Source organism: Pavona decussata, unplaced genomic scaffold, assembly GCF_977016875.1.
Source record: "Pavona decussata unplaced genomic scaffold, jaPavDecu1.1 SCAFFOLD_4, whole genome shotgun sequence".
Classification (NCBI taxonomy): Eukaryota; Metazoa; Cnidaria; class Anthozoa; order Scleractinia; family Agariciidae; genus Pavona; species Pavona decussata.
This window is the reverse complement of record NW_028145428.1, coordinates 1,600,560-1,744,738: the sequence shown is the minus strand read 5'-3', so window position 1 is coordinate 1,744,738 and position 144,179 is coordinate 1,600,560. Positions and strand designations below refer to the sequence as shown.

The following is a 144,179-nucleotide window of genomic DNA, read 5'->3' as shown; positions in this document are numbered from 1 at the left end:
GATATTCAGTTTAATATCTTGCCCAAAAGCGGATTTTGACGGATTTTTTTAGGGCATTTGACTCGGTTTCCTCATGACTTCTTACATGCTCTCATTCTTCTTTGATCCCTTGTCTCTTTACTGCAGTTCCGACGGTTTCGTATTCTTTGCGATAGTCGCCCGCAACCCAATTCAAAATAACTACAGCTTTCAGGAAAGAACGAACAGCAATAAAGAAATCAAACTTTACAAACTGAAAAGAACTGTTTCGTATAACCCTGGCGTCAGTGGAAAATGCGATTATTTGTTTGAAATTATTAAAAGACGTCAAAATATTTCAAGAAAACCACTTCAGTTGACTCACGTAGAAGGCTTTTATGCGCCCCCAAAGGTAGGTTGACTTTTTCCATTTGCTCTTAAACAGCTGTGAAAACAGATACTTAATCTGAAGCATGGTTTAAAGTTTGAAAATTCCTACTCGTACTCCATTAGCTAAAGGTCTATTATATTTCACATGAAAAATTAGGCAGGCTTTAAGCTACCTGAGACGTCAGCTTGAGGTCCTGTTCTTGGGCTGGGAGTGCTCCCTGAGTTTATTCTCCAGTTAAACTTTGCTCTTCCTGTGTTGTCATTTTCCCAGCCGCAAAACGTCGAGTCGTCGAAATCACAGTCTAAACCGAGGAAAAAACATAAAAAAACAACCAGCAGTAAAATTCACATGGGGTCTCCTCACAGTGAGTCCCAAACGCCTCGAGGCGAAAGGGACCGGAAGCTAACTATTAAAACATTAGCGTGGACTTATTACGTCGTACCAGTAGGGAAGATGGTGGGGGGCAAAGCTAATTTTTTTCAGGAAAAAGGAAAAACACTCAAAAAGCAGTCTTTTTATTGAATCATTCTTGTAAACACAATGAAATATCCCATAGGTGTACGTTAGCCAATGGAATAGAGATTGATTCCGGGCCCCTGCCGGGAGAGAGGAGCATTTTGTGTTTGACGTATCCAGTCAGTATGAAAAATTTGTTTGTCTTTAATAAGAGCTGGTTCTTTAATAGCTGGTTAAGAAACTACGTGTCAATTAAACACCGCTTACTAATTTACATTTTATATTGAAAATAACTCACGCATTAGGCGAGCATCACGTACAACTTTAAACAAGGAAATGGATGCACAAAAAAATCTCCTGAAGTAAGATCGTTTAAACGGATTTTGTTCCCGAGACAAACGATAAATTTGGTTTTGAAAAATCTCACTAGTGTTTGAATCATGTGACGCAAAAACGTCAAACCGGGTTTGTTTTCTGCTAATGGCCATTTGCAGCTGTTCTTCCTGGTTTTTGTAGCACGACCGAAGGGATTTCTGCTCGCAGGGCTAGCATTTCCGTTAGTACTCGTCAAGGATAGCCCTCAGCGAAATGCTGTCTTTTTTTCTTTCTTTCTTTTTTTTTTCTTTTTAAGAAAACACATAAAACGTTAGTGACGTACGGAGTAACGTCATTTGGTTTTCGACAGCTACGAACAATTTTTAATAACAGCGGAAGATCTTTCTATTTATTTCTCTTTTTACCAAAAGCATTATTTTGCCAGGCTGTAGCTAAAGAATTTAAGCCGGGAGCCTTTTATTGCCCTCCACATTTATGGCACGATATTTCACTATTTTGGGGAAATTTAAGTTGCATGCAATGAACTATTCGTTTAACAGGCGGTTATATATATATATGTTAAAAATTGGATGTCAGTTAATTATTTTTTTCTCAAGTTAAATATTCTCGATGGATTCGCGTGAAATTAGCTGTAACATAAAGTGGAGATACAACTAGCTAGAACAGTACGGTTTTTAAATGATGGGTAAAAATTTCGGCTAGTTATATTAGCGTTTGTAATATTTCTAACAACCTGTGAGGATAAATAAATTGGATTCTTGAATATAAATACACCAAAAGTTTGAGTTGTAATAACGTAGATATTAACGGGCCGAAAAAAATATTAAATATGAAGGATCTCGCGAAATTCGTGTTAAAGTAGCTTTTTCGGCAGAAACTCAGCCATGATTATTTTCACTGACAGGATCTAAGATTTGCGTATTAAGGCCGCGGTGGACAGGATTCTTATCAGAATGTATTTATTTAAATAATATGCACGAAGTCAAACGACTAAAACCGACAAAAAGCGAAATATTCATGAAAATGTCTCTAAAAATATTCTGTTCTGCCTCAATAATCGCACGTGATTTATTTCGCGTAGCACGAACTTTTTGTGCATTACTAAAATAGGCCGTTTGAGCGTTTTAATATATATGCAGTGAATTTCAAAGTATTGTTGATTTCTGCGTGCACTTATCTATGGCCCGTGCAGTAAGATTTTACCAAAATTACCATAATCCAGGTTTGAATTAATCAGCTCCCTCGTGTTTGCTCGGAAAGCCTTCGGAAGCGTAAAAACAAGCACTTTTGTGTCCAAGAATATAGTGCGGACAGACAATTTCACGAGTTGACACGGCAAGATGATAAACTAGGCATATTGTAGATTGTCATATCATGGGCCGAATTTTAAAATAAGCCTTAGAAGGTAAGATTGAAGCCTTTGAATTTTAGCATGATAGATTTTGCGCCTTTAAGGGCAAATATTTCTTAAGAAGCTTGAAGTTAAAAAATCCGGCTATGATATGACACAATAGATGTTGTAATAGATCACTCAGTGGTAAAATCAAACGTGGAGGAGAAAACCTGGACACAAAATCACGTTTTTAACAAATTTAATTTAAGTTACTTTCTGTATTGCCCTAAGACGCCATCTACACATTATAAAACGATCATAGTGCACTTTGATCATTCTCCAATACGTCTGCTACGTTTTGGCGAAATCGGCTTTGAACTGCTCGTGATTTTAGGATTTTAAAAGTGGTACTCCTGCCAATATTTTGCCTAATGAATATATTCATGGTCAACGTATCCACCGCGGCCTTAAAGAAATGAATAAATAAATTCCCAAAGGATCTAGAAAGAAGAAGACTAGCAACAATTAGTATAAGGATAACGACACATTTGAGTTTACAAGACATGTTTCGGTCGTACAACGACCATCTTTAGTTGAAAGTAGAAGTAATTTGAAGTTACATTTGAATTTATAATGTAAGGCTAAACAAATTACTTCTACTCTCAACTGAAGATGGTCGTTGTACGACCGAAACATGTCTTGTAAACTCAAATGTGTCGTTATTCTTATAAAAATTGAATAAATAAATCAATAAATGAATAAATGGCAATTTCAGTGGCACATCTACAGAGTGGCTATTCGTGTGTATTGTGGAGGGAGGAAAACCGGAGTATCCGGCATCAGTACCCGTCATCAGTCATACCAATTTTTGTTCCGCGGAAGTAAAAGCCTAACATCGACAATTAGGCGAATCACTTCGTTGAATTTCTGTCGAATGAAAACTTTTCGCTTTAGACGTTGTTTTGTTTTGGTCGTGCTTTGGCGGCGCTTCGCTTCACATCACACCTTTTGTTAACATAGTAACGAAAACTAACGAAAAGTAATGACTGATACAGAATTGAGCTTAGTCAAAGTCGTCGACTTTGTATGAATAACAAGAAATTCTACTGACCCAGCTACAGCTGTTAATCGTTTCTGCACACCTTTAAAAACACGGAGAAATATTAACAACAACGCCTTGATTATTTTAGTTTTTCAGTCTGAAACCCTGAAGTCGTCAGGGTTAAGGGTTATGAACGAGTTTGGATATAACTGAAACAGCCTTCATACTGTTGTTCTCTTATTGACCACAGAACTTACCCAGAGGAAGATGACTGAAACCTATACTCCCTGACAACTGCCTTGGGAAGAAGATCAACAGCGTGGTGCAGGCAATTAGCCAGTTGTTGCACGAAGCCATGTCAACAGCCCGCGCTTTCCTTCCTTTTGGCTGCCTAGGAATAAAGTGATGCAATCATTAATGATTTGACCAACTCTAATGGACTCTGGAACTTAGGTATAACAATGGAATATTTATCAACAAAGTGTGATGAGTTTTTGATTCCGTCGTTTACGCGATTGATTTTGTGTACTAAAAATATAATGATGATTGTTTCTCTAATTTAGATTTCGGACACATCATCGTTTTAATGACAAAGGAAAGAAAGGAAAGGCAGATCAGAGATGCCTATAGACCCTTTGCATAAATGGCGCCTAAATTTGAATAACAATACTTGATACATCCTAAGCCTCATATTCATGTGAAAAATCCTTTGTCTGCAAACATAAACACAAGGCTTAGGATGTATCAAGTATTGTTATTTAAATTTGGGTGCCATTTATGCAAAGGGTCTTTAATAGGTAAAAGATAGATTGTGACTTGAACTAAGTCTAGAATTGCGGCTATAATGAAATGAGTTCTAAAAGCAGGATTTTTTGTTGTTATTCTTTTTTTATTTTTTCAATTGAAATTTTCAAGTAACTTGAATCTTGTCCGTGCGGATATTCCTACAAACTAAGGAAACCTGCTTTATAAAAGTAAAATAAAAGGGGATATGTCCGGAGGGCACACTTTCCAAAGATCTTTTAGTGTGCATTAAGTAATTGAACTTTACAAAATTTGAGCTCGGTTTTAATCAACGACAGTTAAAACATTCCAAATTATTGCTCAGCAATTCCAAGCGTTACCACCCCCCCCCCCCCCTCCCCCAGGGCATTTGTCATTTTATCTTTGGAAAACTGCAAATCGGCCCCCAAGGTAGGTTAGCCAGTTTATCCAAAAAGCCCACAGCATAGTTTTAATAGTTCAGCGAAAAATAGGCACCCAGTAGGTGTATGCGACTACTGCTGCTGAAATGGCAATACGCGAAAGACACCTTGTGCTCGGGAACTTCATTTGGCAACTGTCCTGAACTTTATAAAGAAAACGCAAAAACTATGACTTGCAAAAGCAACATATGACCTTGATTTGATTCTTTGCATCACAAGGAAATAAAACGACTAATCAAGAAAGAACAAACTAATCAACAAAATTTACAGTGACTTCAGTTCTAAAATTGTTATATTTGTTTAATTTGCAAATTGTAAATGTTTACACGTCGCTTTCTCAGACGCGAATATTGCTAAATAGTGTAGGTGATAATATAGGTGATAGGTGATAATAGAGATTCTGTTGATCTGATTGGTCGAGGATTGCGTTATATCTAACGAAAAACGTAAAAACTGTGACTTGCAAAAGCAATATATGAACTTGATTTAAATCTTTGCATCAAAAGGGAAAAACAACGACCGATCTGGAAAGAACAAACTAATCAACAAAATTTACAGTGACTTCAGTTCTAAAATTGTTACATTTCTTTAAATTTGCAAATTGTAAATGTTTACACGCTGCTTTCCGAGACGCAAATAAAGCTAATTAGTGTAATAACTCAGGTGATTATAGAGATTCTGTTGATCTGATTGGTCTAGGATTGCGTCATATCCAACATAATCACCTCGCCCACGGTGATGATAGCGGGAGCACTAATTTGCAAAAAGGCCGCTTAGCGATTTGTCGATGTTTCTGAGGAAGAAGTAAATACGATGAAAGAAAATGCAATTACGAAAGGCACTTAAGATGCAGCTAAGTCCAGGGTGACACTTTTCGAAGGCAAGATATGAAAATTTTGCTAAGCTTCATCTACCGTTGTTCAAGAGAGTCAGTGGACATAGATTAGCTTTAGCACGTTTTCGCTGATTTCCAACGGAAAGTATCAGAGGCTACACTGTGGTCTCTTATAGTCTAAAATAATAAAGCCCTTTATAATTGAAAGGCGTAAACATTACTCATTTCCGAGATTTGTTATCCAAAAAAAATTCTAACGCGATTGCGGTGAACCAGGAAAACGGTTGACAGAATTACGCTGAAAAAACGAATTGTGCTGGGACAACATACAAATATGTCCCTTCTTCGACGAATATAGTCGAAGTAACACATAAATAGATGCTTACCCGTCTGGTGATTCACTTATCGTTTGTCTCAGATTATCGATGTATGACCATATATCGCCATTTACCTTTGCTATAAATTACGCAAGTAATATGGGCTTGATAACTGAATGTTTAGCGCAACGCGGATCTGTCAGTCTATGAGTAAAAAGAATTGCCAACTCACCAAACCAAACAACATGATCGCATTTCTCCCTGTGTCTGGAGACAATTCAATGAAAAGGAATTATTAATTCACTACAGACCACTATCGGTTCAGCTAACAAAGTTCTACAGTCTTTTACAAGTCAGTGTAGTAGGTGCAGTAGGTGTGTGGATGTTTGAAACATCCAGTGGCCATGAAATGTTAACACAACCAAAGTTCGTTTGCAGTTTGCGTCACAAACGTCAAAAAACAAAAACAAAATCATGCGTTCTAGAGTCACATTTCTATCACAACATGCACAATAAGATTCAAACATTCTCTGTCTAAACGTTCTTTGTGTTGAAATTTTTCCAACAACTTTTTCTCAAAAGTTTTGGCTCAGAAAGGCAGCATCACAATCGCTGGCTTGAAACGAACTGCAATGTTATCTAACATACAACCAGACTCTTTATCGGATGTCTAATAATTGTTTAACATTATGTACTGAATTGGCAGCACTCTGAAATAGCACAAAAAGCAACTCTGAAAATCCACTTCTAAACAACAGTTTAGGCAAGTGTGAAAAACACATACTCTGTTTGACTTAATTTAAAACTTTCTTCCTACTTTCCATCGATATCCCTTAAAAAAGCGGTGTGAGTGTCTGTCTGTGCCAATCAGTGTAAGAGTGTTAGTATGTATTACCATTTTGTACTTCCGCTATCAACATTTAATTTACTTTTGTTTACGCGGCTCGCTAGCATTATTAGCTTCTTATTTATTTCAGGGAATCGTAAGCTTCAATTAGTTAATTCGTTTGTAATTAACTTTAAGTTTTCTTATGGGTACAATAAGTGTTGTTGTCGTCGTGAGATCTCCAAATTTCTCACCTAGCCGAGGTGAGAATATTAAAGATATTGAAGAATATTGAAAACAAAGAACATTTACCAGCCTAATTAAATAAATTGATAAGGGAACTGGCAACGTCAAAAATTGATAAAGAGCGCCTCTTAGATTAATCTGTAAAATGACCCACACTTAAAGATCTAACCGCTCCTCTAATCAACAAATCAGTTTTTTCTAACCTCTGTTTACTGCTATAATGAAGTTCGCAAGAATGCTCAAACAACTTAAGTAAATGAACAAGGTCTCAATGGTACCACTTTAAACGTTTAAAAATGTATGAAAGAACCGGACTTATATTAGTAATATACAATGAACTGCTAAGTTACCAAATACTGTTTCTCGTCACTCAAGAATTTGGCGCCGTTGCAACTCCTTCCAATTTTTTCCACAAATAAACAGCTTATGAACATAGTCAAAGCCAAAAGATCGCTCGATCTTTATTTCTCTAATGATATTCGAAACTGGAAGCTGAAAGCATTAACTTTAAACCTAATGTATTGAAGTTAAGACTAAACAGGATGGTGTCACGAGATTTTGTCACCTCTGTTTATGCAAACAGAGACCATGTGTACTTTGCTCATAAGCCTTGAAATCTACTTCACTGGTTTACTTTGTTTCTCTCAAATCTCAAATACTCTTACAATCTTCCAATAAATCTTTCTAGGAAAAGATTTCCGCAAAGCGCCATAATTAATTATACATGCATCACCTGACTGTCATACTAACCCTCTTCCAAAATGGCCAGCATGAATAGAGTGTGAGTCGCAAAATGTATACATAATAAATGTTGGGGCTCTAAGGAAATCTTGCCCTTTTTTGTAGACTGAGTCTTTCACCCAGTGAGTGATTTCCGTCTGAGAAACAGTAGTTTTGGTCTGACTGAGGCTTTCAATCCAGCAAATACAAGAGATCGTTTCTTATTGAAAAACTCTTGCAAAGTCTATGGACAATTTCTCAGTTTTCTTAGCTATATACCTCCCTGAAATTTTGGCTTCCTCATTTTCTGAGACGAAAAGGCAAAAGCGAAATCAAGATCTCATACCTCGCTCGCGGAACTTCTGTATTAAACTTCCAATACTGATTTCTGCACACACTCGAAATAGCACGACACGAAACGCCTCTGGCTTGAATACCAATATTACCAAACTGATGTCATCAGTAGCCAATGATCACACGCACGTAAGACCAAATTATCTCCAACCAATGACCTGCAGTCGCCAATACCCACTTCCGGCCCCAACGACGTTTTTCCCTATACCACACTATAGTCATCGAGATTTTTTCTGGTATACAAACTGTAAATTCCCACTGTATTTACCTTCTGCACTTTAACACGGGGACTACAATGATGACCTCTGGATCAACTCAACTCATCGATTCGATGACACGATAAATCGAAACAGCATTCAAAATCCATGGAACCACTACTCCAATTTGTGAAAAGATCAATTTCTGATATGCGTTAGTCATTAAACTATCAGCCCGTGAACGGAAACGTGCCAAAAAAAACTAGCACCAAAACACAGCTTCGTGGTGCGAGAATGTTAGAATTTCAGTGATTTTCGGCAGACGCTCCAGTAAAATTAATCATTTAACTGAACAAATCGTCGCTACGCATATTCAATACTATTATGTCTAAGCTACAATTTAATGCAAACAGAGTTTTGTTAAGCTGAGATATGACCTTAGCTAGAACACACTCATAAGAAGCAGTAATTTTCCAGGTGTACAAGACAAAAGCCGCGTTTGTTTCAGGGTCGGGGCATGATTAGCGCGCCTAGACTGAATTTCACCTGGATTCAGCGTTTTATTTCTTCTGGCATTTAACAGTATAAACAAGGACTTAGCGGAAGATATGAACTCTAAGATCAGATTTACTTCAAACAGTGTTATTAAACGTGAAGCATTCAATACGCAAGTGCCATTGATATCATCAGTTTTTTGTATAATAATACGTGGATTCCACACACGCTAGACGAAATACATTTCCATGACTGATCTTACTTACTGTTAATTTTAAAACAGCACTCTGTGTATTTGCGCAACGCGTACTTGAAAATGACCGAACTATCAGACGCCACAAAACTTAATATTGCGAGATTTACGATTTCAAAAGAGCTTTCTTAGTTTCGTGTGAAGCTTTGTTCGAATAGACAAAGGAACGTCATTCCACCGAGTACCGTCCAATAATAGAAGGAAAAAAATTCAGTAATATTGCCAGAATATTTGAAATGGAGCCTGAGGAATGTGTAACAGTTCGGCGGAGGCGCTATGAGTAGCATAATTATGTTGCTCAGATATAAAGGGGATCGAAACATTTGATGATTTGATGTCGTAAATATGATTGTAAAGTAAAAGAAAAGTATATAATTTAATTCAAAAGACGAAGATTAACATAGCGATGGGGCCGGATATGGTCGTGAATAGGAACATCATTAATTATTCGTGCTACCTTATATTGTAGTCTCACAACATCATAAGGCGGATTTTCATTGAGTTATTACCCCACAGTACGCAACCATAATACAACCATGAAATATTAGAAGCATTTAAAACAACTGACAAAGTCGCTATGAAGATCCATCAGTCCGCGGACAGGCAAAGTCTTTGGATGCAAATAGAGAACCGTGAATGCGCAGAGAGGCAAACAGTCTCAAAATGTTGGTGCCTGGTTTGCCCTATGTTCATATCTGCTTTACTAAAGTAGTTCAATTCTTGCCAGAAAGCAAGTTCTCTCAACTTTTCTTTCTGATAGCGAGTGTTTGATAAGCAGCGAGGGAAGGTCGATTTCCGAGTTTAACGGTCCGTACAAAAATAGCCGTTCAATTTAAAATCTTTCGAGAACAATGCTGGAATTTCAAAGTTATTTAACACGAAGGCAGCAAATTGAAACCGACAGGTGTAATCTGCGTGAAATGGTCATGAAGCAAGTCCCTTAAAATTTACTGTTAGGTGAAGAGAATTCAGGGAAAGGGATCCTAACTTTCAAATGCTAGAATGTTGATATGCAACCAAAAAAAGATTCCAAAGTTTAGCCTATTGACAAGTTATTAGTTCGTTTCCTCCATACCCTCCACCGTCTATTTTCAAATCAATTCAAAAGCGTACCAATATTTTGGAAATTGTTCGCTCTGTAAAGTATTTATTGTAAAGCCAGTGAACGGAATGTATACCATACCAGCGGATACCATATCGATACACGAATGGAAGATATCGTTCGATCCATGGCGAGATCGAGTTGTTAATCAAGGTTCCTGGGCAAATGATTTTTCCATACCGAGTATGTTGCTGCTTCCTCGATGGGTGTAAACAAAACTTGGACCCCCCCCCCCCCCCCCTCCTTCTGGACCCCTTTCTGGACCCCCTTTTGGACCCCTTTCTGGACCCCTCAAAATTTCTGAAAAAATAAAAAATAAAATAAAATTATTAAAATACATAAGAAAATTTTAGTAAAAACATTACACTTACTGCTTGGTATCCACGAAGGTTTCTTCGATTCATCGTGCAGCTTAAAAACGCTTTACTACCGTCTCATAAGTTCGTAGTTTCACAGGTAATTCTCCAGTGAAGTTGAAATTCGTTCTTGACAGCCGGCTACTCCAGTAATTGCCTCCGAAATCGTCCCATAACTGTCGAGCCGATCTCCCGCCAGTTTGTTCCGCCATCTTGATTTTTCCGCTGACCAGCTAGTACCTCGTACTGGCATTTGTCAAAAGACCCGAAAATCGGGCCCCAGGCTGGAGTGAGGAACGCCGGGTTTAGCATCGAATCTTTCCCCCAGAAAAGAAAAAGGCAACGTCTTTGTAAAACTTACACTGTAAAATTACAGTTAACGTACATAGTAATGTGTTATGAGTAACGAGTCTGTGGCTCATTACTATAAACAATAGAAACCTATCTGAAATGAAGATGTGATCATCGCAGTTGACTCGCAGTTAGTGCACTCCTACTCCGGGTGTAAGCCTAAATCACATGACGATTAAGTAACTAATTACCATGCCATTCTTTTTAGCCTTGCTCTCGTAGAGCATATTCTTCAGCTGATATTTTTTCATGCCATATGGGTATTCATCCATACCAAAACTGCTGATCTTTCTGTTCTAAGAAAGTGAAGAAAAAGAAAACTGACCTACATGATCCGTACAATTTGTTTTACCTGTTCCGGCACTAATCTTGGTGGATGGCGCCGAAAGGAAAAGCAAAAAGGGTGATTCGCGCCAAGTACGTGCGGAATGAGCATGGATCCGAACTTTCCTTTCTCTGCTTTTTAGGCACGCAGGTTACCCTGTTCACACAACACTGGTACACTATGTTTGCAACTGGTATGAAAACAGAACTGGTCAAGGTGTTTACACGGTGCTGGTCCAAAAATTGCACCCATCTTGCAGAATAGGTGCCCTGAGTGAAACCTGTCCGGGTATTGGTATGGGGTAGCGTAAGGCCTATTCATGCAGATTTTTGCGGGTCCAAAATCGGTCCATGCAATTTCAAAGGGGACTGAGTATCCATTGAAAAACAAAAGGGAATACTGACAGTAACAGCAAAAAAAAGTTTATTTCAACTCATAAATGTGAAATACAGGGCTACGATCGTCAAGGTAACGGCTCATTCGTAAGCGGTAAGCTGTAAGCGGAAAAAACAAGATGGCGGAACAAAATGGCGGGAGATCGGCTCGACAGTTATGGGACGATTTCGGAGGCAATTACTGGAGTAGGCGGCTGTCAAGAACGAATTTCAACTTCACTAGAGAATTACCTGTGAAACTAAGAACTTTAAAGACGGTAGTGAAGCGTTTTTAAGCTGCACGATGAATCGAAGAAATCTTCGTGGATACCAAGCAGTAAGTGTTATGCTTTTACTTAAAATTTTCTTATGTATTTTAATAATTTTATTTTATTTTTTATTTTTTCCGAAAATTTGAGGGGTCCAGAAGGGGGTCCAGAAAGGAGTCCAGGAAGGAGGTCCAGAAGGAGGGGGGGGGGGGGGGTCCAGGTTTTGTCTACACCCTTCCTCGATAATTTCAAAAACCTGTTGATCTACTATTGATCGAAGATGAAGGAATGAGCAAGCTAATGGGACAAATGTAAAAAACATAGCAAAATGCCATTTGCTGATTTCATTTTCTAAATGCTAAGTTTTTTCAATTATTTTGCATAACACGGCTGCAAAATACTGATTGTCTTATTTTTAATGCTTTGCTCTCACATTTTTAAAAGCTATTAAAATACTTTTAGATCAAGACAGTTTAATAAATCTACGAGCTGATTAGCCATCATTGAGAGCCACCTATATGACACATTTTCTGTGATTTAGCGTAGTTTATTATATCGCCATTTGAAGGCTGTACAGTTTTATTAAAGCTATTGAACATACGTACAATTTTCGAACCACATTCTTTTGTAAATTTCATGCAAAGGTTGAGGCTCCTTATCTGTATATTTCGAAGCACCGCGAGGGTCTTGCAACGGTCTGGCCGCACGATTTTATTTTATGTTAAGTAAGAGCAATTCTTTCAACAGGAAGTATCACTTTTAAATAGTGTACATATATTTTTGTACTCCCATTTTTCCTGTTTTTACTGTATTGTTTTTGCTGTTTTTGCTACTTTGGAAGAATTATATGGAAAAATCAATAAGAGAGCCTACTAGGTAAGTAAAAATGACCTCTAATCTTCAAAACTGACTTGGCCAATTTTTTCAAGTTCATCCTGTGTATTGTAGAGAAGTCGCCAAAAACTGCTTATAGTTTGTTCTTCCCCGGATAAATCTCTTAAAATTTTCTTCCAGGTGCGCTAACAGCAATTTCATGCTAGAAAAAGGGTTCTTTGTGGAATATTTGAGCCATTTTGACGAAAATATAGTAAAATTGCCGTGACAGTGCCCCTTTAACTAAAAATATTATTCATTTCTCACGTTGCAATTCGAAGAAATATTTCTGTTCCGTCATTCTCTGTCGGCCCCTGCGTTAAACCGGTTGCTGTTCCTGGACTGCAAGTTAAATTGCCTTTTTTGGTTCATCCTAACACCATCCTCGCAAGAAAGGTGTTGTCAAAATTTTAAATGGAAATTTGCTTAAGTCATGCCTCACACTTTTTAAGAGGGTCTGGAAGGGGTCCCCCTGTGTAATATTATTTTTTTCTTTATTTTTAGCGTTTACTTTTAAATTCGTCAACATTCTGATTTTAATTGTTTCCAGGAAAAAATACTACCAAGTGTCAGTTGGAGGGTTTATCGCAAGAAAAATAGTTATTTAGCATTGTATTCTCTGGCTCTTGGTAAATCACCGAGTCTCAAAATAAACCGAGATTTTAAGCTCGCGCCAGATTGAAATGTCGCAATACACTTGGAAAAAGTTCTCATCTGTGAAGGCATAACGAATACTGCCGGTGAAAAACTTCGTGATTTATGTAAATTAAACAGGGCTGCCATTTATTTAATAATTATATTGGTTTCTGCTGATAATGATATCCCATGAAAAAAAATAAAGCAACTAAAAGAAGCCAAGGGTATAACAATCGGTAATAAATTAACTTTGTGGATATCATTCTGATATTAAACTAAGCTCACCCCTTTATTCGGGATCACATCAACTGACAAATGACGGCCTCCATTCTGTTACTGTGCTGGAGACATTTTTTAGTTTTTATTTGTATCAAATTTAATGTTACAATGGATTTTTTTTACTGTTAGATGTTAAAGAGTCCAAAATGTAACTGGATAAGGGTGTTAAATTCTAAAGAAACTGTGGTGATGCGTCTGTGGGGAGTAGAAACGAATGTTTGGTTTGTCAACAGAGTTGATGACGAAAGGTAAATTGGCCACCGTAAAGAGATTGGAGCGCTGACGATTCAAGCGTCAGCACCCGAATCTCTTTACGGTGGCCAATTTACCTTTAGTTATCAACTCAGTAGATGAACCAAACGTAAAATTCAACTGGTGGATGTCACAAAGCCAAAAATTTAAGTGCTAAGTGTAATCAAGGTACCCCTTTCCGGTCCTACCCGCATTGCAACATTACTTAACATTTGCTAGGAGAATAAGGCAAACCATACACTAACTTATGTTGCTTAATTCATGAGATGCTTTGAATGTTGCTCCAAAACTAAGGCTGACCTAAGGAGTGACAAACCATAACTGTTTGTGGCTAATTGTGCATAAGAAATAATTTGTTAAAGAAAACTATTATTATAAAATAGTTATGTAACAATGCACAAGGGTTTCCTCGGCCATAATCCTTAAAAATATTTTTCCTATGATTTGTCGCCTCCTCATTTTTTTCCTTACTTTTTCTTATACTCCATTACTGTTTGTTTTTTTTTTCTTTTTCTTTTTTTTTTTTGTTTTTTAATTATTCAATATGAATATCAAGGTGGCATTCCAAATGCATGATACAAACTATTGCACTTGGGGTACGAATTTTTGTTTTAGTGACGGTGTGGAACTAGCAATCGGAAGGTCTTATGTTCGACTCCTGATAGGAGCACTCAGATTTCCTATTTCCGAGTATGCCGGTGTCACTCACTGAAAAATACAAACATTTTTTCCTTACCTTATTACGTGCCATTGACAAGAATATTTCTCCCAAATCAATTGGGTGCGTCTAGGCTTGGTAGCGTGATACGAAACTATCACTTTGAATGCGTAACAACACTGATTCAAAACGTTTTGTAAGTTGAGCCGAACAAGACATATATTTGTGAGAAAATTCAAAATGAACAAACATGTGCCTTCCATTTATTTAATATGAACCCTCAATGCTAATTTGCCTCTCGTTTTCTCGTCAAATGCCATGACTTAGAGTCATTTCAGTTTACTCAGCCTTATCTCTGTTATTATACGGACGCCTTTTGAAATTAAATTTCCTCTGTGTTCCTCATTTTAAATGGAAATTTGTCAGAAGGCAAACACAGGTGCCAGCTAAACTTAAAACAACTCTAAGCGAGCGTGATTTGTCGTTAGATAACAAGTCGTTGTTGTTATACAATATTGGAAGGCTTACATCTGTTTAAACACCAACCCTGTAAAATATCCGGAAAAAGTAAATTCTACCCTGTTTACCCAGTAAAATTCATCTGATTGCATTAGTGTCACGGATATCATGTTTTTCTACCCTAAGTGTTATTAGTACCAGCATTTTTTTCTCTTTAGGTTTTTTTTTTAACTTTTTTTTTTTTTTTTTCGGTTTTGATTTTTTGTGTGGAGGTTTTTTTTTTCAGTAATTGGCATTTGAATGTATTTCCTTCATTTTGCTCTACCTGCTTCCGGATCTGACAAAAACCATCATTGAGGATTTAACGAAGGGGTGACATAAACACCAATTTTAAAAACAATATCAGTTCATTTATAAATGCTTGATTACGCCTGTTCGTTTATTTCTTTATTTTTTAGGGCCCAAAACACGACAGCAGCAAACGTACAGTAGAGAAGATAAACTTTTGTTTTTGTTTTGTTTTAATAATTCCGCTTGTTGCTTCATTCAACGTTTTCGTAACATGAAACAAACAGCAAGGAATATTCGTCCTAAGTGAATAAGTCATATTATTTAAAACTGGATCATTGTATAATGCAATTCAAGCGATTTGATTGGCTTAGCGGCCATGGTATATGAGCCATTATACCATGCCCGAGAAATAGAGACCATTAAATTGTCTTTTAATTGTACTTGCAAAGCGAAATCTGCAAAATCTAGCAATATTTCTTGATTGTTTTTAATAAAACAATTATTCCACTCACGCTTGTTCAATATGAGCTGATTATAGCCAACTCGGCTCTACGCGCCTATATCATCTCATATCCAACGCGCAATCGTGGAATAATTGTTGATTATCACATTATTGTTTCAGTGCTCGCAACAATTCATTCCAGGTCATTAATAATTCTTTATTTCCCATTCCTTCGGTGTTCAGTTGGTCTCGCCGTCATTCACTCATTTTTTTTGCGCTTGTACAAAAAAGTTTATTAGCTCCCTCGGCGTTCGTGCACTGTTCGTCCAGCTTTAGTTGGTGTTGCTATTTTCAATACTCTACTTGAGGGGCAGTGCGGTCATTTAATTGCCCTGCCTGAATTTGATTAATTTCCTGAGTCGATTCTCTCTGTTGATTCATATGATGGAAATGCTAAACAAAGGCATATATCGCATCGCGACATCAATGGCAAAATGCCACAGCCTTGTCTAACCTGCACGTGAATCATACACGAAGACAATAGCATTTAATAACCTGCCTGTCGATGCACAATGATTTCCATTCTTGTTTGCCATGATCTCTCAACCGAGTCACAATCAGTTGTCATATCAGGAAACACAGCCGACGGTAACGTCTTATCGATATAAACACCGAAATCTTCTTGGAATTTGAAACATTGCCCTGCACGTGATTAAAACACTTTTAAGGGACCTTTTAAGTCCTTGCCATCAATGGTTGATTCCTTGAAGCTCGACAGGTGAGATTATTTTATTCAGAATTGATGCCAGTTTGCTCATGAAGTTCCTGTAGAACGAAGTAGACATTAGCAGATGGAACGATATCGAGACATTGAAACTGTTTCAACTTTAAAATGAAACATGATAATCCGCGTGCTGGGATATAATTTACAGTATCTTGTTCCTGTCAAGTGAGTGTCAAGTAAAAGTTATCAAAAATTGCATCTGAAGAACGTTTCTCGCAGTCCTCGATAAACCTGAATTAAGACAAAGCACCCGTTTAAGTAAACTTGTCTTATTGCAACATGAGGCTCTCTGTGAAAAGATACTCCCAGCCCAACAGACTGAGTGCTCTTTTCAAAGGAAGACGGACGTCTGCAACTGAGAAGCAACCAACAGATGATCAGAAAAACGATTTGTTTAGCCCTGATGGTGGTATGAAAGAGGAGCTAAGTTTCTATCATAACGCAAGAAAAATACGCGAGGCCGAATATCTGAGAGTTCTGAACCACATTCTTCAAGACAACACAAGTTTACAGCATTTCTGGGCACACAATAAGAATTGAAGTTCTTGAAGACAGGGAATTATAAAAGCCCTTCGGTGCATTCCGGATCATGAGATTATGAAACGTGTTTATACTCCTGGTTATACTCCGTCTGGAAAATCTAAAGTCTAAGTAGTGGCACAGACAATTGCAACAAGTTAACCGAATGCAAAGACACTGAACGACCTACATAGCTGCATCATCGCTTATCAGGAGAACATCCAGATATACTTGTACCTTACGTTAACTGAGCGGCAGATGTAATTCTGCTAACAAACCTAACAATTATTTTAAACTGGTCCGTTTCCACGCTGAAGACAGCTCACGGACTAGGAAACTTGCACAGCCAAGGACTGTTCAAAAGCGAATTTAGGAAGTTCCTTACAACAAGAACTTATGGTTTGCAGCTACAAGAATGCTACAAGACTGAAGTATCTTACCAGTGACGTTGTTAATAATGCTTATAGGGTAAAGAAAAGCTGATCCTCTCATGTATTTTTTAACATTACTATTAGAGTAAGAGCGTATGTACATATTTGTTTAATGTTGGTAAAACCACCCCAGGCAGTAGATAAATGTCATTGAAACAACAATACATCAACTCCAATTTGCTGATCATTTTTTAATGTCTTTCTATGTATTTCGTTTCAGGATTAGCCTCGAAGAACTTTAAAATAGTATCTTTAGTGTGTTAAGGCCCTGGAGTTTAAACAACATTTCTTTAACACTCAGAAGAGGTAGCTGTTTATTAACCTTGCGGGGATAAGTTACTGACATCAATAAGGTGGCCTTCATGCTCGAGATATTAGGACGATACTCACGCTCTTTGTTACCTGTTCCCAACGGTACCAATATAACATTTACCTGGAAGAAAAGCAAAATCGAGCACCACCATAGCAAAGAAATACTGAGTATAGATTTTATTTGAATCACCACATTAAGGATTCCCTCTTACATGGCCATGGGCTCCTGTTTGGTTTGCATTATTGCGTGGCTCAAGTACTTTATTTTAATTTCTTTCCTGTTTTGCTTTCCTCAGCTTTCGTCATAGTCATTAAAGTACTCTTGCCATGTATTGGGTCTATATCAAGCCCCTCTTTGGAATTTTTTAGTGCTTTCGCTTTATGAAATGTCAGCAATGGAGATTTGGTCATTTTGCTGAGGGAAAACAGTTTTGTACAGACAAACCAAAAGGTATCAGTTCCTAAATAGCAGAAAAAATATCTCTTTCTGATCCCCCCTCCCGCCAAGCCTAGGTACGTACCTGCTAAGGTACTGTCTAAAAGTTTGCCGATTTCAATGACGCTTTAGAATTCACCCGTAGAATTCAAATATTAAAAGCACGTTTCCCCACTGATGAAGATGTTATTATCGTTTCCCTGAGGCTCTTTCAGTGATACAACACGGACATACACTTCGTTAAAGAAAATCATTACAGTAACAGAGCCTTCAGTGAACTTAAATTTTTGGCGATTTCTCTCCCTCTTTTTTTTCTTTTTTCTTTGAGAATGATATGATATGATATGGATGATATGGCTGTGCGCATGCGTAAGGTACTGGCCTGGCCGTGGGAGTGTGTCACTTGCTTTAATTGATTGTCTTATTTATTTTACTGACAAACCGATGGCCGTAAAGACCCGGCGATCCACCTTCCCAGCGCATGCCGTGGGAGAACTCCTGTGCGGTTCCCAGCCAACCTCTACCACATGCGTGCTGTGGAGCTTTCGCTTAAAAGGACACAGTCACCTGGTGCACATGCGCATTAGATACCATTTCTTAGCTGATTTGCATATCCCACTTCATCCTCAAGTCTCGCACTGAGAAGCGCATCCTGTGAAAAATCTACACAAACCTTGTCGAGTCGAAGTGTTTGCCAGTCAAAATTATTGTAGTGATTATAGACCTAATGTTATATTAAAAAACTCATTTTCTTGATACCATGGAGAATTTACTCATCAATGGACTTGTCCAGGGAAAGCCAAACGTCAACGAATACCTATGAAGTCGAAGAATCATTTAATTCTTTATTTCGGTATCCGGTCGTGTGAAAAATTATCTTAGCTGTTTCTACGTTTCACAGTGTTTGCATAAGAAGCAAATTGATTTCAAATATTAGCGAATCGCCTGAACTGCAGTGTAGCGAAACGACTTTGTAGCGAAACTACCGGTAAGCTTTATTTATTTCTGCTTTCAATCATATATTTTGCGTTTATTATAATTTCGTTTCTACAACTTCTCCGTTATCTAAATTTAGGAACCAAACCCATGTCACTACAAGAACGCTTGCTCGACTCGTAGAAAACAAGGTTCTAATAGAGGTTTTCCTTGTCGAGGAGATGATCGACTGTGTACCGAAGCTTGTCTTCGTCTGAGCTCCAAACAGAGCAACTAATAATGACGCGAAGTTCTAATCGTTTACGAAGATTCCCTGCGCGGACGAAGCTTTCGCCAGGTAGAGAAAATGCGATTTTCCAAATATATATAATGGAGATTTGTTCTCCAGTGTTTTTGATTGATTTCTCTCGTTATATTGGTCAACGCAGCCGATTTCTTCCGCCCGGCGCCTTCACTTTTCCCACCTCTTCTTTTCATGTTCCGTTGGAGACGCGATCCACACTGTTTTTAACCAAATATGATAAAATAATACCATAGGATGAGCAAAAGCATACTCAGAAACAGGTTTCCAGTAAAAGATTGAAAATCCAATAAAACACTGGGAAGATTGAAGCGGATTTAGGTGTATTCGACGCGTACTTTTGATTTCGTGTTGAGGTGGACGTTTTTCAAAATTGACAAAACTAGTGTCCAGGTCAGCGCGGTCACAAAGGTGACTGTGTTTTACAACCACTTCAGCAGTAAAGGGTGACTGCTACACGGCCTTCTGGCCATGGTCGTTCGGTGCCCGACGGCTATGCCACGCTGATGACGCCTAACAAGACCGTAACAGCTGTCGATGGCTGCCACTGTCAGAGTACTCATTTCCCGAACAGCGCCTGGTAATCGAGACTTATTATCGCGAGATATATTTATTCGTGTAAACAAAATTCATTTCCATAAAAAAAGCCTTAAGAGCGGCTGCCTGCAACAATCGAGAACTGCATTTCAGCGACCCCTTGGTCGAATTTCTGATATTTCGCCTGAAGATACCCTTGGATTAACTACTTTCAAAATTCATATTTTAAAGTTCCAAGGTATTTTATTTTTTGAGAAAATTGCGAGAGTTTGAAATGCGGCCTAGGTGCGGTCACGGGCCGATGAAAACCGCGAAAATTTAGGTCAAAGGACGAAGCCCCGTTCACGGTGTAAAATAACCCAATGTACTTGAAACTTTACACAAACCCAGACCAACCATCTCACAAGAAAATTAATACAATAAACATTCCAAACTCGCTGGCTGCTTTCCAAAGCATGCAGATTTGGGTACGCTACTCAAAATGGCCTCGAAACCAATGCCTATTTTCATTAAAATAAAAGTGTTTCTGGTATGTAATTTTCTCTAAATTAAATCTCATATCTCGAAAGACGAAGAAAAGAACTTTATTTGTTCCAAGTTTCAAGCTCTGATTCAAACTCTTTCCTACTCAAGGAAGATCGAATATGCGTGCGATACTTGCGGCTCGCAATTTACGTCACGAATTACGAGATCAGAACCGATTCACAAACACTTGACATCTGGAGCCCATGAATGTTTCCAAACATCACATATTGGGCCCTAAAACTAATCAGACTGACTGAAGACAGCCATTCAATGTTTTTCGATCATAGATTTCTCTTCTATTCTTCTCTAAAATAATATAGTTATTCCGGTCAATTAGCCTATGAAACATGTGCAACAAATTTGCATACCATTTCGATGTCGCACGAAAAAGTAGTGGAAATCAAACTTTACAGCTCCTTTATCTTCTTAAATGAAGCGGTCGATCAGTAAAATGGAGAAAAACGTGTGACTTTGTTCCTGCCGTGTTGTTTTGAGTATTCCTTTTTCACAGCGACGGCCCAAATCAATAAGCCAGTGTGACACTGGACAACTGTAACTCGATATTCATTTCGTTGATGTGGGTAACGCGCACGTGATCCTGGCCAGGCACTTGCGCGTTCAGGGCGCTTTTGGAAAAGTTCCGCTTGAGGGCCAAGTTATAACTACCCTGGGTTTGATGACCTTGTCAAGCTTAAAGATTGTACAAGACTGATCTGAGAGCCCACCTTTCCAGCTTTGGTTTTTTTCTGCGAAAAAACTCGACGTTCAAGCATTGGTGTCAGTTTTTGTTTTGTTTTTTTTACTTTAATACAGTAATGCAGATCCTGGAATGTCGATTTTTTGCAAAAAAAAAAAAAAATCCATAACCACCATCCCCACAATTAAAAATACAAAATTTTAACTTTGAGGGTATCGGAGTAGTGAATTCCCCACCGACCAACCCGACCTCCCCCACCCCCATCCCCATCCCCCCTGGCGATAAGCGTCAATTGTGCTTATTGTTTACTTTCCTAAACCGGTTTCTCGTTTTTCCTGCCAGTTTCTTTAAATTTCCGAGAAGATAGGAATATTGCCAGCCCTGGTCTGTCTGATGATGGCCACGAAAAATAACTAATTACTAGCGCAAGCGGGTGACGGCCGTAACTACCTTATTACTAGCACTTGCGGGTGAGGGTCGTATTTCGTCTATACATTTTCCAATTTCAGATTTCCTGTTATTATTCTTTTAACGCAATTGAAAAAAACTGGCAGGAGCAGCGAGAAAACAGTCTAGGAAAGTGAACAATAACCACAGTATTATTGACTCTTATAGCTAGGGGGAGAGGGGAGGTCGGGTTGGTGGTCGGTGAGAAATTCACTACTATACTATGCTCTCAAATATACAGATTTCATATTTTTAACTGTGAGGATGGTGGTTATGTTTTTCTTTTTTTTTTTTTTTTTTCGCGAAAAAATCGAGGTCCAGGGTCTGTAAAACTGTAAGTTAAAAAACGAAATGACACGAAAACTTGATTTTTTTTCGCCAAAATAAAACAACCAAAGCTGGCAAGATGGGCTCTCGCATCTCTTGTACAGTCTTTTAGCTTGACAAGGTTTTCATCACCAGGGTAGTCGTAGCTTGGCCCACAAGCAGTAATTTTCACTATTTACAGTTTCTAAAAGCGCCCTGTACGCGCAGGATTGCCTGGCCAGGATCACGTGCGCGTTACTCACATCAGCGAAGTGAATATCGAGTTACAGTTGTCCAGTGTCACACTGGCTTATTGATTTGGGCCGTCGCTGCTAAAAACGAATACTCAAAACAACACGGCAGGAACAAAGTCATACGTTTTTTCTCCATTTTACTGATCGACCGCTTCATTTAAGAAGATAAAGGAGCTGTTAAGTTTGATTTCCACTACTTTTTCCCGCAACATCGAAATGTAATGCAAATTTGTTGCACATGTTTCATACGCTAATTGACCGGAATAACTATATTATTTTAGAGGAGAATAGGAAAGAAATCTGGGATCGAAAAACATTGAATGGCTGTCTTCAGTCAGTCTGATTAGTTTTAGGGCCCAATATGTGATGTTTGGAAACGTTCACGGGCTCCAGATTTCAAGTGTTTGTGAATCGGTTCTGATCTCATAATTCGTGACGTAAATTGCGAGCCGCAAGTATCGCACGCATATTCGATCTTCCTTGAGTGAGAAAGAGTTTGAATCAGAGCTTGAAACTTGGAACAAATAAAGTTCTTTTCTTCGTCTTTCGAGATATGATATTTAATTTAATGAAAATAGGCATTGGTTTCGAGGCCATTTTGAGTAGCGTACCCAAATCTGCATGCTTTGGAAAGCAGCCAGCGAGTTTGGAATGTTTATTGTATTAATTTTCTTGTGAAATGGTTGGTCTAGGTTTGTGTAAAGTTTCAAGTACATTGGGTTATTTTACACCGTGAACGGGGCTTCGTCCTTTGACCTAAATTTTCGCGGTTTTCATCGGCCCGTGACCGCACCTAGGCCGCATTTCAAACTCTCGCAATTTTCTCAAAAAGTAAAATACCTTGGAACTTTAGAATAAGGTTCTCGAAAGTAGTTAATCCAAGGGTACCTTCAGGCGAAATATCAGAAATTCGACCAAGGGGTCGCTGAAATGCAGTTCTCGATTCTTACAGGCAGCCGCTCTTAATACACGCAGTTCTCGACGTCTAGCTTGTTGATTATCATTTTTATAGTGAAGTGTTTTAGACTCCGGCTAAAATTTCAGAACGGTCATGAAGTATAACCCCACCCCTCCCCTCCACACCCCTACCAGATACTGATACAGTGTGCCCACTTCACAGTGGCTAACTTTAGATGGTACATGGAAATAGCAGATACGCATGCGCATGCATCTTCTTGTATGTGAAATAACAGAGTTTTGTTTTGCGAAGATGTTTTTCAACACTTAAAACTTAAAAGCTCAAAACCTCAAGTTATGACAAGAAGCATGGATTCCTTATTGCTCCATTGGTCGGAAAGGTGAATCCATGGCGATAGTGTTTTGACTTGACATAGACAACCAGTTCATTCGGGTTCTAAGATGCCCGCTGGTACTTAGCTGGGCTACATCATAAAATTCATCAAAAGTACAAAAAGCAGAATTCTAAATGAAAATCAGTTTATCAACAAATATCTCTAAACATTATGAACAAATGTCTTACTTGTGGTATGATTTAGCGTTGGAAACAATTACTTGTGCACCTATAGCTGTTAAAGACCTATAAATCAATCAATCAATCAACCAAGCAATTAATTTGTCTTCATCAATCCCTCTAAAATATCGCATAGTTGAGCAAAAGCTTATCGTGGCAGGTAGATTTACGATACTGTACAACCTCGCCATTAAAATTATTAAAATGTGCGCTGAAATTGATTTTTTTTCTGAGCCTGGAAAACCTGTGTCTTCTTTCCTTCGACCTTCTCCGTTACCCACAACTGAATTGAAATCTTTCCAGAGAGGTCCCAGGTCTTGAATTACATAACTGACGCGAATGCAATGAATGGTGCAGTGAATCTTGGATTTGGTAATGATATATATTCTGCAGTCCGTTTCTATTTTTATCCCGATCATGTTGTTGGTGTGTTTTTATCGTTGACAGGCAAAAGAGGACGACACCATAAAAGCACGCCATAAGTCCTCGAAAAGAGATGATAATGGAGAGTATTGAAATCCCGTTAAAAGTCAACTGATGAGGCAAAACTCTCTTCTTTAAAAACACAAATTCTGTAGGCTTTCAGACCAAAATGGTTTAAATCTTTACCTATATATATCGTACCAAAATGGCTCAAATGCGATACCCTTTGGCGTCGCGAAAAATGTACCTCTACAGCTTATATAGGGGGGATCGGAGTATCCCTCCACAGCTGAAACATACAATATCTGTCCACCTTTCGATGCAACTATGAACCATTCTTTATGCGTCGAAACTTAGCTTTTGGTCTATCCAGCTAGACTGGTTCGCTGGGGTCGGTTACCTTGACCCTGAGGGACCACAGTGGAACAGTTAGAAATAAATGGGCGTGTCGAAACAACAGAGCTGCTTCAGCTAATTAAAATGGCTATTTTCAGATACTCACGGCCTTTGTTGTATAGATAAGCATTTTCATAACATTTAGAAAAAGATTTGAAGAGCTTCAGTGCTACAAGTGGAACTACCTGCTTGAAAAATATCCATGAACATGACTTCATCTATCTAGTAAACTGCAACAGACAAGGGAAACCTTTTACATATCAACCATTTATTATCAACTCTGGAAAGTGGCGATAATTGATGGTACACAACTTGCTGTTTACTTATGTTTTATACATTTTGCTGAGAGCATGCACGTTTTGGAATTCTGAATGGCCTACTTACGTCACCCGGGGTAAGAAAAATTTTCACGAACAAAAGATGAGTGGCTCAGTGATATCTCAGGTTATCCCATGATATCAACACAAATACAACAAGTGAACAGTTACCTACAATTTAAAGCTTTGGTACTTGTTTTGGCCGTAGTCGATTACCGTGCCAAAGAAAGGCGGAAGGCGCTTGAGGCAGAAGTAAAAGCTATCAGTTACAACTGATTAATTAAAATTCCACAATAGTGCCGAGAATAGTCTCTCTCAGTACGATTAGACGGTTCCAGTTTGAGAAACTGACAGAAAACCTTCAGTGACCAGACGACCTAAGATCGTCTTTATTGTCATTAACAGTCAAAAGCGACGCTTCGAGAAGAAGGTCAGTACCTCTTTCGCTGATAAGTGCATATAGTTACGAGATATATCGGTGTTTCAATCATGATGAAATCATTTGGACATCGATCGTTTTCCTTCTCAAAACGAGAAGCCGGCCATGATGAAACCCCGCTACACAAGAGAAGACCTCGTGCAACTACCCAAGAACCCAGGAATGCCAGGAGCTTTCTCAAGAGAGAGCCTAATGTCACTCGTTTATCTCCAACGGAAGACAACAGATTGAAATGCAAGTTTGAAACCATTGATGTGCTTTTGCAGATTCTACTGCATCAAGACGAGTTGACTCTAAAGGAATACACTATCAATGACAGAAGGATAAAAGTTCTTGTTATTGAAGACACTGAATTTTTGGGCTCAGCACTGACTCCAGTCCATTTGAGTTAAAATTTAATTAACGTTTGCTAGCCATGGCGGGATATATCCGATACGTGGTAAGCACCTACACAGACTGTGAACGTTCTTCAGCTACACTGTATGTGGATGATGATGAAGTAAAATTTGTTTTATTTTTCCAATAAACAGTGTTGGCAATTTTGACTGTCGACCACTTCAGCAATTGTTGAAACTCATGACGTCAAAGGTCCTATGCCAGAAGAAGTCACTCTGGAAAAGGCCAACTTTTCCAAGCTACTGACCAGGATGCTTTACTTATATTAGAATCGAGAAAATAATATTCTAGAACTCCCAATCATTGAATCTTTAATAAGTTGACTTGATCTTTCATGAGTGAATCTGCTGCGAGTAAACGTTCCACAACGCACGTAACATATTAAATTAAGTAACCTCAAAACGATTAAATCGCGATACAAACGATCTTTAATGTTAAACAGATGCTAGGATTGTAATGACAAGGTCACGTACACAATTCACACCGGCCTTGATCACGTGGAGAATTTGTATCATAAAAAATGGGTTTGATGAGTTTATACTACTATATGAAAATACCTCAGTCAGAATTTAACGGTTGGTTATCTGGCTAGTTGTTTACCAAACCTCTCATAGTTATCAGTGGGACCGAAGGTAAAAACATAGCAAGGTTTGTGACTTGCGAATCAAAATTGAAAATTATTCCAATGCTGCAGATGCTGTTGCTTAATTTTATTCTTGGGTTAATTTTCATTTTCCTTTGTTTCTTAAAGGAAAGTGAAAATTGAACTAAGCATGAATCGAAAATTCGGCCACAACATAGACACGAATCTCAAACATGCACCTTCTTTTAATCAAAGGTTCCTGTGAGCCAACTCGTGAATGCAGATGACTCATCAGTTATTGAAATTTAGACGGCTACGGAAACTTCCGTGAAAGCTAAAAGAAATTATATCTTTGCCCGATTATGTAACGAAAAATAACCATTCTTGTGCTATAAAAATGATTGTCAAATTATTCTCTACAGATTGAATAAGATTATTCTGATTCGCCGATTAAAAAAATCACGTGTTTTTTTATTCAAAGTTCATAGAAGCACGCCATGTGCAGCTACGCCATGCAAATTGGTGTCCGATAGTCCGGGGCTACTGGATTTTGCAATCAGGCTAATGGATTCTGACCATCACTTGTCCGATGGGCAAGTGAAGTTGTTTTGGGAATTAAAATTACAAAATTACTGTAAAGCATACTTTTTTTAACTTCCAGGTAGATTTGTGTTTTTCAAGCCAATCTCACAAAGGGAAATCTGTTCAACAAAGTATCGCATTACATTTCATGCCCGACATAAATGCGTGAAATTTTTCCTTTGGAGTTCAGTCCACGCAATCCTCAAGTAAAAATAATGAAATATGACATGCTCTTGCTAAATAAGAATTATTTATCGACCGCGTCCTTTTGCTTTCCCATAAATTACCAGTTGTAAATTGCGAAAATGAAACATTTTTTCCCTTTGAAACCTCTATGAAAGCTGACAAGATCTTAAAGTGTTCATTTCACCAGAAATTTGCATAATTTTGTTTACGACGTCACGGATGCGTGACATGGCACGTTCCGCTTTCGCCTGAAGACTGACAGCAAAACTAGTTTTTTTAGCAAACTAATCTACTTGATGTAATACTTTTGTATGAGAAGGAAAAATATGATGAAAGATGTTGAGTTTTCATGTCTGCAAAAAGTTATGATTAGCAGTGAACTTTTCAGTTAATAAGAGTGCTTCTTTCAGCTGAAGACGTTTTCTGGCGGGAAATACTTTTTGGCGGCAAAATGTCAAGTTGCCCAACGCATTATCACGCATTCCTTCTGCCTAAAACGATTCAGTTAGTTAAATTGCGAAGGGAGGATAGGTTAAAAAATCGGTGAGGCCTACAATAAATAAGGCCACTAGTGCTAAAGGTAAAAGCTCTAAAAAGCGTCTTGTTTATTCAAAGTCCATGCCGACAATTACTTTTAAATTAAATTATTTTTTAATTCTTAAAAGACACCTCACTTTGTGGAAAAAAAACCGAAAAAACCTATAACTTTGCTCAGATTCAACGAAACATCTTCGTTCTTACACTAAAATGATTGTCAAATTATTCTCTACAGAATGAATAAGAGAATTCTGATACGTCGTGAAAAAAATTTTCACGTTTTTTTCTTTTTTTACTAATTGAGTTTACGACCCCGGACTTTCCGAAAAACTGAAAAAACTTGTAACTTTGCTCAGATTTAACAAAAAATCTCCATTCTTGCACTAAATGATCGTCAAATTATTCTCTACATATTGAATAAGAAAATCCTGATGTGCCATGAAGAAAAAATGTTCGCGGGTTTTTTCCACTAATTGAATTTAAAACTCATTCACTGCGCACGCCCGAAAGTTAACGACAGAACCGACCAACTAACCAACCAACCAACCAACCAAGTCAACAATCAGCCATCGCTATAACTCGTTCATTGCGTATGCGTGCATTCACGAGTTAAAAACCAAAGTATGAAGAGAGTTGATGCTGTCCGTTTGGAGGGACTCTGTCGGTTTATGCCTGCAGGGTGCGGCATATCATAGAATCGGTTGCAGTGCATTAACACTATAGTACCGGTGATCAGGGATGACAATCCATAATTGGCTCTTAAGGCCTTACAATGATTTTAGCGTCAATATTTGAACAAATCCCAACAATTAGACTGTATTCAACACTATCCATCTGGATATTATTATTTCTTTTTTTTTAACAAAACAGTCGACCCTCCCGTAAGCGACCACCCATAATGTCAAGGATATGTGGTCGCTTACGGGATGTGGTCGCTTACCAGAGGTCAGACCACGGGGTGGGGGGGGGGGGGGGGAGGGGGGGAAGGGAGGTCTAAATTTCGTGTAATTTACATGATGGTAATTGCGGACACGTAACCCTTTTGCCAGTGCTTATCGAAACCCTAAGTAAAAACTGTTCTTTAGACTGCCTGATTTAGGACCAAACAGTAAACGGCATTTTTGCAATGTTACATTTCAACCGTAACACATCAACAACTTTGGCGTTTGTTTGTTACATAATCCAGTTGACGTTCTTTATCGCCACAATTTTTCTGTTGAATAATACAAGGTTGAGAGAGTCATCACCGGTCGTACATGTACATGCATGCTATTTACAAGATAAAGGAGTTTCTTTCCTATGAGGGATTCAACCTGATTAAAGTTTATTTCAGTGTACTATAGTGCATGTATATGTTATCATTTGTTTCAATGTCGGGAGACACTTCCGGTAGCTCCGGCTGTGAGATTTTTAATAATACGGCATCCGCTGTAATGATGTGGGCCAATATGTTACAGTCAATTTCCGCCCGTGAGAGAAACAGCAGATTGTGCTGTGTCAAGTGGTCGCCTACGGGAGGTTAAAAACAAATTAATAGAAAATTTTAAACAATCATCTCTAAAAGTGGTCGCTTACGGGAGGTGGTCGCTTACGAGAGGTGGTCGCCTATGAGAGGTTCCATCTATAGTGATTTGACTTGAAAACTTTTGGTATTTTGAATAAAGTGGTCGCTAATAAGAGGTGGTCGCTTACGACAGGTTGTCGCAAAGGGAGGTTCGACTGTATGCCGCTTTTGAGATTACAGAAGTAAATGGGGCGACAAGCAAGTACTTGGCAGTAAAATGAATTTCTCGTCGAAAAATGTATATTTTGTTCAATGAGTTTAGTCTAAGAATAAAGATTGACATTAGTGACTGGACTGTCAAAAAATATTTAAATAATACGAGCCGTTTCTTACAATTCACTGGATTTTCTAAATTCTAAAATTGACTAAGAAATATATCTCACTGGAGATTAGATAATCTCGTCAGTGAAGAAACAAAGTTCTTCATATTTACAAAGAAGTATCCCAGACGTCATTTTGGTACCACAGATCCTCCACGAGTCCTCGAACTTGTGACGCGTCCGGTCGAACATCCGGGTCTTGTTCGAAACATAAATGCATAACTTCTTGTAGCTTGACAAAGAAAGCAAGAAAATGGGAAATTAATAACAAAAAATAATTTCATGTGTTTGCCAGTCGTAAAGAGTTTGAAGGTTATATTCTCTAACTGATCCAAGCGTCAGGTTTTAAAAGTAGTTTAAAAGGCACCTTCCCTTGAAATTTGGCAAAGCGCTTTTCTTAGTTGCTTGTTATAATTTGTTATAATCTTTAAACCTTTCACTTATGTATACTATGTTACATTTTGATTGCTGAGCGCCATGAACATTTTTGAATGAGCGCTTTGTATAAATATGTTATCAGCATTATTGGTATTTTGGTCATGCGGTGTAACACAAACACCTGCCTTTACATTAGTCTCACTTTATTTAGTTAGCACTTTTATGCTGTGACTCTGCTTGTGTGACATTCATACCTCTTCGAAGTCTTCAGAGTTGCGGCAATTCTTCATCAACTCGGACAACACAAAACCAAACTGAAGAATGTTTTGCCCCAAGATATCCTTCACTGAGTGGCCATTTTTTTTACATTCAGGAAAGTCCAGTGAGACACGCTGAGCCGAGCCAAACCCTCCCAAGACAGCTGCTATTGGAGGTATCTGCATGACACAAGTGAATGATACGACAAATATGCTTTAGATTAGTCGACATTGTGTCTGAATAACGGTCCTGTAACTGTCGGTAAGTGATTATGACAAAAGGTGTTAGTGTAGACGAGCCTTCACAATTTGACAGCGAAAAATATCTTTTGCAAAATTCCAAAAATTCCAAACTGGCAGAACAGTTTCAACTCCAGGTTTGACTGTAAAAGAACTTCAGCTAGTGGCCAGAATGTGGCCTAGACCTGGAGTTTCTGGACCCAGACCTGGAAACCCTGACCACTCTGCCACGCTAACGCCTTAATGTTAAGTCGAATAAGCCGAGTTAAGAAAGTGGCGAAAGTTTAGAAATGATTTTAATTCGTGTATGTAATGGGAATGAGATGAATAAGAAAATACTGACACCAGCCTCTAACTGCATGACAGAATCTCTCTGAGACAGTTGTTCCACATAAAGAACAAATTTTCCCTGTCTCAGCTCCAAACTAAATATTTCAAAACGCAGTTTCTGGTACAGTTGGACATTGTTGTGAAATTGCCTTCCACCTAACGTCAGAGTGATCAAATCTTTAATCAAGTTTAATAAGGAAATAAATTGCCTATTGCTCTCCTCGTTCTCCTACACGCAAAATCAGTTCTTATCTTCATTTATTGTCAACTGATGTTTTTACCCTGTTACCCTGTTATGTTATTTCATGTGATGTTATGCTATCAACTTCACAGGAAATCAATGTGTGATTGTCCGGCGTTACAAAATGAAACGATTAAAAGCCGGCGTCTCAAGTTCCTGAGAACCAATCTTAACAGACTTCTAAACTGCTCTGGAGCTTTCTGTATTCATTGTTACCGTTATCATTAATATAATTACGTTTTTTTAAGGGGATATATCTTAGCACTCAGAGATTTACTCCTTTCATCAATCGTACCCTTAATCCTCTTGTTATCAACACACTGGATGTTGTAATGTTGTTATGGACAACTCCTTTGTGTTCCAGGTACTGTATAGCGAAAAGCAAGTCCATGGCCACAGCAAAGAGGGCGTCAAGGTTGAGAACAACTTTACTGCTTTTCAAATACTCGTCCAGCGACGTGCATGAGGTGAAGTCGTAGCACAATAAACTGCGTTCAGAAGAAAATACCACTTTTAAGGTTTGGATACGAAATATTATTGAAATTCCTTGAACTGAACTAAATTGGCATCTAACTATTCAGTGACCAGCGCTTTACAAGCGAACGGATATCAACAAATAGCTGCAGTTCAGAAGAAATGATTCACAAAAGACAATGAAAAGATGAATTAGTACTAACAGCTTGATTGCTTTAAAGTAAATTTGCAAGATTTCGGCCATCCTTTTTTAAATTTGATGGTACGCACTCACCAATACCGAACCCTAAACCTAACGCTAACACTAATAGGCCATCTTACAGTTGTGTGCTTAGTGACCTGGTCTTTAATTGGAAGCGAGGATGGGGTTGACCTTGTTTTGATACAGACCTCACTGCTTCTCATGTGTAAATGCAAATAGTTAGCATAAGAACAGTATGATCTGCATATGAAAAGCAGTGAGGTTTGTATCAAAACAAGGTCACCCCCAGCCTCGCTTAGAATCCAAGACCAGGTCACTTAGCACACAACTGTAAAATGGGCTATTGCATTAGTAAACCTATCCCTAATTAAAACATTTGGTAAGTGGGTATCATGTGGCCTTAACGTGGTGCAGATAAACTGTTAGCTACCATTAATTTATCGATGTTTATGCAAGACAGAAAATAGAAAGTCATAGGGTCCTATGGCGAGTTAAACTGTTTACCATTCTCTTAATGTCTAGACCTGTTTTTAATCGAGCCACTGACGAGAAAAGAAAATCTGGCCATATTTAAGTGGCTAAGAAGAATAAGATAAAATAAACTATTAAAAAATGGAGTTTCGCTTACAATGAACTTTTCGTGAGCCGAGGAAATCCCTTTCGATTATAATTTAATGCACACTCCTCAGCTAGAAAGGAAAAAAAAGACATGGCGATCATTCACTGCAGAAAACTCTATGGCTATAATAAAGTAGGACAACACCAGTTAACCATATCTAGACCGGGGAGTGGGTGATGACGTCATATGACGCGGTAATTAAGTCATGATTGCTAAATGAAGGCCAAAACTGACCAAACCAACGTTTAAACCAAACCAACACCTGAATATGAACATATCTATATATATATTTTATACAGGGCCGTTCTTAATTATTATTATTATTATTATTATTATTATTATTATTATTATTATTATTATTATTATTATTATTATTATTATTATAAAATGGCAGTAAAAACTTCTGGATGCCCAGATTACCTAAACAATGATTGGGCGGTCAGCCGTAACCAATCAATGTAACGACGAAATTACAAATTACAAATTTACAATTAACCTCCGAACTTCTAATCATAAAAATCCTAGTAATTAAATGCTAAAACTATTTATCATCCATAAAATCCTAAATCTAAATACTAAAAGTTCTGTTCATCGCGATGAAAACACTTAAAAAATAAATAAAAATAAAAGTATAATAAAGCGCCTAAAAAAACGTTTTTCAAGCACGAGGCGTGTATATTTGGCTAGACGGCTGGCTTAGGAACTTGAAGAACTACATATTTACAGAGGTAAAATACGGAATTGTTTCTCGTTGGTTACTTGTTTGCCTTCGTAGCAGATGGGAAGATAGTTCGGTTACCAGGTCCCACGCGGTTTTGATCACGCTTTAGTTTGTCAGAGTCACGCAGTTACAAGGATTTCAACTTTTTTCCGTTTAAAAAGAGTTACTGGCGCTGCAGATCAGATCACTGTGGTAAGTCTTCCTTAGCGAGTTTTTTCGAATTCAGGGCTAGAATAAACTGCTAGTTTATAGCAATTTCATAAATATTTATACTGCGATGCGACAATCACATAGCTGATCTCTGCTGTTAACTTTGACCTCTTCGAAGTGAATTTATACAATCTTTGCTTCATAGTTCTAAAGTGTTTGCCTTTCCTGTCTTAAAAAATTAATCAATAGAAGAAGTAAAGCTTAGAAATACTCTGACTATTGGTATTTCCTGACTGTTGTATTTTTAAAAGTAGCTGAAGCAGAATAATGGAAACAGTATCCAGCAAAATGTGCCTAATCCTGACCTTTACATGTGTAAAAATACATGAGTTGACAAAATCATACAAAATATTATCCTATTAAGTTCAAAAGGGAATAAGCTACTATTAGCAATTTCTTTACAGCTTATAGGAAACATATTCTTTGTCCCAAGTGATAATTTAACAGAGGACTTGATTTGTAGCGCGACAGCCGTTGTTCGTTTCACAGGCTCTCCTCGTGTCAAAGTGCCCTTCACATTTTGGTCTCTCGACGGGGTACTTTTGCAATGCCGCCAAAAATATTTTAACACAGTAAACTACAAAGGTTGTGCTTTAACAATGTCTTCATTTTAAATTCAAACTTGACGTACCAATTGGGTTTCTTTTGTGTTGAAATTGGATGAAATTTGCTAAATTTTAAAATTGCTGACATGGGGTTTCTTCTAACGGCCGAAACATTTCCAGTTTTCAAGCTTATCTAAATTTAACTAGTGCATTATGAAGAAGATGGATGTGTTTATATTTTGTAAACATTTCATTAATGGAGGACATGGCGTTTCTTTCTACGAGCGAGATGAAAATGGGTAATTTTCAGTAAGTTTCGTGACCGAAAGGACGCTAATTTGCCGTATTTCAAACTTTGCCCGATTTCGAGAAAAATAACACGCTGATGAAACTTTTAACGTTCTTTTTGAAAATACTCCACTATAGAGATTATATGGGCAAAATATGAAGGAATTCGAAATTTCACGACTGACGCCCGATTTTTGATAATTTCAGAAATCGGCTCTTAAGCGACTAGTAAAAATTTAATTGCCATTTGCACCAGATTCTCCTTAGAATAAAATATACGAGCTGCAGCTTAACTTTATCATTTTTATTTATTCCTCATAGCAATGCAAGTCTATTTATTATGATAAGTCGGTTCAAATGTTTTTAAAAACAGTTTTTAAACAATTGATCAAATTGCTTGAGATGCATTGTTTCAAACTATCAATTTATAACTTTCCTTGCTACATGTATCTGGCTGTGCGGAAATCTTGCCAAGCTTTTAGCTGAGGAATCCTAACTGTTAGGCATTGATTGATCAAATCACACTAGATGTATTGTTTCAAACTATTAATTTCTAATTTTCCTTGCTCTGTGGTAGTATGATCAAGGTATATGCCCGTTAGGTGCGAAGCTTTTAGCTGAGGAATCCTAACTGTTAGGCATTGATTGATCAAATTACTATCGATGCATTGTTTCAAAATATTAATTTTTAATTTTCTTTGCTCTGTGGTGCTATGATCAAGGTATATGCCAGTTATGTGCGAAGCTTTTAGCTGAGGAATCCTAACTGTTAGGCATTGATTGATCAAATTACTATAAAAGCATTGTTTCAAACTAATAATTTCTAATTTTCCTCTTTCTGTGGTACTATGATCAAGGTACATGCCAGTTAGGTGTGAAGCTTTTTGCTGAGGAATCCTAACTGTTAGGCATTGATTGATCAAATTACTATAGATGCATTGTTTCAAAGTATTAATTTCTAATTTCCCTTGTTGTGTGGTACTATGATCAAGGTACATGCCAGTTCGCTGCGAAGCTTTTTACCGATAAATTGTTGTACGAATCAACAAGTTTTTCGAAATTGATTTAACTATAAAAGTTAGCGTTAAAAGAGAACGACGTTTCGACCGTCTGACGGTCATTTTCAAGTTCAAAATGAGAAGTAAAATATGTGCTTATATACAATTGTGAAAAAACTAATGAGATACTGACTTAAAAAGCTCTAAGATATTCACATCTAAACAATATAAAAATAATAGCGTGAATGATAAATACAAAGGAACGCTAAAAACGATAAAAGGTATTTAAAAGGCATTTAAAAGTGAAATAATTAAACAAATAACTTCGCGCGGATCGAGTCGCATTGTTTGTTTAGTTTCGGCTTTAGGTCGCGAATAAACAACATCTCGAAGATCAAGCAGTCGAGTTTGCTCTGACACTTTCTCAGGATTCTGAAGTTGCTTTTAATGGTCTCTGGATCCTGTCCATGCTCGTCCTTTACATGATTGCCAATTGCTGATCGTTTGTGTTCCTCCACACGTTGATGTAAGTCTCGACTCGTGAAGCCAACATAGTCTGCATCGCACAGACCACATTTGAAATAATAAATAACGTTTTGTTGATTCAAAATGGGAGGTTTATGTTCCTTTGGCTTGATTTTGCTCTTAATCTTCTGACTTGTGTAGACAGGATGGACATCAGCATCGATCTTTCGGCTGAGATCATTAAGTTGGTGTCTTACCGCGTTCGCCGATTTCTGGTCTTTGAATGGTAGGACGATTCTGACGAGAGCTCGTTCGTCGGATACCCGCTGTTCAGAACATGCATTCTCAGTAACTTTCGTTTCAATAAAATATGTGATGGTGTTCTCTACGACGGTTTCAGGATAATGCAAGCGTGGCCTGGACTTCGCTCTTCCACAACCAGTTTCGCCAATGGAAATACAGGCAACCTTTGAAAAAGCCTACTGGAAACTAGAACCAAAATTAAGCGAAGAAAACAAAGAGTTAGCAGCTGCAACGCTACGTTCTATTGCCCTTGATTACATCAAGAGGAAAGGCCAGACACTACCAAAATCAATGCTAAGAGCGAACGAGCTCTCGTCAGAATCGTCCTACCATTCAAAGACCAGAAATCGGCGAACGCAGTAAGACACCAACTTAATGATCTCAGCCGAAAGATCGATGCTGATGTCCATCCTGTCTACACAAGTCAGAAGATTAAGAGCAAAATCAAGCCAAAGGAACATAAACCTCCCATTTTGAATCAACAAAACGTTGTTTATTATTTCAAATGTGGTCTGTGCGATGCAGACTATGTTGGCTTCACGAGTCGACACTTACATCAACGTGTGGAGGGGAAACACAAACGGTCAGCAATTGGCAATCATGTAAAGGACGAGCATGGACAGGATCCAGAGACCATTAAAAGCAACTTCAGAATCCTGAGAAAGTGTCAGAGCAAACTCGACTGCTTGATCTTCGAGATGTTGTTTATTCGCGACCTAAAGCCGAAACTAAACAAACAATGCGACTCGATCACTTTTAAATACCTTTTAAATACCTTTTATCGTTTTTAGCGTTCCTTTGTATTTATCATTCACGCTATTATTTTTTATATTGTTTAGATGTGAATATCTTAGAGCTTTTTAAGTCAGTATCTCATTAGTTTTTTCACAATTGTATATAAGCACATATTTTACTTCTCATTTTGAACTTGAAAATGACCGTCGGATGGTCGAAACGTCGTTCTCTTTTAACGTTAACTTTTATAGTTAAATGAATTGTTGTACGTTGTTTGATCACTTTACAGTAGATGCCTTTACCTTTGCATGTGATACTGTGGTCGAGATACATATGTCATTTGTGAGCAAATTTAGCTTCATGCTGAAGTGTTCTATCAACCCTGTTCTCAGAAAGAAGTTAGACTCTAGGAATGAGGTTAGCATTTGTATTAAGCATTGTCATTTATTATGTTGTAACCCATGCCATCAAGTAATTTTGGTATGTTTGTGTGTGATTGAGGAGTAGTTTACAATATTATTTTGACAGTTACTGCATTTTACCAGAAGCTCTTAAGGGTTTCCTATGTTATATCTTTTGATCTTAGGGTGGATTGTCAAAAATATATTAGCATACCTGTCTTATCCAGAATTTGTTTTTGCTCTGGATATAGTTTTTGTGATTGCAACTTATACAAGGACTTTTTTCTTTCTTCTTTTGATGCCAAGTAATTATTTATCTTTAATTTAGGAACACTATTATCATGTGTCTTTACCAGCAGGGTACAGAAACAAAAATTCATCATGAACTTGCCATCATGTGTAGCTAGGCAAAGAGTATCTAGCAGTTTATTTTTGGCCACTGGACCCTGAGGCAAACAGACTAGATAAAAGCCCGGTTTACACTACAAGGTTTTTGGGCCCAGCACTCCTAAATTTTGGCATGTGGGGCAGTAATTTATGATACTGCACTCCTAATGTTGCCATGTTAAAGTTAAGTTCATCGGCCTGCGTGCCTAAAACTTAGGCGGGCTGAGACTGCCTTGCAAGGTAGCCTTGGCCTCCCAAAAAATGGGCCAGCGTGCCAAATTCAGTCGCACGTGTGCACATGTTCTTCAACAAACAAAATGGTGTCGTCTGAAAGGTTAAACGCCTATGTGTCTAGAAAAAACATGGCAAAACCTGTTCTGTGGAGGCAAGGTCGCCCATAATAGATTCTCGTTGAATTATCGGTAACCATTTCAAATCTTGTAGTGTAAATCGGACAGTGGCGGGCAAAATTAAGGAGTGCTAGGCCCAAAAGCCTTGTCGGGTTAATGTTATGGCGTGCAGACACGAAGAAAACACAATATTCTTTTGTTGGCAAAGTTGGGCAGGGAATATACCAGCAAAGCTCAGATAAAACCCACCGCCGGATGATAACCGAATGAGGGGCCTCGGTACATGGCGCCATACCGAGGGGGTGCCTCATGCCTGTACTGCAAGGGGGGGGGGGGGGGGGGGGCATAGTTCGCACGTGAAAATGCATGGCCGGCATAATGTCATTGGGCCAAGTTAACAAAGTCCAGCAAATCCTATAGCTCCTCCTCCCTGACGGGGCTTCAGCACAGGGCTGAAGGGGTGCTGCAGGCAGCAATTCCCCGCCCTTAATTATTTTATTAAACATCTATGAATAACTGACAAGAGATAGAACAAAATGCAGTGAACAAAAATAGAAAGGATAAGAGAAGGCAAGCAACAAGAAAAAATGGGAGGGTGGGAGGGGAAAACTTTGCTGCTGCTCAACTTGCAGCCTTCCAAGAAAGTGGCGATTGAACGGACTGGCACAGAATAAGATGCAAGGCAGGCTGCCATATATGGAAATCACATATTTAGGGTAGACTGCAATAATAATGCGGGCTCAATAGTTGTTGCTTGCCAACATTGACCTTGCCGCCCTAAATTGACCATTCAGCCCTAAATGTGTATTAATTTTGGTAGTTATATGGGCTAAATCAGTCACCCATTGTGGTCATTGTTTCTCCTTTATACAGGTTCAAAATGGCTCAATTATGGGTCCATTATGAGGCATGCTAAGAACCATTTTAGTTCTTGTAATAGGGCTATTTTACATAATTAAGGACCAAAACAGCTCTTATAAAGGATGTCGTTTCAGACATGTTGGTGCCAATTTAGTCCTTTAGAGAACGTTTGTTTTAAGTATAAATTGGGCTAAATCGGCCACAAATATGGGCCAATTTTCCTCCTTTCTGAAGGCATGAAACGGCTCCAGAAGGGCTATTTTGGCCTTCCAAGTGCACCATTTCAACCCTTTTAAAAGCCAAAACAACCCCTCATTTTTTTCAAAATAGCCCCTCCGTGTCTTCGTTTCGGCTACCTTATGAAGGACTATTTCAGTCCCGTTTACTGGGGCCAAAACAGCTCCATTCCAAATGAGCTAAATTAGCCCCAAAAATAGTACTGTATTTTACTCACCGAAACGGCCCCAGTTTGGGGGCTAAAACAGATCTTTTCGATTTACAGTGTAGGGTTAACCATCTCTATCATTTCTAGAGAATCGGCAACTGATGACAACCACAATATTAGGATCGAAACCGCGGTCTTGGCTGACCATTGCCTAAAATGTCGCAGAATTTACTTACGGCCGGAGGACTCCTAGAGCGACGAGAATGCCTACACAGCAGAATTGCGAAAACAAATATGGCGTAATCAAAACACAGTGGAAATACTAGGCTCCCGCAACACAAACCTCAAAGTTACAGAGTGGGGCGAAACGATAACAAAAGCACAGCCGTAACTATTAAAAGAGAACTTAAACCCTTTATTCAGCGTATTGCATAGCTTTCAAAGAAGCTCGATAATACGCTAAAGAAATGATCAAAAGACAGATGGCCATGATAAGAAACACAACATCTAGAAAGAAAACGAATAAATTATATTACACCGCCGATAACCCCAACATCTTGCTACAAAGACAAATAACCGGGCCCGGCAATACAAAAGCTGCAAGATAGTGATTATAATATGGTTAAAATCTAATCCTTACATACCGTCATCGAACCGCGCACTGAAATGAGCCAGACCAAACCTGAACCAAATGCTACAAAGGGCATAAGAACGACAGTCGCTGAACAGAAACAACAAGACGCTGTGGGAGCGTATACTTGGGCGTCGTTGTATTAGGAGTATCTGAGCATGCACGTTAGTCCAGTCTTTGATGACAGGTGAACGATAAAAGATTCGCTGAGAGTCTAAGGCATAACTTTTTATTTGCGATAAACGTGATGTAAATCAACCGAAAATGTCACGCAGACAAAATAAAACATTACTCTCTTTAATACTAAACATGTCGGATTTTGTAACCATGAGGTGCATCTAAGAGTTTCTTCCAAGATAATGATGGATTCAGTTGGCGACAAAGGAGAATATGTGGTTCCAGTGGTAATGATGAATTTTGGCGACAGAGGGGGTATTTGTGCGAATACCTTTCCACCCTGATACCCTTCTTTTCTGGGCTTTCTGTGACAGATGTTACAGCTTTTTCACTGGTAACAGCGCACGATCGCAATGTCACGCTTAACGTGTCATATGACACGCGTGCGAAAAGGCATGCGTTCGATATGGGACGCATGTGATACAGAACATCCGATTTACAGAAAGTTAACTCTACGAATCTATTTCATGATCACTGGAATATGACAAATTAAAATCAAAGCGCTCTGTGAGTGACCAAAGAATGAAGTATTTCAAATTATCTCTACAGTTATTTGTTTGTAAAACACACAAAAGAGAAAGTAGACTTCACTCGCACTGTTCCGCAAGATCGAAGTGTACGTTCAGTTCTTTTAGTGGTTTTGCGTGATTGCCAATGGACAAAACATCATGACACTAAAGAGAGAATTTCCAGGTTTTAGAAGGGCTGTAAATGAAAGAAGCTGGGTTTATAAAGTGGAAAGACACTGCAGCTCCCGTGGCGATTGAATAACAAGCAGAAACCATCCAGTTTTCCTTCCAAGAAGCGCCGAAAAATTTTCTTCCTCAATGCCGCGTCGCCGGATGAAACCTTATACACCTGAACGATTTTGGTTGCCTGGCACGTGACCGAAAATATCCCGATGTTTTCAGCGTGGCAGTTCCTTTCTGCATCAAAACGACGGCTTCTCTCAACGTTTGGTGACATCGGAAGGGGCTTTCAGTTTTACGGAAGCCCGGATGCTAGAGTTGCTATTTTGGCTTTATCCAACGCAAAAATAAAAATGCGTTTATCGTTGCAGTACTCAGTTGTTGTTGGTATGAATATGCAAATTTTCGGCGTTTACGTTTGTTTCAATGAATCGATCTTATCGCCAACACTCGACCCCGAAGGAAAGATTTTTTTCAGATTCTACTGTTATAATTTCATTCACAACATTTACTCGGATTTTTAGGGTAATTTCCTTTGAAAGTTTTTATTTTTGCGTTTTATGTTTGCTGAAACGAAGCCACGAGTAATCTGACATTTTCTCGTCGCCCTCGTTAGTTTGTGTCGCGTTAAAGAGCGTCAAATAAAGATGAATTGAATAATTTTGGTTACACACTCGACTGAGAAGAGCTCCCTGGTACTGTCGAAAATATGAGAAGAATGTTTAATTGTTTCTAAAGTAAGCGTACGTTTATACCGCTGGATGAAACACTGCTCGCGTGCCGATCAAGTTTGCGATTGTTTGACAAGACGAGAGAACGGTAAATTGAATGAAATTCAAAATCTTAGACACGGCTACCGTGTGATGTTGGCCACTTGCGTGCCATTTTACTCGCTGGCGTACCATTTCACTCGGTGCTGTGCTTGACACACTTCATCCAACACGTACCTTTGTTTTTATCGTACGACTGATACGAACAAAAGAAAAATTTTAATTAGCCCCTCATTCTGACACACTGCTCAGATGCCGGCGTGTCATTTCACTCACGCCAAATTGACACGCTAAACAATAGGCAGTGCCCGTGCGTTCACCTTTTTCCCTGCTTTCCCGTGGAGGGTCACATTTTGACTTTATCCAAGTGAACGTAAATTAATAAATTAAGGGCGGACCATTTGAAATCACGGAAGGGGGGGTGACAATTCCCCAAAAAAAAAATTCCTGCAAAGGAAAATTGCAAAAAAAAAAAAAATTCTTGCAAGCAGTTCACCATCCAAAAAAATTCCTGCAAGTAAACTAAACCAAATTACAATATCAAAACACAACGTCAAGTAGTTTTATTGCACATTTCAAGAATATAACCTGCTCTTCTATCATTTTAACACATTTTGCATGTATTAAATGTTTTTAGAAGTGACAATGCAACCTGATCTCGTGCTCATTTATGCATGGATTTAAAATGTAGAAGAAATATAAAGCAATTTTACTATAGCAAACCTTCAACAATCTTTCTTTTGAATAGGGAAACATTTTTTGAAATGTAATCTCTCTATATTTTTGCTCTGACAAGCACTTCATTTAGAGATTTTCCTTTTTTAAAGGAAATTAGTGGTGACTCTTTGAAGATTTCTCGTAGACCGGAAAGGCTGGCTTTGACTTAAGCGCCGTTTTCCCATTAAAACATGTTTGAGGTTGAGCACGAGGGTTGATATTGTCACAAAAGGCAAAATTTGTCTGGGGGTGTTGTCTTTTTGCTTCAATACCGATTACCTTAGCTTTCTATAAATTTGACATCTGATAATTTTTTTAATCAGATTATTTGGGTAGCCTCTAACAAGGAAATGTTGTTTTTGAGGAGTTTGTTCGTAGGAGTCGCAGGGCTTCACCTTTTTGACTCCTGGTGGGTGGCTAGGGCAAAAGGTTTCAGTCGGCTTGAAATGCGTTTTAATATCCAGTATGGAATGGTGATGGAATCGATTGCCTTTGTATATAACTTTATCCAGAAATGTAGTGTCAGCATTTGAGATTTCAGCCATAATTTTGATTGTTGGATTATATGAGTTTGCTTGTTCGATGAACCGTTCTATATCGTATAAATTACTAATGTCCCACAGCGGAAATATATCGTCAATGTAACGTTTCCAAGTTTACGGCGACGCTTTGGCTATCAATTTGGCCATAAAAATGTTTGCAAAAGCAACGGCCATTTTTGTGCCCATGGCAGTACCGTGGATTTGGAGGTAGTTCCTTCCATTGAGTTGGAAATAATTTTCGTTAATTGAGAATGAATGTGAGCGTTTTTCTCAGGTATCGGGTGGAAATGGCAGAGTTGTTGCTGTGAAAATTATCGTATGCTTTGTGAACTCTTTGAAGCACGATCCATTTGTTGATTGGACAAGACGTTTTTATCTTCGACCGAGAAAACAACACTGAATAAACGTACTATATTGCCTTCGAACTTCTCACGCTTTTTGCTTTTGAGTTCTGTAATTAAAAAAATGGTATCGACCAACACGAAGAAGCAGAGTTTCCTTGACAAGTGAAAAAAAGATGCCTCGAGTCATGAGGTGTGATACATTTAGTACCTCATTTCTTTCTCGATAATTGCGATACTTGAATTTCGCGAAAATCGAGACTCCAAAGGGAGTGTCACCTTGAGCGGCACTGTAATTAAACTGTGCGGAGCTTTGTATGCCTTTAATATTAAAAGAAGTTCTGTCGAAAAAAACATCGTACAGAGCTTCCACGTCGAAAAAAAAATTGATGCAGACAAATTGGACTAAAAAAAAAATTCATCCACTGAAAAATTTTTATCCCCCTCCCGTGATTTCTAATGGTCCGCTCTTAATACGTCAAGCGTTGATTGTCGCTGTGCATTAGCAAACTTTCAGTGTTTACATTTGTTCTGGGGAATAGATCTTATCGCTCACACTGGACCCCGAATGAAATTTTATTTATTTTCGAAGCTTTAGTTTTAGGTTCCTACTTTACCCTAAGCCTTTCACCCACGGAATGGTCTTGAATCTATAAAGTTAATTGCACGTTTTCTTTTTTATATTGCGGCCAGAGAAATGAAATGTTTTGTTCGGCTGTATGTAAATTCAGTTTTTACGGCCTGACCTTCTCGATTACGTTCGACACCGAAGGGGAATTTATCGAGAAGAGCAAAAAGAGGGAGGGAGGTTAATCGAAGGAGGTTAAGCGAGGGAGGTTAATCGAAGTCAAACTTTTGTAAAATATGCGTCCTGAAAGGAAAGTTGCCCCTTGGTTTCGTTCAATGGAAAGAGTTAGCAGACAACACACATACTAGCTGTTTTCTCTTAAGAAAAGGTTATTCGTTGTGTTGATTTTACGTCCCTGTTTTTTGTCCCGTAATGGCGGCTTATGGTGAACAAATGCACTATACGGTCAAAATGTAGCGCACGCGCAGCACACCCCTCTTTGCCATTCGAGATTTACGGAGAAATCCTTTTTTTTATAACTTGGGCTCGGCCCAAGTAACAAGAGGCCTAATAAACAATAGTAAACAAAACGATATAACCCACGAACGAATGAACTTTGAGATCAAAACAAAACTCCAGCCACAGTTAACCAGATGACTTTGTTCAGTGACAATCACGCAATCTTCCAAACCCTAAATGGCGTTCAATCAGTATTAAAAAAAATCCAGCGCTAAAAGAAACTTCTACAGGGAATACTGCTCATTACTAATACCATATTCATTAGCCTTGCCGCGACTAAGAGCGAAACTATCTCACTTAGCGACTGTGTTTTTGACGCCTCCATATGATATGAGTCTCCCTGAAGACCCCGGATGAGAACAACAACAAAGGCGCGCAATGCTTCTTAGTTGAGCGTGCTTCTTTAAACGTCTCAAGTCGTCAAAAGTCACGTTCTTTAATATTTAATCTGAATCTTCAAATGTTCAATCAAAATCTTCTATTATATACAATTCTATAATTATGTTATATTATGGAAGTGAAGACCTTAGCTTTATACATACTTCTACAATGCCAGAAGTATTTGAGGATATTTGGATGTCCATTTCCTGTGTTAAGTTCCTTTACTAGCTCTGCCTCCCTCCTCCATTCGTCCTCCATTCCCTTTGAGAAATGTTTTATCAGCCGTATTCCATTTCCAGCGCAAGCAACAACAAAAGCCTAGAAAAAAAAGGACCACTGCGGTTGTGAGAACCTCAAACAATGCAAGCGACGTAAACATTTCTTTGTTCCTAAGTAAAAGCAATTGGAAAGCTCATTTCGAAAGTACTCGGCCAGTACTCGGTCCTGGTTTATTTAAGAAACCCCAAAAAACCTTCTGTATTGGCAGCAATCTTAAAATAATAGTCCACTACCACTGCAGTGTACTACCCATTTCTGGGCACGGGTAGACTGACTGGGTCGGAATGGATTGCGACGCAAAATAAAATGTTAACTTTTATCACGTTCTCCGATTTTCGTTTCCACAAATACACCAGATAATATCTTTTTAAGTTGCAAGAATTACGTTGATTTCTTTCGCGTGACGTTCTAGAATTATTTCGTAATTTCAGATATTTTAACACAGACTTAATTAAAGAAGGTAAAATCTGCCTGTTGGTTGAACCGCAGTTTACGTAGGTGATGTTTGGTTCATCCGATAATAGCTTTATTTTCTTCACACAAATGATTCTTGATGCGTGTTGAGTAGGCTGTGTCACTGACCGAAAAATACGTATAAATATTAACTTAAAGGAAGTATAAAAGTTTGACAAGGAGACTTCGAGGATAGATAGTACGCCAAGAGATGTTTCCTTTGTGGGCCGCAGCGAGAAGTGATGACATCCTATGACGTGGTACTTCCGTCATGATTGCCAAATGGCGGCCATCTTGAATCCGCCATCATGGCTTTCTGGATTTCCCCAAAACTTCAGGAAAGGGCCGAAATTGGACGAAAGTGATCAAACCACTAAAGGAACACCAATATGAGCTATAAACCATTTAAAAATGGGATTTTCTAGGATTTTTCTGAAAAAAACGTCCTGTCAAAAAATTGTTGCCATGGTAACATTAAATTTAATTTACAGTAACCGACCACTTCAAGTTTTCTTTCAGGTAAATTTCTGAAAAATTCCTTAAGTTTCAAGGGGTTTGCTTAACTATTAAAAAAGTTATTTAGATTGTAAACCGGCGCGAGCAGAATCCTCCCTCCCCCGAATCAAGATAGGGAGAAGATAAGTGGGTGTTTTCTGCAGTCGTTGCCTGCATGCCGAAGGATGTTCTCGCACTATCTGTGTGTTCCCTATCCTCAGTAAACCTTCTTCAGCTGAGGGATTCAATATATCGCTGAAGAAAATCCTTAGGAACGCTGAAAATGGTTACAGAAAATACCCATCTTAATTAATACAACAGGGCCCTGGCTCCAACAAGTCTCCCGCACCTAAATGTTTGAGCATCCGAACTAGTAATTGACTCCAGCTAGAAGAACTCGGATTTTCGTTTTCCGAGTATGCCTCTGTCGCTAACCATGACTGAAAGAAATACATATATCAATTTCAAAATTGTTTCCGACAAGTTGAATCTTGTGCTACACTGACAAGGCCCTCAAAATTAATGTTCATTCTGGTAAATTGAGCTACAGTAAGAGTAGTTTACACACGACATACGTTAACTCTAGATCATGGTCATCGCAGTTGTCTTACCACTGAGGACGATGTCTCAACTGAAAATATGTTTGGCACTTCCATCAGCTTCAAATCCGACTTAGGTCCCACGCATTCCGATAGGTCCTCTGATGGCATGGTTGAAGAGCTTGGTATTGGTGATGGGCTTACACTTGTTGCTAGTGTCTTCTGCGAATCACTTAGGACAGCAACGTTTCGACGGACCAGTCTGCCTTCGTTTGTTGCTAAAATTAAACAACACGTAGACAAAACAGCGTTATTGCACCGCGGAACATATTAAAAGCAATTTTCACAGCAGCTAGAGGGTCGGTCATAAAGCAAACGCTGGAATGGTTCAAGTACACTATGATAGATAGTAACTGACATCAAGTCTAAGACAATTTGTACAAGTTCTTAAAACTACGCGCTTACAACACTAATGGGCTCAACAGCTATTTATTTATTTTCAGGGTAGAATAATATCGGCGGAACATCATTAAACTAAATTAGTGCCCGAGGGGAGGGAGGTGCTCCCTCATAGTTGCTGTGGTAGGTATGCCGTTGCCTAAGTTGCACTGTTTAGATTAGCATTGGGTTGTGAAAGAGGGTATCGCTTAAGGCGTTAAGTGTGAAGGCAAAATAAATACTCTGGTGTGAAAATTGGCGTGAAAAACAATTATCCTCTCCCAATGATGTTTTTTCTAGGAGTTATGAGGTAATTTGTAGAAGCCTTTCTTCTTTTGAATAGTTTACTTGCAGAGAGAGGCCCATTATTATTATTATGAGCCCGCGGAGAGGCCTATTATTGCTATTATGATGTTGATTTATCAATATTGCTGGTTGATTTTAGCTAAACAGTGAATGTCAAGCTAAACCTACTTTTCTTTTTACTTTTTATCACGGAGCATAATAATTTCCTCCTGATTCGCATGGAAGCAAGAATAGTTGCTAGGTATTGGTTGAGCACTCCTTTCCTTCTGTGTCTTGTTGGTTCCTTCATTTGTTTCACAGTGACAATTTGAATTTAACCCGGTTTGTTTGTGCCAAACATACATGGAAATAAAGTGTTTGCTTGAAAGGAAATCCCAAAAGGTTAATTTGGACCGCGTCTTTCTAGAAACGGCAAAACATTTTTTGTGTTGGAAGCTAAAAACGTAGATCGGCCCGAGGCCTGATAGATTTCTTTGATTGAAAGACGGATCATTCATGGCGACCATTAGCGCTTTCATTGCACGACGGCGTTTTGCAACAAACGATCAAGGCAAACAACGGTAAGCTTCTTATGGGAGAAAGGAACAGGTCAAATTTAGTGGAAGAAATTGTTTTGAACGTCCTCACGACTTTGGACACACATTGGCTATTTTTATTGATAAGTGTTGTGTGATTTGCGAGCGGGAGACAGTTTCACATCACATACAGGCTAATCAATTATTAATTGAAGCCTAGAATTTGGTTTAATTGTTGTTTTGTTTACTCCCATATTAACTTAACCTGTTTTTTTGTTGTTGTTGTTGTTGTTGTTTTGTTTTTTGTTTCTGTTTTTGTTTTTTGTTTTGTTATCTTATTACACGTTCATAGCAATCAGCAATTGAATTCTCGTTGTCGTTGCTGTTGTTGTTGTGCTTACGCTGGAGCAAGTGCTTTTACTCCGGCGGAAGACTGTTGTTTCGAAGTACCTCGATTTTTTTAAGGAAACTTTTGCCCTATTTGCTATAAACACGTAGTAAAAATGTGTTTTCAATAAGAATCAAGGATCGAGTACAGTACAGTGTAGTAGAATCCCACTAACTCCAATGCGATTCGTTCACTTAATGTGTCAAAAATTCGAAAGGACTAAGAGTCCCCTGACGACTTCTTTAAATTTGCAACATTTATATAATCATTACGTAACTGTCAAAGTTCATGTTACATAAATTCTCAGCTGCGTGTGATCGCTCTCGCGATGCTTTTTTATCACACACGTCGTTTTTAAAATTGATCCTCAACCCCTAAAGAAAAGCATTCTCGTATGTTTATGAAAAGGTGTATAACAAACCTGGGGTTCTCTTTGACCGTTGTAGTAGTTCGTCTATCATACTGCACAATGAAGCTCTCTTTTGACCAATTTTTTTTCTCACGAGCGGAGCGGAGAATGTGTAAAGTATGGGGTTAATAGACGAGTTCACCGGGAGAACAAACACGGCAATCCACACGTAAGCTTGTTTTTCAGGATCATGAAATTTCCCGAGCAGAGATAGAAGCCCGATAACAATCACAGGCATCCAGCACAGGAAATCAGTTAGGATAATAAACACCATTCTTCGCGCCATTTGAGATTCTCTGTTCATGTTTGTTGACCTCACCTGTTTTGAAACGGCTTTAACCGTGAAAAACATAATTATGTATGCAATGAGAATGTAGATAAAGGAAGCAAAGTTAAGTGCAATGAAAATACCGACGGCGTATTCCCAGCCAGCTTGCCTTTCTGTTGAAAGTTGAAGAGGAAGGCAGACGGCTGATTTTCCATAAAATCCGATATTGCGTTTACTGTCGTAGAAGTAATGCAAACCAAGAGTTGGAATAACTGACATCATTATTCCAAAAATCCATATTCCGCCAACAACAGTATAAGCAGTTTTGCGGTTCATTCGCCTGACTCTAAATTGGAAGACAATGCAGATGAGTCTATCAGTTGTGATGAGGGTCAACATAAGCACAGAGACCTCGCTTGATACCATTGACAGGACTCCAGTAACTGTACATAATGTCCCGGATCTCCAGTTATTATCATGTTTAAAATATTCACCTTGCCACTGTACGTCTTTGATTGCAACGATCAGAAGATACACACCCATCAGCAGATCTGAAATCGCCAGGTTTGTCAATAGAAAAGAGTGCACTTTGTTGTCTTCATTCACAATCACCCTCATTAAGATGACGAAGAGATTACCAATAAGAGCAGAAAGTCCCAGAATCCAGACGCAAACTTGAACACCCCTGTTTTTCATTAGGTCCGAACAGCTGGAAAACTCGTCTTTGGGTGAATGGCAACGAACACCGGGCACTGCTTTCTCAGCATAACAACAAAGCATAAACTCATCGAGATGTCTAAACAGTGAAAATAAAGGAGTCAATAATGATTTTATGATTAGCTGATATTGCGAGAACGAAAGCAATATCCAATAATAACTATTTTATCCGAAAGCTTTTCTCATCAATCAGAACCGTGATTTAGATATGTAGCATGTGACTGTATAGTTAACAAATTGCAAATTGCTATTTACATGTATTAACTTAAACTGTAAAGATAAATACACTGTAGGCAGTAAACACTTCACTGATTTCGACAAGATGTACACTTGTAATTCTGACTTACATTTCCTTGAGACTTTGAAGTCCACTGAAAACGTCTGGTGGAAGGTTTTTCATACTGACAGAGTTATTTTGAAGATTTCTAAAATTAAAAAAAAAAAACACGTTTTTGTCCCTGGACATTCTTTGTTTTGGAAAGTGAATAATTTTCTAATAACGAAGGTCGAGGTTTACTCTGAGCTTAGGAGATAAATAACGCCCACTAACAAATATCCGTGCATATTTGAAATGCAATCAAAGGTTAATGTATGGATTATCCCTGAAATATTTTACTAAAAACTCATGTAGGATGATGAGCCAAAGCGCACATGAAAAATTAACTGGTTTTTTTTTTTTTTTCGGTAATACTTTTAATTTTTTCATCAATTCGTCGATGTCCTCGCCCGCTCTAACAGCAAAGTGCTTTTCTCTCTTTAAGCTTGCAAATAATTTTTCGCAAATATTCAAGCAGTTCTAGTTTGAAGACAGGAAATCTTTGTTTGGGAACTTTGCGCCAGGTGTGACGCTTTCATCAATCGCAGACAGGCGAAACTATTTATAAATCATAGTAATCGTCACCATTTCGTGCAGTACTTTTGTTGCCATAATTCAACTTACAACTTCTGCAGGGAGGAAAGTCCAGCAAATGTCTTTGAAGATAACCTCTGAATCCTGTTGTCATTAAGGTACCTTTTAAGAAAAGGAAGCATGTTATTATTCCAGGACTGCGCGTTGGAGATGACAGATAGCCGAGGTGCGTAGCGCTTCATAGGCTATAATTATTCTATATTCAACGTACGCCTAAAGGATAATTGTTTTAATAAAAATAAGTAAGAAATATTATTAGATCTTTCTGATCTTTCATTCTTCAAGAAAGACCAGAAGAAGTTTTAATAAAAAAAAAGTCGCTATTTTTCGAGCATGGTGAGAATGCGTAATATATCCTATAGCAGGTGAGCCAATCAAAATCTGGAATATCATTATCCAATCATCATGTTTTTTGTTATTAAAATAAGAACTAATTCCTTGGATGAAAAGGTGGTATCAGTCCTTAACACTGAAGAAGGAACTTCTATTGGTAATCTTTGAAAATGTGAAACAACCGTTGAATGTATTATTAAAACACGTGCACTGCTTTATACACCAGTTTTGGGATAAACTTAGCAATATGGTTTTGGCTTCCTTGTATTTGTGACGTCTGATGAAGAGTAGTCTCTGAAACAGAACTGAGATAGTCACTGAATATCTGCTGGCATTTGACTTACAGTATTTTAAGCTTCGATAAGCCAATGAACACTTCATCAGGTAGTTCCTCTAATAGATTCTCTTGAAGATATCTAAATTTAAAACAAATGAACGTTTTAAGAAGACAGAGAACACAAGCATGACTAAAATGTGGCAAAACACGGCGAACACGGTTTTGTTTCACTTACAGATGTTTTAAATTTCTTGTGTTATTAAACGCAACCTGATCAATCTTGTTAATCCGGTTTTCTCTGAGGCTCCTTCGAGGATGAAATAAAACAAAAGAGAAAATTTAAATACTGAAAAACTGCTTTCTTTATCAATAGCGGTACTGAAATTGGCCGGATAATGATCAAAAAGAGGTAGAAAATTAATCCCAAACTCTTTTCTTAACTCAGTACGTGGGTATGATATTTAAATTTACTTGGACTTCGATGTTGACGTTTCTAATATCTACAGTCTTTCTCTTGTGAAGATCACACATCTGCAACTTACAATGTCGTTAACGAGGTTAGTGACACAAGAGCAGTAGATGAAATATCTGTAATCAGATTGGAGCTGCAGTCCCTAAAAACAAAATAAAACAGTTAGTCAAGCCACGCAAAATTATATTTAATGGTCACGAGGGTGAAACAATCATGAAATATGCTTACATTTCTGTCAGCAGTTCATATCTCGAAAAACATGCATACATTTATAAATTGAGTTGTAGGTCTGCAAACGTACGACACACGACTACCAAAGAGCTAACAAAAATGGTGATATCAACAATCACTTTGCTGAATACCATAGTCACTCACAAACTAACTACATAATCAACTGGGACTTTCCTGTGCGTATTACCTACAGTACCGACTACCACCAACGAATCGCTCTGTAAGGAAAGCTGTTTTAGTAACAAAACATCATGACTTTTGACGACATTAGTAATTCAGGCAATCAACAGACAAAGCGAATAATTTCATAAATAATTGGCGAACAGACATTTGACAAACAAAAACCGATTGACACGCAACATTACTTTTTAACGTCCTTGCGGCCAACAATGTCATGGCTTCACTAATTGACGGCCAATGAAATCAAGGCGTAGTTGAAAAGGAAAAAACAAGAGACCTAATATCATCTACCACGGGTTTTACACAGTTCGCTTGCCTTTGACGAAAGCCTCCGCACAGATTGTCTAGATGTCAGTTAATGCCACCCAAAACAGTCCCCCTCAGGACTGTAGTTACCCGGCTGATTGTAATTTACTACATAATGATTTCCTCTACGTCTTTCAAGTATAAAACCTCAATTGAGCCTTCCATTTGGTTAGTAGTTTGGTAAGAGGACTGCACCATAACCGCAAGATCATAGGCTCGATTAACGTCGGATTACAGTTTCAAATGTTAACGTTGCTTACATCATATCACTGGGGAGTATTCTTCCCGGCTAGCTTAATAGCTGAGATGCATTTTGGGAACGCTTCACGGGTGCTGTATAGTATGGTTTGAATCCTGTTCAAGCTTGATTCGTTCTTACGGTGATGTTTTCAACTGCCGATATTGCTTATTCATAATAATTCAGAGTTATACTTACAAAGTCTGTAAACTGTACAAATTATCCAAAATACCGTGAGACAGGGTGGAAATAAAATTCATGCCAAGCTTCCTAGAACAAAGTATAAGAAAGAGGGTTGTAAACTATCGCAAAAGAAGAAATATATAAAAGCCACAAAAAATAGATAACGACTTATTACATTCTAAATATAAGCTGCACGAAATGTAAAGTATGATTCCTGAATGGTTTGCGCGGGAATTTTAAAGAGAAAGGTCGACACCTTTCAAAAGTAAGAAGCGATTACGGTTATTACTGATCCCCACTAAACAGGGAATGCGAGGTAACAGGAGCGTTACCCTTTACGTTTTGTTAATCTCCCAATACCCGATAAATTGTACCAGAAAAATACCCACCAGCATGGAGATAGGCAATGCGGAACAAAGGTTTCTTTTGTTGCCTAATTGAACAGGACGGGAGAGTAAGAGGAGTCCAGGGTTCTCTCAAAACAATTTTAAGACTCTTAGAAGTTATAAAAATGAACCATTCATTGTATTCAGGAGAATTTTCTCTCATAATTTCCTGTAACGCTCGATCACGTGTATGATTACTGACTAAGAGAGAAACTGAAGCAGACGCAAGAAAATCTTGCGGAACACTGGAAATTGTTGCGAAATATTGTTTTATGCAGTGTGATGACCAAATGATGTTCAAACCAAAGACTTAATGAAACGCGATCTAATCAGGGTCTCAAAGAGGGGTCTTTGTTTCACTGGAAATCCGAAAATTTTGATGTGTAACCCAGTCCATATAATGCGAACGCGCAAATGTAAGTACTCCATGTAGAGGTATTCCACTTTTCCACTCCAACCGATTGAGACGGAAATCGCCGTCTTTTTTAACAAAAGTTCAATCTCCATTTTTTTTTTCTCCTGGCCACATCATCATGTAAGTTTTTTAAACTAATGAGATGCAAGTTTGGAACGAATGGAAAAAAATCGTTTCCATTTGACACGGATAGCTCTGGAATTTTTCCAATCTAACAATTTGATAAATGGAAAGTACGCTCGTCAAATATGATGAACCCGGCTAAATGGGGGCCTGGAGTAAAGCCATGGAGCCATAGAGCCCCAATTATTCTATTTTGTACCCATGGATCCCTGAATATTTTGGCCCTTTGCCATGGGCCCTTATTTAAATAAACCCCTTTGAACCTGTAGAACATCTGGAAGGTGATTGGACGTGTGAAAACTTAGCGGCCTCAGCACTCTCTGAAATTATGTGAATATTTCAAAATCGACAGTTGAGCTGTATGTTGCATTACAGTGCTTTAACTTACAAAGTTTCCAGTGTAGAGGCATTTGGAAATGTTCCTCTTTCTGTTCTGAAAATGAGATTTTCACTCAGATCCCTGAAAAGATTAAAATGAAATTTTAAGCAGTTACATATTGACACTCTGCTGAAGTTTGACTTTTGACAAGATATCCAAGTCCTTGCGCCGACTTTGAATGTCTATAATTTAAATGTTGTAATTTTTTTTTTAAATTTTTGAGTAAATTCTATTCAACTTTGTGAATTTTTCATACATTTAACTGGGTTGGTTGTGAATATTTTCCGATCAATTTAGACGGTTTTTCTTGAGTTTGGGAAATCCAGAAATCCAAGATGGCTGAGGTTTAGCAACAATGACGTTTGTTTTTCCCACTTCGCATCACGTCATCACTTCCTGTTGCCGACCCATCTTATCATCCTCCAAGTGTCAATGTTATAGCTTTAATTAAATTCTGGGAGTTATGGAGGATAGCGGCGCCTAAACTCCCCGGCAAGAGAAGACTAAAGAAAGACCGGTCTAAATGTAGTCAATCATTATTACTAATGTAAAATACATGTGATAAATATTTGTATTGCACCTTTTTACAAAAAAAATTATCGAAAGCAGGTAACAGTCTAAATACGAAAATAATATTAATATATGCTATACATTAAAAGCTAATCAGTTCAGTTAAAAATATATATATCAGTTTCAAGGGACGATTTAAGAGCGGCTTCCCACAAATATCGACCGAGATCAACTTTTGGTGGCACAAGTCAAAAAAATCGATTTCCCTCATATTTTGCTCATAGGTAGGCCCTAGTAAGAAACAAAACAGGCTGTAGTTAGTTTTTTCAAATACGGCTTCCTTACGCGTAAAAATGCGAAAAACGATTTTCAACTCAGTTGAGCCAAAATCCGAGTTCCGCCGGAAGGAATTTTCCTTAACTTTGGCCGGCCGCGTATCAATCCACAGTCTGTCACGGATCTTGAAATAACATCTATTGTTTTTCTAGGCCTTCTTCTTCTGTTCCACAGAAAAACATTCAAAACTTACGTTACTTTTATACCCGAAACTGATCTAGAACAACATGCTATAAATGCAAATATTTAACAACCAAATTTTCGAACTTAAATACCGGCAATTTTACCCATGGGCGATAACTTAGATTATCACAAAATGACTTTGTATGGCTTCACTGTGTACTTATTAATCATAATATCAAAACAAAGGTTTGGGTAAATTATTTTAAGTGACTCGCAGGGCTTCGAATTTATCACCTACCCTATGGAAAATCTGGCATTCGCATTGTAAACAATGGCATGACATAGCCGGTGACCGCGAACTACGATAGCCAAAAGAGATTCAAAAACGTGCATTATTTTCAGACATAAAGGTAGGGAAACTAAGCTGATACCTTAATTAACAATCCAACATAAGATTTGGGCATCTTCTTCATCTATTCGTGCTCGATACAAGCATAAAATTAGTGTGTCGACGACGAGATCATTTTTAGTATTTCATGATCATTTCATGCACGATTTAACAAGAATTTAGCATCGAATTCTTCATTAACCCGCACTGGGGTTATTTCTGTACTCTTACCCTCTGAATCAAGAGAACTTTGACAAAACAATCCAGTTTACGAATTAATAAACATTTCTATATTTTTCCAATAAACAACTCGCAAGCTACACAGTTGCATGACAACCATGAACCGGAAGTGTCACCATAAAGATTTCTATGTTTCGATGTCTTCTTCTGCCATGATGATTTGAAATTGGAGATAAAGACGATTTTAAGCGACTAGTTTTCGTAACTAATGTCCGTTTGCTTCCATACTTTCGCACGCAAAATAAATACTCAGAAACGAGCACATTATATTCGAAGTCCAACAAAGCATTTTTAATGCCGTCAAATTTGGTCGGTATGTTAATTGTCCCCTTTAACTCATCCACACCTGATAACGAGGAAACGACTTCTTTCTGGAGGGAAACGAAAAATAACTAAAACAGAACATTGTGGCAATGTCACGAAGTAGCAATAAGGACACGCTACGGCTCCTATATACATTTGGTATTTCTGGGCGTTTTCCATTTACCAAGATACTCCAGAAATTCCGGTTGGGTTGTAAATGGAACATGCTTTTTTTGGTTCGCTCCACTGAAAAATTTCCGGAAAGAATGGAACTTGTAAAAAAGAAGTCCCGTTTTCCCGTTGGAAACTTTTCCGATGGAACTGCGTGTTCCATTTATGAGTTTCACAAGGTTTGACCAGTTCCAGGCTGTTCACGACCATATCTTCGGTAAGGAAATATGGCGGCTTCTTCTACTGCTCGATGTGTCACGGCCTAACTCCAGATTTTCAAACGTTAATTAATCACAACTGTGACATGTATGTCAATGGTAAGTAGTATTTATCGAAGAAAACATTACATCTCACCCTCGGGTTCTTTCAATGTTCCGATTATCTCCCGCCTTGAAGCCTAAAATTTTGCATCTGTAATTAAACAAGGTCTTTTGTCATTCACCCTTTCACAGCAGCTGTTTCGAGTGCGTGTCGTTGAGGAGCTCTTCCTGTGGCTTGTACTTCTCTGCACAGAGCTTCAATGGTCCCTCAAATCATCCTGGAGTGGCTTTTAATATTTTCATAAAATCCTTGATTTTGGTGAAGATCGCGTCTCATATACGTTGCAATCGTCGCCAGGATAGGAATGTCATCATCATTTTTTGAATTCACGACTCTCTTCTTCCAAAGACTGACTCAACAATTTCGTTTAACCACAACAATTGTACCGCCATTTTGTATTTTTTGTGCGGAATACATCGGACGGAGAAGGAAATGGATGGAACATGTGTTAAATGGAACACGTTCTTCACCGATAAACATTTCCCACCGAAATTCTCGGAATTTTCCGGAATCTTTTGGTAAATGGAAAACGCCCGCTGTGTCTACCTTTTCTCCTATTTATCTAGGAATACCGTAAACTGCCTCTTGTAAGCCCTGGGCCCGTTTCTCGAAAGTCCCAGTAACTTACCGGGCCCGATAAGTGTCTTTTGTGATAAATGTTTCTCAAAAGATAAGCCCAAATCGTCATCGTCTTGATGTTTCCTGGCGTTGAAAACGTGGCCGAATGGGCAAGAATAAGCTGACCTTCGTTCCCTACATCTTGAAAACCATAACAGGACTTGTGCTGGTCAGTGACACACTGAGGACAGCAATTAGTTAATTACGTTCATCTTCACATAAAGAATATTTCAGGATCAAAAAGCGCAGCATAATAACATTACTAATAACACGAGTATTGACCACTATCTTGGTTACGGCCTTTATTGTTATTACTTTTTTCGTTAGAAATGTTCAGAATTCTGTCTTGTTTTTTTTTTCGTTGTTGTTGTCGTTGAGTGTGCGTGTGCTTTCTTTTGCAAATTTAATAAATAAACTAAAACACGCAGTTTTTGCATCTATAATTCACTAATCACGAGCTCTCATTTTTAGATGTATGAAGATTGGAAAACTCTATAGACAATGTTTTTAAAAACGGAGATGGACCCTTTATGCTATTTCTCTGCCCTTTCTTTATTTACAGAGATCTAAAAAACTCGCTCATGATCAACGGACGAGTGAAACAAACACTACTTCGAACGTATATTTCACGCAAACGATGCAGTTTAACATAAGAGTCGAAACTTTTAATCAGGTTAATGTAGTTCAAATCTGCTCCGTTTTACCTATTTCTAGTTTAATTTATTCATGGCAGTGATAAAGAAAGAGGAAAATAAATTTTCCAATTATTTGTTTTAACACAATAATATTACACAATAACGAACTGGACTCCGCATCAGAGCGAACGGTACTCTGAAATTTCCAGTTATGAAACGCAACCGAAATATATGTTTGTCCGTAACGCTACCGAACTTTCGATTCAAAGATTTTTCTACTGCGAATGAAAAATGCTTCCTTTTAAATGTCGCTTCATTTTTTTTTTTTCTAAAAGGAAAAAAATATTTGTACCCGTGACAGTGTGTCACGCCATCTTTTTTACACTTCGATGGCCAAATCTCAAGAAAATGCTGATAAATCTGAAGCCTAGCGGGTCATTTATTTTCATTTACCCAGAGTTTTGTTTTTATATTATGATCAATAGGTATACAGTGAAGCCATAGAAAGTCATTATAGGGAAATCTAAGTTATCGCCCGTGGGTAAAATTGGCAATGTTTTAGTGCTAAAATGTGGTTGCTGAAAATTGGCATTTATGGCATGCTTTTCTAAACCTATTTCGGACGTAAAAGTAACTTAGGTTTTAAATGTTTTTCCGTGAATCAGAAGAAGAAGACCTAATAGAGCAATAAATGCCATTTGAAGGTTAGTAGCAGTCTGTGGATTGATACGCGACCCGTCGAAAGTTAAGGAAAATTCCATCCCGCCGAAAGCGGACTTTGAGCTTAACTGAGACAAAATCGTTTTTCGCATAATTACGCCAAAGGAAGTGGTATTTGGAAAAACTAACTACAGCTCAGTTTGTTTCTTACTAGGGACTACCTATGAGAAAAATATGAACAAAATCGATTTTTTGACTTGAAACACCACTTGGTCGATATTTGTGGAAAGTCGCTCTTAAAATGCTCGAGGATTCCTGGTTTATGCATTGTGACCGGAAAAGCATTATCGCTGAAAGATCGCAGCATTTTACCTCGAGGATGATCTTGGGGAATGCCATTATTGGAACGCAACTGGAAGGTAGATCGTTTCCTAATTGACATCAGATTGCTAATATACTGAGGTGAACGGCCGGACAACGAATTATGTCATGATCATGCCAAATGTTTCTTTATTCTAATAACATATTAACTGTTCAGTGTAAACCAAGTAAATACGCATGCCTTGTACTTACAAGTACTTCAACTTTGAAAGGCCAGAAAATGTTTTCCTTTGCAGGTAGGAAATTTTGTTTCTCTGGAAGAGTCTATGGAAAAAAAACGATTTGTGTTAAACTGGCTTCAAGCACTGTTCGATAAGGCATCTAAGAGAAAATGGCTAAGAGAAAAACTATACTGTCTACTGAAGATATGACACTGAAAATTTCAGTTTACCTTCTCAATTAAAATTACTCCAATAGCTATATATAATTGTCTTACATTGCAGCTGCGTTGGAAGGAAGTTTTGCGGGTACAGCAGTCAGTTCTTGGCCTTTCTTAACAGTGATTACCATTTCTCGGCCATTGGATGAAATGGGATTACACTCACAGCTGGAGGGACAGCCTTTAAGAGAAGACAAATAAAATGTGCATAATGTGAAAACAAACTTGCATCATTAAGCTTTTGCTTTTACTGCTAAGCTCTGTCTAGTGGACTGAGACAGCTGTGCTGAGAGAAGTAAAGACAATCCAAGAGTGGTATTCAAAGCACTCCAATGATGAATCATGCAAGAGATATTGTAAATATTTTTTACTGGTACAACTGTTTGTTAAATTAAAAGTCACACCGCAATTTGAGAGAATTCGACAACCAATCATGTTTGATTTGCATCCAAACAACCTTTTTCATTCCGTAGCTGTTGTGTAAGTAACCAGACAATCCAACGATAACTTAGCGGATCATAGCGGTCTTAATCAAGTGTAAGCCTATTAATTTCCTTTCGAGTATCTTTCTTCCTACCTATGTAATGGGTGCACTCTGTTTGGCCAGCCTCTGCGAAAGGAAATATGCAAATAAGTCATCATCATACAATCAACGCATGCAAATTAAGCAGAACGCACGGCTCATCCGAGCTGATGCCTGTCCTGAGTGCTAAGTCTTGCCGTTGTGCAGTCATCGCTTGGTCCAAAACGCACACCGTAACTTGGACACAAATTGTAAACGTGATATATTTCGTTACCAATTGCTGGATGAATAAAAAATCCAACCACGTAGCAAATTTAGGGTTCTGAAAGTTTTGGCTCTCTCTTTCCTTTCTTTCCCCTGGACCTGGCTATGATTTGTTCGTACAACCCATTGTAACATGAGGCGTATGTGCAATGTAGGTCGATACTAGTAATGCTTTAATGCCTGTACGGTTTTGTTAGTTTTTCAGTGGTATCTGTGTCTTATCACCACTTATGGAAATGTTGGTCGGAGTACAGATACGGTAAGAACAGTCACTTTCTCGGCTCTTCCAAACAGTCTGTTTACGTTTTGAGGGAGAAGCAGATTTGATAGAGGCAGTGGTAGGCACACACATGCCTGATTGTATTAGGACTCCTACCTTTCTCTGAAGTGTAATATAGTTTCATCCCAGACCTTGTGACTTTGCCATTGCTGACAAACCTTATCTCCATTACATTTGAAGATGACATGAGAAAAGTGGGAAATCGTTGCCCACAATATCTTCCAATTTTTCTCCTTCTTCTTGCCGGCCCGCTGTAAACTTCTATAAAGTCGTTATAGCAAGAGGGATGATCTTCTAACTGAAACTCCAAGAATCGCAGTTTAATGATGTTTCCACGTGGAACATGGATTGTCCAGACACAGCTAGTTAGAGGTGGATAGTAACCAGGGTAGAATGGGGAGAAAATAAAGCCTGACGAATTGGTAAATTTTCTCTTGCATTCTGACAAAAAAAAACGATGAAACTCAACATGAATTAAGTATTTTGATTTACAAACAATAGTTTATATGGAAAATACCATGGTATTTTTAAATTCGATTTTAAAAATCTGACAGGCGAGGCGAGGAAGGAAACCAACAAAAAACATTCCAGTTCTACACTAAAATACAATCGACATTGCTAGCTTAACAATAAAATCATTATTTAACGGAAGTATATACACTACTGACCAGCCACGTTTTTGACGGGACTTCAAAGAATACATTGTTATTTTTATCATTTTTTTTTATAACTTCCTCTAAAATGAAGTTGCAAACCAGACCTTGTTCTATAAGAACAAACCATCTTCGTTTACGTGTAATAAATCAAAATATTCAGTCAATGCTTTGCTATAAGTGACCCTGTGTTATGATATCCTTTTTTTTTTTTTTTGTACCTTGTGTTGCTCTGAAGGGAAATGGATGGCAATATCCCGGAATGGTGTGAACACCTCTGACGCTCACATAACCAGGTTCATTTCCCAAATCGGCTTCAAAAGAAACCTGTAGAAAAACGTTAAACATGTTTTATGCAACTTTATTTAACGCGGAATCGAAAAACAGGCATATTTCATTTTGACAAATTTTTGTCACACATAAAGCAGACGAAAGCTATACTTTTCACCGATGAAAGACGACTAGCGCGTAAAATACCTAGATGTTACGTGAAATTGTATCTGGGAGAAAAAAGCTTAGAAAAGTAAAAATGGAAATGGGTTTTTCTTTAATTTAAGAATTGTAGTCTGGAGATCAAACATAATCATATTGGCTAACTAACCGGAGAAAATTTGGCACCACATTTTTTTTTTTCGCGATTTCTTAGAATTCTAAACCTCTTTTCTTAGAAAGAAATGGCATTAGGGTAGAGGTAACCCCATCCTCGGTCCCAGAGCCTACGATCTTCTGGTCAGCGGTTGGATCGTAGGCCCTGGTAACAGCCGTTACCAGATGTCGTGAATTTCACGACATCCGGTAGCGCACGCTCAGTGTGATAAATTACCATTGCGCTTGCTCAGTATTATTATTGCTCAGTACTGCTCAGTATTAGGAAATAAAGACAAATGCGCAGAAGCGTAGTATTTTTCACCTTATAGCGCATCAGGTTTTCGACAGCCAATGAAAAAAAAAGATATTTTTGGATGGACCCAGAGCCACTCGTTCAACAATTTAAAAAAAACGTTGGGGCCCTGGGGACGAGAATGAGGTAACCCTAGCTATAACTGGTCACATTCTCGTCCCCAGAGCCGCCTGGTCCTCTTTGCCGCTGGAGGCTGGGCACGAGAACCAAGTGGCTCTGGGGACACAGGATTACGGAAGTCCTAGATTCTAGGACTTCCGGTATTCATGTATGAAGTCTTGAAATGTCATTAAATTTAGTGAGAATAACATGGCGGCTGCCAGAGGCGATAAGTTTATTGAGATACTGGCGAATTTTCTGCGTCTTCTTATTTTGGAAACGATTTCTCTTCGAAAGCAGCTTGGGAACGCAATTAGAATTATTCTCGAGAAAAGGAGGGATGTGTCACGTGTCTCTGCCTTCGACAAATCCTTGATATTCCAGCTTTTGCCCTTTGTTCTGACTCATGGCTGGAGGTCAGTGACTCCATCATTTTGGTCGCATCGCCGTTGAATGCGCTGATGCGGGATCAGATATCAATCTTGACAGCATAAAACTACCACCTGCAATGATTCTTTGAGGCGAATCGTTAGACTTCTCTGTATCCCAAATTGAAGGAATATTAAGTGTATTTAAGTTTATTGGAAAGAAAAAGGAAGGTTTTGGACAGTGTTGAGATTAGGGAAAAAATCAAAGCAGCTGTAGTTGATGAGGCACATCTCATTGCAGAATGGTAACAAGTTTTATACTATTTCTTTTCACAATAAACACATAGCTACTCTAGAACTATATAGTTTGTGATCAGCTTAAATCACACTATACAAACTTCTGAGGGTTAATCTGTCATTATATTAAAGTTGTACAATGTTATGCAAATCATTAATGGAAAAATGACTACAGTACGTTCGCATTTTTAGGATGGAACTGCTGTTTCAAGGGCTCGATTTATAACACAGATGGACCATCTGATGGATCATTCAATAATTTGTTTCTATGATTATTACACCTATTTTAAAACCACTGGTGATCCTTGCAATCTGATTGGCTCTCAACAGTGTGGTTTATTCAAGAATCGCACAATTTTTTATCTCCAAATCGCATCCCTTTAGCCACATGAAAATAAAGTGAAATAATAATAACCACTTAAAAATCGGGTTTCTTGAAGCAGATCAATAAATATTAACATTAACAAAAAGAAGTGTGATGGGTGTAATAAATTATTAAATATTGAACTTTGCACTTCACTCAGTTCTATTAACAATTATGCTTTTAATAATTTTAATACATGAATTCCATCAGAAGGATATATAATCTGTGCCCATACTGTTATACACAGATAACTGATTATCAGACAAACTAGTAACACTCCATCTCTATTATTTATACCTGCAAATTAACTACTATACAGATTCATCGGGTTGGATTATCCATCTCTGCTGTAAATTCACCCATTTTGACTTCAGCACTCATTAAGTCATTCACTTATTATATTACACATTGACATTTGTGTGTTTAATCATGTTATGTGTCTGTAGCCTTCAAGAGACTTAGTTGGGTTCAATGAGTGTTCCAAATATTAAGTAAATTAAAAAGTTGTTCTAAAACAGACCAAATGTTGAATGCAATAAATTATTTAACCCTCTCCCCCTCCCCAAATAAAAAAAAATCAGTAGTTGCAAAACAACTGCATATTAAACACTGTTGATAATTAATAATATTCATAGGGAAATAATTATTTTTAGACCTGTTTCTAAGTATGCTAAGTGCCATGTTTCCAAATGCACTGACAGTAACAGCAACAGAGAAAACAAGGGATATAATTTCAAATTCCTTAGGGATGGTGTAATTGGCACTGAAAAGCCCCTTTGGGGAAGTGGTCAATAAACGTATGTATGTATGTATGGTGGATCCTGTCATCATATCATTGAATTGAACTCAAACAGAAAGAACATATTTTACACTGCTGCTAGATACCAACATACATGAAATAGAGGCCTTTTCAGTGCTGCCTTATCAGTCGCAAAGCTAAAGGAGCTGAGGAGCTGTACTTTATTACAAGTTAGAAATTTGTGAGGAATGCTCCAGCCATTTGTGATCGTCACTTGGGCGAGAAGCAGTTTGCACCGATAGGCTCGGGAAATTTGGCCATTCATTGGCGTAGAACTGCGAGTTCTTTCACTCTTGTCTCAGCCAACGAAAGCTTCTGCGAAGATGGACTCTTTTCCATTTAAGACTGCAATTCGTAATTTCTTTTATCTTGTAAAAACTAGGTTGACAGAGTTTGTTAGGAAAATTATCATCGAGCGAAATTTCCCTTCCCGATAAAAACTCTAAAGACTTTTGCCAACTCCACACCGTGTTTCCTTCACGAAACTATCGACAGAGTGGTTTCTAATTAAACCCGTTTGATCATAACACCCAAAGATGTTAAAAAAATTTGCCAACGGCTTTTTTCAGAGAATCTTTAGCGATTTTTTAGCGTCCGCCATCGTGCTGCATTTCATTTTGTAGCTACTTTTATTTTTCGCGCCAGGCCGCCAGTCGCCCATCCCACGCTCTGCCGCTAACATTTTCACTTCCGTTTTTGATTTTTATTGTTAGGAACTAGCCAATCAAATCCTGTGTCCCCAGAGCCTCCTTTCCCTCGTGCAAAGGCCCCGCCGGCTAAGAGGGACAGGAGGCTCTGGGGACGAGAATGTAACTGGTCACTACTAGGTTCTATCCCCTATAGAGGAAATGGTTAGGAAATGAAACTGCCCATGAACATTTTCACAAAGTTAACGTTAGGGGAACATATAAGGTAGAGTTATCAGCTATTTTAGCTTCAGTCAGACTTAGAGGTTAGTGACCAAGGAAGATTGAAATGGAAACTGGGCTTAGGTTAGACAAGCACACTGGAAAATTCTGAAACTCCAAACCAAGCCTTTTTATAATTCAAACTGCAGAGATTATAGAAGTACCATTGAGTACTCAGCACAAAGAAAGCTAATTGTTATCCTTACCCTGTATTTTGCCACACTCGGTACTGCTATTCTTCCATATTTCCACATCCCATCTGTGTTGTTTGATTCGTTCGCTGCCCACATTAACCTCCTCGTATGATGTGGCAGGTGTAGCGTTTGGTAAAGACGAATGACCCGTCTTCCAGAGCCATACATAAGATATCTGAACCGCACGCAGACAGAGTGACCTGTATAGAATCGCTCGTAAAGTGGACTTTTAAATACAGATGTTTCAGGTGACTGGGAAGTACTGTTACTGGATACCATGTAGCGATAGCCTATTTGGAGAATTACAAATACAAAAGCAAGAATTGTTGTGATACGAAAGCCAATATTTAATTAGGACGCACTGTACTTGATTAGAAAATTACATTCTAAAAGCAGTGCCTGTCAGCACAAGGTCCGTTTGTATGACTTTATGACGTTGGGTATTTTTCGTCACAGTTATGGGCTACAAAGTAACCAATGCATGCTAGATATAGAATATTAGCAAATCTACGCATTTTAGGTGAACCTGTGTGATTTTAGGACCGCTTAAATGTTTATTGGTATTGAGACTATTCATTATGTCCAATTAGCCCAAGCGAGAGTTGATGGCGTGATCAGGTCATATACAAAGGGCGTTAGGGTTTCGGTTGTTTTCTGTTCAATACTTAATTATATCCTGTTTACATGAAAGGTAAAAAGTCTTCACGTAAGCTTTAAAACATAGTTTTATTTCATGATATAAGTTCGAGTTACCCACCTTCGTTGTCAATACACAATGCCGGTTTTTGAACGTTTACATCTCCAACAATGTTGTTCTTGAAACGCGACCAGGATATGATGGAAGTTAGAAGGTTCACACCACAGCCTTGTGACATCCACTTTATGGCACTGCTATCTAGGTATTTGTTAAAGATGTTTACGTAGCTGATCAATCCGATAAATTCGCCAGCCTTGGGATCAACTTTTGTCTGTTCCTCTGTTACTCCAATTATAAACTCACCCCTTCCTGTGGACGATAAGTATCAATGTTCGTTACTTTCTTTTGGTATTGATACGATTTGGGGGAAAACGTACGACATACGACGTCCGTAATTCCCGGAAATAAAAGATGAACAGTGGAAGTGACCCATACGCATAAGCTTTTTACTCGGTTATCAAAATACATTTATTCTTGTACCACGCCATAGTGAAATCACAGGACAACCAAATGACTTTCTAACAAGTTTTTTTCTAAGTTTCATCTATCATAAACAGATCGCTTAATCCTCGAAATAAACTAATTTGTACGTATGCATGATTGAACGCCATCTTTCTCACTGAAAATTCGTTGGGATTTACCTAAAAACCGGAATCCGGAATACAAAAAGGGAAAATTGGTCGACATGAAAATTTCAATGAAGGTTAAAGTCACTTGGGAAACAGTTTTTATAGCTCTTGAAAAATTACATAATCAGTTAGGAGCCCAGTGAAATTTTCGAAAGTTGCTTCAGATTTCAATTGCTGCTATGGCGTTTATTCTAAGACCGTCCCTTTTAAAACGTAAAGCTTTAAAACAGTTCGTTTGCTCATTCCTTTGTCGACGTTTCTCTCTTGGGAGAACGAAGATCTGTCGAGCTTCAACTTAAAGCAGCACGAAAGATCACAAAAAGAAAAGCATGAGCGCACTGAAGTACGGGCACCCGATTCTTTAAAAAAAATCGTGTTTCGAGTCAAACATTTGTGAATAAATTTGATGTGGCACGTATAGTCAATGTCCATCTTAAAATTTTTTGGCCATTAGTACTTTATGCCGTCTGGGTGGTTTCATTTAAACAAAACTAATTGACCTTCGCAGCCAAGGAATGTTTTTGTGTCTCAACGTTTGGCAGTTATTGGATTAATACTAGTTTTGAGCAGTTTTAACGCTATTTTAATTTCAATATTTTCCACTAGAAATATAGCCTGCGTCGCAGACAGCCTATACAATCCCTGGTATATATCGAGTTCTCTTATAGGTCTTGAGTGCTGCAACGCAGGCTACTAGAACTACAAATAAAAGAAAAAGAATCCATAAATAAAAAAAGTCAACAATCAAAACTGGCTGCTTGTAAGAAACAAGAACTGCATGCATTCCAGCGACCACTTGGTCGAATTTCTGATATTTTGTCTGAAGATACCCTTGGATTAACTATTTTCTAAAATCACATTTTCAAGGTCCAAGGTATTTTAATTTTAGGAGGTCTTTCCATGATAACGGCGCTACTTTCCTTCCGGTACGAGTTCACTCCAGTTCCCTCTTGTGGCTCTGTATTCGTTTACATGGCATTCATGAGGGAGCGAGTCATACCAGTGCGAGTTTACCCCGCGGTCAGTGTACCGGAGCGAGATTTTCATTCCGGTACGAAAACTCATTCCGATATCGTGTAAACGCGGTACGGCCGTTCGCTCAAGGATGAAATCACTCTCACGAGAGTATGAAACGAGTAGCGCATGCGCAGTCTTTGATATTCAATTCAATATGGCGTCACAATCACGTCGGTCGACATGAAGTGTCCCTTAATGTAAACACGGCATAAAATCACAATTTCATACCGGCATCAAACTCGTACCGCTGCGAGTTTTTACATGTAAACACCCCCTTAGAGAAAATTGCAAGAGTTTGAAATGCGGCTTAGGTGCGGTCATGGGCCGATGAAGAACGCGAAAGTCTAGGTCAAAGGATGAAGCCCCGTTCACGGTGTAAGATAGACCAATGAACTTAAAACTTTACACAAACCTAGACCAACTATCCCACAAATGATGAGATCAACATATTTTTTTTAGAGCATAACAGGAAAGAAATCTGGGATCGAAAAACATTGAATGGCTGTCTTCAGTCAGTCTGATTAATTTTTATGGCCCAATTTGTGATTTATGGAAACATTTCCGGGATCCAGATGTCAAGTGTTTGTGAATGGGTTTTGATCTCAAAATTCGTGATGTAATTGTGAGCTGCAAGTATCGCACGCAAATTCGATCTTTCCTGAGTGGAAAAGAGTTTGGATCAGTGCTTGAAACTTGGAACAATTAAAATCCATTTCTTTGTCTTTCGAGATAGGGGATTTAATTTAGAGAAAATTACATACCAGAAACACTTTAATTTTAGTGAATATAAGATTTGGTTTCAAGGCCATTTTGGTAGCGTACACAAACCTTCATGCTTTAGAAAGAAGCAAGCGAGTTTGGAATGTTTATTGTCTTAATTTTCTTGTGGGATTGTTGGTCTAGGTTTGTGTAAAGGTTCAAGTTCATTGGGTTATTTTGCACCGTGAACGGGGCTTCATCCTGTGACCTAAATTTTCGCGGTTTTCATCGGCCCGTGACCGCACCTAGACCGCATTCCAAACTCTTGCAATTTTTTCTAAAAATAAAATACCTTGGAACTTGAAAATATTATTTTCGAAAATAAATAGTTAATCCAAGGGTATCTTCAGACAAAATATCAGAAATTCGACCAAGTGGTCGCTGAAATGCAGTTCTCGATTCATACAGGCAGCCGCTATTAAGTAAATCACATACCAGGAATAGCTTCTCCATCAGAAAAACTGCCACTTAGTGGGAGAATTGAATTGTCATTGTAGATAGTAACTTTTCCTCCCGTAGAAGCCCAAACCATACAAATATGATGCCAAGTGCCGTCGTTTGCTTTTGAACTCGTTTTTCTCCTAGATGAAAGCAAATAAAAAGAAACAAATTACGAATATAAGCACATCAAAAATAATAACCATTATTGTCAATCCTCAAGATGTTGCCTTCAAGTTTTGCTGATATACTATATACTTCAGTGCTGCTCAAAATGGAGTAAATGGGAGTTTTTTCCCTAATAGATAATTACAGTGCTTATTTCAGGTATCTACAGCATGTTCCACATGTTTTTGGCACCGCCACAGTTGTGAATTGGAGGTATCAAAACGCTTCTTCCATGTTAGGAATGTAACACTTTGTCTTGAAATCCTCTTCCCCTAACCCTAATAGAACAGTTGGTAAGTCTCCCAATTGACTTTGTAACTCAATAAATTTAATGTTCACATTCTAATATTGTTGCATTCTTTTTTTGCCTCAGTAGATCCCCCTCAAAGCAACCGCGAAGAAACCGAAAACAACGGCAGAAGCAGGACTCTTGGACAGTTAATATGCTGATACGCAAAGAATATAAACTATCCAAGAGTCCTATATGGCATAGATATCGCACAACCTAACTTACGAAGTTTGCTTGCCAACATAAACGTAGAAACCTCTGTAGTCCAAGAGTCCAATGGCAGTGATAATCTTCCCGTTATTTTCATATCGTACTCTGTACCATATGGGAGTGCCTGCACTAGTTTTGTCTGATGTTTTCATCCAGAAACAAATGGTAAACTCAGTGAGATCGGGTAGATCAGTGATGTTCACATAGGCAGTGTGATTCTCAGCAAACTCTAGCTGATAATTGCTTTCCATCGAAGGACCTGTACGAAGTTAAAGTTTACTGATGCTGTTCAACATATGTAGTGTGCTTTTGCTTTAATCTAAACCAAGGAAGACCCTTTTTTCAAATTACCACTAATTAAAATGAGAAAGTAACAGATGTTTAGTAGGTTAAATTAGGTGGAAGAGATAAACTACAGTTTTGTGTATGATCATACATGTACATTAAACCGAACACACTTACATAAATACAATGTACATTAAGCTATAGTAGTAATGGTACATACTTATGATCATATAATTTGAATTTTTTTTTTTTGTTGTTGTTGTTGTTGTTGTTGTTCTTTTCCTTGCTTCATCCGTTGTTTAATCCTTAATCCGTAGCGTTGGTATAAAATTATACCATGCGTATTGCCGTAATTTTAAAGAAGTGTGATGGATTATTTTTAACCTTGCAATTGCTTCCATCCTTTTTTTTGTAAGTAGGAATTGACTTGATTGGTTGAACTTTCCATTTCTTGTTTCATTACTTGTCTCCAAGGTGAAACTTCCTGGTTAGAGTTAACCCATCCACATAATCCTTCGCGAAATTCCAAACAGCCATCGTTTACTGCAAAAGTATACATTTCCCAACAAAATAAGTAGAATATCATTCACACAAAAATAGGAACCATCTGTACAATCACGTCCAGGTAAAAGATAAGAATCTGAAGTATCTAACACGTAAGGAACTAAATTATGCCATTCACATCCATAAAATAGGAATACACGAAAGGAAACGTAGAATTTGACTAATATAATAATTGATGAACAAAGCCCCCAAAAATGAATATGAAGATGAATGATGAATGACGGAAGAAGGGACGAACGGTCAGATGGACGGACGGACGGACGGACGGACAGACGGACGGACGGACGGACGGATGGATGGATGGATGGATGGATGGATGGATGGATGGATGGATGGATGGATGGATGGATGGATGGATGGATGGACGTTAAATTAATTTGTAATGACTACGTGAAATGTTTTTCTCGTAAGACCTCCTAAAGTAACATTAATTACCAGCACAAGTTCGCCGCCTTTGATTCTGTTGGTTGTTCGATGTCTCTTTGCACCACAAATGTTGGTTGTCCTCGCTAATACACGTGTTATGTTGGATATTTTTGTACACGAATGGAAAATCGCAGCAACCTCCAGCAGTGGTTCGCCGTATCGGGCACAACGCACGTGTCGAGCCTGGGACAAAAAAAAATTATTAGTCGCATCAATCAAATTCTTTAACTTTGAAAAATAGCCCTTTTAACATATTCTGTGAGTTGGGCGGTTCAGAATAGATTATGTTCGACTGGTTCCACAGTTATTGTTAGGTTAATGTATATGCCTCTTACTATGGGGTGGATTTTCTACTAATTTTGCACTTTGGGTGAATGAGATATCAAATAGCAATCATCTCACGCATTTTGAGGGCTGACATTTTTCGCAAGCCAAATTCGAAATGATGTCTGGAATTTATTCCGTCTTTTCTTCACCAATTTTAATATTGAATTTAAAGCACTGTTACCGAAACATACCACCATTGTGAGGGGGATGAGAGTGGGAGGGAGTGGCGGAATGCGAATTTTTGTAAAAAGCCTACGGTTTTTGTTGTTGTTTTGTTTAGTTTGGTTTGTTTATTTCTTTCTTTCCTCCCAGCATTTACATCGACTTCTGACAAAGGCGTTTTGTTACTTAATGAGCATTGAACTACTGACAATCTGCCATTGTCACTTGACAAAACCATACTTTTCCAAAAAAATTCTGTAGCCTTTTGGTCAAACCATCCAATCAAAATACAAGACATATGGTTAGCAGAGCAGTCAGCCGTCATAAAACAAACGTGATTCTTGATAACTCCTCCTTTTTACAGGTGCTGCATTTTAATTAGCCGGTTGGATCGGAAGCCGTTGTAAAGCTGTCATAAAGAAGTCCAAACGTTTACAAAAACCTCAACGGCGTCTAGGCCCCACCACGGTTAAAATGAAAACTTACTATATAAAGTAAAAACTTCAGCCGGTTTAAGGGGGCGCATAAACACTGCCAGGTCTCTAAGATAACCATGGAGTACTTCTTTGGTGTCTTTTTTGTAGCCAAGCTCATACATTGTGTGGTTGGTTGGATTAAGGTCAATGTGTGGTTCTCTAAGGTTGGAATCCTTTTCACCGGATTTTTTTCCGTCTAAGTACAGTGTCCCTTTAGGGGGACTGCGATTCCAAACGAAGACCATGTGGGTCCAGACATTTGGAGAAATTTGTCTATGAAAGATTTACAAAGGAAAAATAGTAAGTGTCATCAAACTTGCCATAGAACGTAAGTCTACTTAGTCCGTCTTTATATTACATCCCTCAACTTTGAATGTGCTGTGTTTTACTGTATGTTGTTCTTGATAACAATAGATTTATGGTTGTGCCTGGATGATCTCTTTATTTTCAAAAGAGCATTGCAGCATCAGCAATGGCAAACAAGAGCGTGGAATACTCAAGCAGAGTTGTCTCAAGTAAAACGCTGAATTATATAAAAAGTTGACTAAAATTATCTTCGACCTTGCAATCTGCCGTCCTATGTCTTTCAAGTTCACTCTTTCTTTGGCGTATAATCCCGTTCCCTTCAAATTTAAAGACTGTCTACCAAGATGCAACGCGTGCGTTTGTTATTGTTTATGTTCCGTAAACAGAACTATGAGTAATGGCGGTTCAAGTTGATCTCGAAGTGCAGGATCGAACGATTTAAAAGAAGTTCAAATTTCGGTGAGAGAGCAACCACTTTCAAGAATCAAAAATTATGGTATCGTAGAAAGTTTAGTTTCAGGGCGAAACGACTAGAAATCTTGCAATAAGGTAACTCCGATGTTCGGATTTTCGGTGAAAAGATTGCAGAGCAGGAAAGAATCCCAAGACCCTGGGAATTAACATGTGCAGCCGAACAGGACTTACTGCAAGTGTAAGTCCGCTTGCAAGACCAAGCAAAAGAATGGTACCAATCGCGGTTGTCCCTGCCAAACCGCTAATTTGCTCTGTGTGCTAACGCTATGCAAATATGGAACTTCAAGGAAACTATGTGCGGACACGCTGCGATCATAGGTTATGTCTTCTTACTTCGCAGTTGTTTTCTTGATCTTTTACGTTTGTTTGTAAAAGAAACCAGGTTATTCTAAAACATTTTTATTATGCCGTTAATTTTGTAACGTTATGAAATTGTAACTCGTGAACGATTACCAAAAACTCGAAAATGCCAGGCAAGAGAAAGAGGTGTGAAAATGTTTTATCGTAAATTGCAGCGCGTCACTGTACGATCCTGCGCAATCTTTTGAATGAACATATGCATTTTCCCTCCTTTTTAAAACACACGAAGATTGTTTGTATTGGTGTTGAAATGTGGCCGAGGAAGTCTCGATTATATAAGTAGCTAGAAACTACACAAGGAATGGGTTGTAAACAAAGATTTCAGTGTCACGTAATGCAATAAAACTAGCAAATTCGCTTTCAGTCACCTCGATGTATCCCAGTTGCTGCGAAGCAATTCACTAAGATATATCACTTTCAAGGCCTCGGGTCTCCTAGGTCTTCCACTGGATTTCTCGAGGCCGCCATTGACACAATCTTGATCATCCAACGGCTTAATCGATAAAACGATCAAAACCGTTGAAAATTTCCGATTCAGAACAAAATATCCACTTTCCGATAAAGAGTAATATTAAAACTATCTACATGAAACGCTAACTGTCCAGTATTTCCAAAGGATGGCTCTGATTATACATGATTTAGGCTCGCTTAAATAACGCGAATGGAAAATTCGAGGTTTCATATCATACGAAACCTCCGCTGACGCGCGCGTTGAATCATGGTAGACTGAGAGATTTTAACAGCTGCTTAACCCCGGCCATTTTGAGTAAGACTCAGTTTCACTCTAGATAGCTAAGATCCCCAAATGGCGGCGGCTAACGGCTGGAGTTTCTATTAGTCTTGGAGAAAAACAAGGACATGTGCAACGTCGTTGGCTTGGGATATATGCAGCAGAAGAAGTATATTTCAAAGACGACAGAAAAGAAGGTAAGATGATAAAATTCAGCTTTTTGCAGGAGACAACGCTGCTCGAATAGTCAACCCCTTCCTATCCCTCTGATTACGATCGCAGTTTAAATAAACACAATCGACTTCTCTCAACCAGATAGTGCTGTTCGTTTTTCACTTGTTCGGATAAAATGTTGTTAGAACTGTTGGAAGCCGTCAGCCTACTAATTCAGCAGATACAGTAAGGTAAAAGGGGCACCGTATCATTTTACTAACCTAACGCTAATCATTCGAAGTAAAAATAACACAACACCAGTTCTTCTCAAAACGACCTCCACGCGTCCGTCAAAAACATATAGCCTAAACTGCCAGGGAGATGACCAATCAGAGATCAGATGGGCTACTGGCTGGGTATCTTGCACGTTAAATCGCATGGCGATTGAAAAGCTGCTCTTCCGGAAATCAATTGCTGGAATGTCTGCATAACCAGCTCTTCCATCGAGGTACAGAGATTTGACACCATTTTTAATTCGGTAAGAAGCTGTTCCTCGCAACCTAAAAGGAAAAAATAAGCCAACAATATATTGCAATCAGATACCTATCAACTGGTTATAGTGGGGAAAGGGGTCTCCGAACCCCTCCAGAGTATTGAAACTATGTCAAGTTACCGCCGACAAAGCTGGCGGTCAAATATGGGTACCATATTAGCATAACATTTGACATACATCTAGGGGTTACTCAAATATTTTAAATTTCAGAAAAAAAACCCATAATTTTGTTGCCTTTGGCTTGCATATTTAGGTCGGTGCGTATAGATCCACACCCCTATCTCATTTAATGGGTTAATAACTTACCTTAAAAAGCAATTATCCTATCTTTGTTGTTGACTAAGGTAACCTCTAGCTATTGTGTACTGGCAAAATGTAGTTTAGAAACTTTAGCATACGGCAAGAAAGAAAATTTGTTCATAAAATTACTATTAAAAGTTGCCACTATACCATAAATTTTTGTCCGTTCCATCTAGTTTCCAGAAATATTTTGAACCGAGGGGATTTTTTCCATAGTCTTTGCTCGATCCTGAAAGCAAAAAATTTTACCACTAACTCTATGAGTAAGAAATACTTGAATCAATTAATTATTTATTTATCTATTTATTTATTCATTCATTCATTTAATTATTTGTTTATTTATTTGCATTTATTGATTTATTGATTTATTGATTTTTTGGGGGGAAGGGTGCATACTTCTAACAGACTAGATTAGATGATTTATTATTTAGGTCCAAATTCCAGGCTGAATTACTAACTGCTCCACAAGTTGATTGTCAAAGCATCACACTTCGTCAAACCTGGATAAAGGGCGGGCTTTGCTTTTACTACGCTTTTGGTTTATTGATTTTCTTTCCTTGTCACCCTTTAATCGTTAGTTTTTACTACACCTTGCTGCCTTACTTAACCAACTGATGTCATGAATAGGAATCAGTAAAACAGGTGTTTGATTTAGAAATTTCTTTCTTTTCTTATTCTTTTCCAGTCACTCACCTTGCCATGGGATTCTTTCACAACTTTCTATTTGATACGCAATGTCATCCAATGCAACGATCGCCCTCCATGAGTTCTTTCGTCCTTCGAAAAGAATCTTTGGAGAAGAAATTTATTCCTCTTTGAAGAGTTATCGATTACAAACATTTCAAAACAATTTACTGTAGTCTCCTCCTTTTTGGCACAGTAATTACCAGCCCTAGAAAAATGGCTGCTATATTGCCTAATTCCCGACGCCGAATTCGTACTTCTATAAAGCTGTGGAAATGTTTCAAATAGAGATGTAATGTCTATTTTTAAGAAGGAACATTTTTTTCCAGACAATCTGGCAGAAAAAAAAAGGAAAAACATCGTGTACAAAAAGCGCCCAAAATTTATTATAGCGTATTGTCTAATTATCAGCCGAAACAAAACTGTTTCAAAGGCTTTCTACTTCTTCAATACCTTTTAATAGGTTTTATCTTAATTATTTTATTAGTATTATTATCATCATTACGTCAACCTGGTAAGGTGTTAAGCTTGAGTTGATTGGCAAACGAACATAGGACCAGTATCCAACTTTTTGTTTATACCAGTTTGTGTTCCATATAGCCACCTGTGTCTTGTTAAAAACCAAGGAAACCTTAAGAGAAGAAAACCCGCGACGTCCGAGGTAATACCAGAACTGCATACACTTCCATCCTGCTCCAGGAAAAATACGACGACTTAATAGACTTCCATAACATAACGTACGTCTGGTAGAACAAGCTCCCAAATAAATAAATCCTCCTAAAAGTAGGAGATGATGTAAAAATGAGTATTCAGGTATTTTAAGTCAATTTTTGAAGCAAACACTGAAGCCGTGTGTATGATATTAGTTTATACATGTAACGGCAGGGGTAAAGTCATGCTCTATTGTGATCAATAGTTTGGACCCTTTTCCAGCAGTTTTGGTAGAATCTCGGTTGTGCCTTTGATAGTTATCACTAGTTCATGTTTCGAGGAAAAGTTAGATAACTGGCTACCTTCTTATGCACGATTTATGTAATGTGAAACCCTTTCCCTTGAAAGAGAGTGACGTCTTCAGCCACTCTTATGAAAGGATATGTCAATAACTTTATATCAAGAAATTGTGGGTTAATAATAATAGCGGTTTATCTTAAAAAATCGCATACTGGTACTCGTAGGTGAATGAAAATACGTTTTAACAATTTACAGTTTCTGATTTAAAAACTACTGGCGAGGAACTGCTGGGATTACAATTATTTGAAAGGAAATTACAATTTAATCTAATCTATTACAAAAAAAATTAAAATCACCAAAATGAACACTTATGATAAATGGAAACTACTTATTGCTTAATTCGTTATTCTGGAAGAAAACTCCTTTAAATCTTTCTGCTCACGCTGGGGCAGAGCAACGTTGACGTCCGTATCAAGAAATGGTCCATTGTAGTGGCCCAACTTTTTTCTCACATCGCTAAACAAAAGCCCATGGTTGTGTTTTGCGCTGAGGGAGTTGAGCGATTTCCTTATGGCGCTTGGTGGGGGGGGGGGGGGGGGGGGGAAAGAGCAATAGATGGTAAAAGCGCGATTCTTGGTGGTTTTTGATGCTGAGCCACACCCTGAGGCATAACTCCCATCTTGTAGTATCAAGACGATTGATTTTGCAGAGGAAGAGAGCATCACTCAAAGCTCAAAGCTGTTTTCAGGACCCTTTCAATCTTGTCACTGAGATAGACTGGGAGGCTTGTTCCTCAAGTAATGCAGCAAAACTCTAAAGGCCCGATTAAACGGTTTCAATACTTGACCAAAATTCATTCAGCAAAAGTTGAACGGATATTTGGCAAATGCCGGACAAATGTCAAACGGAGTGTTCAAACGGCTTCAACAACATTCAATATTTTCGAGGAAAAAGGAAATACGGCATGAATGTTGAATGAAAGTTTAAACCGATTTAACTTTGATTCAACACATTTTCAACCTTTTTCAGCAATGGTGGACGACGCATTCAAACGCTCCCAACATTTGGTTCAACAAAGTGTTGAACGCATGTTGAAGCAAATGTTTTTAAACCCTTTAAAGAGAACGCACTTGGGCAAAGTCGAAGGTAATGAGATCCATAGAAGGGATCCCTGCGCGTTAAAGTACCCTTAACCCTATCTAGACCGGTAGGGCGGATTCTGCCCGCCAAGACTTTGAACCTGAACAACTTTTTCTTATTATTCTAGCAAACAGCTTGAAACTTCTGGACTTTTTAAGAAATTTATCTGGGAAAAATTTTATGCGGTCGTTTAGTGTTACCAAGCCAACTAATTTTTGACCGGCAGTTTTTTTCAGAAAATAGAAAATCTCTTTTTAAAATGTAGTGCTTCTTTAGTAGTAGTGTTGCTTTACTGGTTTTCATTACTTTTCGTTCAATTTCGGCGCTTTCCTGAAGTGTTGGGAAAATTTAAAAATCCAAGATGGCGGACCTATGATGGCCACCATTTTGCAGCCAGGACGTAATTATGACGTCATAAATTTCAAGGGAAACATCTTTGGACGTACTATCTACCCTTCAAGTCTCACTGTCATAGCTTTTGCGCTTGCAAAGTTATGGAGGGGTTTTGGGGTCGGAATCCCTCCTTTATATGTGTATGATGAATGTGAGTCTAATGACATCATATTCAGTAAACGACGAAACCCTACAGCAAATAGTTTCCAAGAAAATTTGGAAGTTTCCCAATCCCAAGTTTAAGATAATGCTCCTGGTATTAATGGCCATACGTACCGTAGTTCTTTTGCCAATCTCTCCGCATAAACATAACGGGGAAACGTTTACTCATTTTCCACGAGTCGCTAGGCTTCCAAGCACAATAATCCGACTCAAACAGACACCCTGGAGATTCTGCAGTCGAAAGATTTAAATATATTAATAACTTTAATCTAAGTGAACTGAATTTATGCGTTCGAGCGTTTTAAATTGAACGGTGACCGTTTAAATACCTGGCAGGATTTCGGGAAAAGTTTGCTTAGACCAATCAGAACACGTCACATCTTGATTAACAAGGCAAATTGTTTCTAATTGTTAAGGCTTCCTCTTAGAATAAACATGAGAACTATTCATACCAAAGAAAAATACACGGTTGCAGTAGGCTAGGTAAGAAAAAGCTACGCAGCACTACCATTTTATGTTTATGAAAGGAATGATGATGTCGGAACTAAGCCCTCGCTTCCCATGATCATTTCGCCTAAACATATGATTGGCTACTACGTTAGCCTTTTGGGCTACAATCCTACAGGATACAAATGCAGAGTGTAGCTCACTACGAATGCTACTGAAGCGGTGACTCATACATAGCCTTAAGTTACTCTTTATGGTTTTTGGTTTCTAATATAAGCAAGTTATTGGGTTTCTGAGTCTCATTTGCATTGATTCAACATCTAATTGCCACATCGAGTAATAGCTGACACAGAAACGCGAGAAACATTTTCTAACCATTTCCATATATTGTCTGGCAGTCATCCCCGTTCAAAAAACTCAAATCGTCAACAGCAATGTCTCCATAAAATCCATTCCCCAAAACACCCTCTAGGATAACCTTAAAGAGACAATAGAAGAAGACCGTTGTGTTGATGACAAAGACGGAAGAAAAATTAAACCTCTAGCTTTGTTTACACAAGGACACTTGGGAGGCTACCTAATTACCGTTGAATCTCACCACTAAGCATGGCTTGATTTAAAATTTTTGTCCGCAATTAATAAATCCAAATAACATCGTCGACAATCAATGTAAACAAATACCTGTAGCATTTTTTGTTTCTTGCTCCACAAGTTCAACACACCAAGACTCAATTTCACTGCTTTTTTGACTGTCTTTAGAGTTGAATTACTTCAAAGTATTATGCGATAAACGCTACTAAGAACGTTCCAATCTGATCGCACCATCATCCAGGACAATTATACAGTCGAAAACACCAGCGAATGCAATATAGTAAGAAATACACTTAGGCGGCTGTCTATCCGAACGTTAGCACCTGACTTACAACTTCGTCGATAATTATGTCACAGCAATGACGCCCTTACCTTATAATCTCCAGAATCGCCGCTGTGTCCAACTTGGCCAAAGTTCCAGTTATTGCCCTGCTCACCAGTTCGTTTCCAAACTAGTGTTTTTGACTCATTGGTTTGAATATATACATTCAGACTGCCGATGTTCTCTCCCTTCATGTGATACCAGAACTGTACGCATGTTGCTTCGCCGCTGTCAATAACACTACTCGCCAGCCCAGCTGCCCCACCAGTTTTGTAGTCTGATGCTTCTAAGAATATGTATTTCCCTGAACAAAGTAATGCGGGGAAGCATTTACCCTCGATAGTTATAAGAGGAGTACGAACATAACTTTATTCCATACCTCGAAATTAATAACACGATTATATAACAGTGGTTAAGTACGTTCAGTATATTACCTGTAATCCAAATAGCTTTCATCGCAAATTGAGGCTAGATTTCTGTTGTCATCATTTCTTTGTTGTGGTTTTAAGGTTACTTTGTCGACTTTTCCGAACATGGTGAGAGACAGGGTTGCAAAATGGAGCCTTGTGCATGCGTTTAGCTTATATCGTTATAGTAAGACAAAAAACTATATCGTTCTCGCGTGGGAGACTGACACTAGGGTTAATAGTCCGTCAGTACGGACGCTGGAAGAGACCGTCCTTTGTCGGCTCTGACCTTTGATCTGCTGCTCAGCTCCTTTTGACCTTGCAAGCAAACTATGGGGAATTTGTGAATCACGTATGGTCTGTTGCCCTGGCCTGGCCCTATACAATGAACTCTTGCGGTAACTTTACCTTATGATAAATTATTTAGCCAATCAAAGCATGATCTTTGTAGCATACATCCAGCTTCACTCACCAGTCGGTAAAAATGTGGTGTGGTCGTAACATGGCCCAGTGTTCTTTGTTTGAGTTGAACCTGATCCAATACGCCACTGATGAATTTTAGGTTCATGTTTCATTCCACAAAGACCATCCTGAAAGTTGCATTTGACTAAAAAGAAAAATACAATGCTACTTAAGAGCGGCGGTCAGGAAAAATCGAGCAAAATCTGAATTTTCTGGCGAAACTTAGCAGAGTCGATTTCTTTCATCTTTTGTCCATAATAAGGTTTTACTAAAGTAAGAATCATGGTGTGGCTTAAATTGGCCAGAAACATTTGCGTTTTGAGAAAATCAGGAAAATCGATCGAAGCCTTGTGAACTGAAAAATGATTGAATTTAAAACCGGAAAATCGCCACTTTTCATTGTCTCCCCGTTTGTTTTAGAAGAAGCGTACGAAAATCGGGATTTCTTATATCGAAAGACAATCTCTTTCTGATATGATAACCGATGAATTTGTGTTTGTTATGATATCTGGCAAATGTAAACAATTTAAAACCAGCGGCATATTTTTACAGCTGGTTTACTCTGTAATGTAGTGTCAAAGGTCAAGCACACATTTCAGTATGTGGTATAACTCGAAATATTCTCACACTTTGGCTTTCAGTAACAATTGCCTTGATGTACTTCATACCTAAATATCAGGCTGGGTTCTCCATTGAGATTTTCACAAAAGGTCGTTAAAGTTGGCTAATTTCGACCACGACATCGTTTGGCGACCAAATGACTGCCAGTGAAAACAAACCGACGCGACGGGCAAACTGCTAATTACAGCTTCAGGGCCTTCAATAATGCTCCTATCTTGCTTTATCAGAAAGATTTCTGTTTTCCCCTCGCTTCCTTTTAACCATTATCGACGGGAAGAGAAGAAATCGAAAAGATTCAGACATGTCTAACAATGTTGCGTGACAGCAAATATGCAAATTAGTTAGATGGTCACTGAGATATGGCAGTAGGCAGTAGGGAAGGGGTGGGGGGCGGGAAGAATTGCTTTAACAGGCCCGTAGTCAGGCTAAAACAACTGGGATGGGGAAAGCAAATTGGAAACATCAAAAAAGGGGCAGATATAGTAAGCAAAACAATAACTTTGCACTTGCATCACACTTTTTGGTACATTAAACTTCTTTTCGACCCTTTGCCGTCACTGTACGGACTACCACGTGAAATTGCCAAACTTGTTCACGTTTAAAGAATGACGTAAAAAGACGACGACAAATTTCCCTTTCTCTTTTTCCAGTGAACTTGGAATCAGGCAGTAAGAATATGTCCGCAGGAAGATTTGTCTAAAATTAAAAAAAAAAAAGGTGGGAGCTGGAATTATCGCGATGAAGTTTAAAAGAACGCGAATTCTCTTTGCGTTTTCGAATTCGCTACCATCACCGTCATGTTATCTTTAACTCCCTACTAAAAGACACAAATCGGTCATGAGGATTTTGGTTCTTATTTCCGATTCACAAGGAAGGACTGCCTTTGCTGCTGTTGTATAAAAGCCAAATGTTAGTGGAGGAAACTGTCAGGTAATAAACAATTTATTAAGGGTTGTGAAAAGGCACTTGCAGCGTCAGAATTCAAGATTGATTGTTGTTCATTATTACTGTTTTTTAATTATTTATTTTTTGACACATTGTTTTTTACGCTTCTTAAAATTCTGGGGGGGGGGGGGGTCGGGGCTCGAGTCCCCCCCCTGCCCCTCCCCTTGTTACGGACGCGTTTAACAGTATGGCTTTATATACCAGCTGCTTATCTGGAATAACGAACTCTTTGTGACAACTTTTGCGCAAATGACTAGTACCCGTAGTTCTTTATTGAATTTTCTTTTTCGTAGCGACCAGCAACAAAAACCGTCAATGCGAAAGATACACCGGAGGAACAGACTTAAAAAGATACACTCACTGATTTAAGTGTAGAGCGAAATTTTACTTCTTCCTAAGATAGAGGGGAAAGGGGGGTGGGGGTGGCTTAATTAAATACATAACCTTATTTCTTTTTAATTTCAGCCTCTTCATTTCACTTAGACCGTCATAAGCTGCTTCCCTTGTTCTAAAGATTAAAGGAAGGTGCATGCAGACCTAAAAATCCTAGCATTAGGGCGTGGCGAAGACACAAACTTCACACTTTTAAGAGCTGGGACCAGGCTTCTTTTCCTTCAATTGAAAAGTTTTCAATACTTTCCTTTAATAGGGATAATAAGTCTTTAGCATGGGCGTTACACAAGCCTGAAAAGCTGTAACTATGATGTCTTACTTTCCTCAAGAGAAGGACCTTTTTACGAGGTAGTGAACAAAAAGTTGTCCACCACAGTCAGTAGCACTAGGACTAGGGTTCCAAGCACAGAAAAATAAAAATAATAAATAAATAAATAAATAAATAACACTGAAAACTTCACGTTTAGTCTAATTAACGGCTTTCTCCGCATCTGATGAACTGAAAATACATCTGAATACTAATATTTTGTGCTGGAAAAAACCGAATGTGCAAAAAAGTAAAGTGTTACATAAGACGTTTTTACAGTTTATTATACATAAAAGGTAATGGAAATTATGTAACCGCATACCTGAACCAACTGGAATAAACGGTCCTAGTTTCTTCCATAGCAAATAACACGAATTTTTTTCAAGTCCTCGTTCTAGTTTTGCGGCTTTTTGTGCCTGGCTGTCATGGCTTGATACCGGCGGAGAAGTTTGACACTTATTTGAACTGACCTCGACGCCAGCCAATGCCCAGAGACGAACGGTGTCGAAGACAAATCGTCAATTCCGAAAGGTGAAGGAGATGAACATTCATGGTGAAGGAGATAAACATTCTTGTCAGAATAAGTTCAATTTCGGTTTCTACATCGGCTATTGACAAGGAAGCCTTGTGACCGGCGATGTTCCTTTTGCACTAGTTTACTTCAGTTGATCTGCTCCTGTCTCTGGGGTCGTAAGAGCAAGGACCTCCGACCAAGGAGCTAAAAGACCACCTCCATCAGACCAAATTTAAAGTGACAAATTTTCCAGTTTCCTTAATTGAATTTATCTTACATTTACTTTACTAATTCAATTTACTTTGGTAAACACCAATGCGTGATATTATTAATATTCACTGATTATTGGTGATTTCGGAATTTGTAAAACGCAACCCTAACTATTTAGCGAATTAAAAACAGAATAGGAAAGTTTGACCGGTCTCCAATTTTTATTTCAGCGAGCATTTTACCATAGTCATAGGGGAGAACTTCAACCCCACAGATTTCCCTTTGATGCGGTTTCATTGGCAATCTGACACCTGAGCGAACTCAAGAAATGGACATCGAGACGCTTACTGCTCCTTACTAGATATGGTTTTATAAGCAAAAATCTCACAACGCAAACGAGAAAAATTGGTTCCCAGACCGGACTTTACCTTATTGTAATTAAAGATTAAAAGAAATTTGTTTTCATTACGCTTTTTTGGTATATGTAAAATTAGTCTGTTTATTGTCACGGTAACGCAACAACGGTTGTTTATTTAGCCGTTGTCGGAATTTTAAACGAATTATGGTGACTTCAAAACGGTCGTGTAAAGTGCTTAATTCAAAACCCAGGCTGATTTTAATACATTATCAAGAACAACGTTACATTACTTAAAAGGCAAAGTTTAAGAAAAATCGGCGTTATACCACATAGCGAAAACTATCTTTAAAATTTATCCGTTTTTGCGGGATTTTTCCTGTTTAGAAAAGGGACATTTTCCTAAGCTCTGTTTGCTTTTATTAATAATGGTTAAGTCTAGTTCAAACTTTGCTATAAACGTGCGGTGCTTCCGCTGTCAATACCGAGTATAAAAATACCATGGATCTTCTTTCCTTCCAGATGAAGAGTCAGTTCAGAATATTAATTTCACACTGCCGTGCGGGTACTTTCGGGATCCTCGCGGGTCAAATTTGTTTATCTCAGTTTTCTAGAACGTTAAGCGCTCCTAGAGAAAACTGAAGGCGGCAAATTTGTTCTCTACTTAAAGGCTTTTTGTAGCCAGAAAATGAGCGAAATTGATTTCTCGAGTTCTGCCACCAAATGCTTGATATTTTCTGACCGCCGCTCTTAATACGTTATATACCTTACAAATACATTTTTTTAAATGATAGTCATATAACCTCTTGATAAGCCGTACCTCTCTTTCCAACGCACTGACGAAGCTCATCTGTGTTGTTGATCCAAGCACAGCTCAGATTTAGCAAATTGCAATGCAAAGAACCTGCAGAAGGAAATACAAAAGGTTTGGAAGATGACTACTGCTAACATTTAACTGGCAATAATTTGTAGTTGTAATCACATGATTTCGAGTGGAATTTGGAATAAATAAGTAAGAGTAAATTTTTTCAAAGACTAACAAAATTCAAGCGAGTGCATTTTGTTGTCTTTGAAACAAACAACTCCAAATGCTTCTTTATGCCAAACTGCACGAGAAAATTATATGATTAGAATTGCGAAAACCCTGAAATAATTATGCAGGAGCATAAAGTATTCGCAAACTTTCTAATTATTTTGAACAATTTTCGGAAGTACTCGACTGATCTTAGGTAATCTTTGGAATTCTTTGGTTAGTCGTCGGAAATCTTCGGAAATCTTGAACTGCATCACAATATAACCAGCTCCCAGTTGGCTAGTTAGCTCAGTCGTTAGAGCACAGTGCCGGCAACGCAGAGGCCCTACGGTTCAAGGATGACTTTTTTCAGGCTTACTTTTCGCAACTGCTTAAATTGCGTAAATAACTGCTAGCGTTTTTCTTTTCTTAAATTATTTACTATATATAGACAAAATCCTAGCTATTTATTAAATTAAATACTTGTTAAATCGCCGCAGATGGAGGGTTCGTCACTTCCATCTTCACAATTCTTTTCCCCATCGCATGTCAGAGACCAGAGCACACATCCACCTCCGGTGCAGGAAAATTGATCTTTTGAACAGCTTGTTCCTGCAATGAAATGTATGTATGATAACATCACAAACGACCTAAGCCATTCAATCTGAATTGCGATCATAGCTCTTTCTTACCACATCTTGTCTCGTCTGTGCCGTCTTTGCAGCCCATTTCGGTGCTCGAGTCACATAGTTTATCTACATTAAGGCATTCTCCACTTGGACATTCAAATTGGCTTGTTAAGCATACACAACCCTTTTCATCAGAGCTGTCTGCACAGGCCATGTCACCATCGCAAACCAGATCTTTGCTTACGCATTGTCCATTGTCACACTGAAAGCTATCCTGGTCCTTACATTTGAAGCCTGCAAAGTAATAATATGTCAGTGAAACGGGATCCTTAAGTCGCAAAAGCGGTCTTTTTATTAAATTTAACATGGCATTCTAAGAGGGGTTCCTATAGCTAATAATAATTTTGCTGTTGATAGTCCACAATATGTTAAGATGTCATCGCTAATTAATCATTAATAATGTAAGTATATTTATTTGTTAATGCACTGTACCGTTCACTTGAAGTTTGAAAGAATTGGTTTCCAGTTCGTATGGACGTACCTGGCACGCTATGAGGCGGGATTTGTTCACATTGTTTTGAAGAAATACTGATGTTATCAAGCGCTGCGTAATAACCATTCGAAACCTTATGACCTTTGGCAACAATTACAACCTGCAAAAAAGACCAAATTTACCCAAGGAATATTAAGAAACTTAAGAAATATAAAGTAAAGCTACACTAATTATGTAATAACCAAATGGACGTCAATAACCATGCTTATTATATCGCTAGCTCCGCGAGCGGGGAAAATGCCTCAAATCTAGCGCTGTGATTGGCTACCCGAGTGGGCAAGATGGAGTTTACGTTGCCCGCTCGGGATTTTCTTCGAATTTTTACTGTTGTGACAGGGTAAAAACAACCACTTAAATGTTCTAAAAACTCTCAACATCTGCCTAAAGAAAAGGTCAGGGACATGAAATCATATTGGTGTAGCGTAAAGTTTGCTTTAGCTACATGTGTGACGTAAAATCGGTGAGTTTCTCTATATTCTTCTATTATGCAGATCTTATAAAGATTAACTGTTAAAGCTTGTTAACCTTGTACCTGTTCCTTTGTGTCTCCAGAAGAATATTAAATTAACTGGTTCTCCCACTTTGCAATGGTTGTATTTATATCCTATCGTTTTTGTAGTTGTGTTTTTTTCTTTTGTTTGTTTGTTTGTTTTTTTTTTTTTTGTCAAGTTTATCGAAGAAGCTCTCGTTTCACTGAATTTACCGGCGCCGTGCTTGTTGTAAACAAGTTTATGTTTGCATATGTTTACAGAATGTATTGTTTCATCCAAGAATTATTGATCGGGACCAAAAACTTTGTAAAAATGATGATTGTTTAAGCCATCGCTATCAGCTTAAAATGTCATGTTTGTCGAATTTGATTAAAATCTTCCACACTTGCGTAAACCTAAATTTTGCGTGCTCAATACTTATTTACTTCCTTTACACCATTGTAAAGGCATTGTAAGGCAATTTAGGATTCCCAGTTTTCCTTTATTACAAGCTAATCTAAGAATGCACTTAAAGTAAATCTTACACCAGTCGGCTCTAAAGAACTTCCGTCTGATCACTTCTGAGCCAGTTCATGTGTTGTTATTGTTTTGTTTTAATTTTCTTATCTTTTTTATTTTTATTTTTAGTTTAAACTTGAAGTAAAGCCATATATAATAAATTCTTTATTGGCAAATCTTGTTCGGTCAAGATGGCTGGATATTGGCCTCGAAGAAAAGAAGGTAAAGAAGACGTTGGCCAACATCCAGCCATCTTGACCTCCAGCTTCGTCAAAAATGCATCTATATAAGTACCTTCAAATCCTCATCTGCGATGAAACCCACTTGTCCGGTTTTCGAAGTTTTTCCCTGGTAACCACTTAAACTCCAAATGGTGAAGTTGGACGATGTCATTACAATCACACTTAGAGATGATCCAGAATATGTGGGAAATTGATAAGAGAAGGAAAGACACAAACCAGTTGTTTGGTAAATGGAATTAGCAAAAATCCATGAACTTTCAAGTGCAGCAGGTTTTCCATTGGCTAGGGCAACGATCCCTAAGGACAATAAAGCATAAATATTAAACATAATGAACATCACTTTTTACAGTTTATAAGACATGCAAATTTATGTTTCGCCATACTTTATATGGCATCGTCGGTTACCGGAATTTGGTAGCAGTCACTTACACAATTCTCTAGCGGACAACATTGGCTAGAACAGCAAATTTTTCGGGTCATTAATAGAAACGGTTGTTTACCCACCTTTGTCGGTTGCCGATAAATCCCAACCTTGGCCTTTACTGCTCCAGGAACACAAATTAGAAAGAAAGTTGCAACCTGCAAAGTGGATAGCTAAAACCAAGAAAAACTAATGTTGTTAAAAGTGACTCGGAATCAACAAATGATCATATGCAAAAACCTCTTTTGAGTATTCATTTAGCTCTCCTTACTGGAATACAATTATTCTAACGGTTAGTCAGATTGAACTGAATCAATGCTTGTATCGTTGATCCCTTTAAGGACGGTGCTTACTTTTGTTACTGCGCATACGCTCTGCGCATCTCAAGAGACTCGGGTTTCCTATGGGTGGTGCCTACTAATACAGGGATATTATTGCGCAGTTTAAAACTATACGGAGAAAGCAGAACTTAGTAAGTGCTCTTGGTATCCAAAAAGAAAATTGAGGGTAACCATGCATTTTTCAGATATAATTAAGCTTCAATTTGGGAAAAAAATACCATACACTGCTTTGTATTTCAGCACTTTCTAAAATTATTGCTGCTTAATTATCTCTAAAAAAATGCGTGGTTACCCCAAATTTTCTTTTTGGATTCCACTAGCCCATGCTAAGATCTGTTTTTCTTGCATAGTCATAAACTGCGCAAAAATGCCTCTGTATTAGTAGGCACGGACCTGAAAGTTAATCTTGCAGCACTAGTATTAGTTAGCCGTACTCGTAATCCGTTGGCCTCGGGTTCGAGTACCATTCTGGCCACTTGGATTTGTTTCACGGTAGCCCTGTTTTCAAATAAAAGGCCACGCTTTGAAAATAGCAAACTGGTTTGCCTCCCACCAGTTACGATTTTTAACAAATGCCATGTTCAGTCTATATTTATTTCACTGATTTATAGTGTACCCAATTAGCGTAACAGTGCGAAAAATACTTCGACAGTTAAATAAAGTCATTTAGTTTTATTATTTTACGGTTGTTCGGACGCTAACACTAATGGCACAAAACAGGGTCAGAGAATTAACTCTGCAGTCTATGTTAAGTTGCTGAAGTGAACCCGTGAATTTTGCTATTGAGCGTTAGCCGTGGAGGGAATGCAAGGTCGAAGATGTTTTCTTTGGCTCGTGTGGTCTCCCATCTCGTTACAAGGGCTAAAACTCACTAGATACACTTTAGCACTCTAACAGATTATGTGATACATCCAAATTATCAGTTACTCTTACTTTTTGGCGTTTAATGTTAATGTAAGTTCACAGGCAACTAGGTTTTGTAGGACCACACTGCATTTAAGCGATAGGATCACATCTAACGTTTTATGTTAATTCTCAGGCATGTGTGACGTGTTTTTTTTTTTTTTCTTAAATATACTGAAACAAATAGCAAAACGCGTCAAACCTGAGATATAAACTTCAGCAATTTCCTTAGAAACCTCTGACAAATATGACGCTGAGTCCACCAAGGCATACGTAACCTACACAATAGAATAAACAAGAATCTAAGAGGGACGCAGAAGCCACCCTAGAAAACTAAGACTGGTTACTCCCGGTAAACAACAGCTTCTATCTATCTATGCGCTTACAACAACAACAACAACAATTTATTTATTTACAAACTTAGATGATATAAGGGGCTTTCCCCGCAAATACCCTCAAAGCTAATCGCTCTGCCATATCATACTCGTTAATGATCACTCGTGAACAAATATGATTGAATTAAGGACGGTGCCCGCTTTTGTTACTGCGCATACGTTCTACGCATCTCGTGATACTCGGGTTTCCTATCGGTGGTGGCTACTAATTCAAGGATATTTTTGTGCGCTTTAAAGCTTTTCGGGAAAAGCAGAATTTAGCAAGTGCTTTTGGTATCCAAAAAGAACATTAGGGGTAATCATGCATCTTTCCAGAGATAATAAAGCTTCATCGTATTTTACTGCTTCTCAGAATAATTGTTGCTTAATTATCTCTAAAAAAATGCTTGCTTACCCCCCAATTTTCTTCTTTTGATTTCCATAGCCCTTGCTAAGAACTGCTTTTCCCACATAGACATAAACCGCGCAAACATACTTCGGTATTAGTGTAATGACTAAGGGAGCTTAAGCAACGACGACGGCGACGTCAGCGACAACGCCTTAAAACAATAGGTTTAATGAGCAAAACCAAATGCTCTGCACGTGCGTTTTACATTTTGGTACATTTCTTTAGCGGTCCTATGCAAATTAACAACGTGAAGTGACCACATTTAACGTTTTGTGGAGAACGTGAAGGCACGCCGGTGAATTTTTCATGTTCTTCCTTAACTTGTGCGCCATTCCTACCAAATTGGCTCCCGAATTGTTCGCCATTTTTGTAAAAGTTGAGCGAAGTAGCAAAAATGAAATAAAGATATATTTTCAGTTGACGTTTCGTTGCCGTTGTCTTCGTCGTTGCTTAAGCTCCCTATTAGGAAGGGAAGTTTGTACTACTCACGTAGACTTTGTAAGTCCCCTCTTGAAGCAACGTTTCAAATGTTTGGTTTAATTTGTGTTCCTGACAATCCAGAGCTAAGCCTCTATGCACCAAAATCTTTTGTTTAGCAAGCTTAATAAACAGGTCAACTGGGCATCCAGGACAGTGCGATCCACGGCAGCAGTATTTATAGGTTGCTGTAATGATCAGGGGGAACAAAAGGTAGAACAGACTTTAATCATCAAAGGCAAAAAAAACTGTTGCCAATCTTTTCCGTTTATCAGAATTGCAGGATTGCTTCACTGCTACGGTGAATCAAAATATATTACGACGAAGAATGGTTCCCAAAGACAACTGAAATTAGAGCAATAGGCCATTTTCGTGATGACGTCATCCTAGTACAACTACCAGAATTCATTTTGTTTTCCTTTTCAATTTTAAATATTGCAATCCCAGTGGACAGAAAAGAACTATAGCTCTAATAAGCATGCACCAGAAAATAACAAAACAGAGGGATTCTACTAGTTATAGTAAAATGACGCCATTGTCAAAATATCTTATTGAATAGCAATTACCTTCAATTAAAAGTTTTTCTCCAATTTTGACATTGATTCTCCCCGGAATCGAATTAATCTTAAAGTCTAGATAGCCAACACCTATTGGAAAAAAACAAACAAGGAATTTTAAATTATACCTATAACGTAAGACTTCAGATGCAGAGGTAAGCAACAAATAACAATCGTTTTTCTGGCTTGGAGTGGATCTTTTCAAATCATTATGGAAGGCTTGCTTCGATCTTCCTCATACCTCACAAACTTTTCAACCTGTAATTACTGTACGTACTGTTCACTAGTCTATTTGTCGGTCCTCACCTGGCCACACCCAAAATAATCGTTTCTTTTGAATTGGCCGCTCATATGTGCCATTTGGTAACTTCATCCCCACTGAAACATGGTCTCTTCCCGCTCTTTCTATCATAAGCGTCTCCACAGGATAAAGGTAGCATTTACTCAACGAAATCTCTCTAGATATCTGTCGTGGAAACCTAAGCAAAAAACATTTGAATTTGACGGGTCCACAGGGCTGAATAGGGTGTCTTTGTAGGAAAAGTGAAAAGTGTTTTATTACGTAAGACAGCGACTTTTACAAAATATAAGAGGAGAACAAAACTGTGATATATTACTTATCCCACTGGTTGTGAAGCGTCCAATATCGCAAGGGTAATTTTACCAACAGCACATTCCCTGATTCCTCGTTATCGTTGTCACCTGAGGTTTGGTCAATTTGGCTTGTATCAAGCCACAACTCGCAAGCATCATCACAAGCCATAAAGAAGGTATAATTCCCGCTTTCCGGAACCTAAATGAAACAACAAGATTGATTATATTGAATTAAATGAATTGCTAGCATTTTAAAATGCGTCTTATCAAGTGTAAGCTGGTAACTTTTACACAACTGCTGTTCTTCTCAACAAACCTGATTTAAATAAGAAATCAATAGTTGTCCTGCTACCTCATCAAAGAAATTTAATTAAGATCGATGAAACCTTGTGAATCCACCAAGCCACATATTTTTATCTTCAATTGTTAGCTTGCGTTTAGCTGTCAGCCACACCAGTGCACTACTACTCCCGCCCACGTCTCCACTTTTAACAAAAGCCGCTGTAAACAATTGCAGAATTTTTGATTGGCTTATTTCATCCATTATAACATTCCCGAGAAAAAATCAGTCATTACAACATCTTTTCTGCTACATGGAATCAGCAAAATCTAGAAATTTGTCACTCTCGTTTGTCTGATCAGTACGGAATGGTTATAGCTGCCTTGTTGGTTATTTATCATGCCATCTCGCCATATCCTATTCAGTTACGGTAAATTCCTTAAGGTCGGTTAAAAATTTAGTGCCTTGTAACAAGGAGAAGACTTTCGCATAAAAATTCAGGTCCTCATGTAAGTTTTAAGCCCAACAAAATAAATGGAGCAAAACTATTAACACCATTAAAGTTTCTTTCCTCACACGTTTGCCTAAAAGAATGCGGGAGATCTGAGGATTTGACATGTGTTTTTGTTGCTCAGTCACAAGTAGACCAAGTCCATATAAATGTCCAATGTCCATATGGAAATAGGCTAAATATTCATTGATATCAATATCACAAGACAACAGAACTGACTCTAAGATGATGATGTCAGCCAAAATGTAAGCTTTCTATTCGAAATAACTTTGGTTGAGTATTCGTGTTGGTAGAGCTCCACGCTTTCCATTGCTTGTGACCAGTATTAAATTGGTAGAAGCTTTTGGTCTTCTCTGTGGGTTTACAGTATGTAGCAAATCATTAATACAATAAAGTCTGTGAAATTTATTACATACAGTACCTGTAAATATGCTGTCAGGCGCTGCCCATAATTTGAGTGGATGTTAACTGGTGCGTCAAAGTTTTCAAGAATGCTCACCACATCTGGACTGTTTGGAAACCTTCTATCAGCCTCAAGACTGGCTAGTATCGGGGAAGGGATGTTGTACCAAAATTCCTGGAGGACACCATGAGCGGATACTTCGTCATCTAAAGAAAAAGAACGTCACTAATGTCTTTACCTTTGCGGAAGGTAATCACGTGACGAGGAGATAAGCTCCACCATAAATTTTCTATTCCAATGGAGATTATTTTTATTCTGTTTTAGTTATTTATTTCTTTTTCGAACCTACAAGTTTTCCGTGGATAGTATGATCACACTCATTGTGCGGATGTTTTTCATGGGTCATTTGTATGACTGTCTGAAGATGAAGAAACCTGTCGATTGACCAAGATTATTTTTGTGCGAATGGCTATTGCCTAACGCTCTAAAAATTACTGGATACGATGATGCATGCGATGATGCATAAATTCTTGGGTTTAGTTATACCTTATTATAAGAAATTGACAATGCACGTTAAAAAGGCGAGGAAAATTTACGTTACACTAAATGAATGCGAATTTTTTTAAAAGTTAGGTTTACATGCATTAAATTAACATTAATTTTTCGATAAGCATATTGCTTTATTTACTGCGATTTTCATAATTCTGCAAACTCGCACTTTACATTTCTGAATGCCAAACTGCGTTTTGGCTTTCGTCAATAAAACCTTCCAAGACACGGTGCACGGATGTTTCTAAGTTGCCTTTAAAGCCGAAAATTTGGTTTTGAAACCTAACTAGACCCTATCAATTCAAAAGATAGTGATTCTGAAGAGCCAATAGAGGAGTCATGAACTAATAAGGTTTTGTAATGAAATAAAGGTGCTTTAAAATAACAATGTTCTAAAATAGCGTGAATTAAATTTACATCGACATTAATTAAGATGCATTAAATTAACGCGAGTTTTGTAAAATCGCGTTAATAAAGTGCATTGTTAATTTTCTATGACACTCTTGCCTATAATAAGGATAGTAGAAATTTGAAGCCTGGCTCTTATTATAATATTTTTAAACCCATCAACAGATCTAGAGACGTCGCATACTGGTGAAAACAAAGGATAATTCTTTTTTTACGGATACTTGCATGAAAGAACCTTCTCTTTAATAAAATTAATAGGATTGAACCTCGATGAGCTTAAGTTGAAAACTATTTGAACTCGTAGTCTGTGATGGATGAAGAAGAAGTAGTTGTTAAATATTTAACCTTCACATGCCAGTTACATTCTACATAACTATGGTGCTGGGCTTTTCCAAACGACAAAAACAGAGGGCGTAACGATAGCCATATTCGTGACTTCTGAAAAGGCATATACCTCTAATTTATCAAACACGATAATAAGTGTTTCATCCAATTTCCAAACACCGCTAAGTGGGTAAAAAAAACTCTTTCGAATGTTTGATATAGCTTCAGTCTCAAACCATGTATAAGTCTTGGAGAAATTCCAGGCAAAAGTTCGCTAAACTTTCTAATAACTTAGATCACATTTCCTAACCTCCCTAATCGTAGTTATTCCCTTTGTTTTGTTCTATTGTATTATTCATGTTTTCAGAACTCTTTAGCACCAAGAAAAATGTACACCCAAAAATGTTTGAATGAAATACAAAATATAACTGCAAATTTCTCCTACCTGTTGCAGTTATCAATACTTCACAGAGGGTTAAATCATCCGCTTCATCCGCAAAAATTGTCAAGTTTGTTGCCATAATTGACGGCTTACAAATCATTAGCCTTCTGAGTTGACTTTTCCAATCGTAAACTTTGCAGTCTGCACTTTCAGTTTTCTCGCTGTTGCTTAAAACAACCCGTAGTTTAGGTATTTCAGTAAAGCAGCATTCTGGTCTGTTCATTATCCAGATTTTGTACACAAAGGCTCTTTTACCCAAACTTATACTCCACCAAAGCTGTTGACCCTGTGACACCAAAACAGATCCTATATATAAGTCTGAATATATTCAAACATCTACAGCATATTATGTCATTCTCGTTACCTTTTTGGAGTTATTTTATTCCGTCCTAACCCTACTATTGAAAAGACTCCTTGCTACCAGATGAATATCCATTCTAAAACAATTATACTGTTCATGAAAAATTACTGTTTAGCTATCAGTCAATATTTTCTCATGAACCAGCAACTACCACCCTCCTTGTAATTGTCATTTGCTGAAAAATCGCTTTCGGAACGGCTAGCTCAAAATAATCGTTCGTGTCACGATTTTGTCACATGGGTGTGCATCTCGACGTTTCCGCCTCTGTTCGCGAATGGCCTCTTTTAATTATTAACCCCTACATGTTTACCAGTGTGGGCCACCGTCAATAAAAAAGATCCAGTGCTCCAAACTTTGAAGACCACAGAGTTGGTTGGTTGGTCAAAACAGAAAAATTAGCATTGTGCCAATTGCAATCAGAGAATACTGCACTTAAAAAAAACCTCTTTGCACAACGGAATCCTGAAACCAGCGCATAATCATTCCTAACGCAATCAGACCAGAGATCATCTCCAGAGGTCACGCAAGTCACCTAGGCATTGAAACTCGTTTAGGCAAAGCTCGAGACGCCGTCGTTTGGCCTGGAATGAACAATGGAATTAAGGAAGCAATCACGCAGTACTCCGTGTGTCCAGAATTTCAAGCGAGGAACCCGAAAGAGCCAATGCAGACGTTGAACCTCAACCTTTGGCCTTTGGTCGACGCACCCATTACCACCGCTAGAATTTGGTCATGAGATGCAAGTAGCGCTACTACAAAGAGGAAAGAGCTAGCAAGCAGGAACTCTTGACAAACAACTGTCCGATAGGTCTTACCTAGCGAAGACTGGCAATGTCAGTACCGTGAATCATGGGTCTTGAGGTTTCTGTTACTCTCTTTACGTGCATTATATGGAACGTATGGTAAGTATATCAAAAATACTTCGTAAGTTACATACGTTTTGCCGCTTGATCGTGAGGCAAGAAGCAATGTTTCCATCAACAGCATAGAATGATTTTCCTGTCATTCTGACATAAGATGAATGGCTTGTCGGCCGGCCGGAAACATAAGTTCCTACAATGGCAATACTAAAATTACTAATGAAAAACAAGGAAATCGGCAAAGTGCAATGTAATTTCATACTGCAATATAAAAAGAAAAAAAATGATATAAAACATATTTCCTAGAAGCCCCAGTTAGAAAAACGGAGAATCGTTTGCCGTTGCCACAAGTCCATCCCCTAAATATCGCGAGTTTATGGATATAATTTTATGATCTCGAGAGATTTTTAAGAACCTTTTTGAAAGCAGACATTGCCAAGTATCTAGGCTCTGTGACAAAGGATAATTGACGGAAATTTCTATTGGCCGTGGACATTGAAACCGAAGTGATAGTTGAATTTTTTTTTTTAGGTTGTTGGATTGCAACGACCTAGCTATAGCAAGCTTTTGATTTGTGTGATAGAGAAGCCTTTCCAATTATCTCAGTTGTTCTTAATTAAATAGACTGATAAGAGTTAATTCAAGGTACTTGATGTCCATAATAAAATACACTTATCTTATGTCTCAGGAGGTACTCACTTTTGTGATTTAACTAACTAACCTCAAAGGCAATGAAGCCTTCGCGTTGCACTTAACATTAAAAATCATGGTCGTCACTAGATGGATACTCCTAGACGTCAGAATTCGCAAGCGACCAGACAAGCTGCGCACTGGGGAAACTGGAAATTGGTTGATGTTGCTTAGAAATAAAAAAGACTAAGGTAGCTGGAGGTATATGACTTTAGGCATCTATTCTAATCTTAAACGTTTTTCGGCTATGCTGTACCATGAAAAAAGTTTGCAAATTTCATACTTTCATACTATCAAGAAATACTTACGTTCTATTGTTTGACAAATAAATCCACGATCTTCATTACATGTCCCACTGAAAAGCTTCCAATTGGGAGAGGATTTGGCTAGCGCGGCACATACCCCACTGCTTGGATAACCAGGATACCAAGCGCTGGATAAAATATTCTTGCCCCCTAACCACCACCACATCGGGTGCTTGCTAATACCAATAAACGCTCGATCAATAGTTACATCAGGGTGCTCTGTGTCGATGGCCGTTAGATGACTGCCAATGATTTTCCTTCTTATCTCAGAATCCACAACGGCTAATCCAGCGCTTTGACGTACACAGTAATCACGAGCACCGATCCACGTTCTGCGAATATTCCCTGCAAATACTCGAAAACATGCATTCTCTGCCGCAAACCATGAAGCCTCACACCTGGATCCTGAAACGGATAAGCGATAATTACATTTCCGTTTACTACAGAATAGCTACTCTCTAGGCTCGGAAAATGTGCTCAAACAGACAAAAACCGTGACAAAAGATCTAAATGAAATACAATAAATAGGCCGCAAGGAGACAGACATTCTGTATACCGCTAGGATTTGATTGTCACTGAGTGGCATACATATGCGCAATGGAAGAATGTGACTAAGTCAGTGGTCATTGCGCTTTAAGTCTTCTGATTAAATGAGAAGTATATAATTTAACAATCTGTAAGGCAGGTATACTTGGGGAAAAAAGAGTTTCCCCAAAAGGAGTCACACTTATGATATTTCGATTATTTTTTTCCGAACACTCTGCCACTGAGCTATAGGAGACTTGTCGGAACTAGGCGATTGAGCCATTAATATACGATACAGTACAGAACAATTTACTTCTTACTCCCAAGTGAATTTTTGAGAGCTAGTTTACAAATCGATAATAACTTTAGCTAAAATTACAAGAGTGCATTAATAAGAGAGACTAGATGAAATTTAATGAAACAGAAATGAAAGTAAACATCATAAAAACCGTGGCGTTTTCACCGCTTTCTTGAACAGGTGTAACGAGGAGGAATTTCTTATCTTGGTGTCTAGCTCTTTCCAACATTCTGAGGACCAGTACAAAAAGTTTCGTAAGGCCAAGGACATAAGGCACTTTTTTAGGTTGACATCATGAATATCGGAGAGCTTAACAAGATTCATACAAAGGTAGTTATAATCAGCATTAATATAAGTAAGTCTCTCAATTTCGACATCTCAATTATAGAAGATTATATAATGAATCCCCTATCCTTACTAAAATTTATGGTTTATTATAACTCTTGACGGTATGATTGTCCGGGTGGAGATACTAACTTAACAGACTACTCTTGGGGACATTGATGACGTTTGGATAAACTGAGCGGGTATAACATCTTTTACTGCGGTGATACCAAATATAATACAACACATACTAAATGCTTACCAGCAGGCATTGGCTTCTGGCAAACAAATCCTATCTCCATAGAGCAGTCTTCGTCATTGATTCTCCACTTCGGAATCCAATTCTCTTTAAAAAGCATATCAGTGCACAACCCATCTCCTGAAGGCTCTCCAGGTCCCCAAAGTGGTGACATGGAATCAAATAAAGCATTCGCAACAGTATTCCATAGCCCAGTGTTGACAGAAAAACCACCCACGAAAATTAGTTCCGATTCGTCCATGTACTCATCAATAAACTTTGTAATTGAGTGTAGTTTTAAGGTGTTCTCAAACACGGCGAACCGTCCTCCACGGTTATAGCATTCTAATCGGGCAAGGCCCCATTTTTTCTGAGGGGTTATTTGCAGCTGAAAACAAAATTCATCCAAACCACGCCAGCCGGGAGGACATGAATTAGGTCCTGCATTTGTAGAAACAGCTAATGTTAATTATATACACGAGACTTTGACTTATACAGTAGAGCTTTCGTTCAGTATTTCCTAGGTGTACTTTCTTCAATAATCGAACTTTTGATAATTGGTGATAAAGTTATGGTCATTTTCTCGGCATAATTAGTTACCAAAGCAACGGTATCACCTTTAAGGACGACTGTTCTTAAGGAGCAACTTATTTCCTTTGAATTGGAAACTAATAAGAAGTATAGTTATAGTGAGTCGTCAGAATAACAGGTTGTAATTGATGAAAACTCGGGAATAGTTCCGAGTAATTATAATAAGATCACTATGAACAAATTATCACCGGCCTTCGAATTAGAATTCGTTTATAATCGATGTGTTAAGTAACAGGTCTGTGATATCAGCTGTCTCATGTTACCTCATTGCATTTTGTGTTATTTCATTTATTTCATATATCTTTTATCATTTCACTTACGTGGCAACGACACATTGGCGTAGAAGTGCCCTTCAATAGAGTGACCACAACAGGTGTGATAGTCATCTAAGGCAATCCCATTAGACAACAACTCCCCACGGCTTATAAGCAACACCTTTCTGTAATGCGACTGGTAATTGGCAGAGGCATAGAAGAAGTCGCGAGGGAAGCAGTGAAGGTCAGCCAGTGACAGTTGTCTAGAAACACTGTTTGCACAATTCGGCACATCCCCTGGGTAGACAAAGTACATCACATCGGCATTGGAGCTGTTTTTCGTTTGATAAGCTTGCATCGTAAACTGATCAATCCAACCACTATGCGATGGGACTCGGTCGAGTTTGAAGTCTGTAGCATCTTCTTTTACAAAGGCAAATAGCGTCTGCATCACTAAAGCAAAGAGAAAATAAATGTAAATGTTTACTTATTATTGATTGTGTGTCTACCAATCCGATTATCCGTATTAACAGTTTTATTCTCACCAAGTCGTTTACATGCCCCATGCATGAATGTAATGTTGTCAATAGCTACATCACCAGACCAAGAAAATCCTCTCACACCCTCCAAGACAATCTAAAAAATGCAACGAGTATATATAGTGGTTATCTTTAACAGCAATTTATGATACTGTCAATCTCTAAGAATGCTTTGATCTGCGATCTGCGCACTGCGCGGCTGTACGCGTTATTCTAAACTAATTCATTAATTTATTGGCACCCTATTTCAATAGACAAACAAAAGACGGGTTTTATTGTTTCTAAGCTTGTCTTAAGTGAAAAGCCTTTTTGAAAAAAAAATATATGTATAATTTTAAACAAAGAATAGCCGGACACCTCCCCTCCCCCCTCCTGTCACCCGACCCCCGCAAAATTTGCGAGTATAAATGATAATGACAATGAGACTTGGAGGATGGATTGTACCTCCGAAAATGTTTTTACGATTTTAAAATGTTGGCCTTCTTGGATTACTGGTGGACGCTTAACTTCTATACCAAATTATTTCCAGATCCTCAACGTACCTGGTATGTTGAGAATTTTACCTGGAATCAATTTGGTAACAATTTGGCGCTCACTCACCCCCCCCCCCCCCCCCCCGCACCACCACCACCGACTACCCACCCATCCACACACACACAGACACACTCTTCTAGGGTTAACTCACAAACAACAAACGACATAATCAAAGTATATGTAGGGTAATATGTTTTCAGTCTCACTCTGACTATCTCACTTTTAAAGATAATTGAAAAACGTCTAGAACTGTCTTTTACGCCCTGTCTGACGACAAATTTCTGCAGCTGATCTATACCATGAATGCATGTTTAATTTGGAAGATTCTAGATCCTTTCGTCAAACATCTCTTTCGTGCTTCCCACGTTTCTTTTCTATGAGCTCAGTTAATTGCCATACACCTGAAACATTCTAAGAAAATTCGAAGTAAGTATATTACCTGGTACTCAACAGAAGAATTAAAGAATACAGCGGCCTCAAACCATTGATCGGGATGATTGCCACTTTTGATCCATTCAACTGTTTCACTGTCGTTTGTCTTCATGTAGATTATCAAGCTTCCAATAAAACTCCCATACATGTGATACATGATTGACATACAGTTTTCTCCTTGCAATTTAGGGCTTATAAGCCTTACGCTGTCGCCATGTTGACGCGGTGCCGACGCTTCCAAATATGCGTACTTTCCATTACCTAGGACAGTGTATGGTAAGTTGTTTTTAAACAACGCATTGATTGTGCATTCTGTATGTCTAGAGTTTTCAAACATAATTGGATAAGGAGTTGATTTACTAAAGCCACTGATTAATTATTCGGTGCTTGAAGATACAGCTCTAATGTGGAAAAACGATTCTCAAGCCAATTTTAATTATTAAAATAATTTATGATAAACCCAGCCCACTTTTCGGTGTTTGGGAACCGGATGGAACACTCTTCCGCTTCTCTGATATACATGTAATACTTCAACAGTTTATTAAAATATAGGTTCTCCTGGAAAAATATTTTTGAGTTTATCGAACTGGTTAATGTTGAAAAAAAAATTCTATAGTCAACACCAGTAAACTTTGAATTTTCAACTGAAAAGGACACAGCTTAAGCTGCACAGGGAACCCTCACATTAATTAAGAAAAAAAAATTTTGCTCGGTACTTTTCCGAAGACAGCGACCATTTCGATTAATTAGGCGCGGTTGTGTCTCTTGAGGAATGGGACCGAGTTGTAAAGTTCGGAATTATATATACATTCCCCGAAGTTTTTTGACCAGCTACCAAGAATAGTACAATAACCAGGGATAAAACTCTTAGCCAGATTTCGTGTCGAGTCTGCCGCGTTCAGGGGGTCAAAATAGATTACAAAAGGTAACCGGACGACAGCATTTATGCAAGTTCTATCCAAATGGATCTTTATTTATCAACTAACGGGAACTATCCCAATAAGGAACGTGCAAGAAATATAACTTTCTTACAGTGCTATGCCCACTACATCTGTTGCGTATAAAAATGAAATATGCTACACGAATCAAAATAAAATAAGATTTAGTTGACGGTTTCCAATTCAATCTATGTTAAGAAGAGAAACCTTAATTTAGAACACCTTAAGGGGTGAAAACAGCGTCAGGGTAATCTTCTAACATGAATTTGTTTCTCACTGGATAAACATATAAACATCTTCAAAATAAAAAGTTCCATTTTAAAAAATGAGACGGTTTAATTTGAACCAAGAGAGAATCCTCTCTTGTTTGAACTGAAAACGAGCTCACCAGGACAAAACTGGGGTGTTTGTTTATGTACATCTTAAATGCACCAATCAGAACGAAAGAAAACTTTACTTCTACCGGAAAAATGTCATCGATTGTTTGCAGTTGGCGCTGAGGAAGGTAGACATACAAGTTTTTAATTTTGGCGCAAACTTAGCAAAAGCAGATGTTCAGATTAATATCTTGCCCAAAAGCGGATCTTAACAGATTTTTTAGGGCATTTGACTCGGTTTCCTCATGACTTCTTGCGTGCTCTCATTCTTCTTTGATCCTTTGCCTCTTTACTGCAGTTCCGACGGTTTCGTATTCTTTGCGATAATCGCCCACAACTCATTTCAAAATAACTACCTGCATTTCAAAATAACTAATCGCCCGCAACTCATTTCAAAATAACTACCGCTTTCAGAAAAGAACGAACAGCAATAAAGAAAACAAACTTTTTAAACTGAAAAGAACTGTTTCTTATTACCCTGGCGTCAGTCGAAAATGCGATTACTTATTACTCGGAATGCCCGCAGGGCAGGCCGTGTCTAGGTTTCGGTCGGGTATCTTTTTTACGCGGGATGCCCTGAGGGGGCATGCCGTGTCTAAAAACGGGTCGATTTCTATTTTTTTTTTTCTTTTTTTTTTTTTTTACGCGGGATGCCTTGAGGGGGCATACAGTGTCTAAAAACGGGTCGATTTTTTTTTTTCTTCGTCGTAGCCACAAATCTGTACATTAATTTATTCATTAAACTCTCCCATCTCCTACTCGGGATGTATTGTGCTGATTGTCTTCAACAACAGCAGGACAACCAAAATCCATTCTTGTCGCCCAATCATGAGGGAGGGGACCCACTCACCCCTACCTGTGTGACGTCAACGCATCATTTGATGTATTTATTAAACACGGATTAAATTTGTGGCGCCATATTGTTAACATGTTGTGGACTCAAGTGTGCCGTTTTCAAACGAACATTTCACCATTTTGAAGCGGTAAATCGAAAGAATAACTTCTAAGAAGCACTTGACATCTAAAACGGTGGAAATTGGAGAGTTCCTGGCGAAGGAATCGTGCTTTGTTTGACAGTCTCGAGCCACGATGGGAGACAGAAAAGAGGTCATTGAGAAGTTTACGTTATCGTAATGGAATTTTCGAGATTTCCGGTGAGATTCTCAGTAGCGTAACACAAGGGAAACAACGTAACGCGAACGTCGTGACTCAAAATATTCCATTAGCAATATGATATTTTTATCAATCGGCGAAGCACACTGCTGGAATAAATGAATCAGCCGCAGCATCTTGCTTTTTTCTTCGTCGTAGCCACAAATCTGTACATTGATTTATTACGCGGGATGCCCTGAAGGGGCATGCCATGTCTAAAAACGGGTCGATTTCTTTTTCTTCGTCGTAGCCACAAATCGGTACATTAATTTATTCATTAAACTCTCCCATCTCCTACTCGGGATGTATTGCTCTGATTGTCTTCAACAACAGCAATCAAAATCCATCCTTGTCGCGTATATCGCGAGAGAGGGGACCCACTCACCCCCACTTGTGTGACGTCAAAGCATCATTTGATTTATTCATTAATCTTGGATTAAATTGGTGGCGCCATATTGTTAACATGTTGTGGACTCAAGTGTGCCGTTTTAAAACGGAAAATAAACAATTTTGAAACCGTAAATCGAAAGAATAACTTCTAAGAAGCACTCGACCTTTAAAACGGTGGAAATTGGAGAATTCCTGGCGAAGGAATCGTGCTTTGTTTGACAGTCTTAGACCACGATGCGAGACTGAAAAGAGGTCATTGAGAAGCTTACGTTATCGTAATGGAATTTCCGAAATTTCCGGTAAAAGTCTGAGTCGCGTAACATAAGGGAAACAACGTAACGCGATTGTCGTGACTCAAACTATTCCATTAGCAAGGATAGTTTTATAAATCTGCGAAGCATACAGCTGGAATAAATGCATCTCGCGTAAATGCCAGTATAGGCATCTTGTTCATTAAACTCTCCCCTCTCCTACTCGGGATGTATTGTTCTGATTGTCTTCCACAACAGCAAGCCAATCAAAATCCATTCTTGTCGCTTATATCGCGAGGGAGGGGATCCACTCACCCCTACCTGTGTGACGTCAGCGCATCATTTGATATATTTATTAAAAACGGATTAAATTTGTGGCCCCATATTGTTGACATGTTGTGGACTCAAGTGTGCCGTTTTCAAACGGAAATTTCACCATTTTGAAGCGATAAATTGAAAGAATAACTTCTAAAAAGCACTCGACATCTAAAACGGTGGAAATTGGAGAGTTCCTGGCGAAGGAATCGTGCTTTGTTTGACAGTCCCGAACCACGGCAGGAGACAGGAAAGAGGTCTTTGAGAAGCTTACGTTATCGTAATAGAATTTCCGAAATTTCCCTTGAAACCCTGAGTAGCGTAACAAAAGGGAAACAACGTAACGCGATCTTCGTGACTCAAACTATTCTATTAGCAAGGATAGTTTTATAAATCTTCGAAGCATACAGTTGGAATAAATGAATCAGCCACAGCATCACGCGTAATGCCAGTATAGCAGGCATCTTTTTTTTTTTCCTTGTCGTAGTCACAAATCGACAAATTAATTTATGCATTAAAATATGTCCTCCCCTAGTAGGGATGTATTGTTCTGATTGTCTTCGACAAAAGCAGGCCAATCAAAATCTATTATTCGGGCACATATCACGAGAGAGGGGACCCACTCATCCCTTCCTGTGTGACGTCAAATCATTATTTGATTTATTCATTAAACCTTGATTAAATTCTACTCTCTCCCAGAAGGGGATTTATTGCTTTGATTGTCTTGAGCAAAAACAGCCCAATCAAAATCTATTATCGGCGCGTATATCACGAGGGAGGGGACCCACTTATCTCTACCTGTGTGAAGTCAAAGCAAGTCATCATTTCGAAAAGTTGTTTTTGCTCAATGGCGGCCACATGTATGAATTTAAGACTCTGATCTGCCGTTTTCAGAAGGAAAACAAACCTTTTTCAAGCGGTAAATCGAAATAATAACTTCTAAGTAGTACTCGACAGTTGAAACGGTGGAAATTGGGAGAGTTCACAGCGAAGAAACTCCGCTTTCAAAAACAGATCGAATAATCAACGCGAAGGATTAGAGCTATAGGAGGCCAGACCAGTTCAGCGGGGTCATGACGTTATGGCGGAGTTATTTCTGGTATGATTCCTAGTAAAACAACGATAAGTATCATGCAATATATCTGAATAAAACCATTCAGACAATTATTTTAATTGCCATCGGAGGATAGTTTTAAATATCCGCGAAACATACAATGGGGAATAATTGGGGCTGCATTAAGCATTCCGTGTTAATGCCATTAGCCGGGCATCTTGTTTGAAATTATTGAAAGACGCCAAAATATTTCAAGAAAACCACTTCAGTTGACTCACGTAGAAGGCTTTTATATGCCCCCAACGGTAGGTTGACTTTTCCCATTTGCTCTTAAACAGCTGTGAAACCCGATACTTAATCTGAAGCAATTTATTTTAAGGTTTGGAAATTCCTACTCGTACTCCATTAGCTAAAGGTCTATAATGTTTCACGTGAAACATTACGCCGGCTTCAAGCTACCTGAGACGTCAGCTTGAGGTCCTGTCCTCCAGCTGCGAGTGCTCCCTGAGTTTATTCTCCAGTTAAACGCTGCTCTTCCTGTGTTGTCATTTTCCCAGCTACAAAAAGTCGAATCGTCGAAATCACAGTCTAAACCGAGGAAAAAAACATAAAAGAGACGACCAGTAGTAAATTCTCTTCGGGTTTCCTCACTCCCAAACGCCTCGAGGCGAAAGGGAGCGGAGGCTAATTATTAAGGCATTTAGAATGGACTTATTACGCCGTCCCGGTAGGGAAGATGGTGGGGCGCAAAGCTAATTTCTTTCAGGAAAGAGAAAAACACTCAAAAAGCATTCTTTTTATACTAATCATTCTAGTAAACACACTGAAATCTCCCATGGGTATACGTTAACCAAGTTAAGATAGAGATTGAGTTCGGGCCCCCACTGGGAGAGTGGGGCATTTTGTGTGTGACGTCTCCAGTCAGTATGAAAAATGTGTTTGCTTTTAATGAAAGCTGGTTCTTTAATAGCTGGTTAAAAAGCTAGGTGTCAATTAAACACCGCTTAAACTGATTTACATTTTATATTGAAAATCACCCACGGATTAGGCGAGCATCATGCGCCTACAACTTTAAACGAGGAAATGGATGCACAAAAAAGTCTCCTCTGAAGTAAGATCGTTTAAAGGGATTTGTTCCCGAGACAAACAATAAATTTGGTTTTGAAAAATCTCACCAGTGCTTGAATCACGTGACTCAAAAAAGTCAAACCGGGTTTGCTTTTCTGCTAATGGCCATTTGCAGCTGTTCTTCCTGATTTTTCTAGCACGACCGAAGGGATCTCTGCTCGCAGCATTTCCGTTAGTACTCGTCAAGGATAAACCCCAGCGAGTGGCGAAAGTCTGGTTGATGTTGTTTTTCAAGTGTTCATGAAATGCTGTCTTTTTTTTTTTAATTTGTAACAAAACACATAAAACGTTAGTGACATGCAGAGTAACATCATTTGGTTTTTGACAGCTACGAACAATTTTTAAAAACAGCGAAAGACCTTTCCATTTATTGCTCTTTTTACATAATGCATTGTTTTTGCCAGGCTGTAGCTAAGGAATTTAAGCCGGGAGCCTTTTATTGCCCTCCACATTTATAGCACGATATTTCAATAGTTTGGGGAAATTTGGGTTGCATGCAATGAACAATTTGTTTCACAGGCGGTTATGAATATGTCACATTTTTAATAATATATATGATAAAGGCTATTCCCATCTTGTACCGAGGAAATAAAATTATCGTTAAAGGATTTATGCCCGAAATTAAAAATTTAAAAAATATGTTAATTCCTTTTTTTTTTTCAAGATAAATATTTTCGTTGGATTTGCGTGAAATTAGCTGTAACACAAAGTGAAAATACAACTAGCTAGAACAGTACGGTTTTTAAATAATGGGTAAAAATTTCGGCTAGTTATATTAGCGTTTGTAATATTTTTGACAACCTGTGAGGATAAAAAAATTGGATTCTTAAATATAAATATACCAAAAGTTTGAGTTGTTATAACGCAGATATTAACGGGCTGAAAAAATCATTAAGAATGAGGGATCTCACGAAATTCGTGTTAATTAAAGTAGCTTTTTCGGCAGAAACTCAGCCACGATTATTTTCACTAAAAGGATCTAAGACTTGCGTATTAAATAAATAAATAAATAAATAAATAAATAAATAAATAAATGGGAATTTCAGTGGCACATCCACAGAGTTGCTATTCGTCCACTGTTCGAATTGGAATTTGGAAATGTTGGTTTTTGTGGAGGGAGGAAAACCGGAGTACCCGGCATCGATCAGTAACCGTCATCAGTCATACCAATAAATTGTTCCGCGGAAGTAAAAGTCTAACATCGACAATTAGGCGAATCATTTCTTTGAATTCCTGTCGAATAAAAAAGGTTTCGCTTTCGACGTTGTTTTGTTTTGGTCGTGCTTTGGCGCCGCTTCGCTTCACATCACACCTTTTGTTAACATAGTGACGAATGCTAACGAAAAGTAATGACTGATACAGAATTGAGCTAAGTCAAAGTCGTCGACTTTGCATGAATAACAAGAAATTCTACTGACCCAGCTACAGCTGTTAATCGTTTCTGCACACCTTTAAAAACACTGAGAAATATTAACAACCACGCCTTGGTTATTTTAGTATTTTAGTCTGAAACCCTGAAGTCATCAAGGTTACGGGTTATGAACGAGTTTGGATATAACTGAAACAGCCTTCATACTGTTATTCTCTTATTGACCACAGAACTTACCCAGAGAAAGATGACTGAAACCTATACTTCCTGACAACTGCCTTGGGAAGAAGATAAACAGCGTGGTGCAGGCAATAAGCCAGTTGTTGCACGAAGCCATGTCAACAACCCCCGCTTTCCGTCCTTATGGCTGCCTAGGAATAAAGTAATGCAATCATTAATGGTTTCACCACTTCTAATGAACTCTGGAACTTAGGTGTAGCAATTGAATTTTTATGAGAAAAGTGTGATGAGTTTTTGGTTCCGTCGTTTACGCGATTGATTTTTTGTACTAAAAAAATAATGATGATTGTTTCTCTAATTTAGATTTCGGACACGTCATCATTTTACTGACAAAGGAAAGAAAGGAAAGGCAGATCAGAGATGCCTATAATAGGTAAAAGACAGATTGTGAGTTGAATTAAGTCTAGAACTGAGGCTATAATGAAATGAATTCTAAAAGCAGGTTTTTTTTTCTTGTTATTCTTTTTTTATTTTTTCAATTGAAATTTTCAAGCAACTCGAATCTTGTTCGTGCAGATATTCCTACCGAACTAAGGAAACCTGCTTTATAAAAGTAAAGTAAAAGGGGATATGTCCGGAGGGCACACTTTTCAAAGATCTTTAGTGTGCACAGTAATTGAAACTTTACAAAATTTGAGCTTAGTTTTAATCAGCGACAGTTAAAACATTCCAAACTATTGCTCAGCAATTCCAAGCGTTACCCCTCCCCCAGGGCATTTGTCATTTTATCTTTGGAAAACTGCAAATGCCCCCAAGGTAGGTTAGCCAGTTTATCTAAAAAGCCCACAACATAGCTTAGAAAATGGTTTAAATGCCCCACCAACAGGACAAGATCAAAAGGGATACAACGAAATACTTCAGTTAAAAATAGGCACCCAGTAGGTGTATGCGACTACTGCTGCTGAAATGGAAATACGTGGAAGACAGCTTGTACTCGGGAACTTCATTTGGCTGGCAACTGTCCTGAACTTTAAAAAGAAAACGCGAAAACTAGGACTTGCAAAAGCAACATATGAACTAGATTTTATTCTTTGCAACGACCCATTTGGAAATAACAAATCAATCAACAAAATTTACAATGACTTCAGTTCTAAAATTGTTATATTTGTTTAATTTGCAAATTGTAAATGTTTACACGTCCCTTTCCCAGATGCAAATATATCTAATTACTGTAATAACTCAGGTCATTATAGAGATTCTGTTGATCTGATTGGTCGAAGATTGCGTCATATCCAACGAAAAACGCAAAAACTGTGACTTGCAAAAGCAACATACGAACTATCTAGATTTGATTCTTTGCATTACAAGGAAATACAACGACCGATCTGGAAAGAACAAACTAATGAACAAAATTTACAGTGACTTCAGTAAATTGTTACATTTCTTTAATTTGCAAATTGTAAATGTTTACACGTTGTTTTCCCAGACGCAAATATAGCTAATTAGTGTAATTACTCACGGGATCTGATTGATCTGTTGATCTGTTGATCTGATTGGTCGAGGATTGCGTCATATCCTACTATAATCGCCTCACGCGAGATGATTATAGCGGGAGCACTAATTTTCAAGAAGGCCGCTTAGCGATTTATTGATGTTTCTGAGGAAGAAGTGAATAGGATGAAAGAAAATGCAATTCCGAACGGCACAAAAGATGCAGTTACGTTCGGGGTGACACTTTTCGAAGCAAAGATATGAAAATTTTGCTAATTGTAATAAAAAAAAAACCTTGTAAATTACAGTGGAAATGTTGTCGATCTCGATTCGCGGCTTAAAATGAAAACAGCAATGGATGGCACTGCCCTTTAAGCTTCATCTACCGTCGTTCAAGAGAGTCAATGGACATAGATTAGCTTTAGCACGTTCCGCCGCACTGTGGTTTCTTATAGTCCGTAAAATAATAAAGCCCTCTATAATTGAAAGGCGTAAACATTACTCATATCCGATATTTGTTATTGATAAAAATTCTGACGCGATTGCGGTGAACCAAGAAAACGGTTGACAGAATTGCACCGAAAAAACGAAGTGTGCTTGGACAACATACAAATATGTCCCTTCTTCGAAGAATATAGTCGACGTAATACATGAATAGATGCTTACCCGTCTGGTGATTCACTTATTGTTTGTCTCAGATTATCGATGTATGACCATATATCGCCATTTACCTTTGCTATAAATCACACAAGTAATATGGGCTTGATAACTGAATGTTCAGCGCACCGTGGATCTCCCAGTCTATGAGTAAAAAGAATTGCCAACTCACCATTTTATCAAAAAACAACATGATCGCACTTCCCCTTGTGTCTGGAAACGATTCAATGAAAAGGAATTATGAATTTACTACAGACCACTATCGGTACAGCTGACAAAGTTCTACAGTCTTTTGCAAGTCAGTGTAGTAGGTGTGATAGGTGCAGTAGGTGTGTGGATGTTTGAAACGTCCAGTGGCCATGAAATGTTAACACAACCAAAGTTCCTTTGCAGTTTGCGTCACAAACCTCAAAAAACAAAAACTAAATCATGCGTTCTAGAGCAACATTTCATCACAAAATGCACAATAAGATTCAAACGTGCTTTGTGCTTTAATTTTTCTAACGACTTTTTCTCAAAAGTTTTGGCTCAGAAAGGCAGCATTACAATCCGATTGCAGTTCGTTTCAAGCAAGGGGCCCTTGCTTGAAACGAACTGCAATGTTATCTAACATACAACCAGACTCTTTATCGGATGTCTAATAATTGTTTAACACTATATACTGAACTGGCAGCACTCTGAAATAGCACAAAAACGCAACTCTGAAAAACCGCTTCTAAACAACAGTTTAGGCAAGTGTGGAAAACATATACCCTGCCTTACTTAGTTACTTTAATTTTGTTTATTAATTTATAACTTTCTTCCTACTTTCCATCAAAATCCCTTAAAAAAGCGTTGTGAGTGTCTGTCTGTGCCAATCAGTATATGAGCGTTAGTATGTATTGCCATGTTGTACTTCCGCTATCAACATTTAATTTACTTTCGTTTACGCGGCTCCCTAGCATTATTAGCTTCTTATTTATTTCAGTAAATCGGTAAGCTTCAATTAGTTAATTTGTTTGTAATTAACTTTAAGTTTTGGTATGAGTACAATAAAGTGTTGTTGTCGTCGTGAAATCTCCAAATTTCTCACCTTGCCGAGGTGAGAATATTAAAGATATTGAAGAATATTGAAAACAAAGAACATTTACCAGCCTAATTAAAGTAACTGATAAGGGAACTGGCAACGTCAAAAATTGATAAAGAGCGCCACTAAGATTATCTGTAAAATGGCCAACACTTAAAGATCTAACCGCTCCTCTAATCAACAAATCAGTTTTGTCTAACTTCTGTTTACTGCTATAATGAAGTTCGCAAGAATGCTCAAACAATTTGAGTAAATGAACAAGGTCTTAATTGTACCACTTTAAACGTTTAAAATGTATGAAAGAACCGGACTTATATTAGTAATATACAATGAACTGCTAAGTTACAAAATACTGTTTTTCGTCACTCAAGAATTTGGCGCCTTTGCAACTCCTTCCATTTTTTCCACAAATAAACAGATCATGAACATAGCCAAAGCCAAAAGATCGCTCGATCTTTATTTCTCTAATGATATTCGAAACTGGAAGCTGAAAGCATTAACTTTAGACCTAATGTATTGAAGTTAAGACTAAACAGGATGGTGTCACGAGATTTTGTCACCTCCGTTTATGCAAACAGAGACCATGCGTTTGCTCATAAGCCTTGAAATCTACTTCACTTGTTTACTTTGTTTCTCTCCGAAATCTCAAATATTCTTACAATCTTCCAATATACTTTCTTAGGAATAATTTCCGCAAAGCGCCATAATTAATTATGCATGCATCACCTGACTGTCATAACGCCGATTTGGACGGTACAACTTTTGCTTCACGACTGTCGCATGCGATTTCTAGAGCGCGCGCTGCTTGCGTCATGCAAAAAATCGCACACAACTCTCGTCATTCAGAATTGCCTATACCTACGATTGTCGTAGGATTTTGAAACAAGTTTTAAAATCCTACGACATTTTTTGTGACGTACACGACAGTCGTAAGCAAGTTGTAGGTTTAATTTACACGAAAACATTCATGTCGTAGGCCTGTCGTAAGCTTGTCACATACGACAAAGTCGTACCGTGTAAATCGCCCTATACTAACCCTCTTCCGAAATGGCCAGCATAAATAGAGTTTGAGTCGCAAAATGTATACGTAATAAATGTTGGAGCTGAACGGAAATCTTGCCCTTTTTTGTAGACTGAGTCTTTCACCCAGTGAGTGATTTACGTCTGAGAAACAGTAGTTTTGGCCTGACTGAGGCTTTCAATCCAGCAAATACAAGAGATCGCCGGCGTCTCTTATTGCAAAACTCTTGTTAAGTCTATGGACAATTTCTCAGTTTTCTTACATATATACCTCCCTAATTTTGGCTTCCTCAACTTGTGAGACGAAAAGGTAAAAGCAAAATTAAGATCTCATACCTCTCTCGCGGAACTTTTGTAATAAACTTCCAATACTGATTTCTCCACACAACAGAAATAGCACGACACGAAACGCCTCTGGCTTGAATACGAATATTACCAAACTGATGTCTTTAGTAGCCAATCACACGCACGTAAGACCAAATCATCTCCAACCAATGACCTGCAGTCGCCAATACCCACTTCCGGCCAGAACAACATTTTTCCCGATACCACCCTATGATCATCGAGATTTTTCTGGTCTACAAACTGTAAATTCCCACTGTAATTACGTACTGTGCTTTAACACGGGGACAATGTTAATACTGATAATTATTTAATGTTTGATTTGTAGCTGATGAATTGTCCGTGGATAAGTAAAGATTGCGTATCTATCTATCTATCTATCTATCTATCTATCTATCTATCTATCTATCTATCTATCTATCTACCTATCTATCTATCTATCTATCTATCTATCTATCTATCTATCTATCTATCTATCTATCTATCTATCTATCTATCTATCTATCTACTACAATGATAACCTCTGGATCAACTCTACATCGATTCGATGGCACGATAAATCGAAGCAGCATTCAAAATCCGTGGAACCACTACTCCAATTTGTGAAAAGATCAATTTCTGATATGCGTTAGTCATTAAACTATCAGCCCGTGAACGGAGACGTGCCCCAAAAAACTAGCACCAAAACACAGCTTCGTCAGGTGGTGCGAGAATGTTAGAATTTCAGTGATTTTCGGCAGACGCTCCAGTGAACTGAAATTAATCATTTAACTGAACAAATCGTCGCTACGCATATTCAATACTTTTATGTCCAAGCTACAATTTAAAGCAGAGTTTTGCTAGCATGATCTTAAGCTGAGATATGACCTTAGCTAGAACGCACTCATAAGAAGCAGTAATTTTCCAGGTGTACGGGTCTGTACGAGACAAAAGCCGCGTTTGCTTCACGTTCGGGGCATGATTAGCGCGCTAGACTGAATTTTACCGGGTTTTAGCGTTTTATTTCTTTTGACATTTAACAGTATAAACAAGGACTTAGCGGAAGATATGAACTCTAAGATCAGATTTACTTCAAACAGTGTTATTAAACGTGAAGCGTTCAATACGCAAGTGCCATTGACATTATCAGTTTTCTGCATAATAATACGTGGATTCCACACACGCTAGACGAAATACATTTCCATGACTGATCTTTAATCTACTGCCTAGGTAAGTAAAAACGACCTATAATCTTCAAAACTGACGCGGCCAATTCCAATGTTTTCAAGTTGCTCCTGTGTCAGTATTGTAGAGAAGTCGCCAAAAACTGCTTATAGTTTGTTCTTCCCGGATAAATCTCTTAACACATGATTTTCTTCCCGGTGCTCTAACAGCAATTTCATGTTAGACAAAGGCTTTCTTGTCAAATATTTGAGCCATTTTGACGAAAATATAGCAAAATCGCCGTGACAGAGCCCCTTTAACCAAAAATATTATTCGTTTCTCACGTAGCACTTCGAAGAAATATTTCTGTTCCGTCATTCTCTGTCGGCCCCTGCGTTAAACCGGTTGCTGTGCCTCGACTACAAGTTAAATTGCCTCTTTTGGTTCATCCTAACACCATCCTCGCATGAAGAGTGTTGTATAAAATTTTAAATGGAAATTTTGCTTACGTCATGCCTCACACTTTTTAAGAGGGTCTGGAAGGGGTTCACTGTGTAATATTTTTTGCCCTTTACTTTTAAGTTTTACTATTAAATTCGTCAGTATTCTGATTTTAACTGTTTCCAGGAAAAAATACTATCAGGTGTTTGGAGGGTTTATCGCAAGAAAAATAGTTATTTAGCATATATTGTATTCTCTGGCTCTTGGTAAATCACCAAGTCTCGAAACCAACCGAGATTTTAAGCTCGCGCCAGATTGAAACGTCGCAATACACTTGGAAGAAGTTCTCATCTTTGAGGGCATAATGAATACTGCCTGTGAAAACTTCGTGATTTATGTAAATTTAACAGGGCTGTCATTTATTTAAGAATTATATTGGTTTCTGCTGAAAATGATCCCATGAAAAAAATAAAGCAAAATAAGCAAAACTAACGTAACTTAAGGTGTAGCAATCGGTAATGAATTACAATTAACTTATGGCATATCATTCTGATATTAAACTAAGCTCACCCCTTTATTGGGAATCACATCAACTGACAAATCACAGCCTCCAGTTCTATTACTGTGCTGGAGACATTTTTTGTACCACATTTAATGTTACAGTGGATTTGTTACTGTTAGATGTTAAAGTCTAAAATTTACCTGGATAAGAGGGTTAGTTTCTAAAGAAACTGTGGTGCTGCGTCGGTGGGGAATAGAAACGAATGTCTGGTTTATCAATAGAGTTGATACCTGAAGGTAAATTGGCCACCGTAAAGAGATTCGAGTGCTGACGATTCAAGCGTTAGCTCTTCGTCAGAGCAACCTGACGAAGGGCTAACGCTCGAAACATCAGCACTCGAATCTCTTTACGGTGGCCAATTTACTTTTAGTTATCAACTCAGTAGATGAACCAAACATAAAATTCAACTGGTTGATATTACAAAGCCAAAAATTTAAGTGTTAAGTGTTACCAAGGTACCCCTTTCAGGTCCTCTATTAACTTAGTTTGCACATTGCAACATTACACTGTTTTTTATTTTTTTTTATAAGAACGTCTAATTTTGGAGCTGAGGCTGAACGTTCTTATATTTTTTTGCGATTTGAGGCTGAAAACGTTGTTAAGATGTTCTTATATTACATGGTAACCCAGGAAACCTATTTTAAAATGTGCATTGCCTGCTGAGATATGGTATGAAGAACCGGCTGCTGATTATGACAAACCGAGATTTGTGTCACCATTGTTTATATTTTTTATAATGGTATACAAAACATGCCCTTAAGTATTTTGGTTAATTTTCATTTGTTACCTTGATTTTATAAACAGAATAGCAAAATAAAAACGTTCTTAATCGACTCTCAGCCTGAGGAATGTTCTTGATACGTTCTTAAAATTTTGGTTAATCTCAGCCTCGCCGTTCTTATAAGAAAGGTTCTTATAAAAAACACAGAGTGTACTTAACGTTTTCGCCAGGAGATAAATGAAGCAAACCATAGCTAATTTATGTTGCTTAAAAACCTGGAGCTGACCTAAGGAGTGACAAATCATAACTGCTTGCGGCTAATTGTGCATAAGAAATAATATTTTTAAAAAAACCATTATTATAAAAATTGTTATGTAACGATGCACAAGGCTTCGCTCGGCCATAATACTTAAAAATATTTTTCCTATGATTTGTCGCCTCCTCATTTTTTCTCGTACTTTTTCTTATACTCCATTACTGTTTTTTTTTTTTTTGTTATTATTATTATTATTCAATATGAATATCAAGGTGGCATTCCAAATGCATGATACAAACTATTGCACTTGGGGTACGAATTTTGTTTTAGTGACGGTGTGAAACTAGTAATCGGAAGGTCTTTTGTTCGACTCCTGATAGGGGCACTCGGATTTCCTATTTCCGAGTATGCATATGTCAGTCACTGAAAAATACATACAATTTTTTTCCTTACCTTAATTACGTGCCATTGACAAGAATATTTCTCCCAAATCAATTTGATGCATCTAGGTTTGGTAGCGTGATACGAAACTACCACTTTGAATGCGTAACAACACTGATTCAAGACCTTTTGTAAGTTGGGCCGAACAAGAAATATATTTATGAGAAAACTGAATTCAAGATGAACAAACATGTGCCTTCCATTTATTTAATATGAACCCTCAACGCTAATTTGCCTCTCGTTTTCTCGTCAAATGCCATGACTTAGAGTCATTTCAGTTTACTCAACCTTATCTCTGTTATTATACGGACGCCTTTTGAAATTAAATTTCCTCTGTGGTCCTCATTTTAAATGGAAATTTGTCAGAAGGTAAACACAGGTGCCAGCTAAACTTAAAACAACTCTAAGCGAGCATGATTTGTCGTTAGATAACAAGTCCTTGTTGTTATACAATATTGGAAGGCTTACATCTGTTCAAACACCAACCCTGTAAAATATCCGGAAAAAGTAAATTCTACCCTGTTTACTCAGTAAAATTCATCTGATTGCATTAGTGTCACGGATATCATGTTTTTCTACCCTAAGTGTTATTAGTACCAGCATTTTTTCTCTTTAGATTTTGGCTTCTTTTTTCTTTCGGTTTCGATTTTTTGTGTGGAGGGTTTTTTTTTTTTCGTCACTAATTGGCATTTGAATGTATTTCCTTCATTTTGCTCTACCTGCTTCGGGATCTGACAAAAACCATTATTCAGGATTTAACGAAGGGGTGACATAAACACCAATTTTAAAAACAATATCAGTTCATTTATAAATGTTTGATTACGCCTGTTCGTTTATTTCTTTGTTTCTTTATTTGTTGGTTTGTTTTTAGGGCCCAAAACACGACAGCAGCAAACGTACAGTAGAGAAGATAAACTTTTGTTGTTTTGTTTTAATAATTCCGCTTGTTGCTTCATTCATCGTTTTCGTAACATGAAACAAACAGCAAGGAATGTTCGTCCTATGAGTGAATAAGTCATTATCACATTATCGTTTCAGTGCTTGCAACAATTTATACCAGGTCATTAATAATTCTTTATTTCTCAATCCTTCGGTGTTCAGTTGGTGTCGCCGTCATTCACTCGTTTTTTTTTTGTGTTTATACAAAAAATTTAATAAGCTCCCTCGGCGTTCGTGCACTGTTCGTCCAGCTTTCGTTGGTGTTGCTATTTTCAACACTCTACTTGAGGGGCAGTGCGATCATTTAATTGCCCAGCCTGGATTTAATTAATTTCCTGGGTCAATTCTCTCTGTTGATTCATATGATGGAAATGCTAAATAAAGGCATTTATTAAATTCTCAGCCTCGGATATTGCATTTCTAGCGTTCTGATTGGTTCACTAAATCTCGGTTATCGGCTCATATACCGTAGTTTGACCTTATATGGAAAACGAATGCTCCAGGTGTCGCTAAGCTAATTTTTTTTTCGGCGGGAAGCGAAAGTTTCTTCGGAAATATGTAGAAAAAAAAGAAAAGAAAAAAAATACCAAACAATGCCATCTCGATAATATATATATTTAGCCTAGCCTAAAAGCGGAGCTCCAATTTTTTTCATAGCATTTATAAAAATCTGCTTAGTGTATGAACGTAATAACCTTACCAGTTCCTCATCCTTTCTGCAGTTATATTTTTAGCGCATATGCAGCAAACTGCCCAGACAATAACAATGCAATGCTGATTTGTTACAATGGAGGCTGGCTGAACACGCCAGTTCTACATTCCGTTGGTTTCTTAATTTTGTGTCCAAAAACAACGACTTCTTTCAAGTTCTTTGGAGTTCGACTGTTTAAGCCGGGTTGTTTGTACCACAAATACATGGAAATCAAGTGCTGCAGCTAGAAAGGGAATTCCTAAACGTTGGTTTTCGTGTTTCTTACAGGAATCAGCAAAAGCCGGATTATTTGTGTCAAAGCTAAAAACTTGGATAGGATTGACATTTGTTCAGTTGAGAAACTGAAATCAGTCATGGCGACCATGCAACTGCTTTCAACTCGCTACTTCTTCTTACAATTAGCAATTATCCTGCGAAATCGCGCGGAACAAGTATCGCCTGATACTTAGCCGACGAGGCTGTAGGCCGAGTTGGCTAAAATCAGGCGATATTCCGCAAGATTGAGCAGGATAATTGTTTTATTATTCAACACATTGATGACAAAGCACAGATTTATAGCAGAAAAGCTAAACTTTATTTGTCAAAAAAAAAAAAGAAACTTGTAACATTTTCCCGCGCGCGGACCGGCATGAATGAAAGTGGCAGCTTTGTTCAAGTTTGAATGAAATCGAGAGCGTTTTGCATCAAGCTCAGTAAAAAATTGAGTACTCGTCTTGTGCGCCAATCGCTCCGGCAAGATTTTCTACAAATTTCTAGTACCAAAAGCTAAAGCCAAGCAGTCTTTTGAAGCTGCGAAGGATTTGTTGTGTCAGCTGGGCCGAGCTGAAAGACTGGAAATGCTTTTCAACGATTTCTCGGGTGAGTGTTTCTTTGTTTACTACGCAAGCAATTTCACGATCTTTCCTCAGTGTTTTGACAAACGCATCTAGTGCCTTGTTGCTTGCAAGAACTCTGGATCTTTTATGAAACTAAACGGTTTTTCAAGCGGCTCTAGATCTGATGTTTCTGAGAACAATTACTTTGTACGAGTTCCGTCTATCTTTTTGTCTGCCAGATAGCTAAAATTTCTCGAGGCACTTCAGTGAGAGCTCGGATTTTCTCAGGTGGTTTTCCCCATCTCTTCAAGACGAGTCGAGATTTCTGTTTAACGGTTGCGAGAACCAATCTAAGGAAATACATGTACTGGAAGAAAGAATTTTCGTTTACAAATGATTTGTAAACGATCGTCGAATTACACGTCACGATAATATTTTTTTGTGTAGGCGCAAGTTACCGGCCCGGGGGAAAATGAGTGGAAATTCAAAACTGTGTCAATTCTGCTCCTATAGTAATAATTCTAGTCTCGTCAACCAAATGGAAAATACGGGAAAATAGTCTTTGGTGTATGGTAGAATTATTTCAGAGCTTTTAAAATTGTGTCTGTTTACAAACGCATGAGAGCCGTGTGGTGTGAATGAAAAAAACACGGCCACGAAACAATGTTGTACCAAAATTAATTTCTAAACGAATATCGATGGTATCGAGAATTTAATAAACGATAAAAGCATCTGCGTAAAGCTTTAAACACATAACATAAATAAAATTATCGATTGTTGCCTGGAAGCAAGAATTTTCATTTACAAATGATCTGTAAACAGCCGTCGGAATCACGTAAACATGACATTTTCTGCGAGAGCAAGTTAGCTCCCGGGGAAAAATGTTTGGAAATCCAAAACTGTGTCAATTCTGGTCCTATAGTAATAATTCTAGTCTCTAAATAAAAGTTAACAAATTGAGAATATGGGAAAATAGTCTTTGGTGTTTGGTAGAATTATTTGAGAGCTTTTAAACTTATGTGTGTTTACAAACACATGAATGCCGAAAGGTGCGAATGAAAACAACACGGCCACGAAACAAAATGTTCAAAAATTAATTTCCACACGAATATCGATGGTATCGAGAATTTAATAAACGATTAAAATATCTGTGTAAAGCTTGAAACACGTAACATAAAGGAAAGTTATCGATTTTTTTCCGGCCGAAGAAACCTTTTTGGTTTACAAATGATCTGTTGAAACGGCCGTCGTAATCACGTAAACATGGTGTTTTTTGCGAGAGCAACTGTAAGCTCCCGGCGAAAAATTATTGGATATTAAAAACTGTGTCAATTCTGCTCTTAATTAGTAATAATTCTAGTCTCTAAGTTTAAGAAAAGGAGAATACCGAAACGTACTCTTTGGTGTTTGGTAGAATTATTTCAGAGCTTTGAAACTTGTGTTTGTTTACAAACACATTTATAAGCTTAAGGGCCGTGCGCTGCGAACGAAAAAACACACGGCCACGAAACAAATTTTTCAAAATTAACTTCTCGAATATTGCTGGTATCGAAAGCGATTAAAGTGTCTATGTAAAGCTATTTTAGAGTTCTAAAAGTTACCATAACTGATCACGAACGGGTGGTATAGGCAAATGTGAGGCTTCTTTAAACTTAAGCTTACTTTCTTTTACGGTCGGCCTGCTCTAACATGCTATCCGTCGCTCTCTTCCACGTTCAACTTTGCTTGATCATCTCCGCTTTTTTTTTTTTTCTTTTTCTCTCTCTTTCTCTTCTTTCCACGTTTGTCAACATATCCAACAAAAACGTATAAATTGTCTTTGTGTTTTTTGTTCTTTAGCATTCCTGTTGTAAACGCATCTTGCCAAACTATCTCGCCATGCAACTTCCCGCTAAACAAACACGGGCGCATTAGCATTGTGGGATTGCGTACGGACGGTCGGACGGTCGGATGGACAGAAATGACGTCATATCCAAACCAAAATTTCTCGCATTCACGGGTTACCAAATTCTCTTAGCTATGGGGCTCCGCTGCGCGCGCCTGCGGCGCGCGCGAGAGCTCCGCTATAACAACAATAAAAGCCCCAAAGTTTAGTATGACGCTATTTAATGGTAAAGTTTCCTTTCAAATCTTTAAAATTGCAAGATTTTAAGATTTTTAGATCACATAACAACAACAATAACAATCGGTTACCTTTAAAAATTTCAGGATGGCTTGCAAATCCTGGCGGTAAGAGGTTAAAGCCAATCGATGAAATTTCTTAGGAAGAGCTTTATGCCTGCCTTTATGTTTTTACGCATTTACGAGGACTTCAGGAAAAGTTCATCTATGAAATCCGTACGGGCGGCGGCCATAATGTTCGTTTCCGTCGCTCGGCACCACTCAGCAAAACATTTGCACAAATGTGCACAGCACTTACAGTTCTCAAATAAGCTTGAAGTTTAAAAACGTGCACTGAATACTTGTCCCAGTGCGGTTGTACCTCGTACTCTTGGACTTGCCTGAAGTGTTTTAAATCGTCTGCGAGGAATTCAGTTCAGCATGAAAAAAGCCGGCCTTGCACTGATCTCTTCCTTCGCTCGGCACCACACAACAGAACATTTGCTCAAATGTGCACAACTATTACGCTTCTCGATGAGCTAAAACTTCAAAAGCATTTGAATGCTAGTCTCAGAAAGGTTATAATTCATACATTTAAACGTTTCTTGAATTTTAGATGTCTGACTGTGTCCGATTTTCTTCGCTTTCGATTTTTCATTCAACTTCGTTTGCAAAGAGCTGCGCGTGTCATGTGATCATTACGTTTCGCGCGCTTTGGTCGGAGGTTGCCTCAACATCCGGTCGTTTTAATTTGAAGGAAATTTTTTCTTGAAAATAATTTTTTTATATAAAAATTCAGTAAATTTCAAAGCAATATCCAAACGCGGAGAATTTAATAAAACAATTATTCCATTCGCCCTTGTTGGATATGAGATAAGTTATAGCCAACTCGGCGCTTCGCGCCTCGTTGGCTATTTACCATCTCATATCCAACGCGTGCTCATGGAATAATTGTTAAATATCGCATCGCGACATCAATGGCAAAATGCCACAGCCTTGTCTAACCTGCACGTGAATCATACACGAAGACAATAGAATGCACAATGATTTCCATTATTGTTTGCCATGATCTCTCAACCGAGTCACAATCAGTTGTCATATCAGGAAACACAGCCGACGGTAACGTCTTATCGATAACACCGGAATCTTCTTGGAATTTGAAACATTCACCTGCACGTGATTAAAACACTTTTAAGGGACCTTTTAAGTCCTTGTCATCAATGTTTTGATACCTTGAAGCACGACAGGTAAGAATATTTTATATAGAGTTGATGCCAGTTTGCTCATGAAGGTTCTGTAGAACGAGGTAGACATTAGCAGATGGAACGATATCGAGTCATTGAAACTGTTTCAACTTTAAAATGAAACATGATAATCCTCGTGCTGGGATATAATTTACAGTATCCTGTTCCTGTCAAGTGAGTGTCAAGTAAAATTTATCAAAAATTCCATCTGAAAAACTTTTATCAACAGTCCTCGCTAAACCTGAATTCTGACGAAGCACCCGTTTAAGTAAACTTGGCTTATTGCAACATGAGGCTCTCTGTGAAAAGATACTCCCAGCCCAACAGGCTGAGTGCTCTTTTCAAAGGAAGACGGACGTCTGCAACTGAGAAGCAACCAACAGATGATCAGAAAAACGATTTGTTTATCCCTGATTGTGGTGAGAAAGAGGAGCTAAGTTTCTATCATAACGCAAGAAAAATACGCGAGGCCGAATATCTGAGAGTTCTGAACCGTATTCTTCAGGAGCAAGTGATCAACACAACACAAGTTTACAGTATTTCTGGGCACACAATAAGAGTTGAGGTACTTGAAGACACGGAATTATAAAACCCTTCGATGCATTCCGGATACATTATGAAACGTGTTTATACTCCTGGTTATACTCCGTCTGGAAAATCTAAAGTCTAAGTAGTGGCACAGACAATTGCAACAAGTTAACCGAATGCAAAGACACTGAACGACCTACATAGCTGAAAAAGTGCTTCTCACTGCATCATCGCTTATCAGGAGAACATCCAAATATTCTTGTACCTTACGTTAAAATTAACTGAGCGGCAGATGTTATTCTGCTAATAAACCTAACACTTATTTTAAACTGGTCCGTTTGCACGCTGAAGACAGCTCACGGACTAGGAAACTTGCATAGATAATAACAGCCAAGGACTGTTCAAAAGCGAATTTAGGAAGTTCCTTGCAACAAGAACTTATTGTTTGCAGCTCACGTGCCGCATGCACGTGAGTGAATGCTGCAAGACTGAAGTATCTTTCCAGTGACGTTGTTAATAATGCTTATAGGGTAAAGAAAAGCTGATGCTCTCATGTATTTTTTAACATTACTAATAGAATAAGAGCGTTTGTACATATTTGTTTAATGTTGGTAAAACCACCTCAAGCTGTAGATAAATGTCCTTGAAATAACAATAAAGGACTTAAATTAAATACTCTAAAACATTAAAGTGCCCCCAACCCTTCAATTTGTTTTCTTTTGGTAGATTTCCATATCTTTCAAGAACTCATTTTCGAAAAAATGTTTGAGAAATATTGAATTTTCTTTTTTTTACGAGCGCTAGAAGTGAAGGTAGTCTTGTCGATATTTTCACCTATCGTTCGCATTAGTCCCCCACTCGGCCAAATATGGAGCGTGACGTAAGAAAAGGACATCGTGCAAAAATATCCGAAGATTCGCGGTAATGCTTCAATTGTAAACAGAGAAAATGGTTGGAAAATGTGTGGTTTTTGGATGCAGCAGCTCTCGAAATGTAGAGAAAGGAATCAGCATGCATAAGAGGGGTGTCGAATGGTCCCATTCAATTTAAAAGTGCTCGCAAAAATTGGCCTTTGCTCGAATTGCTCGCAAAAATTAAACGGGTGCTCGCTTGCTCGTGCTCGCAAAATTTTTGCAACTGCTCGCATGCTCGCACTCTCGTTAACATGTACTCGATTGCTCGAGATTTCGTTAATCCTATTAATAAAAGAGAGATTCCAGCTCGCGGAAAATTTACGAAGTACTCGAAGTGCTCGCTGCTCGCTATCTCTATTTTTCCAAAGTGCTCGCTGCTCGCCATCTGTATTTTCTAAAGTGCTCGCTGCTCGCAAGAAAAATTTGACAACAGCTCGTGCTCGCAAAAATAAACACAGTGGTCGCATGCTCGCAAAATGCTCGCAAAGACCATTCGATACCCCTCATAAGATTCCCTTCTGAATCCTTCTGGTGTCCTTTTCTTACGTCACAGTGTCAAATATCGGACGCTTCTCATTGGCTCGTTCCTAATGAGCCCACGAGAGAAAAATTTGTCCAGCGGGGCTTAAAGGGCGCAAAAATTGAAAAATTTCAGTAACTTTTAGCGCTCGTAAAATAAAAAGGATTCAATATTTCTCAAAATTTTTTTCGAAAATGAGTTCTTGAAAGATATGGAAATCTACCACAAGAAAACAAATTGTAGGGTTAGGGGCACTTTAACTCCAATTTGCTGAACATGTTTTAATGTCTTTCTATGTATCTCGTTTCAGCGTTAGCTTCGAAGAACTTTAAAATAGTATCTTTAGTGTGTTAAGGCCTTAGAGTTTAAACAACATTTCTTTAACACTCAGAAGAGGTAGTTTTTTAATAACAATGCAGGGATAAGTTACTGACCTCAATAAGGTGGCCTTCATGCTCGAGATATTAGGTTAATATCTCTTTGTTAACTGTTTCCAACGGTACCAATACAATATTTGCTTGGAAGAAAGGCAAAATCGAGCACCACCATAGCAAAGAAATACTGAGTATAGATTTCATTTGAATCACCACATTAAGGATTCCTTCTTACATGGCCATGGGCTCCTGTTCGGCTTGCATTATTTCGTGGCTCAAGTACTTTATTTCAATTTCTTTCCTGTTTTGCTTTCCTTAGCTTTCGTCAAAGTCATTAAAGTACTCTTGCCATGTATTGGGTCTATATCAAGCCACTCTTTGGAATTTTTCAGTGCTTTCGCTTTATGAAATGTACTCTGAGGCAATCAAAAAGGTGAAAGTCACCTTTTATACTCACGTTATACCAAAAAGTGAAACTAAGAATTGGCGAAAGGTTTCAGGAAATTTGGTCATTTTGCTGACGGAAAACCGTTTTGTACAGACAAACCAAAAGGTATTTTCCTAAAGTAGCAGAAAAAATATCTCCTTTTGATCTTCCCCCAAGCCTACGTACCTGCCAAGCTACTGTTTTTTCTTTGCGAAGATAGCATTTTGTCAACTCATCCGACACCTCGAATTTCACTCTTTGCACAGGAGTCGACTTTTAGGTTGTCGTGATTCAGGTTGAGGACGCATTCCCTTGTGTTTATTCAGTTACGCTGTCTGGTGCGATAAAGCGACGGCACGTGGCCGTCGATAAAACCCGGAACATGGAACATTCCGGAACATTCCGGAACATCCTGGAACACGAAAAAAAATTAAGATACAAAAAAAATAATAATAAATTAAACAAAAATAAAGGAAAGAAATGAAAAAAAAGTGTGTATATTTATATAAAATGAAATTACATTGTATCCGAAAAAAATTCATTTAAGAGGAAGTACGGAGTAGGTGGGACGGTAGTACAATGGGGTGTTGTAACTAATCACACTGGATGAAGGTAAAAAACTTAAAACACGACAGCGACATGATAGGGGTGCCGCATTCTGTTGATTCTCGGTTTGGTCTCTATCATGTCGCTGTCGTGTAAGTTTTCTACGCAGTCCGATCAGCCTTGCAGAAATTTGAGTCATTTATATTTTTGGCTGATTAGATCTTTCACAGATCCTGCGTATACTTGCAGCATTTTCGTTGTGCGGTTCCTTGCAGATTGTTTGCTTTTACAAAGCTGTTGTCTACGCTTATAACTATTTTCATATGAACAAAGTTTCCTGTTAGGCCTGTTTTTTTTTTTTTTGTTTTTGTTTTTTTTAATAAAATCCATCGAAAATAGCATTGAAGGGCAGAGAAGTTTTCGTGGCTTTCGTTCGAGAAATGGGTCCAAGCTCCCCAACGACCAACAAAGGAGTACAAATACGGAACGTGAGGCCCTAGGCGAAGACGCGGGAAGCCCGGGAGGGTTTTGGTAAAAAGACTGCGCGAACGACTTTTAGTTCCACTCCGAACATCAGGAAATTAATTTTTTGGCCAGCCGAGCCAGAACCGATCCATTTCTGGCGTAGCGGACGATAAGCACGTGCTGCAAATGTAAATTTTAAAAACTGCAAAAGCCGTGAACGAAGATCCTGCTTGCTTGTACGTTGGATCTCACAGGAGATCTAATCAGCCAAACTTGAAAAATAGACGATGAGAAGTCCAAAGACTACTGCAAAGCTGACACAGCGTAATATATTTTAAAACAATATTTCGGCTGGCCAAACCAGCCTTCTTCAGGTTTAGATGTTACTAAATTATATAAATGAAATTACAATATTATATTATTATATTACATCCCCCATAATATAATATTGTAATTTCATTTATATAATTTAGTAACATCTAAACCTGAAGAAGGCTGGTTTGGCCAGCCGAAATATTGTTTTAAAATATATTACGTTGTGTCAGCTTTGCAGTAGTCTTTGGACTTCTCATCGATGCAAATGTACTATGAAAGTACTTGCGCCTTCATTCAGTGTGGTCAGTTACAACACCCCATTTATCATAGGTACCTCATATATCCCCTATTATAATAAGGGATACATGAAGTACATACCATTGAAGTACATACCCCATTTATACTACCGTCCCACCTAGGCCGTACTTCAGTCTTCTTATATGAATTTTTTTCGGATACAATGTAATTTCATTTTATATAAATATACACACTTTTTGTTTTCATTTTTCCTTTATTTTTATTAATTTTTTTTTTTTTTTTCGTGTTTCGGGATGTTCCGGAATGTTCCGGAATGTTCTGGAATGTTCCATATTCCTGCTTAAGGCACGTGCATGATGCTAATGGAGCCAGATATCTGAGGTCACAACAAGACTGAATCACTGAAACGTATGAGTTTATAATACGTAATACATTCAACCTTCGAAACGTAAAACGAATTAAACAAAGTTTTTTAACCTCGTTCAGAGGGTGTTTAACGATAAGTTCGTGATACTTATCTTATACTATATACGTATAGTTTTTATTTATTATTAATTTAGAGTTGGCGTGATGTCCCACGACTTTGCCGACATAACGACATTTAGATTTAGATTTAGAAACTTGAATGGCCTTTATTTTTTCCTTTCTTTCTCGTGTCGAGATCGTGATTTTGCAGTAGTCCGTCCGTGATTTTTCCGAATACTTATCCGTGGAAGACTGGATAATCAAGCAGTTTGATGTGGTTTTGCTTTGTCTCTTATTATCGTAAAGGAGCCACTATACGTAACACTCTGGCAATGTTGCGATTCCTTTTGATCCCTTTCCTTTTTTGCTATACTTAGGTCACCATTTCCCAATTGTCACTGTTTTGAAAGTTTATCAACAGAAAAGGTCCCAGGTAGTGAGGACTCTAGGCAAGGTAGTGGCAAGGTTATAATTATGAAACAAAATCTTATCACATAATACAAGCTTGAACCAAAATGTCTCATTTCTCGTGAAACTTGAAAAGTTCATTTCGTTGTCCGTGAAATGTAAAAGGACCGCCGAGTTAGTTGTTCGCGAAAAATTATCAAGGGCTGTTTCATGTGTAGTCCACTGTGCCATGGTGGGTGAATTAAAGGTACAGTGAATAACAACAACTACAACCACAAAACTAACTCCGAAAAGGATCTTTGCACCAGTCCCTAACTAACGTACCTGAGTAGTAAGGGGAAAAGAGCAAAACTGCAATCAAACAATATCTCTTATTTAAGCTGGTCAACTCGGCTGTACCCTTACTCATAACTATCATTGTTACTAATAATAATCATGGATTAGTAAAGTGCGTTCGATCGCTGGTGAAAATCGCATGGCATTCAGACCGAATCGAGTCAACCCGCGGGACTTCACTCAGCCAGCGGGATTCAAAGCTCTCGCATGCCGTGAATCGAGGCGACTGTTTAGCCAGTCCAAGATGGCGCCTAAACCCTGAAATCGTACAGCATCCTGAAAGAAGCGACACGAATAGTATGCGTTCTCCTGACATCGAACGCAAAGAAAAGGCCGAGTTAAAAAATGAGCACGGGTTTTTCTTCCTATCGCAAATCGCCCTATGGCGTCTTCTGCCCGTGCGCGAGTTATAAGAGTATGCGTAGAAAAGGCCGAAACAGCTGTCCATGGCTGCTCCATCCTCGTTCCCAGAGCCTACGATCTTTTGGCCAGCGGTTGGATCGTAGGCCCCTGTAACAGCCGTTACCGGATGTCGGACATCCGGTAGCGCACGCTCAGTGTGATAAATTACCATTGCGCTTGCTCAGTATTATTATTTCTCAGTACTCCTCAGTATTAGGAAGTAAAGACAAATGCACAGAAGCGTAGCATTTTTCACCTTAAAGCGCATCAGGTTTTCGACAGCCAATGAAAAACAAGATATTTTCGGATGGACCCAGAACCACTCGTTCATTAATTAAAAAAAAACGTTGGGGCTCTGGGGACGAGAATGTGGCTGCCCCTACCCGGGTGATATGGCTGTGCGCATGCGTAAGGTACTGACCTGCTGTGGGTTGGTATCCGAGTGTGTCACTTGCTTTAATTGATTGTCTTATTTATTTTACTGACAAACCGATCGCCGTAAAGACCGATCCACCTTCCCAGCGCATGCCGTGGGAGAACTCCCGTGCGGTTCCCAGCCAACAGCTACCACATGTGTGCTGTGGAGCTGTCGTTTAAATGGGTGTTTACACCCGCTTCAGCAGTAAAGGGTGACTGCTACACGGCCATGGTCGTTCGGTGCCCGACGGCTAGGCCACGCTGATGACTCCTAACAAGGCCGTAACAGCTGTCCATAGCTGGCACTACCAGGGTACTCATTTTCCGAACAGGGCCTGGTAATCGATCCTTATTATCGCGAGATATATTTTATCAAGTAAACAAAATTTATTTCCGTAAAAGAAGCCCGAGTACACACAGTTATCGGCGTCTAGCTAGTTGATTATCATTCTTATAGTGAAGTGTTTTAGACTCCGGCTAAAATTTCAAAACGGTCATGAAGCCTCCCCTCCACACCCCTCCCAGATCCCGATACAGTGTGCCCACTTCTCAGCGGCTAACTTTGGATAGTACATGGAAATAGCAGATACGCATGCGCATGCATCTTCTTGTGTATGAAATAACATAGAGTTTTGTTTTGCAAAGACGTTTTTCAACACTTAAACCTAAAATACTTAAAATCTCAAGTTATGACAAGAAGCATGGATTCCTTATTAGGGGAGTATCTAGGAGATATATGCTCCATTGGTCGGAAAGGTGAATCCATAGCGATACTGTTTTGACTTGACAGCAGGACATAGATAACCAGTTCATTCCTGTTCTAAGATGCCCACTGGTACTGAGCTGCGCTTCATCATAAAATTTCACAAAAGGACAAAAAGACTAAATGAAGATTTATCAACAAATATCTCTAAACATTATGAAGAAATGTCTTTCTTGTGGTATGATTTAGCGCTGAGAACATTTACTTGCACACCTATAGCTATTAAAGACCTATCAGTCAATCAATCAATCAATGAGCCGATCAATTAATCTGTCTTCATCAATCCCTCTAAAATATCGTATAGTTGAGCAAAAGCTAATCGTGGCAGGTAGTTTACAATACTGTACAACCTCGTCATTATAATTATTAAAATGTAAGCTGAAATTGATTTTTTTTTCTGCGCCTGGAAAACCTGTGTCTTCTTTCCTTCGACCTTCTCCGTGACCCACAACTAATTGAAATCTTTCCAGAGAGGTCTTTCATAATTTCTACAGGTCTTGAATTACATAACTGACGTGAATACAATGAATGATGCGGTGAGCCTTGGATTTGGTAATGATATATATTCTGCAGTCCGTTTCTATTTTTATCCCGATCATGTTGTTGTTCGTGTGTTTTTATCGTTGACAGGCAAAAGAGGACGACACCTTAAAGCACGCCATTAATCCTCGACAAGAGATGATAATGGAGAGTATTGAAATCCCGTTAAAGGTCAACTGATGAGGCAAAACTCTCTTCTTTACAAACACAAATTCAGTAGGCTTTCAGACCAAAATGGTTTAATTCTTTACCTATATCGTACCAAAACGGCTCAAATGCGATACCCTTTGGCGTTGCACAAATGTACCTCTACAGCTTATATAGGGGGATCAGGAGTATCCCTTCGCAGCTTAAACATACAATATCTGTCCACCTTTCTATGCAACTATGAACCATTCTTTATTCGTCGATACGGCTCCTCGCCCAACCACCTAGATTGGTATGCTAGGGTCGATCAGCTTGAGACAGAACAAGACACTACATTTGTCAACCTTTCTGTGCAATTATGGACTGATTCTTTATGCGTCGAAACCTACAATCATCGAAACTATTCTTGGGAAGGTTCCAAAAGTTCTGCCTCGATTATTCTTTCCTCCCCTTCCCTGTTTCAATGTTGAGCTTAAAAAGTGAGTGTTGACGCGTATGTGGATTGTTGGGAATCCAACATTGAAGGGGGAAGGGGAGACGACAAACAAAGGCCTAAACATACGAAAGTAATAAATATGGCGATGTCAATAACATATACCCACTTTCTGTCGCCTTGTTGAGTAACCTTCCCAAAAAGATTTGTGGCGTTGATTGTAGCTTTTGGTCGATTCAGCTAGTTCTAGACTGGCTCGCTAGGGTCGGTTACCTTGACCCTGAGGGACCACAGTGGAAGGGTTAGAGATAAATGGGAGTGTCGAAACAACAGAGCTGCTTCAGCTAATTGAAATGGCTATTTTCAGATACTCACGGCCTTTGTTATACAGATAAGCATTTTCATAACATTTAGAAAATGATTTGGAGAGCTTTAGTGTTACAAGTGGAACTACCTGCTTGAAAAATATCCATGAACATGACTTCATCTATCTAGTAAACTGCAACAGACAAGGCAAACCTTTTACAAATCAATCATTAATTATCAACCCTGGAAAGTGGCGATAATTGATGGTGCACAGCTTGCGGTTTACTTATGTTTTATACATTTTGCTAAGAGCAAGCACGTTTTGGAATTCTGAATCGCCTACTTACGTCACCCGGGGTAAGAAAAACTTTCACGAACAAAAGATGAGTGGCTCAGTGATACATCAGGTTATCCCATGATATCAACACAAATACAACAACAGTTAACTACAATTTAAAGCTTTGGCACTTGTTTTGATTACCGTGCCAAAGAAAGGCGGAAGGCACTTGAGGCAGAAGGAAAAGCTATCAGTTACAACTGATTGATTAAAATTCCACAACAGTGCCGAGAATAGTCTCTCTATCAGTACGAGAAGACGGTTCCAGTTTGAGAAGCTGACAAAAAAAACTTCAGTGACCAGACGACCCAAGATCGTCTTTATTGTCATTAGTCAAAAACGACGCTTCGAGAAGAAGGTCAGTACCTCTTTCGCTGATCAGTGCTTTTAGTTACGAGAAATACCGGCGTTTCAATCATGATAAAATCATTTGGACGTCGATCGTTTTCCTTCTCAAAACGAGAAGCCGGCCATAATGAAACCCCGCCATACGAGAGAAGACCTCGTGCAACTACCCAGGAACCCAGGAATACCAGGAGCTTTCTCAAGAGAGAGCCTAATGTCACTCGTTTATCTCCAACGGAAGACAACAGATTGAAATGCAAGTTTGAAACCATTGATGTGCTTTTGCAGATTCTACTGCATCAAGACGAATTGACTCTAAAAGAATACACTATCAATGACCGAAGGATCAAAGTTCTTGTTATTGAAGACACTGAATTTTAGGGCTCAGCACTGACTCCAGTCCATTTGAGTTAAAATTTAATTAACTTTTGCTAACCATGGCGGGATATATCCGATACGTGGTAAGCACCTACACAGACTGTGAAAGTTCTACAGCTACACCGTACGTTGATGACGAAGAAGTAAAATTTGTTTTATTTTTCCAGTAAACAATGTTGACAATTTTGATTGTCGACCACGTCAGTAACTGTTGAAACTCATGACGTCAAAGGTCCTATGCTAGAAGAAGTCACTCTGGGAAAGGCCAACTTTTCCAAGCTACTGACCAGCATGCTAAAACCCAATCATTGAATCTTTAATAAGTTGACTTGATCTTCCAAGAGTGAATTTGCTGCGAGTAACGTTAATGAAAACGTTCCTCAACGCACGTAACATATTAATTTGTAGATTGCCAAACGGTTCAAACGCAGCGCTTAATCTGCCTCTAATTCAGGAAACTACGAGTTCCGCCGATAAGATTATTAAGTAACCTCAAAACGATTAAATCGCGATACCAACGATCTTAAATGTTAGACAGATGCGAGGATTGAAATGACAAGGTCACGTACACAATTCACACCGGCCTCGGTCACGTGGAGAATTTGTATCATAAAAAATGCGTTTGATGAGTTTATACTACTATATGAAAATACTTCAGAATTTAGCGGTTGTATATCTGGCTAGTTCTTTACCAAACTTCTCTTCGTTATCAGTGGAACCGAAGGTAAAAACATAGCAAGGTTTGTGACCTGTGAATCAAAATTGAAAATTATTCCAATGCTCAGATGCTGTCGCTTAATTTTATCCTTGGGTTAATTTTCATTTTCCTTTGTTTCTCTGTATGAGAAGGTATGGTGATGAGTATAAAATAAAGGAAAGTGAAAATTGAACCAAGCATGAATCGCAAATTTGGCCACAACATAGACACGAATCTCAAACATGCACCTTCTTTTAAAAACCAAAGTATGAAGAGAGTTGATGCTGTCCGTTTGGAATGACTCTCTCGGTTTATGCCTGCAGGGTGTGGCATTATCGTGGAACCTAACACTTTTGTATCGGTGATCGGGGATGACAATCCATAATTGGCTCTAAAGGCCTAACAATGATTTTAGCGTCAAAATTTGAACAAAGGCCAACAATTAGACTGTATTCAACACTATCCATCGGGATATTATTATTACTATTTTTTGTCACAATTTATGTTTAAAATGCGGTCTCGTTTTAAAACAGTTCAGAAGCACGATATATAACTAGACATCTTTCGCATGTTTTTACTTGCCAATGTATTCTTAAAAACTAGCTTATAAATTTACGTGTCTGTCACGACCTTTTTAGTGAATTGGACATTTTTTTTGTGTGTGTAGACTTTGTATTACTCCCTTTTTAGTTCAGTTGCATATTATATCTTTATTAATTTGTGACTAGAGCCATGAAAAACAGCTTTGCTGTAATTTAGGCCAGCCTCAATATAATCAGTAAGTAACTACTAGCAAGCTTCCTTCGATAACTTTAAGACGTTGTTTCTGAGTGTGCTTAATATTATTACGTTACTTATCGCTTTCTGCAAATCTTTATTCACGCTACGCGTAATTAAAGAAGGCGTACACAGTCATTCCGTTTGGTTGAGTGCTAACCTCCGTACGGACGTATCATTTTTCCGTCTGCGCTGAGGGAAACAGGAGAGTTCTGCACGCAAGCTTGTAAGCATTTTAACCTACTGGAGCTTTCTTCGTTTATGTATTCTTCAGTATCTGCCTTAGGGTTTAAAAATGAAATGCGATATCCACTAACAAATATTTGGCATAGTGCTTTCTATCCCACGCGGCATAAAAAAATCAGCTGGTTGCGTAGATGTCAATCAGACCTCACAGGGTTTGAAGGGAAGGGTCGTTCTCGGATATTTAGGTGGGGTAAAAACCTTTTAAACTACTATAGACTAAAGAACATACGAAATTATTTTGCATTTTATTTCAGATCTTCTCCCTTAAACCGTTAGAAATCTATACCATATGTATACTGTACTTCAGAAGTCCTTGTTTTAGACGGGCTTGAGTGAAGTGGCCCTACAAAAGCTTAATATTTTCGGATAAAATTTCAACCAAGGAATTTCGAGGTTAGGGTTTCCTTTTCTTGCAGTGTATGTCATCACGTTTCCTCTCACCCTATAATCCTGAGGAATACTCGTTCAAAATCGATTATCTTGACTATTTTGTCTGGTTTTACTTTGATTCAAAGTTTTATTAACTTTGCTTCAGATAATTAAAATATGATGACCTATACATTCAAATTACGAGTTCATATCTTCCCAAAGCACACGGACACCTCCACAGGAATGGAACATTTTGTATACACTCCATTCTTTATGCCATCACAAAAGTATCAGGTAGTTCACGTGATGTTTATGTGCCTATTTCTCCCTCACAGCTAAGTGATTGCAGGCGTTTACGTAATTGCCAGTATTCTGTTGTTGTGGGTGTATGCTGAAAAAGACTAGGAAGCGATTTTAAATGCCTCGATATGATCATTCTGTTCTATCAGCGTCATTTACGAAAACATTGAAATGCACGTGAAAATCATAACTTTATAGCATTCAGCTACAAACGATAATCTATACAAATTGACTTCAATCTCGGTTTCCGCAAACGTGGCATTTATACTCCCCGATCTTTCTCAGTCAAGTTTTCAATTTCGTGGCATTCGTTATTTTTCGGTCCGGTTTTGTCGACAAAAACATATTTATTGCTGGGCTACAGCAGTCTGGGGCTACAGTTAGCTTCATTCGTAAGCGACGACAAATAGACCCGATCTTATGGCTCTCATGTAAGACCAAGCTTCAGCCTCCGGCAATAGTACCGTCCAAGTGGTCAACAGTTCTCTCGATCAATCCCACGCAAGTAACACTCTCCGATTCCGCGAATAACCGGCCTAAGCAATCAAGATAGGAATGTACAGTTCCTGTCGACTCCCTTTTTCCTGCTTCTGTAGCTATGGTGACCATGGGTTGAATCCCACAGGCTCCCGTAGATGCGCAAGATTTGCTCGCTATATCAATCTTGTTACGACGACCTTGGTCTTTCCAGCTAATGTTAAAAACAGCACGGAATGATTCTTGCCGAAAAGGAGATTTGTGCCAGTCAGTGACATAACGCAACGGCAATGTTGCAACACGTAAAGTTTTTCAAGTAGTAACTCCCGGCTATTATAAATGGTTTACTTGGAGAAAAGAGAGTGCAATCCGCTTAAAATACTGTGGTAAAATAAGTAAGTGATATTACTATAAAATATCTTCAAAAATAATACATGGACAGTATAGATTTAAAGCTTACGTAATGGAAATCCTAAAAATCAGTTTTTCTTCTACTCGACAAGAATCCTGTCTCGATTCATTTTGCATCGATTAGTTCACTCTCTATACTGGAAGGGAGACCATGCTGCTGAAAAGATTGGAAATTCTTGGTTCAGATTTATATAAAAACAGCGTGAAAGCCTTATACCGATTACTCACAGTTAAATTTCGATTCAAATCACAACCAGCATGAAATCAGGATAGACAAAGCTTAGTTCTCTCAATACCAATAAATAAATAAACAGATAAGGCACCTCTTGTAATTGTAAGTGCTGGCAGTGCTTAGCATTTGAATTGACCTTAAACAAATATTGTTTTAACTAGACACTAACACATCAGTTGTTTAATCTGCAGAATCATGCATGGTGATTCGGAAACATGCTTCAGTGGCATGATTTGTGCCAGTGTGATATGACACAACGGCAGTGTTGCAACACGCAAAGTTGCCGTGGTTTTCAGTTATGGTACTTTTGTCTAAAGAGCCAAAGGATAAGACCCAAGTATCTGAGTCGGACGAGTGACCGATGGATGTATATCATGTCCAAGGTATATTTATCTCTCTGGTGTTACTGGATGACTTGATTCCATTGTGTTTGACGATTCGAGAATCTACAAATCTGTATCCTCGACCACATGAACCTTGAACGTACTCCCGTTGACTGTGTATTCCTTAACTGATTTCACTTCTTGAATTTGCAGTATCTGCACCAACACATTGGCTATTTGCCGTTTATGTGAGCGCTGTTCATGTTCGTAGTAAAGCTTCTCCAGTTGGCTGTACCTTGAACTGTGCAGTAATTTTTGAAACTCTTCTTGTTTGTTGTTCGGTCTACACGCCGCCGCAATCGTCGCGAGTCTTGAAAATCCAAAACAACCTGAGTTTTCTGAATAGCTCCTCTCTTTTGTTGCTTGTTGTATCTTCTTGTTTTCCAGATTAATATGTCGCTGGGGCTCCATTCGGCAAACGCTGAATCCAATTCAGTTTGTATATTGAGCTGTTCTCTTGACTAACGCAAAATTTCAGTTATCGGAATGGAACAGTATTTTGAAGTCTAGTAGACAAGCAAATGCTCACTTTCATCCCTTTAGTGGTAGAGAGTTTTGGCTGCGAATTTCCTGCCCGATAATCTTGATTAACCTCTCAGAGACTTCCTCGTAAGCCGATACATCTGGACCGGTGACGTTAATCCAGAGTGCGATTGACGTTGATAGTTTATCTGGCTGGATGTTTTCTTTAAAAGCAGCACAACGCAGTTTTGCTATGGTAACCGGAAAGAGGCTAACAAATTGTGAGAGCTTAGCTTATTACGCAACAGAGCAGAACTCCCAGGATTAGAAAACGAGTGTTTGGAAACTCGAAACTACAATCAATACCAAGGAGTAATGACATTACGTAACAGAGCAGATCTCCCAGGATAAGAATTCAAAAGGAGTGTCTGAAAACTCGAAACTAAAATCAATATGGAGGAGTGATGACAGACTTACAATCCTCTATTGTAATTTTTTTTATATTTATTTTTTTATTTGTTTGTTTTTTCTTTCTGTTTTTGTCATCACGGGTAAGTGAGCGCGCGTGCTGTTCTGCAAGGCTAGAAGTATACACCTGTGACAGCTCCGGTCTTTTACATCATATTTTTCCCGGGTTTGATTGGGGTTCGGTTATCGAACACAGTCGAACCAACAAATTTGTCTGAGAGTTCGATTGCGTTCGATTTCCGAACCCAAGCGGACAATACTAAAATCAAGCAAAGTATATCATGATTATATATTCAGGCAGATATATATTTCAACCGTTTCCCTTAGCATACTACGAAACGGACAACACAAAATTTCTCCCACTTCACTGTAGTTCCAATTTGTAGAATTTTTGAAAATCAAACAAAATGCAATGCTACTGATTTTTACTGTTAGATACAAATGTATATTCCATACCATCGTTTAATATTACCAGTCAGCTTACGGTCCTTCAGTGAGTTTCTCATTCATAGAGACTGATATATTACAGATATATCATCCGAGAACTCACGAGGACCTGTTTTTTGTTTTTGTTTTTGTTTTGTTTTTTTTACGACTTGTTATTTTTTTGTTTCTTTCTATTTTATATATAAAAGAAAAGATAAAAGAGGTAAGGTTAAGGCTCACTGTAGAGCATTAATTAAGAACTAAAGCAACATTAAAATACTCCCCAACAAAATTAAGTCACAATTAATGTTATGGTAAAACTGAAGATTTAAGTAATTAATATAAAGCAGCCATATTACTGATAGTACTGTGACAGTATTCTGTTCTGTAAAAAGAATTTCACCTGACTGAAGCTATTATTGCTGTTGCAACCGCGTTTAACATCACTTTCTTTGTAAACGGCGTTTCTTCATAAGCTTCTTGGAATTATTCACTTTGCCAGTTACTCCATTTGCTTCAGATCATTATGTAATACTTTATTGACTGTAGACACTTATTTTTAGCAGTTATGAATCCAGGAATTTTGACTGATTGAGGATGGGTTCATGCAAAGGGCAATTTTCACATAATTTGAGAAGTAACTTATAAGAACTGATTCGATTTTACAGTTGTTCTGTCTCTCACAGCGACCATTATTTACTATGAAATTGGTTTCAGTACATCATTTACACTCGTTTTGCATTACGCACCTTCAATTTGATAAATGTGTCAATTTCGTTAAGGTGAAGGTGAGTACCATGAGACAGATGTATCAAGATAAAGTCCTGTCAGCCGCTCTGCATTCATCTGACTTAGATAATCATTCTTCCACACTATACATGATCAGTCTTCGCCGTGTTTTTTCTTTCTTATATAGATTTCAGTTTTCAAAAATCAGGATTAATGAAAGAGTGTGGATCCTTGCAACCCTCATCCCCTTTTCGTCACCCGGGACTATATATAATGATGAACGAACCTTTTATCAATAAGGCCATTCCGTACATACGATATGAGCTAGGGAAACTCACCTTTGAAAGCTGATCAGCAGACAGCACCTAGGTACAAGAAAAAAAAGAGTAGTACATCAGTTTTTCTTTTCTAGTAACACAGAAAATCTTAACAGGAGTTGAACCTATAACCTATGATCATTAATATTTTACCTACTGAATCTCCACAATAGCGTGTGCTAAAACTTCTCCCAAACTCAAAGAAACCGCCTCACTTTACGGCGGAGCGCAGTCAAGTTTATTAGCGCACCTGCATTGCTGACTTTGCTTTTATAGTTAAACTTTAACACTGTTAGTCAGCATTTCGTGCTAAATTACAGTAAACGGAACTATTACGTATTTCCGGAGAAATATCTATGTAGCTTTATAGAACTTGACAGAAATTAGTTAAGAAGAAAAAAGTCAAGAAACGGCTGAAATATTTTAGCTTTTTATTAAGATACTGGGCTAGCAATGCTAACAAATATAAAAATGTGAACACATGTGGCTAACATACTGGGCTAGTACTCTTAAAAAGAATCACTAACTTCAATTTGCCACGTTTGTTTGAAGACATTGCTCCTGGCTTTAGAGATGTAACACGATAAATTTAGGAGACTGTGTAGTCATTTGAAATTTGTGAATTTCTTTAGTTATTTATTTTTCTAACTTTGGAGACAACGAGGCAAAGGACACGCTTGCTATTCTCATCATCCAATATTGTCGTTGTTTGCATGGACTGCTTTCGGGGTGCATTAAAAACAACTCCATCATGATTCATAACTTTGTTGACTTTTCAAAGTGCTTGTATGATTATCATTACTAAGTAGAGGTTACAATAAATTTGCATCAACGACTCAACCAACAATATCAAAATGAGTATTCTTCTCATTGTTCATTTTATATTTTTAAGGTATTAGTTGGGAGAATTTGGTAAAATTTAAACACCAAGTCATTTCCTTTTTGGAGTAGTATAGGTGTTGGCACTATTGCACAGTCATTCACGAGGTTTCAAAGGCAAACGCGAAACGCGAAGGACATTTTTCTGTCATCTCCTGATAACTTGACTGCAGGCATCATGAGAAAGTTTTATTATGTTGCACACTTTCCAGGTGTGACTGGGGCCAAAGATTCTACCCACTTTATGATCATATCTCAAAAAAAATAAATAAATAAAATGCTATGGCATTTATTAAGAGAAAGCAGTTTAACTTTATCAGTGCCAAGCCGTTTGTAATAGAGATGCGTTTATACTAACATCGTGGCACGCTGGCCAGGATTGACTCGCGATTAACGCATTGTTGAGAACAGCAAGATAAATATAAATAACATAAAAACCTCCGCAAATAATTTCCACACTTGGCTTGGGGAGGTAGGTGCTTGTCCTACACCGTACCAGTTTTTATTGGGGGGGGGGGGGGATGGGGGGATTCATGACCGTTTGCAAATCATGTTCTTTCTTACATTGGAGTTTCAGCCGCCTCCAGCATCCTTGGATCTGATTCATGTCCCGTTTGATTTGGGAGTTGAATTTGTTCAGAATTTCTTTCCAAACCTTTCCCTTCATCGTCAATGTTTTACTGCGAGTCGTACTCTTTATTTTCCAAATCTGGGAATTCTTTTCCCAATTCCTCCAACAAAAGTTTTTCTTCTTCGCTAGAATTGGTTGTCCGATTTCTTCTTCGCTAGAATTGGTTGTTCGATCAGATTTAGGAGCCATACTGAGGCAAAATCTCCAAAATGAAACTGTGCAAACAAATAACTCAACAGACTGCATTCCCTTGTGAGAGATTGTTTAACCATTGACTGGAAAAAGCACGGTTCAGTCGTGTTTCAAAAATGTATTTTAACATAGCTTAACCGTTATCCATCGAAACAACGTCTAAACCGAGTATTAGCCTTAAACAAGGGCTAACTTTTTGGCCGAATCAGTTTCGTTTTAAAAATAATCGGCCCTTGAAGTTTCTGCCAGTATTTCTACTATAAAAACTGTTGCAATGAAAACAGATACTTCCCCTCCTAGTCGTAAGTTATGAATGATGGGGCTGTTACTTTGGAGGTTGTAGGTGAAATACTTAGCTAAGACATGGTGGTCATTTAATTGAGTATAGCCAAAATATAAGATGTTCTTTTCCGTATTAACGTTTAGCTGTTATTAAATATTTTTATTTGTAAGTTGTTTTTCTCTGACACTCTTATTACAAAGGTAGGTCAGTTTCAGTTTGAATTCCGGAATGAAAATACATGCAATGATTGCTTACTGAATAAATCCCTCATAAAAGGTTTTGCCGGGACTTACCGGAATACAAAATGACGCTGCAGGTATACGTTTTCCAAATTTATCTGTTGCCAAAAATCTTATCTCGAGGGTATTTCTTTCATTCTTACTCCGGAATGCGGCAATCGAACGCAACCTCCGAAAGAAAGGCCGGATTAAAAACAGGAACCTACCTGTGTTTCTTGTTATTTCTGAATGAAATCTGTACCAGTAGTCTAGAAAATTCACGTTCAGAAAGCTTGATCTAAGTAAAGGCCACCCCCTAAGCTAACGTTGAATCTCGTACTAAAAATTAAACAGGAACAGCTTGTAATGAGCAACTGTTAAGTACCACTACGTGCTTTTCCAAGGAAGTAAAAATTTAGACATGTATTTTTGAGAAATTGCTGTTGTCATAGTTTGACACGCATGCTCAAAAGTTGGCCATATTGTAGCATTTTATTGGAGGAAAAAGTGTCATGACAATAAATATTTGAAAAGTTCTCCGGAAATTGGTTAATTTAACGCTGACAAGTCTAAGAAAAGAGGAATCGATTGACAGAAATATAACTGAACTTTAAAGGATACACTCTAGGAAATTTCACTTGAGGAAATAATGTAATCTTGCAAAGGAGCCTTTGTGGTTTTGTGGTCCGTTTTTGTACACAGCCATTAATCTAGTTCATTTTTTTATGCTGTATTGGAGGCTTTTGGCAACTAAACAAGGTTCAGTCAATTAGAGCGAATTTAACGTAGGTTAATTTTAATGGCAACGATATGATAACCCTTCCCAGGACGATAGCTTCTTTATTTCTAGTACTATTTTTAAGACAAAAAAAATTCGTTTGATATATGTTGTTTGACTTTGATTAGAATAATTATAATAGCAAGCAGATGATGCAAGCAGATGGAACGTGCTTTGCATGACAATTTTTTTCGAGAAAAGATTAATATAAGAATCGAGAGTTTGGAGGGCAGGCTAATGGCAATTCTGAAATATTGTCTTCTGCGGCGCATTTGTCAGAAAGAGTATTGCTCTAACAAGTTCATTTTAAGAGAGGATGTAATCTAGCGGAGGATCCGTTCTTGTTTTGTGGCCTGTTTTTGTACACAGCCATTAACCTAATGCACTTTTTTCGGTATTATACTTGAATTTTTTGGTTACTAAACAAGTTTCAGTCGATTCTTCCAAACTTGAGGTAGGACGTAAAAGGAAGATTATTTTTAATGGCAACAATGTGATACTACCTTCTTTATGCATGACGACAGGAAAAGGAAAGAAATGTCGTTTTCAATTTGATTAGCCACTTATAACACTGAGCAAGCAGGTGCAATAAAAAAATCAAACGTGCTTTGCATGACAATTTTTCATTGAAAGTCGAATCAGTATTATAAGAACAAGAATACTGACAGTCAAGGTAGGAACGACAACCAAGCAAAAGGATGTAAAGAGAAAACTGTGTCTTAAAATTTAGACAAAAAAAACGTTACTGTCCGTCCATTCATACTTAAACAAACTTAGTGCTGTTACAAATTAAAAGCACAGACGCAATGACCAGAAATCAACTATTATATTACTTATAACAGCAAGCAGGTGCAATGAGAATTTCAAACGTGCTTTGCATGACAATTTTCCGTTGCAAATTGAATAAAGTGTTGTTAAGGTTTTAATCAGTATTATAAGAACAAGAAAATTGACAGTCAGGGTAGGAATAGCAACCAAGCAAAAGGGAAAAGCAAAAGGATGTAAAGAGAAAACAAACCTTTTTATATTGCTGTGTCCTAAAATTTAGACTAAAAAAACATTACTGTCCGTTCATCCATCCTTAAACACACTTGGTGCTATTATAAATTAAAAGCACAGACGCAATGACCAGAAATCAAAGATTCTATTCCAAAAAGAGAATTTAGATGTTGCTTTCTGCCCACATACACTTTACTACTTTACTACTGTGAAGGAGTTATGAGTGTTTCTCACAGTGTAGGGAAGGGCGTGTATCTCACACTATTACGTCATTTGCCTCACTGGCAAAGAAAATAGCTTTCGTTCAGGTTTGAAGTTTATTGGCTCATCTACTTGGTTGACTTCAATAAAAATATTCAAAATATTGCATATTTTAAAATAAATTTTTGACTGATTTTGTTAATTCAAAAATCCAGTGGAAAATCTACCACGTATTTAGCAAACGTCTAGTGTCATTTGTCCAACTTTTTGTCTCCAGTAAAAATCGAATATTTAAGGCCACCAGTCAATGTTATCGAGAAAAAACTTAGCTTGCATTTTTGTTTCAAGACATTACCATTCGGTAAAGTTCGAATGATATAATAAGATATAATGTAGAGGATTTAAGAAGAAAACGTTTCTTAAGAATGGTGTATTATTCAGTCAGAAACAGAGCCATCAGTCGAAAAAAAAATCGAGTTCTTCCGACAGGAGTCGAACCTATAACCAAGTTGGGATACTAGACTCTGCCACTGACCTATAGGAGACTCGTGGGAGCTACGACATTAAACAAGATCCAGGTGACAAACATATGAGCCATGGAATAAATGTGATGGTTGATTTAAAGCCCGCTAAACAAGTGATTATGGGGTATTATTACGTTACTGACACAGCCAAAAAATATACCATCACATTAACTCCAAATTGTTTTTAGTCCTGCAGAAGCCTCGCCGACAGCAGAAATAATTAATGAGGGAAATGACCGACGCCGCGGCGGATGTTCATTAGCCAATATTTCCTTCGTTTTGTAGTCTTCCTGTCGCCAAAACTGTTAATAATAACAGCAAGCCAGCAGGTGCACCTAAAATGGCCTTACCGTATTTCCTGTATTACGCCCCGTCATGATTTAAGGGGCTCATCAATCATCAATCTCATTAATCAAAGGGGCGTCGGGCTTTTTGGAAGTGAGGCTTAATAATATATTTTCCATATCATTGGGGATTGTAATATAACGAGTGCGGATTGTGGCCGCCATAACAGACAACGGGCGATGCAAAAATCGCCGGGGGTGGGAAGGCAGGAGGCTAATAATAGAGAATACAGTGGATTCTTAAAAAATTTTAATCCTTAAAAAGGGGTTTTGTTTGTTTGAAGGAGGCGAGGAGGGTAAATAACCTCAATACTATCTATACATTTGCACGTGCATGCGAAAAAAGCCATTACAGGGACCGCGGAGGGGGAGGGGGGTGGTTTTTGGGTGGTTGAAAAATATTTTATTTTCTTTCCGGGGCATTGGAAGGAGGCTCTTGTTTTTCCTTTATTGAAAAAAACTGACCTCAACACGATCTACACGAACTTTCGCCTTGCTTCGCCCAGTAAGTAACCTGCCATTCGTATCGAAACTTACTGCGAGGGCCGTGTTCGACCAGACCCACGGGCATGAGGTCGCGTATGACTTATACCCGGATGCCCAGTCTGCCTATCAAAAGAATCATAACACTGAGCTAGAAATGCACAGCACTGCTGAAAGTCAAAAACGACATACTGTTAAATATGAATAAGTAGCATATTACCATCTTAGTGCTGCCTTTGAGACTGTTGACTATCACATCTTGCTCGAGAGATTAGCATCGAAGAATTGTTTGAGCGGTACTGCTCTTGACTGGTTCCAGTCTTATTTGCCTAGCCGTTCCCAACGAGTTTCCGTCCGTGGATCGGTGTCGGAGAACTTTGATCTGCGCTTTGGGGTTCCGCAAGGCTCCTGTCTTGGACCTTTTCTCTTTACGGTATACGACAGTGCATTGCGTCAAGATGTCAAAGACCACTTGCCCACTGTGCACTGTTATGCTGATTACCGCAGCTGTACCTGTCCTTTAGCCCCAAGGATCAGTGTGGACAAGCTGATGCAGTCACTGCTGCCATCGAATGCTGCACACAAGACATCAGGACAAGCTACTCATGAACGATGCAAAAACAGAACTGCTTTTGATAGGAACCAGTGAGACAGCAACTTTCAAAAGTCAGCATTAATACCTTAACTATAGGTGACATTGTCCCACAATCGCAAGTTCGCAATCTATCCACGGACCATATAACTGAAAATAGTTCTGCCGCTTTTTACTACTTGTACACTAAGAAGGATTAGAAAGTACCTCTGCAGGGAATGTACAGAGACTTTAATTCACGCTTTTATATCTAGTCGCTTGGATTATTGTAATAGTTTGTTTTACGGTAACCAGCATGTCAGTTTCAGAGGCTTCAGAGACTTCAGAATTCGGCTGCTCGACTTGTTTTTCAAGAGAGCAATTCTGTCACGTCTCACCTTTACTTAGTATGCTTCATTGGCTACCTGTTCATGACTATGCGGGAAAAGCAGATTTTAGCAAGGCTATTGGAATCCGAAAAGAAAATTGATGATAACCACGCACTTTTCAGAGATAATTAAGCAACGATAATTAAAAAAAACCAGTAAAATACAAAGCAATGTGTGACGTTAAATATTCCATATTGAAGCTTTACTATCTCTGAAAAATGCATGGGTACCCCTAACTTTTTATTTGGATACCCAGTGCACTTGCTAGGTTCTGCTTTCGCCGCATAGTTTTAAGTCACGCAAAAATATCTCCGTATCAGTAGGCACCACACATAGGAAACCCGAGTATCTCAACATGCGCAGAACGCCTGCGCAGTAACAAAAGTAGGCAACATCCTTGACGGTCAGATTCTGTTAGGTAATTTGCAACACGATGAACAAGTATAGATTCATTTCCCTAATATTATGAAAGATCGCCAGGAATGGAAGTTCACCTCTTGCGCCTTGCTTCGCTCGCCGGTCGCTCTATCCTCCCGCGGATGACTTAAAGAGAGCCAGGAAGCTCACGATTACACGTTCGCTTATTAGCCTTTTAGGACAAGAAACATTATGCCACTCCCCTACCACGATATTATATGAGACACGCAAGTCTACGTATAGGAAACGTGGGTCACTGTTTGGTTTGGATGCGACAATTGTAATCACCAGATGAGAAGTATTTTACATGTAAGTCTTAATACCCTAGAGACTGAAATTTAGTTCTTATCTTTTCGCTTTTCGTGTTGAAGTACTCTGTTACGAAGAAAAACTTGACCTTAGAAAATACATTGAGCTACACTGACCGTATTCCCCTTCGCACCACGCGTTTTTTTTTTTTTTTTTTTGTGTTGTTTTTTTTTTTTTTTTCAGTCTATCTGCAACCTTTCAAGAAATCTACCTTTCAATGACTTTCACTTGCAGCCGACTCCAATTTTTTTCACTGTTGATATTGGCATTGGGAAGGCTACGTTGATGGGTAAGCCAAGGATCTCACTTGGTAGGAGGGATGGAATGAAAGACAAGGATGACATTTGTCATGTTGGGTTATGTTTACTTTACCTCCAACTTTTTCGTCTTTCTTTGTGATTTAACTCCGTTAAAAAGTATCTATAGTATTGGGGAGCAGCTGGTCAATAAGCAAGCCACCACTTTTTCCACTTGTTGTGCTATTACTTGATGTTGCTATTCTGCTGTCTAAATCATTATTCGATCGGTCCCTATCTTCTTTTGCTAACCCTCATCCACGTTTTGCATTTCAAATGTTGACGAACTGTGATTTAAGTTTCTAAACCAGAATTTTTCATTACAAAGAGATCACTTCACCTCGCCGCAGTTAATTTTTAGATAAGATTGTAAATTGCTTTTAACTTTCAGCTGGTACGACTAGCAGAAAGTTAAAAGCATCACATTTGTGACATATTTGTGATTTCTTCAAATGTGATGAAAAGTGTCACAACATTTTCAACGGCACGCTAACTGATCAAGCATTATGAGCAAGTATCAGTGCACGCTACTCAATTGGATGATAACACAAACTATGTCCATGGATCAAATTAGATTGGCACTAATTATCTTTTTTTTTCTTCCAGTTCCTTCTTCTACTTTGTCCGTTGAATAAAACAAATCCTACGAATTACGTTTATAAACAACTTGAAATTAAAAATGTCATATATAGCGACGACATCTCACTTGCGTGTGGCACTGTGGAATTCGACCTATGTCGATGAAAGCTTCAGGATAATATACGTAAGAGGGTTCTTATACTGTAGGATTACCACAACGCCTTATTTGCAATTCCGCCGTTGACATACATACTTCTTTTGTTACATGCTTCAAGGCTACAATAACTTAACTTGCTCAACAAACAAAGAGTTTTATTCTTCCAGAGCTTAAGCATTTCAAAGGATCCTGTTCGAACGTGAGTGCTAGATCAACGGTCGAGAATGTGCTTCACAGACTCTTGAAAGTCAGACGGATTAGGAAGAACTGATATCTGACATATGAGGTCAACATCTATTTA

General features: G+C 38.3%; 2 protein-coding genes and 1 long non-coding RNA gene across 5 annotated transcripts in view; all 3 read right to left on the bottom strand.

Moving 5' to 3' along the window:
- LOC146489713 (uncharacterized) overlaps positions 1-14,641 on the bottom strand; it is a 71,580-nt gene extending 56,939 nt beyond the window's left edge. The window contains exons 1-3 of the mRNA XM_085104053.1: positions 14,518-14,641; positions 3,774-3,907; positions 522-650 (exon numbers count right to left, since the gene is read on the bottom strand). Coding sequence (XP_084960179.1) covers positions 522-650; positions 3,774-3,873 — 229 coding nt within the window. The 5' untranslated portion in view covers positions 3,874-3,907; positions 14,518-14,641. The remainder of the gene's footprint in view (positions 1-521; positions 651-3,773; positions 3,908-14,517) is intronic.
- Positions 14,642-29,143: 14,502 nt separating this feature from the next.
- On the bottom strand, positions 29,144-138,244 carry LOC146489711 (uncharacterized). 3 transcript variants are annotated; one of them, XM_085104075.1, is made up of 57 exons: positions 138,059-138,244; positions 135,650-135,676; positions 105,818-105,951; positions 103,543-103,671; positions 98,614-98,867; positions 97,647-97,737; positions 97,168-97,554; positions 96,281-96,697; positions 94,875-95,276; positions 93,954-94,069; positions 92,659-92,941; positions 90,951-91,138; positions 89,762-89,937; positions 89,451-89,623; positions 89,154-89,234; positions 88,600-88,775; positions 87,530-87,605; positions 86,167-86,256; positions 85,715-85,959; positions 84,420-84,531; positions 83,942-84,172; positions 83,733-83,861; positions 83,058-83,141; positions 78,903-79,037; positions 78,074-78,327; positions 77,486-77,588; positions 76,778-76,894; positions 74,529-74,794; positions 74,027-74,123; positions 73,484-73,562; positions 72,762-73,040; positions 70,468-70,730; positions 69,502-69,675; positions 68,887-69,045; positions 68,233-68,476; positions 67,548-67,693; positions 64,768-65,016; positions 64,023-64,300; positions 60,302-60,407; positions 59,524-59,868; positions 58,938-58,970; positions 58,418-58,541; positions 58,174-58,245; positions 53,305-53,376; positions 52,008-52,079; positions 50,925-50,996; positions 50,618-50,689; positions 50,450-50,521; positions 49,803-49,874; positions 49,210-49,287; positions 47,890-48,941; positions 45,894-46,099; positions 44,217-44,373; positions 32,081-32,141; positions 31,072-31,264; positions 29,963-30,145; positions 29,144-29,562 (listed from the first exon to the last, which is right to left on the bottom strand). In XM_085104075.1, the coding sequence occupies exons 3-57, from the start codon at positions 105,915-105,917 to the stop codon at positions 29,440-29,442; spliced, it is 9,948 nt and encodes a 3,315-aa protein (XP_084960201.1). In that variant the 5' UTR covers positions 105,918-105,951; positions 135,650-135,676; positions 138,059-138,244; the 3' UTR covers positions 29,144-29,439. The 3 variants fall into 3 exon arrangements, with proteins under 3 accessions (XP_084960201.1, XP_084960206.1, XP_084960192.1); XM_085104080.1 differs by lacking the exon at positions 138,059-138,244 and adding an exon at positions 135,782-136,525; XM_085104066.1 differs by lacking the exons at positions 135,650-135,676; positions 138,059-138,244 and adding an exon at positions 113,913-114,020.
- Positions 91,736-91,967, bottom strand: LOC146489712 (uncharacterized). Its single transcript, XR_014863584.1, has 2 exons — positions 91,905-91,967; positions 91,736-91,873 (listed from the first exon to the last, which is right to left on the bottom strand). It is a non-coding gene; the product is annotated as an uncharacterized LOC146489712 (long non-coding RNA).
- Positions 138,245-144,179: the final 5,935 nt, after the last annotated feature.

Bases quoted from the DNA above. Each gene is read 5' to 3' on its own strand.
- LOC146489711 (XM_085104075.1), bottom strand. From the start codon at position 105,917: ATGGCTTCGTGCAACAACTGGCTTATTGCCTGCACCACGCTGTTTATC. The intron at 97,555-97,646 runs GTGAGAATAAAA...TCTTTGCTTTAG, and splicing joins TGGGGCATGTAAACGACTTG to TGATGCAGACGCTATTTGCC. The intron at 58,971-59,523 runs GTAGGAGTCCTA...TTCCTTTCGCAG, and splicing joins ATATTACACTTCAGAGAAAG to AGGCTGGCCAAACAGAGTGC.